Source organism: Excalfactoria chinensis, chromosome 1 (assembly GCF_039878825.1).
Source record: "Excalfactoria chinensis isolate bCotChi1 chromosome 1, bCotChi1.hap2, whole genome shotgun sequence".
In the NCBI taxonomy this organism is placed as follows: Eukaryota; Metazoa; Chordata; class Aves; order Galliformes; family Phasianidae; genus Excalfactoria; species Excalfactoria chinensis.
The window spans coordinates 75,797,449-75,919,344 of record NC_092825.1 but is presented as its reverse complement, the minus strand read 5'-3'; the positions used below and the strand labels follow the sequence as shown (position 1 = coordinate 75,919,344).

The window sequence follows — 121,896 nt, the reverse complement described above, 5'->3', positions numbered from 1 at the left end:
ATCTGGAGCAAGGCAGGGAAGAAAAGGTAATGATGGTGAGGGGGTTCAACCTCACAAGGGGTATTTGAGAGATACATTAACACACATCATTCAGAGCTGGGCTGGGGACACATCTGGTGCCATCCCTTCAGCACAAGTTGCTTTCTGCCTTCACCAGGTCCTGTGGACCGGCCTCCAGCTCTCAGCACCCCTTCCCTTCTCCTGCGGCGGCAGCCACACACTGAAAAGCCTTCACACGCATCTCAACAGGAACAGTGAACACAACATTTACTGGTCTTTGTATTTCTCAGACAAAAATGAAACGAACAGCATTAAGTTAAACAAACCTAAACTATCCCAGACTATTTAACCCACTACAAAGGCAGACAGCAGGGCACAGAAGCCCCAGGAAAAGAAAAAGAAATAAAAAGTAATAGAAAAATAGAAGAAAAAGATAAAAAAAGAGGGACCTTTTCAGATCCTCTTTTAAGACTGTTTGGTTCTCCTTTCCTTCAGCGCCGACCTGAGTGTAACCTATGACTGTGCAACTGAGCTATATAGAACACATGGACACATCCAGAGATGTCACCTTTGGACTCCACGCTTGAATTCCGATACGACTGAGCCTTAACAGAGAGCCTCCAATGTGCACTGGACCACAAAGCCTGGCTCAGAGGTGGGACAGGCTGTGAGCTCTTCTTCCATCCCCATCCCAGAGAGATGCACTTCTGCATCGCTGCGTTCCTTCTATCATGGTGTGTTTGGGGAGGAAGGAGGCACTCGCCTTTGAGGCATGGGTGCTTGTGGTCACACAAATGTGGGCTTCAGATCTTCTTTGAAGTTCACAACCGGCTGAGTCTTGCCCTGGGGCTCCAGCCAGCGTCCCATGGCTCCGCCAGGCTCCATATCTGTCTCTGTGCTGCTACTGCTGCTGCTGCTGCTGCTTCTGCTCAGAGGGCCGCGGGGACTCTGCAGACAGTGCTGGCAACACGGCCGGTGGCGGCAGGGAAACACCTCCTCGGAGCTGCTGCTGGAGTCTGAGTCTGGGTAATGGTACAGTGAGTGCAGGATGGGACGTGTTGGCACCCCCAGGCTACTCCGCTGCTGCCAGTCTTGTAGGGAAGCGTTGCGATGACCCTCTAGTTCTGTGCCACTCACCGCCCAGCCCTGCAGCCCCAGCCAACCTTTGGCAGGGATGGAGGGAGAGGACAGTGATGGCTGGGGGAGCCCCCTGCCAGCCCCCTCATTTTCCTTACCCAGCCCAAGGCCCACTGGTTCCCCATGGCTCCGGGTGTCCGGCCTGCTGCCTGCTGTGCACCAGGCACGAGGGGATGCAGGAAGGCCAGTAGAGGTGGGGGGCACCAGGACACGCTGCCACCGCCAGGTCGGGTAGGGGTTGAGGGAGCTGTGGATGGCTGGGTGCCCCTCTTGTGCCCTCCACATCCCACCTGTGTGTGTCGGGAGGACTGGGCTGCAGGTCCTGCTGTCCAGGCTGAGCTCCTGCAAGACTTCCTGCAGCTTGTCACTGCTCACATAGCTGACCTTGGGGGGATGCTCTACAGTCACACCAGCTAAGGCATCCTGCTCCAGAGGGTGCTTCTCAGTGAGCATTCCACACTCCTGGGCATGTTCTGGGCTGCATTCAAGGCTGTTTCCCATGTCAGAAAGCAGTGCTGGTGAGCACTCAGGCTCCTCCGTCAGTCTGTGCTCATGGCTCACATGTTTCCAAAGGTCCTGAGCATCGCTGTTAGAAGGCACGGGACTGTGAGGCAGTGCACACAGCACAGAGGAAGTTTGCTGTCCATCCTTCTCTGCATCCAGAGACCAGTTCTCCGCGGGCACATCCCCAGTGCTGCTGCACTTGTCACAATACTGCCCTGTGCTCTGGGTGCAGGGATTCGGCACTGCAGGGCTGCAGCCACCCTCCGCTGACATCAGCCTCATCAGCTTCTCCTTGGCGTTGTTCACTTGCTCCTGCAGGCTCTCAATCACGGCATTTTTCTGCATCAAACAAACAAGCGTCAAGCTTCTCCGCTCTCACTCCATCTCTGCATTTCCCCTACGCCCCAATTTTGACACTTCAGGACGAGGACACAGAATGATGAAACAAACCAGCTCGTCCTCTCAGGAGGGGGGGTGGAGGTGTAATGAGGGGGTGCCCACCCCACCAAGCTGGGGGTAGAGAGGCCGTCAAGTCCCTTACCTCTGTCAGCAGCTGCTTCATGGTGTTCTTCTCCTCTATCAGCTGGTAGAGCTGCTCCTCGCTGTACACCGAGTGGTAGCTCCTGCTCGGGCTGCTGAAGTATTTTGCCATGTGGCTCAGAGTCTGGTTTTCTTCTTCAAAGGCCTTCCACTGCTTGAGCTGCAGGCAAAAAGAGCTGTTACTGAGGGGAGGCAGCAGGGAGAAGGAGACAATGGGACGAGGCACAGGGGACAAAAGCTGTGATAGATGAGCATGGAGACAGGCAGTGAAATGATGCTGCTGGGAGCATCCCGCACAGACACACTCTGCCTGCTCCACAGCTTGGCTTCTAACACCAAGATACCCATGTTGCAGCATTCAATAATGTGGCAAAAGCTGCCCCCCCTCCTCCAACCCTGTAACAAAAAGAGAATTGCACACAGCCTTGGCCCCAAACCATTGGTGACAAGCTGTCTACTGGCAGTGCTTTGGGTCTGTCTTGTCTAGTGCTCTGCACAGCCCAGCTCACAGCGCTCATCGATCTCAGGCGAGCAATAGACAAGCAAGCCCATTAGGAGAAACAAGGCGATGAATTAAAAGACACAGGATAAATAAAATGCTCGAGGCCCCCAGGCTGCAGCACTGGAACAGCAGAGGCAGAAGGCACAAAGCAGCGCAGCTCAGCCACTCATCCTTGCTCAGAAAGCATGCGCAGGTGTGGAGCTTCTCAAGGGCTGCTAACACAGGGGTTGGGGCTCTGTGCTTACATGGCACTGATCGGCCGCAGGAGGGTCACCAATGCAGGCAGTGACCTTTTTCCCATCAGGTATTTGTGCGCCTGGGTGAGATCCCTCAACTCTTGCACAGATCTGCTCTTTCTTCAGCTTCACCTCTTCCCCCCTTCCTCACCTCATTTCCTCGAGCCCTAACATCCCTCCAAACCCAACTCTAAGCAAACAGCTGTTTCCTCTCGCTGTGACAGTGGGCGCATTTTCCCCACTAACGGCATAGAGCTGGCACTGTACCTGGGGGACGAAGATGAAGCAGTTGATCGTTGTCGTACACAGAAAGATGCCTCCAGAGGTGAAACCAAAGAGCAAGTTGTGCCAAGTGCGGAAGAAGCGGTGAACCAAAACAACGGTGCCAGCCACCAGGAAGATGAGGTTGACCCCCACGATGAGTGTTAAGGACTGGTTGACAGGTGGAGAGCTGACGCCGTCAGTCAGGCCGGCCAGGTACGTCCCATACAGCAGCAGCACGCTCTGAAAGCAGAAGCCAGGGTCTGCCTTCAGCACAGAGGCTGGCAGAGCATGGAAAATGATGCCCCAAGGCCAGCTCCCACCCCATGTCCCCACACTTGCTGCCATCCTGATTAGGGCTCCCCTGTGCGTCCTGCAGCCTGTGTGTGTGTAGCAGGCGCTCCATAGAGAGCAGCAGCCACAGGACAGGGATGCTGTGTCAGCATCAGCTGGGAAGGAAGGCAGGACCAGTGGCAAAAATGGGACCAGCAATGCCATGGGGCAGGGTACGGCCTGGAGAAGGGGAATACTTTCTCCAGCATACTGCAGTGGGAGCAGCCAAGGCAGATGAGAGATGCAAGTCCCTCCAGGGATGTTCTGCAACAACATGGGGATGCGGCAGTGGGGGACATTCTGCAACAATGCACCTCTGACGGAGCAGAAAGGAGGTTCAGAAGGATGTGTAGAAGGAAACAGCAGGACGGAAGAAGAAGGGGGGTAGGCTGGAGGGGAGAGGATGTCCTTGGTGCCTCTAAATAGAAATCCGGGAAACCATTCGGTTCAATTCTTTTCACTTCCCTGCTTCCTGCCCGACTCCAGTGGTGGTGCTGGGGCTGGAGAAGGGCTCTGCACACAGCAGCCCCCTCCCTGCTGACACTGGCAGACAGCACCGAGTGTTTCATGCCTTCCTCTGTCTCACAGGGCATGATCAGCCATAAGCATCCTTTGGAAATGCCATCTAACACATTCCTTGCTAATGCAAGGACCCAAAACAGCAGGAATATGACTTCTGCATTACCCCTGCGGCACCCAGCAAGTGCAGCTGCTGGCCTTTTGCTACTAATAAATATTACATTGTTATCTGGGCATCGAGGAGAGCTTTGTGGCCAGTGCTGCACATATTCTGTACACTCTCAATCTGAGATCACTGTGAATCAACACAGGGAGCAGCGGTGGTGAGAGAGTAGGTCTAGGCAGTCAATCAAACCTGCTCCATAGGAGCACGTGAGTCCTAACTGGACCACAACCACAATCACTGGGTCCTGACAGCATTCACGATAGGGCACCTCCAAACACACGTCCCGAGGGCAAGCACCAAAATGCCATTTAAAATTCACATAGTCTGCCAGGGACACAGACAAAAACACTGCCATCCGGTAAATTGGAACTTTAAATAAGCACAGGGCTAAGTTTTGTTGTTGTTGTTTTAAATCCTGAGCAGATGACTGCACTCCTCATTCAATTGATGACCTTGGCAAACCATTGCTGCCCATTGCTGTGTGCCAGTAAAAGCGGGATAATACACTGAGTGGCTTCACAAAGGGCTGAGCACAGTAATGCCTTGGAAGATAAGAAGTGCTACATACACATGGAGATGGAGCCTGCTCTCCCATTAGTGTAAGTCCTGATTAAGTCCAGAGAAACCACTAAAGAAATACCTGCTAGATGGGATCGGGGTCAGGCTGAAGGCACCGCTAATTAAGGTTAACTATGACAGAAAAAGTTTTCTTGTGAATGGAGGAATAGAAACAGTCTACAGGAGAGGCATTCCCATCTAAGCCCTGAAGAAGCCTAACACTACTGGAGACAACGTCAGGAATGGAGATGCAGCACTGAAAGTGGCTGCCCAGGGGAGGTCTGAAGTCCCCAGCACTAAAGGCCTGCTAAGGCTAGGCTGGGTAAGCTAATGTCTCTAAAATGGAGCGGAGGGGGGAGAAGGACAGTGTCTGGAGGCCTCTATCTATTCTCTTTCCTATAGTTCCTGGTAGATGGTCGGTGAGTCAGAAGCGAACGAAGCCATGCACAAGGGCAGGCTGTGATCTCACCAAAATCTGCTCACTGAAATGCTTCCAGCCTCTGCCAGCCCAGAGACACATGAGACCTCGGCTAATTACAGCTATAATTACACTTACATAGTTACATCAGTATAACTAACTCTCCTGGAATATGAATGGCTGCGTACAACGCTACACCAGTGAAAGTGAGCTTCGGTGGTATAATTAAGCTGATAAACATCCTGTACAGGTAGGCACCAAGCACCTGTCGTCAGCACCTCACCTCCCTGATGTGGTGGCAGAGGACTCAGGGGCATGGTGCATCACTGGGGTGGGCGGTCAAGAGAAACCTCATGGAAGAAGTGAGCTTCAGAAAACATTAAGGCAGAAGTTCTAAGGAGGAAGAGAGACGAGGTGTGGGTGGCTACAAGGTGAGAACTGGAGAGCCAGCAGGGACAGAGTGGCTATCAGGGGATGCAAGAGGGAAGGAATAGAGATGAGAGGATTTCAGGGTGAACAGAAGCAGCTGAGATCTGCAGTGCACATGTGGCTTGGGAATCAAATAAATGGGTTACGTACCTTAAACCCTAAAATGAGAACGAGCCAAAGATCGGAATAAAGAGATGCACAGGACTGCATCCGGTTCACTGAGCAGGTCATGCCTTTCTCTGTGGCCTAGGAGGCAATGGGAAGGCAGAAGTGAGGACTGCTGCCCTGCCCAGGAGCAGACAGACCAACGGGAAGATGAGTCTGCAAACCCAAGCAAGTCTCCTCTGCACACTCCTAAAGGGAAATACCAAACCTGGTGCTGCTGAGGAAGACAGCTATTTCAGGGCTGCTCATGCCTTTTCCTAGAGCAGCTGCAGATGGCAAGGGGCTCTCCTGTGGCACCCAGGTGACCTGCACAGACTGGCTTTGGCCATTCACCAGGACACCACTGCTCAGCCAGGCAGGGCTCTGCTACCAGATACTGCTTCCAGGTCTGTGGCTGATCCTTCCCTATGTAATAGGCCACAGACACAAGCCTAGCCTGGAGCATACAGAAGGCTGCACAGCTCATCTCTCTGCCTGGTTGTCAAACAGCCCCTCAAAAGCTTAAATGTCGGCCAACTTTGCCAACAGAGCTTGGACAGGACACAGCACAGCACTGTACCATCCCATTACCCGCAACGAGACGCTGAAGTTCCGGAAGCATTGGACCGGATCGGAGAAAACCCACGTGAAGAGCAGCACAGCATCCGCCAACACCAACACCGCTATCATTGCCAGCAGCTGGAGGTCTTTGATAATCTGCAAACATGTGGAAGTGTCACAGGAGCATGATGTGGTGGTAGCAACAGCCATCCCAAACTGTTGCATGCCATTCTGGGCGCTCGGTACTCACCACTCGCTTGTCTGGCACCCGCTGGGTGAACACCTTGTAGAGCCTCCAGCTCTTTCCCAGGATGGGCCCAAGCACCAGAGAGGTCCCCACACACAGCAGGCAGAGCCGCAACTGCAGGCAAGGAAAGGAGCTGGACTGGGGACATGTCTACAGGGCCCCAGCTGACACTCGTATCCCACTCCCACCCATGTCCATGCATGTAGACATGTGTGAGGGCACCCATCCTGGCAACCCCTGCTCACCTGGATGAGCATTTCCACCGATTTCGCTGACGACAGGCTCTGCTCCTGAATCCCGAAGAGGTAAGCACTAGCATAAGTCAAACCACTGCCCAGCAGGGTCACAATGTTCAGATTGGGGCTGGACATCTTCACAATCCTCCAGGAGACAAAGCAGGGAAGTGGTGACAGTTACTGAGCATGGCGGCCAAGCAGCACCAGGACGACGTCCCCTTGCAGGGATGAGGGCAGCCTCGCTTGCCTCGTGCTGTCCCTCAGGTTCATCCCTGCCATACCTGTACCCTCAGCACCGGCCCTGAGCCCAGGGGAAGACCTTGCAGCAGGAAGGGAGGCCCTCACCTGTTTTTCCTGCAGCGGATGGTGAAGGCAAGGAAGAAGAGAGCAAGCAGGACTCCTCCGGTCAGAAATGTCCACACAACTCCCAGGAGGGCAACAGAGAAAGATGGGGAGCTCTTCGCACTGCGGTCAGATGACGTCTGTGGAAGGTGGAAGGGGTGAGGAGGAAGAGGACACCTCTGGGGCTGCCAATGAGGGAGGTCCCTTCACTGGTATGGCTGCACAGCACCAAAGGACGTGAAACCATGCTTCCCAAACTCCTCTCTCTCTCATACACACACACAAAACAGCTGCTGTTTCCCTGCACATCAGCGGCCTGTGGCTGTGTGAAGTTGATGGAGCACTTTGTTTACCACTGAGCAGAGTAAATCCTTGCCCTAGCAGGGGGAATATTAATTGTAGCAAAGCTGCCAGGGCCAGGGAGCCAAGCAGCTTATGGCCCTCTCATTAAGGGCTGCACTCGGCCGGTCCCTGCGGCAGCCTCACGTGGAGCCGAGCGCTTGCACACACGTCCCCAAGTTGTTCCTGCTGGCCCAGCACTGGGAACAGGTGCCTCTTATTGCAGATGGTGACTTTTAATTAAATGCTGCTCTATTAATATTTGAAAAGCCCTTTGAAGTGGCAGGGGGTGGGAAAGGCCAAGGGTGGAGAAGGACACCCAGAGCGCAGCCTCTAGCAGGAGGGGACCATGTTGACCCATGCCCTTCTCCATCCCTCCTCCCAAATCCCCTTCCCTGGAGGAAACGTACGATAGTGACAGTGCAGAGCTCCTGCAGCATCCGCCGCTGCTGATCCTGGTTGCCGAAGCCAGGCTGGCCATCGCAGAGCTCAGAGCAGTTGAAACCCAGCTCCATAGCACACCCTCAGCCTTCATCCAAGACAGCCTCTGGTTCAGCGCAGGGTGCCCGGCTGACACGGTGCCATCCCGCACCGTCCCGCCCAGCCCCTTTGGGTGCCCTGCAGAACAACATGCAGTGGGTGTCACTGCGGCTGCCAGCCCCCAGTGCAGAGCCCAGGCCAGGCATGTGCCAGTCCTGGCACCCCGGCCCCCATGCACTCTCACTGCCTCCTTTGCTCCTCTTCGGTGGGGATTTTAATAGGCTTCATTACCATTTTAGACATGAGGTCATACTTAAGCTCAAGCATCCCTACCCAATTACCATTGTCACTGGTTTTAATTAGCTTCCCGTACACGGCCCTCAGCAAGGCTCCCACCACCAGCAGCTGGGGAGGATGCACGAAAGCTCTGTCCCTGCTTACTGGTAGTGGCAGGGAGGCAAAAACTCTTTCCAGGAGTGTTCCTCGGGGCTGCCCCCAGCACATGAACACCGAGCTCAGACCCAAATCACAGCTAAAGGGCCTAGCACCTCCATTCCCCTACCTCAGCTGCACCTTGTGGGCCAGAAGCTCCTGGGCAGGAAAAGCTGCCACCACCACATGCACAGCAAAAGGCCAGCACCAGGTGAGGCTGTCCCACCACTCACAGACGGACATGTGTCTGCAGGGAGCTCGTGGGGCAGCTCTGGGTGAACGCAATGATGTCCAGCCGCCCCTCAGCAAGTGGCACCAAGAGCCAGCACATTTCCCCATGAAGCTGCCCCTCGGAAGCACTTGGGATAAAGGCAATTTGCATTCAACTCAATGTCAAACTGCCTCTTTATGTTCTCCTAGACCCAAGACGGCTTGTCTGCTGATGCTGAGCAACTGTATATGGGTATATAAACACCCTGCAATCACATTGGTGACGTTTACATGAAAATCTTGACTCTCTCTAAAGTTTCTCCTTGCTTTCAGATCCTTGTTTGAAAAAGCAAAGAAATAAAACCCCAAACTTAAAGAAGCTGAAAAATCTACGCAAAATGCCTGAGCCTGAAGCAGGCCCGATGAAGGTTTCACCTCACCTAATTATTATTCATCTAGTGTTGAAAGCTTCCACCCACAAACAAGGCAATGTCACAACTCCATGGATCCAAAGGTGGAAAACCAAAGAAGTCAATCTGCAAATAACGGAACGATCCCCACCTATCTTGAACACCTCCAGGCACAGCGACTGCACCACCTCCCTGGGCAGCTGTGCCACTGCCTCACCTCTCCTCCTGAGAGGACATTTTTCCTAATGCCCAACCTGAGAGAGTCCAAGGAGGCCTCTGCTCATCTGTGGAGCTTATGCCCCCGCTGATGGGAGATGGGGCCTACTGGTGGGGAGCAATCCCAGCAGGACGGGATGCCGGGCCCCACGCTTAAACCACCAAGCCATCTGATAGCTTTTCCAGGAAGATGAACGACATGAGATGGGTTTTGCAATTCAGAAAACTCTGGTGCTTCTGAGAAAGATTCGCGCTGCTCCCTTCTGCCGTTCTTGCCCAACAAGATCCCTTCTCGTTTGACCTGAGAAACCTGCAGCATCGCCAACCCCAAGGCGGCCAAAAAAAACCCAAGCTACGCTTAAGGCAGCACCCCCAAACACAGCTATTCAAAATTGCCTCTTTCTCTCCCCTCTCAGCTTTCCCATGCACTATTTCCAGCCACCCCTACAAAGTGGCCACTCATTCATCCTTATCCACATTCCAGATATGGAAGTGGTGTTGGCTGCCCATCCATGCTGCCGATGCCATCATCTCCTGCTTCCATCCCCACTGAGAGCTCCCCTCTTTGCAAATCCACCTCTCCCCAGCCATTCCCATCCAAATCCTGCCCCAGCGCGCCACTCTGAGCCATGGCCCCGAGCTGCAGCAGTGGTGGCCTCCAGGCACTCACACTGCTGGCAGCCACAGGGAGGCACAGCCTGCACCGCTCTCCATAACTGCACCCGAAAAAGCCATCTAGCTTGCAATTTACAGGAGCAACTCAAACCTGAGGTGGCTGAGGTGTGTGGGACTTAATTAAGATAGAGGTTCTCTCCTCACTGCTGAGCTATGGAAGTGGAGAGGGAGAGGCCATAGAGGGACATTTCCACGAGGTCTGAGCACCGCAGATGGAGGCCGTCCCCCAGGAGCTCACCATTTCAGGAGCTGGCAGAGAGGAGCTCCTGCAATCAGACACTGGCTCCGCGCAGCCCCGATAGCCGTGTGCTCCCTCAGGTCGGGTAAGGGTGGCAGCACTGCAAAGCCGGGCAGAGGGGATGCTGCCAACCCAAAAAAGCTCGCCATCATTTTTATGATTTCTGCCTTTTAAAATCAGATGGGAGCTTGGAAATCGAATGACGGGTTCTGAGCCCAAAACAGGAGGCAGAGCAGTCTCTGGTACCTCCTGGGGAGGGCCCCGTGTGGGTCAGGGCCTCGCCAGCTCCCACCGGGCTCGCCCTGGCACGGCGCAGGCGAGGCGATGCCGGCACATCAAGGGCGCCAAGAAACGCCAGCTGCAACTCAACCCGGGCTGCGGGCGGGCGACGGCTGCCAGTTTCCAGGGATCCGGTTTCCCTACTCTCCTCCGAGCCCCGCTCAGGCTGCAGGGTGGCCGTGGGGCAGTGGAAAATACGCGGCCCTGGCTGTGTGCAACGCTGACATCCAGCTGAGGCCGAGCGGGGATGTCGTGAGCCGCTCCCGGCACGCTGCCCCCGAGCAAATGAGGCAGGAGCGGGGATGCAGTGATGCAGGGCCTAACAGGACCCTGTGCCCCGCTGAGGGGTTGAGCGCAGCCTTTCCTCCCTTTGCTCCTTCCACTCCAATGAAACCCCGTGGGCTCCGGGAAGCGAGCTCACCGGAGCCACAACTTCCCATCCCCGCATCCCGCAGCCAACCCGCTCCCGCTCAGCATCCCCCTGCACGGCACAGCTTGTAGGGTGCGGGGACTTTCAATAGAGGGGAAAAAAGCCGACACACCGTCTCACGCCCACCACCGTTGCGAGGCTGGAGGTGATCTCCGGGCACCGTGCCGCACCCCGAACACGAAGCAACCCGAGCACGAAGCGCTGCGAGCACGGAGCCCACCTCCCCGAAGCGGGGCCCCAAAGCCGCTCGCCCCCCGCTGCCCCGCTGCAGCCCCTGACCCACCTGCACCGGCCCGAGGCTCTGCGGAGCGCCGCCGAGCTGCAAACCTCGGGGCTGGAGACGGCTGCGTCCGGCTCGGCACGGCTCGGCTCGGCTCGGCACGGCTCAGCACGGTGGAGGCGGGCGGCGGGGAGGGGCCGGGGCGGCCCCGCTCCTCCCGCCCGGCTCGGCGTCTCCCCGCCGGGGTCCCGGTTTCCCTCGGTCCCGGCTTAAATCCGGGGGCCGGGAGCTCCACGTCCCACCCACGGACCCTGCGGCCCCCGGCATCCTCACTCCTTCTCTTTCCCTCCCGTCTCCCGCAGCCCCGGCGCACGCGTTAACTTCCCAGCCTCTCCCAACTCTGTTTGACCAGGTTTTCTTCCCCGTCTCCTTCAGTCGAAAGCCCTTCTCCCCACCAGCACCCAGCTTCACGTCCCGGCCCCAGATCACCTCTGGAAAGCGCTGTGCTTTGCCAAGCGCGTGTTTTCTTCCCCTACAGCTCGTGATGTGCGCAGTGATCGCTCTCGCTGCCGCTGATCTCCGAAGCTTCGGCGCTACAGGAGCGAGGAGGTGGGTAACGGCTGCACCGCGCGGAGCTGTTACTAACGTCTCTCCGGAGACGGCGGGGTCAGCCTGTTTGCTACAGGTGGGATTTCCATCCTAAAAGTTCACATTACACCACAGTGTTACAATCAGCCTCTGTTTCAACTACAGCTTTGGTCACCTGCTGGACTCCCCGTAAACTACTCAATTTTCAAAGTTTTCCTTCGGGATGCAGCATCTCCTCTAAAGCAAGGGGGGATGGAGTTAAACTGAAAGAGGGGAGATTTAGGTGAGATATTAGGTAGAAATTCTTCACTCAGAGAGCGGGGAGGCGCTGGCACAGACTGCCCAGAGAAGCTGTGGGTGCCCCATCTCTGGAGGCTTTCAAGGCCAGGTTGGATGGGGCCCCGGGCAGCCTGAGCTGATGGGTGGCAGCCCTGCCAATGGCAACGGATTGAGACTGGGTGAGGTTTGAGGTCCCTTCCAAGCCATTCTTTTCATATACTTGGCCCACAGTCCCCTGATTTTAAAATGTTGAGGCTTTGGCCCATTTGGGTGGTCATTTGGACATTCTTCTTCTTCTTGACACCTCGACTACTCTCTTGTTACTCCCACACCATCCTGTTGGCTTTGTGACCCTTCTGAAATGTCTCTAGTGACATAAAATCATGGAATCATTTGAGTCAGAAGGGACTTCAAAGGTCACTGAATCCAGACCCCTGCACTGGACAGGAACATCCATGGCTTGATCATGTCGCTCAGAGCCCAGTCCAGCCTGGCTTTGAATGCCTCCAGGGATGGGGCAACCTCCATCTCCCTGGGCAACCTGTTCCAGTGCTTCACCACCCTTATCCTAAAAAAAACCTTTTTCCTAATATCCAGTCTAAATCTCCCTCTTCTGTCTTGAAACCTTTTCCTTTTGTCCTATCATCACAGATCCTGCTAAAGACCCTGTCCCCTTTATCATTCTTATAGCCCTTCTATAGATACCGAAAGGATGCCCTCAGTTCTCTCTGGAGCCTTCTCTTCTCCAGGCTGAACAGCCCCAGCTCTCAGCCTGTCCTCATAGGAGAGGCATCCATTCCATGGGTCATTTCTGTAGCTCTCCTCTGGATGCACTTCAACAGGCCCACATGCCCACATCTCTCCTGTACCGAGGACTCCACATCTGGATGCAGTACTCCAGGTGAGGCCTCACCAGCACAGAGCAGATGGGCAGGATCACCTCCCTCAACCTGCTGGCCACAATTCTTTTGATGCAGCCCAGGATATGGTTGGCTTTCTGGGCCATGAGGACACCTTGCTGGCTCATGTCCAGCTGCCATCCACCAGTACCCCCAGGACTTTTTGGCAGCGCTGCGTTCCATCCTTTCATCCCCCAGCTTGTACTGATAGTGGAGACCTACAGCCCATGTGAGCAGAAGCTATGCACAATCTGAAGCAAGAATTTCAGCTCCAGCGTGGTTTCCACTGTGCTCAGTATCCAAGTTTACTCCCACCAGTGGAAACTGGTTTGCGAGCAACACCCTGCTCACCTATCCTGTCTCCTATGCAAACAAGGCTGATCCCAGATTCACCTGACAGGAGGTCAGACAGGTACAGAGGGCTCGGGCCTGAGACATCATTCAGCCCCTGTTCGGCCATTTCCCCACAATCAACAAGCTGCTGGTGGACAGGTGGTGCACTCAGCTCTCCCCGATCCATTCTGCTCCACCTGCTAAGCAGAACCACGAAGGTGTTAAAAACAGTGCGGGTCTGCAGACTTCACGCACCCTGCCAGCAGCAGGGCTGGATGGGGACCATGTGAGCACAAAGGGTGGCAGGGTGGAGTTTGTAAGAAAGCAGCAGGTAGGCTCTGCTGCAATGTGGTCAGAGCACAGGGGCTGTGATCAGCCTTGGTGAGGAGGCACTGGACACCTGGCACTGCACAACGATGCAGATTCTGTCCTGGGAATCTGAGACAAACATCTTTGACAAGAGCCTCTCCAATGTGTTGGGATCATTTCCTTTTTTGAGAGCGATATCCTGAGGGAATGAGGTTCATTCAGAGCGCATTCAAGTGTCCATTGTCCCCGCTTTGGCAATATTTAAACCTTCCGGCAAACAAACTGCAACAAATACAACAATGGGAGGAGTCTCCCAAAGCTGTGAAGCTCTGACAAGTTTCTGTGGCAGGGCAGAGGAAGAAACCCAGCAGATCTTGGAACAAGCTGCCCAGAAAAGCTGTGGGTGCCCCATCCCTGGTGGCGTTCGGGGCCAGGTTGGAGGGGCCAGAGGCAGCCGGAGCTGGTGGGTGGCAAATCTTTAGGTGAATGAATGACTGAATTCCTCCAAAGTCTGTCAGTGCTTTAGGGAAGGACCACGCTGGTGTCCCACAGCAATGCTCCATACAGACCTCCAAGGACAGTGCTCTTGAGGAATCCAGCTGGGCTTTGCACAGGCCCCAGTACATGCCCACACAGGATACCGGGAGTTCAGCTAATTTATGTAGGCGACTGCTCATGTCCAGTGTGTCCAATAATCCAGCCTGCTCTTTCCTGTAATACTGAGTCCTCGTGTGTTATTATTAAAGGTTCAGCATGAGCTGGAACCCAAGGAAAGCAGCCAGCTTCTTTGATGCTAATGTGAACCACCAAAGCATTCAGGGTTCACCCGCTGCGGCCAGCAACACCCAGGCCCAGCATCACTTAGTGGTCTCTGGAGGTATCTCAGACTCGTAGGATTTGATAAGGAAACAACAAAGCCTCCTGCAGTGCTGTGTTTCAGCTGTGCCCGTCTGCTAAATACCAGGTGGTAAATGATGGTTTCCTTCAATTGTAGCAGTCCGTGACTACCTATGAAGTCACACAGTGACCTCAGCTCAGTCCTTCACTGAAGTAGAAGAAATACTTTGCCGCTGTGATGTTTTTCTTTCTAACAATAGAGATTAAAAACAAACCCCAATGCCTTTCTATTAACGCGGATCTAACTCTCATCACAACAGAAGCACCCTTTTTTTTCTGGCTCTAGCTACTAATCTGAAGCACTTTGCTGATTAAGGTCCCTCTCAGGTGGTCTTTTGTTGCCGCGGGGACCCGGGGCTCACCCCCTGCTGCTGAGTGCTGTGCTGGCAGGAAGGATCCCAGGCAGAGCACTGACAGGGAAAAGGAGTACAGTGGGTCACAGAAAAATTCCTTATGTGCAACAGAACGATGAGAGAAGAAAGTGGGTGCTGAAGGTAGAATGGGTTATGAGAAACAGGGTCAGGGAATGAGCTACTGTCCGTACTTTGAATGGATGCAAATGACAGGAACAATGGAAGAAATGACTTTAGGGAAGGGATCGGGCAGGTGGAAAGGTAAGACGTGGACAAGTATCTCTGAAGGATGTGACATGTGCCTGGTAGCCAATACCTTGAAGAAATCTGTCAAGTCAGAAGATTAGTGTGTCTGAAGAACAGCAAATGCAGAGACGATGAGCTGCACTGAGAGGGAAGTACATACCTTTATGGCATCAGCACAAGATGCAGGATGGAGAACCCACCCAACGGGGAAGATGAGCATGTCCTAGAGAAAGAACAGGTTGAGCTTCAGGACGTGAGTGCTGAAGCACCACCAGCTGTAAGGGACATGCTTTGAGATGTAAGCCAGGAGTGTGGAGCTGAACGTAAGAAAGAAAGTGGAGCAGGAACAGGAGAAGGAGTGAGGAGTGTGACATGACAAAATAAATCAGTCCAGGCTACCAAGGAGCCAATTACCTCTCACTCTTCTTAAAAGGCAGTAGAAATACATTTTGAAAGTAAAACTACTGCTTCAAATGCAGATACACAGCACCCAACTGAGCAACTCCTTCAATGGGCACTGATCTAAGTATGTCCGTATCCTACACCTAGAAGCCATGTGATAGATTTCCCACGTCCTTTAAGGCTGAGTCAGGCCCGGGATCACTAGAACAGAACTTAAAGCACTCAGATAAACACGTTTTCCACTTCCTTGCCACTAAGAAACCTGAAGCAGTGACTGCGGGTTGCTTTCCCCAAACTTTAGAAACTGAGATGGGAAAATATTTTACAACCGCAGCAGCTTTTGGTGCGAGAGGTTGCTGTCATTTAAAAGCATTATAATCACCTACTTCACAGAGCTACGCACACCAGCCCGACGTTGTAAACTCTCTGAAGCTTTGAAACCCATTCAGCCTGGCCTCCTTTAAAACTAAAAGAAACACACCCTTCTTTTTTTCTTTCCTTAAGAAAAGGAGCCTTTGAAAAAGTATATGAATAGACGTTTGCCAGTGAAATCCGCAGAGAGAAGACAATTATTACCAGATAAAAGATTATGAAGGCATCTGAGAGTTTTTTTGTTTTTGGTGGAAACCTCTCAGGCCTGTGATGACGCTCAGGCTCCTTAGCGCAGGAAGAATGGATGAGCAATGGTGGATTTTTATCACTCTAACCAACAGTGCCAGCGTCAATGCTTTCTCACAAAACTCAGCTCCTGTGGTAGTTGGTCAAACCCAAGGGATCCCCCACGTTTCTGGAAGCAGGCTTGGGAAAAGACACAGTCCTGGCACCTGGAGCAGTAGCTGAAGATGACCAGAAGAGTCTTATTTTCGAGTGCCATTTGAGCCTTTTTGATGCCGGGCTATTATTCTGGAGTTCAGGAATTAATGTGCTGCCTGAACAAAGCCGCCACAGACCCACGTCCACTCCTGTGGTTGCCTTGACCAGGACTACTGCTATTATGGTCGTCTGAAAAGAAGTCTCTGGAAAGATGAAAAGGTTTTCCTTGGGTGACGAATCAGCCATTAGCAGGATTCGCTTGTTCATGATACCTATGAATCTCCCCACCATCCCAGATGTTACTGGGAGACTCATCTGACCGTGCATTAATACAATCAGTGAGAAATAAATAGCCATTTGTGAGGCATGCTTCCTTATTTCTGACATGCTATGTGCCCACCCATTGGGAAAGAGCTGCCTGTTACCTTTACACACCATGAAGTACATTACCTCTATCCACAGGCAACACCACTCTTATTTCAGTAACATCTGGATCAGAATGAGTGCATCTCAGTTTGTCCCAGTAAAGCATCATTAGGCTTCACCTTTGTCCCCAGCAGCTTCAAGAAATAAGCTTCTGGATTCAAACAGTCAACTGCATAATGGTAAAGCCACGTTCATTTTTCCATGCTGACGGTAGGCAAGCCCTGCTAATCATCTGCTGTGCAAATGGCATCGCGTGGGGTCATTTACATGCAATGAGGACAAGGTGAACAAGGAGAAGGCTGGCCTCCTCATGTGGTAAGCATGGCCTCCCTCTGCCCTCTTTCCTGGAGGAAGGCACCAGCCACAGACAGCTTGCTTGGCACTGGGAGGCCAGGAGCTGGGATACACCTCACCAGGGCTCTTCCAGCCACTATAACACAGGCTAAGTTTACGGCAATAAATCAGAGCTTCCATATTTCACTCAGGGTGAAATGCCTAAGGCACTCTATCAAGAGATGAAGGCCCTCCTGGAAGCACTCCACAGCAGCTCATGCCCTTGTGGCTGACTGCCGAAGATCCCTCAGAGCTCAGGGATGTAAACACCCGCTGCCATAACAAGCCCAGAGCATGCAGGTTGGCAGCAGCTGATCGAGGAAGGCTTTTGGCTCTTAAGGCCATACATCTCCACATGCTCAGCGAACCAGCTCTATGGGCAGGGTGCCCAGAAAGGACTAGGCCACAGTACCAGGCACAGTCAGTGTTGGGGCCGCTCTTTCCCTCCAGACCATCACAAAGGGTTATCTTTGGGCAGGGCTTTGAAAGAGTGGAGTGGGCAGATGGGGTTGTAAGCTGAGAAAACCAAAAATAGTTTCAAACTTTCCCGAATTGTTTAAAACATGTTTCAACCGGCCCAGTCACGTGGGGTTTCCGCAAGGCCTTTCATGATTGCATCTCTCCACAGAAGTCTGCTGCTGCTGCTTTAAAGAGAGAGACACAAACAAACAGGCACGGTTTAACCCCAGATATGTGGAGAGAATAACCAGGGAATGTTAACTTTGCAAAACACAGTGCTGTGTTTGTTTGAAGATGAAAACACTGCGCTCAGTTTTTCAAGCAGCCTTTTGCTGCTGCTCCTCCTGATGGCGGCAATAAAGGGTGCTTGATTACGTTCATCCAGTGAGTGTTTTAAAATCTTCCTGTCTGTTCTTTCCAGCAGCACTGTATGTAACAGCACACGAAGCACTGAGTTCAGCCGGTGCTTTCAGGTACCCACATCCAGGCAGGATTTACGAGCAAAGGGCTAAGCCCAAAGAGTGCTGTGGGCCCTCTGCTAAGGAGCAGGGGAATGTGGAGAAACTCTGCAGCACAAATGGATCCATGACAGAGGCACAGAAACTCCAGTGACCTGTTTGCTTGACACAAAGAACGTTCCCAAAGCCAAAGATGTCTCCCATCTCCAAAAAAAAGACCTTGAGGCAGAGAGCCATTATGAAGAGAAACAGAAAGCCCTTTATGTGTCCATCTCTGTTCCACACTGCTCCCGCTGTTTGGCTGGCATAGACTTGGTCAGTGCCTTCCTTCTTACACAGCTCTTCTTCCTGAGGTGCAGCAGGACAGACCTCCCCAGAGTAAATGAAATCTTATTACCAAATTAAGTCCATGGACAGCAACTACATAACATGATCTGGCACAAAGCACGGCATTTTCTCAACATTATTACACACATTTGTTATAAAGTCATTTTTACTATGGACACCAGGCCATCCACAAATAACGGAAAATCACTATTGATAAGGTGGAATTTTCCTACCTGTTTGCAAAGCCCTGCAGATGAAATTTGCTCTGAACACCTGATACAGCTGTGGATATCCCTGTTCATTGCAGGAGTTGGACTAGGTGATCTTTAAGGGTCCTTTCCAACTAAAATGATTCTATGATCTTTTGAATGTACTCTTTTAGAGACCCCGATGGCACTCTGACCACATGTTAATCATTCGGCAGTATGACAGCATGCCTTGAGCTGCCACCAGTGCAGCACCAGGCCAGGACAAAGATAAGGGCGAAGGGGTCTGTACACAGTATTCCCTGCAAGCAGTCACTGAACTGAAACTGGAGTTGCACTTACTCCCACACACACACCACTGGTCAGAAGTGGGACTCAGAGGGGAAAGTAATCCATGGTACAGAGCATCCTGAAAGGACATCAGCTGCTGTTAGACCTTCATGTCAAAAATCCCCGCTTCATTGACTGGCAGGAGATGCTGCAGCAGCAAGCACTCCTACGTGAACACATGCACTCACATCTCACCTGAGAAGTCAGAGCTATCGGGAATGGATACAGACACAGCACATCTCCAGATTGTGACTGAAGGTTGCAGATGACGTTGGTCCTTAACACTCCAACATGTGGGGAGCACTAGGACTGCCTTTCTTTCAATAAACTCTTTAAGTGTTGGTGAGTGCAACGGAAAAGGCGCATGGATCCAATTCTAGCTATCTGGGACACTAGGAAATATACAGCTCCACTGCATGATGCTCACTTCCACAGCATCAACAGAATGTTCCCTTTTAAATCTGAGCAGTTCTCCGTGAGAATGAAATGCCAACCTGACATCCTGAGCATCTGCTTCAAGCATCCACGTACCCCATGTTTCATTTACACTTTTTACTTCATTGGTGCTAGAAGGCAAGGAAGTTTGAGAGCTGCAATTCATTCCTTGAGATTAGAAGAGCGGCTGCCAGAAAGATGTTGAACATCTGGAGAGGTTTCTGCACTAGGAGACTGTAGCACCAACGCACATGCAGACAGCAGACTCTTCATCACTGGAAGTTTCTAGGACAGCCACACAAACCCACCATGACCTGAACCAGTGTTGGCGATCTCCTCCTTAAATGGAGAGGGTGGACTGGAGACCACCAGAGGCTCCTTTGGAACAGTACTTCTATAACGGTGTGGAAGAGAGTGTCTTTGCATTAGTCACAAAAACAGGCAAGAATATTCCCAGGTTGGTTACTACAGGTGAGGCCACTGGATTCCTCAGTGTTTTATTTGGAATGGAGCTGCTGCACCATTGCAGAGGTTTTCATTACATGCAAAGCTGAACCACGTCTGAGGCAGTTCCTGATTAAGTTAATATCAAGAAACTCTTGCTTTACACCGTCCGGGTTTCCAATATACCACATTCCTGCACTGACATCTGGTAACTGCACAGCAGGATCTGAGACATTTTGGCAACAGAACACAAAAAACTATTAAGGATGTAGAAGGAAACATGGGATTACACAAGACATGGGAACACAGTTAACGCGATCAGGAAATTAACATTCAAAAAATGATCGACAGGTCTCTGAGTTAGAGCATTAGGAAGAGGGAAACAATTCAAGAACTACACGACTGTTGCTCCAGATTGCTGGAAAACTCTATCATGCACTGCCCTCTCTTGTGCTTAGATCGATCCTGCCATTAATTACCTCTATCTTTAAGTGATGGAGTAGATCTTGGGAACACAAGCAAAATAAAGTCTTGCTTATAACATTCTCTGATGTGTTACAAACGGGCTCCAAAAGCCAAGAGTTTCAGCAGTCCTTCTGCAAGTTTCACCTACTGCTGGTTTCACAGAGCACAGGACAGATCTAATCCACTCCCTGACTGCATACAGCCCCTTCTGTAATGTTCACAGCTCTGCATTCTGCTTCAGCGATACCGCGAGTCGAGACGTCAGGCAAATAAGGGACACACACAGCTGTAGAAATAACATTTTTGGTTTTAGTGTTTACAGTTTGTTTTACAGCTCATAATGAAATAATGTTAGAGATATCCTGCATTCGGACATTTTTAGCAAAATACATCTTCAAAAAATGTAAGGCACTTTTTTAAGGCTTCCTGAAACAAACGCCCAGGATAAAAATGCAAGCAGAGGGCTAGATGAGAACCCTTTCTCGCCTTCACGTTCACGTCAGTAAAAGCCCAATCCTTTAGCCAGGCAGGCAAATGAAATAATCAATGGAAGCTTCCAAGATAGAGTTACTGCTGCCATTAGTGTGCATTCTGAAGTAGTCTACTTGAAGTATCCCCAGTTGGGGGGTGGCGATGGCAGAAATTCATCCGCCTGGTGTGAATAAGATGCATTAAAAATAGTTCTTTGAACAGGTTAACAAAGACAACAGTGCAGGGATTAAGTTTCATTACTTTCATTGGATTAAATTCCTTCCATTCATTATTGCCAACAAGGGTAAGAAACAAAAAGGAGCTGGTTTTCCTCTCCCTCCCCCCTACTCCCATTATAATTCAACACAAGATTTCAAAGACTCAAAATGACCAGGACAGAAGCCCATGAAAAACTGCATCTGGCCACTTCAGAGTATGTTTAAATATTCATTACCGACTTCCTCAAGTCTCACCTCTTATTAAAGAATAACAAACATAAAAGAACTGGCAACTGTAGAAATTGCTCCCAGTCAAGTTGATATTTTGCTTCTTTTCCCCATGATCCCACTGTTCCTATTCAGTACCTGCATTCAGAAGCACACCATCAGCTCCCCTTGGCAAGGAGATGGCGAGACAGAGGAACAATGCCGGCATGGCCCCCGACCCTGCAGGGAAGGTGGAACGAGCAACTTTCCTTCACACACTTACATCCCAGTTTAAGAACATTTTCAAAAGCCAGGTCATGCTGGGCTGCTGTAGCAACAAGGGGAACGATACCAAAACACTGACTGAAGACTGCAGCCAGAGGTGCATCGGAAGCAACTGAAATACACTAGTGAAAACTGGCAAAAAAATAAAGAGCCACAAGCCAGAGCACTGGCAAAACCACTGCCCGTTTCCCAGGGCCTCCAAGGAAGGGATGGTAGAAATCTACCATCTGTCACAGCAAATATTCAAGTTTCTTCTTACTTATTTTATTGTCCAGTACCTTTTCCAGTCTGCAGGGGCTAAAATTGCTGAATATCTTGATTTCTGGTGGGCTCAGTATGTTAGACACTGCAAGTACCAACCTGTACATCCATCTCCACGGCAAAAAGAAAACGACTAACGAGTCACATCTCTTACAAGCCCCTGATTGTTCCAAATTCTGACTTACTTGAATTGCACTTAAAATCCCAGCAGCACAAAGAAAAATAATTAGTTATATTCACAGATATATATCATGGTTTTTGTTTGTTTGTTTGTTTTTTAAAGAGACATTATATCAAGTCTAAAACGTATAGATATCCATTGCATAAGCTGTCAACTTTTGACCTGGCTACAGTAAAGCAGCTACAAAAACAGATTAGTCTATTAGCACTATTAGAATGGGATAGAGATGGGCTGCTTGTTTGGTTAGGCAAGAAAATGCACCTGAGGAAGGAGCTAAATGAGAACCAGCCACCACTAGTCTTGGCCTGTCACACGCATAGGTGTTACTGTGCAAACAGGTACTGTGGCAGCAAAGTGGCTGTGGAATCTAATTTTGTCTAATGAAAAATACATCACTTCAAGAGAGCTGCTACTCAAGAAAAGAAAGGCAGGCAGTACTCCACGGCCCTGAGCTCAAAAGATCTTGAAATCTCAGCTTACGTGGTTCACTTTAACTGGCAAAAAAAGCCACACTCTGGATCATGTAGTTATTTCCTACTGTTAAAACTAGCAGTGAACTTAAAATTGTGGCTCTGCAATCAGTTTACTGTCATTTAGCATGACAGTACATGATAAGATTCAATCAGGACAGGAAGAAGTGTCTGAAAGAAGAGATGAAGGAGACACCGGCCACTCACCCATCCCTATTTCACTGACAGCATGCAGTTGTTTTCTTTTCAAAACTGTGGGTTTTTCCTTCTAAGCAAACCTCACAGGATTTCCCAAGTGATATCCAGTTGCTTTGTACATGCACCTGTCTTAAAAATACCCTTGTGAAAATGACTGGGAAAGACAAAGAGCGCGTGTGATTCAATTCCTCGTGTACTTGTATGTTGCAATAGTTAATAAGCAGATAATTTCTTTTAAATTCAAGTTCTCTGCAAAGGAAACCAAGGAAGCAATCAGTACTGTCGAGGAAGTGCAAGACAAGAAGTTAAACCCACACACTGAGACAGACTGGAATGTATAAAGTTTCACAGACCTTGTTTGCCAGGTCACATTAAAAGGAAAATGCTAGCTTAAAAAAAATAAACCACTAAAGCTAATTACAAAGAAGAGAATTATCAAAGTGCTTTAATAAAGTGTCAAGCATAATTAAACAAGACCATTAACACAGAGCTGCCATAAGATATCCTAACAGGCACATGTGTTTTCCAAACGCAAGAGAGAAGCACAGGTTTTTAATTACCCCCTTAGGACCAAAGTGGGTTAAGTAAAGTTGTGCTTGTTCATTTTGCTTCTTAACATGAAATATTTGCTCTGCTCATGCATCCAAAGGCACAGCTGGATTTGCTGTACTGAGACTGCAACAAAAGTACTGTCTGCTGGAAATACTGAGACGGGCAGCTCTCACTAAGCAAAACACCAACAGGTGTTACACTTAAAAACTCTGAGAATGTTTCTGTGGCTTTCCTTTAAGCATAGCTTCAGGTAAGTGAGCACGTTGCTTGGACAGTCAGACACCCTGCCTCCTCTATCACAACAAGAGCAAATGCAAATAAGGAAGGGGCTTCAAAACCACCCCCAGCAAGATGCTCAGACAAGGTGCGTTATGTTTTTTGTACCGGCTTTTCCTCTGTGTTAAGAGCAAGAAAAAAAATATCCAAAAACCGTTCTCTGCAGTACGTCTCTCAGCACTTCCAATTCACTAAGGTGCTCTTTACTTTAAATAGATGAGCTTAAAGATAGATGGTAGCCCTGCAGCAAGCATAGGAGAGCTAGCTGCTGAAGCACAGGAGCATGGTCGCTTAAGGACAGGAAACTCCAATTAAGACCTTTCCTGCAGTTCAGATATGAAAGTAGATTTGCTTCAGGAAGCTGAGACCCAAACATATGCTAAAGCACATCACATCTGGTCCCACGCACAGGCACACATGGCCACAGGTCCGAGATAACAACATCAAGTCTCAACAGAACAACTGATCCATCTTCTGAAGGCATCAGAAAAAAGCAGCACTTCAAGTGTAATGGGAAGAGGCAGAAGGAATTAAAAACAAAAAGGCATACCGTTAGGAGGAAGCACTGGGGACAGCCTGCTGTAATGAAGGAGGAAAAAAAGGCGGCTCAGTTCTATGGCTGTAATACCTGCAGCAGCACAGAGACCCTGTGTCTCCAGGCAAAGGAGCAGTAACCAGAGTTTGGAAAAGCTACTCCTGAACAATGACAAAAAAAACAAAAACAGCTCCCACATTCAGTGGCTGGGTTCAAGATTTGTAACTGAAATCAAAGGAGACAATAAAGAATCAAAATGCTATACAAAACATTGGGATCCATGCATACCCATATGGCATCATTAGCCTGTTCCTGATTTACCACAGTGTTCAAAGATCTGGCCAGCCTCCTTTGCTCTATAGGATGACTGAAGTCCTGTGAAGTGTCGCATATTAAACGCTTCTTGACCTGCCAGTCGGGATGAAGCCCCTCCCCAGCCCACATGAGAGGGTCACCCAGACAGCAGACATCTCTAACAACCCCAGGTGCCCTATAGGCAGTATCCACTGAGTTAGTTCTCCTAAGTAGCGCTACAGCAAGCAAGCCGAGGCTTGCTAAGGTGCTCTGTCCTCTACAAGGACTTGAGGAAAGTTTCTTATGAGCCCTTCTGGCCAAGGGCTCATGCTTTGCTGTCCCATGATTACTTTTCAAACACTTTTCCTTCCGCTCTTCCTGTTTTGTTCCCTGTTATCCCAGAAGGACTTTCTGCATCCTGCGTGCAGCAACGCTGGCTTCGTCCTCGGAGTCAGATTCACTCTGGGAAGTGGAGCTCTGGGAGGCAGAGCTGCAGGGCGAGGAGCACTCCGGGGAGCACAGGTAGTGCATCAGCGGGATGCGGTACTTCCCACAGAAGTCAACAAACTTGATTTGTCTGACACAGCTGTCAAAGTAGACACCTGTAAAGGCAGAGGGCACAGTAACAACAAGTGAGACCGTGTGAGGAGTAATTCACGTGCTCCATGAGGTTGTTGCATTTAGTGCAAATGCCTTAAGTTAGCATTTAACACAGCACTCAGTGTGGAAGCAGAAGAGATACTGGAGAAAGAAGGGACCAGAGGACCTGTGGAAACGTACAACTTCTCTCCTTGGCGCATTTCTCCTTGGTAAAAATCTCAGGCTGGGAATTTGCAAGCTTCTCTTTAAATGCTGAATTAATTCACCCACTCTGTTTACAAATCTGTGAAACCACTTCTACCAGCTAGCAAAAATGTGTCCACAAATAGACCCTCTCTCTTTCATGGCTCCACTTCTATTCTGCCTGAGTGAAGTCACCATGCTGAGTTTGGATGCTGTTTGCCATGGCAACAGCATTGCTGTAATGCACAATTACCTTCTCTTCCTGTCACAGAGAGTGATTTTAGACACTGACATTTTCAGAAGTTTCCAGCAGTCTTTCAAGTCCTGGCTGGTATGGAGCAATCTTTTCTCCTGCAGTGTCAGAGCAACACTGCAGTGCTGTGCTAATTCATCAGGAAAAGCGAGAAAAGAGGAAAAGCAATCCACTGTTATTCTAGGCCATGCAAAGCTCTAAAAAAGGAAACATTTCTTTCTCTTCCAACACATGAGTTGCAGCCCTCCACCTCTGCTTACTGAACCTCTTTTGATATTGTTCCATATGGAGATAACAAACTGCACAATGACTGCGGGGTATATATTAATGATTCTCCTTAATCTTCTCAAGGCCAAATGCACAGATCATTTACTCCGAATAAAGCTTAAGCATTAAGCCAAATTAAGCCCAAGGATTTCAGGCTTATCAACAAGTCCTCTTCACACAGGTACTACACATTAGCTATCCAAGCCAACAGCTAAAAAGATGCTCTTGTTCACCACCAAGCACTTCAGCTCCCCTCTTTCTCTGTCTGGAAAGGAAGCTTGCTGTTTAGCAGCCCAATTTTAAAAGTTTGCCACAGTTTTCCTGTCAGTTACTCAGTCTGAGCTATTTTAGAGCAGAAGGGTCAGAAAATTCAGAACATAAAAGCACAATGGAGCGCTGGGATGAGCTGTCAGCGCTCCAACAGAAACACTGTCTGACATTTCCATGTAATTGTAGTAAACCAGTGCTAGAACTTTAAATGCTATTCCTAAGAAGAGTGAGTGAATCAGGATCCCTCAAGACACATTTCAGGAGAGCTGGAGCCAATGAATTTGATGCAACAGCATATCTTATATCTAGCCTGGCTGAGCTATGAGAGACGTGGCAAGCGAGGGGGAAAGAAAGCCCATCAGGTAAAAGCAGGAAATAGAGCAATGAAGGTAAACTTACCCCCACATTTAGGGTTAGGACAGTTGCTGGCCAAGCTCAGATAGCGGACAAGATTCTCTGGGAGATCACTGGGAGCATAGGGAACATTGCGAGTTTTAATTGTGCGTCCTGCCAGTTCTTGAAGGCTTGGGGGGTTGTAGGTCAGGTCACGGACGAAGCGAACCACCAGAGGGTTCCCTCGCAAACTCAGCTCCTCCAGGTGAACCAGGTTAAGAATCTCTCGAGGGAGGTAAGTCAGGAGGTTGTTGTGCAGGCTGAGGGAACGCAAGGAATGCAGCCTAAGGATGGAGACGGAAACGCAGTCAAGATGTGCAAGAAAAGTCATTCCACAGCTGCATCACACATAGTCCTAACTATTCTCCTCCCTCCTGACAATTTCTTCCCTTTGGATTTTCTTCTTAAAGCATAGATTCATGCTAAAGGAGACACTGATACGCCAGCACTCACAATGCCCTAGAAAGCTTGGCTCAACTCTTGAATGCCTGTTGAAGAAAGTCTTCCATACGCTGGTGTGCCTCTCAGTACACACCCCGTGGTCCACCCATCCAGTAAAAAAGTAGAACAGAAGCATAGAGACTGGCTGCTTTCAGCAGGAGATAATGTTTCCTTGTACCCAGTGCACGCACCAAAAATGGTTCCTTGCGATACTTTGAGTAAGTCACCTGCTCTCCCTCATGCATTAAAGATGAATGCTGGTAGGCAGCCAGCTCTATGAAGCCTCACGTTTTCATTGCTTGCAGCTGCATCAGCCTGTGCTGTGATACACCAGATCTTAAAAGCTTAACAAGGTCAGGCCAGGCTAGCATCTGCATGTGTGACAAGCAGTACCCTAGCTTTCAGAGGGCATGTTTCAGCACAGTGTCCAGGGCTGCTCTCAAGTTAGTACAAGTTACAAGACACCTGGACTCATTAAGCATTGTGCATTAAGAATAATCCCACTACGCCATCAAATTCCAACTGAGAAAACACCATGCTGCCATCCAACTGCTTTTGGGGTTACAACTACACACTGAATTTTTCACCTCCCATCTTAGACTACCCATACAACATTTGAAGCATCCTCTTCTCCCCATTATGCGAGACACAATAAAGCAGTATCTAATTCTCTAGAGCTGTGTTGTAGGATTTAATGAATGCTAAAGCTTTCTCAGATCCCAGAATAAGAAATACACAGGGAACACAAGGGATGGTACAGAGTAAAGGCAAACAAAGGAAGGCTTTGGCTAAAACAAGACAAATCAAGCACTCGTCACTAAGAACACAGCAGCATGGCAGCTATGGCAGCTATTTATTCCCAGCTGCCCAGGTACTTCTCGGGGTTTCCTGCACACATCTATTGGTTCACTTAGCAGTGTACACTTGGTGACTTTTTCACCTACACCACTTTGATTGAGATTTCCACATTGTATCTTCGCAGTCTGCCTGCAGCACTAAGGATCTCCATGTTGACTGAAACACTGAAGGACAAATAGGTCCTCCCACTTGCTTTTATGCATAAAAGCAGAAGGAGGAGTTCAAAGGGTTAATTGCAGCTGTTGGCTGATGACAGCCAATACTCACTGTGCCAGCTGAGGTGGAATGCTCTGAATCTTGTTGTCACACAGCACTAGAGAGCTCAGAGAAGGCAGGTTTGCTAACTCAGGTGGAATTGAAGTAATGAAATTCCCTCCAAGGTACAGAAACTCCAAGCTGAAAAAGAGAAAACACTGCATCATTTCATTAAGGTCATTTCCAGCCTCGTTTAGCAGCAGGCCTTCCCATCTCATGCATTTCTCAAAGAGAACTTACAGCTGACTAAGTGTGAAATAATTTGCTGAGGGGAAAGAAGAAACTGTTACACATCAAGATTACAATAGAGCTGCTGTTTCACAACAGATAAGGTCGAGCTTCACCTCCAGACTCCTGCAGCAACCGTTACATCTGCAGACAGGCACCAGACACCAACTCTACACACAAAGCTCCGCTCGCCCTTCCAAGGAGGAGCGACCTGCACACAGTCTACAGCACTGACATAACTCCTGCTGCAGCCAGTGGGAGTTCTCAGTTTCAACGGGAATAAAGCAAGAGCAGTGGTTCCCCCTGAAAAATCCCAGTGGCGCTGGCCCTGCATGAGGGCTAGTCACACAGCGTGGTGCCATCTGACTCCTTGGAGACTAACTGCAGTCTTTCAGAAGTCAGAGGCTTCCAATCCCTCTCTGATACAACTCTGGTACCTGCAGCGCTCCAGCTGCAAGAGCACAGGGTACACTGGAGTCATGCAAGCACACGTGTCAAGCAGACTGATTTCAGCACACTGATGTCACAGAGCACAAAGCTACCAAGGACACCGGCTGTGCTAACTCCAGCTTACGTCTAAATAGTGAAAACACCTCCCAGCCAAAACCCAACAGATGGGAGACAGGACTGAGCAGAGACACTAGAATCCTCCGATCAAGTGAAGTATCCAGTATTCACCATGCATCTTTGCCCTTTCTGAAAAGCAGAAGTTAGGCAGCAACTGGACATTAACTTCTCTTCCACATCATCTCTGCAAGGCCCTGTGAAACAGAGTCAGAGAGTCTTCCTCGCCTGTTCTCAGCTGTGTGGAAAAGAAACAAAGGAAGACTCAGCTTCTCCGGCCGGGAAAGGAGCCCACTGCAAACTGCGGTAAGCGCTCTGGTATGACAAAGTGGCTACAAAATTAAGCCACTTCTAAGCCTTAAACTGAACCTGACCATCTGAAATAAAGGAATTAATCTTGTTTCACCTGAGGGATCAAGTGGGATAGCATTTGTGGGGGTTATCCTCAACATGCAACAGAGTACGCAGAGGAAAATCAGACTCTATTCAAGAACAGCCTCTCTTCTAATGGACAACCTGTAGGAGTGGGGGCAGGAGGGAGGCTGTGGTGCAGAGTGTGCAAGGGGAGAACATTTGTAATTAAATTTTGATCCCCTAACAAAGGAATTTTAACCAAAAGTCCTCCAGCCTCCGTTGTTTCCCAAGGTGGACTTAGGCTGCTTGGGTCTCATTAGGCATTAACTGCTGACGGTACAGTTCCTTTGCATATTTTAGCTCTGTGCCATTGCTGGAGCTCATGTTGAAAAGTGTTGGGCAAGGGAATTTCAGTAATGTGGATTTCAATGTTTAAATAAGCTTTAGATGTGTACAGGGCTCCATGTCCTAGGAAAGTGAATAATTAACTCTTTGTCCTCTGCGCTCGAAGACACCACCACTACAAACTCATTCTACTGAGGAAGGGAAAAAGGGAAGCAAAATCCCTTTCAAGCCATAAAATACGTTTCAAGATCAGCTTACTGCACATACTCAGCCTACAAAACACTGCCAACAAACTTCCAGCTTTCAAGTCCATTCTTTTTAAGGGCTGCGTAATGAGGGCACGGTGACTAGCTAAGATACAAAGCCCCAGCACCAGGCTACAAAGCATCACTAAGAATCCACCAAGTAGAGTAAGTCTCTCACTGGAAAAAGAGGGCTTCTTAAAAACTGTTTTCCTTTTACCTACCTTCTGGATCGCTTTTTAGAGGTCTGCAGATTACTAACTGGCATTAGTCTTGTACTTACAATTTAGAATGTATTACACACATTTAATGCACAAAGTAGGTCAGTTCTAAGATTACTTTTTCTTCACTAGGAAGGATTCAGTTTCTCATCTAGGCTGAGCGAGACCGAGGAATTCCTAACAGCCATTCCTGGAGCCAAGTCAAGAGAACTGTTTGAGGAAAGCTCACCACAACCCAGATCAGGATTTCAAAGAGACACAAGCATTTTGTAATTAGAATTAGGCTGACCACACCACAGGTCATGGGTTGCTGCTCACCTACTCCTGTTCTCACACCATATTGCACTAGGCCCCAACCTGGAGGCCATGAGGATGCTGGCTCTCCAGCAGCCCTGCTCCAGGAGACATGCCTGACCAGGCTGAGCAGTGCAGCAAAATGGTGGCTGGCAACGATTGAAGCTGTCCCTTTTGGAGCAAGGAGATGAGGACAGGGAGCTTGTCTGACTGCAGAGCACCCAGGCAGCAAACCCCTAACCATACCATAACCAGCAGCTTGTGGAACAGCGTGCAATAAGGCAACACGTGGGGTTTGTCACAACTTTCCATAGGAGGACTACGCGCTAAGTAACCCCTCAAACCCAGTTCATAACCTCTCACAGCCAGATCGGACCCAGATTTTCTGAGGACCATTAACCTGCATGATCACAGTGCTGGCCAGCTAAGGTCTCTTGTATCACTGCACACACAGAGGGAAAAACAATTTTTCCTCTATTTCCAAAAGCCAGCCTAGGAGCTTAGAAAAGCCAGATATATGTAAAACCTTTTACATACAGGAAGGGAGCGGGGCAATGCTCACACAGCCATGAAGTGGCTCAGGTGGTGGCAGCAAAGCAAAGCGTACGTACAAGGCGCCAAGAGACTGCACATGCCTGCTGGAATATGTCTTGATGTTTCCAGGTTGTCTTGTACCACAAAACAAACCCAAACACACTTGGTAACTAAGAAGAGCCCACTTGGAGCATGAGAGCTATTTTTAAATGCCCTGTCAATTCCCATAACACTTCCACATCACGCTTCAAGGGGAAAACCACTTCTGGCACAGGAGATGGACAAAATTTCAACCCATCCAGTTTCCCCAGAGACGCTTCTTGGGATAACATGTAACAGCCGACATCAAACAGATGCATCTAAATAGGTAATCTAAAAAGAAACGGTGACCCTGAAACAGCTCCAGGTCTGTTTAGGATAAACTTTTTCAGCAAGGAATTTCCACAGCAGCTGGAGGCTCATGCAAGGGAGGATTTTAAAAGCAACCCACAGTATGCTCCTGTTCACCCTGTTCTACGGATTCGTTAATTCCTGGGAGAAGAGCACTGCCTTTGCTGACATGCAAATTCAAGATCAAACAGTTGTCTAAAAACCATTTGCAAAACGTTTGAAGAGGGGAAGAAAAAGGGAGGCAGCAAGCAGATTTCCTAATGCCGTATCTTTATCAAAGCTTCATTTGCTGTGTTTCCCACACTGCAACAACCGCTCTTAAGTGTATGCTTGTCTGACACGATTAATGCTCGCCATGAATAAAAGCAAATACTCTGGTTTTCACTGCATCTAAGCTTTGACACAGACCTTGGATAAAACTGGTGATGAGCTCAAGGCCTTTGATCCCAGTCTTTGTGTAACTGGGCTTTACTACATGTTTCCAAGCAAGAAGGAAAGGAACACACGTGGCAGATGCCTGGAAAGAGTCTGCTGCTTTTCTGTGCTCTTCTGCTTGCTCCTGCTGCTCTGCACGTGCATATTAACTGGAAGAGGAACAGTGAATTTGACACTCACATCAGGAGACTCAGGACCATTTCTCTAAGTTCTTAAGGATTCTTCCCTTTAAAGGGCAAGATGTCCCCCAAAGCACACAGTTGTGAGGACAGTGTGCACCAGTAAACCAAAACCCGCAGCGAAGACCAGAGCTGCACACTGATATCCTGCCTCACCAAAGAGATTTTGTCCGAACCCAGCAGAAGCAGATGACTGCACTTCTAACTCACCAGCCCTGTTACATGACAGTTCTTTGTGCATCCCCAGCTGGACCAGCAGCAGTGAGATATCTGTGATGCTCATCACACAGAGGAGCTGATGGGGCTACGAGCCAGGCCAGAGAGAGAACATGTGACCATCTCACACTGAAAACACAGCAAGTGTTTCTGCTGGAGGGAGAGCTGCAGCTCTCGCCTTCTTCTTCTCGCCTTCAACACAAAAACAATGCAAAGAGGGCTGCTCTCACCCAACTAATGCACTTTCTACCCTAAATTCACAGCAACTACCAATGCTGCAATCCTTGTACAATGCGGTCTTGCACTGTGCTCACACTGCTGGCTCACAGTACCTGGCAGCAGCAGGCATACAGGAGGAGCTGACTCAGCCATAATACTGTAATACCTCAGTAGGGCTCACATTTACTTCTCAGAAATTTGAAAGGCTATTCCAGATCACTGCAGACTAGAGATCATGCAATCTGGAAGAAAGAGCAACGCTGTATTTTCTACAACATCGCTGGCAGAGAACAAGAAGCAAAGGCTTTATTCTTGGTGTCAGCTTGCTATGACCAGCACCACCTTGCTGCCATCACTACAGCAATCACGGTCATTCATTTGAGAAGCCTCAAACACAATGGCATTGGCAGACAGTCCTTCTGAAACTGCCTAGGAGGTAACACCATCAGCTGAAAAGCACCCACTTTCAATGCAAGATCTTGTGCAGCACCCAAGGACTGGCAGGGACAAGGACAAGGCGGATAGCTGGGGCTGGAAGCAGTAAGGAAGCAGGACTGGCTGTGGTTCTCATCCATCTCAGTTCATTACCTTGCCAAGTCCCTAGGAACATGCTAAGATGACCTGACTCCTGCTTGCTGCAAAGCTGTGGGTTTATTACCTTCATGTGAGTAAGATCTCCTGACACATCTCTCATTCCAGAGCCTCTGTATTTGCACTTGCCAGTATATTTCTCCTCCTGCAGCAGGTCAGAACCACGAGCTTTCCATCCCATCAGCCTCACCACACAGACTCCTTACTCACTGCATCCCTGATCTTCATTAAAACTGATGGACTGCCCCTTCAAAAACAGTATGAGAAGCAAAGGGAAGACATGAGGCCTAGTTAATAAGAGTTTTTTAAAAATTCAAAGCTTGGACATTCTCGTGAGACAAGAAGTGTTTTTAGATCTCTGCAACTCAGCTCGGCTCTATAATCAGAGGCTGGAGCAGATGAGAAGAACCACTAACCCCAGTACCAACAGAAGGAACATGTCCAGTTTAAGACATTCCTCTGTGGTCTTGGAGACCATTAGAAAACCATATTTTATGGGAAGTGGCATATGGAAGAAGAGTCAAAGTCTCAGCCAGCCAGCAGCAGTGAGATGGACACCTTGCAGCTTGAGTGGTTAATTCCTTCTGGAATTCAGAAACCAGTAGATTCCTCCAGAGAGCAGCCGGTCCTGCTCTGCTCCTCCTCAGGTTTGCTTTACCCACTTCAGTGCCAGGCACGCTCCCTTTGCTGACACTTTTCTCATTGGCAGGTGAGAAGAAAGCCTGACAGCAGTTTCCCTCTATATTCCCTGTCTTTTTGATAAGGGTGTTATGTCACCAGCAACCTGGCTTCAAAAAACACATTCAAGATCCCCTGTAGAGGAATATTAGATTATGAAGCACTGCTTTTTCCAGCTCTGACAAGCAAGCGTGCTCCTCCCTTTTGTTATTCAAGCAGTCCCCAACAAAGAAGGGTTGCTGATGGTGAAGAAGCTGACAATCCTGGAGGAGCAGGGTTTACTACCTTGAGCTAAAGTTCAATTTTATTACGGTGACACATTAGCAGAAGTTCAACAAGTTAACGGCGATTACAGAGGCGGCAGACACAAGCCGGGTCTAGTTTAGTTTTTCTACCTGACGCATCACTTTGTAACGATAAACCCACAGCTCAATAGCTTTGTCCGCATTTGCCCTCTCGGAATTGTCGGTCTGGGGCTCATGCATGACCAGTGGAAGAAAAGCCACAGGACAGGACAAACAGGAATCCTGCTTCAGGGCAGGCCAGAGGAAGAAAGTAGCGGGAGTTTGACAGCAATGTTGCACAGAGCACAGTCCGCTGGGGCACCCACATGCTGTGTGTGTGACACAGCCAGGTGCCTTCGTGGGCTCAGCTGTGGGACAGAAACTGGGCTGGAGGCTTGTTTTGTTGGAAGCAAAATAAAATGAGAGAGAGAGAATCGTAACCACAGTCGAGGGCATGCAAGGAGCAGCAGAAGCCTTTGCCTAAGAGGTTGTCGCAACCGGATTCCAAGCACAACCCAGACAGCTACCATGGATACTATTGGAGGCAATGCAAGTCATCTCTGACATCGGCCTCCTCTCCTATGAAGCTGGTGTTGCTGTCCTCATGTTCTTTGCTGTCCCTGAAGCAATGGCTCCTGAAGAGATAAAAAGCTGAGAGTCCCATTCGACACACCAACCCCAACCCAGGATGCAGCCCAAGTCAAAATGCTTCAAAGCACCTCCCAACCCTAGTTTAGCACAGCTCCAGATCCTCAACAAGAGCGCGTTGTGCCATACCAAACTGCCTTATGTTGCAGTGGACAAAATCGTTTCCCTTCAGCACTCCCGAGCCACCAGGATGAACGCAGTCTTGTAGGGCCAAGGTTGCTGGGACTTGCGTCACAGAGACCGCTTCCAGTTGGTTGCTCAGCAAAGGGCCAGGGTGAGGAGAGGTCAGTCTCAAAAAGCACAGGGTTGGCCCAAGGCCTTGAATACCAGCAGAACTCACAGAGGTGCACACGTGACACCAACAAGTCAGAACACTGCTCCCAGATTGTGGCAGGCCTTAGAGGTACCCATCCCAGGTCAACGTGGGCAGCCAGTACCACATGGATGCTACATAAGATCTCTTCCCACCCCAAAAATGTTCTTGATTACTATGATTCAGCCCTCAATTTCTGTGTCATTGCCCTGCAGCAGTCTGATCAAACCCCAGCACCAGATGTGCCGTGACCCCAAGTGCAGCCCAGGGCTCTATGCCCCAAACCTGTTATATTCATACAAGTCGGATGGGTGGAGAGAAATAAAACCAAATCACAAGCAAGCACCCTAATGAGACCGCCTCTGTATCAACAAACAGGCCTTGGCATTTACATAAGCCACAATCATATGTTCACCCTCCCGTGCTGCCCATCAGCCATGAGCTACCCCAAACCTGAGGTTCAGCTTCTGTCTCCCCAGAACCCATTAAAACCAAACCACGGAGCTTTCCGTGCGCTGACGCTCGTACCAACCACCCGCCATCAGGAAGGCCGTCACCAAGGGCCGGGGCACCACGAAGCGCTGCGGAACACGGGCAGGGCGCCACAGCTCGGCGACGCGAGGCGAAGAGGTGCCTGGGGGACACCCGAACCCGGCGCCCGCGCCCGCTCACCTGCGGAGCTCCTGGATGTCGGGCGGGATGCCGTGCAGCCGGTTGCCGCCGAGGCTGAGGCTCTGTAACCCGCGGAGGCCCAGCAGGGCGGGCGGCAGCTCGGCGAAGCGGTTGCCGCTCAGGTTGAGGACGCGCAGGGAGCGGCCCAGCGGGGCCTGCCCCAGCGCCTTGGGCAGCGAGCCGGGCCCGCCCAGCCGGTTGTTCTTGGCCAGCAACGTGTGCAGGCGCGGCAGGGCCAGCAGCTCCTCGCCCAGCTCCGCCAGCCCCGTCCCGCTCACGTCCAGCACCTCCAGCGCCGGGAACCACTGCGACAGCCCGGCGGGCAGCGGGCCCCACAGCCGCCGCGGCGACAGCACCAGCCGCCGCGCCTCCGCGCTGCGCCGTGCAGCCAGTTCGGCCGCCAGCTCGGCCGCCGCCGCCTCCTCGCCCTCCGCCGGGCCTCGCCGAGGCGGCTCCAGCTCCGGCTCCGCGGCCGCACCGCCCGCCGCCGCCATCCCGCTCGCCGTGACCGAGAGCCCCTCCGCTCCGCCTGACGGGGCCGCCCGCCCTGGAACCTGAATAGCCCCGCCACCCTCTAGGGCCATGCTCGATCCCGGGCGGACCGCCCGCTGAGGGGGGGTGGCGACCGAGGCCGAAGGGGCCAGAGCGTTCGAATTCATGTTTCGGGGTTCCAGCTGGCCGCCGGAGGGGAGGCAGGAACTCTGCCGCCAGCCCGGAGCGAGCATGCGAGCGAGAAGCGCCTGACGAGAGGCATGAGGGGTGGGATACCGTCAGCGCCTCGGAACAGCGCTACAGTTGGAAGCTCAACTGCAGTGTGACGAAGTGCACGTAGCCACACGAGTACAGCTACTCACCAGTAAATTCATGTGCTTTACTGCCTAAAGCAGCGGGTCAGAGCTTGCCAGGTGTCTGCTAGAGGTGGGCAACAAGCTTCTTGCTTTTCATCCCACCCAGGACCAAAATCACTCAGCATTAAGACAGCACCCGTGAGCGTTATTTACTACAGTGTGTAAAGTGAGAGCAGAACCCAAACGAAGACTAATATTTAGAGCTTTTCCTCTGGACTAGTTCAGTGCTTCTCAACTAGCCCAAGGCTTCCGATCCGTCCTTATAAGACAAGTTTACAACACCTTTACTTATTATTTTTACTTCCCTCTGGGTTTTCCACTTGTTTTGTGAAACACGCTGCCCAAACCAGAAGGTTCTGAGACCCCCCTCCGATTCCTCATGGGACAGCGCAATTGCACTGAGCTTTATGGCCTGTGTCCCCACATGCTTCCCGGTACAACGGTTTGCTGTTCTCTCAGCAGCATGACCCTAATTCACCTTCACCTTGTGATCTGCTGGAACGACAGCCCTTTCCTCTAGAACCCCTTCTTAACCTGCCTGCATGAAGCAGGAGGAATCGAGTCCACAGAGGGCAGAAACTGACACTGCGCTCTGTGCAGTACAAACACATCACAGGTGGACAGCTGTTTGGGGAGCAAGAGCTCTGAATGGATTATAAAGCCATCCCATTGCTTCAAGTGCACGGCTGGGAGGCAGCTGTGGCTGCAGGCTGTGCCTCTGCCGCTGGCTTACCTTGTGGTTGCGGCTTCCCACTTCTCTTTTACAGTTTCACCAGCTGGAAACCACAGAGGGTTACGTCTTAACATTTGTCAAGTGCATGGAGATCTGTGTATAACGCCAGCATAGCATGTGCAAAAGGCAACTGGTTGTTTTTTTCTTGTTGGTTGGTTGGTTTTGGAAGACCAAAATGAGGAATCAAGGGTTGTAAAAAAACAAAAAACAAACAAAAAAACCCATGTTTTTTACATTTCCTTTTATTTGGCAGTAATATCCAACCTCCCCTCCCGCCCACCCCCCCCGCCCACCCCCGCTTCAAAATATTACAAAATCAAGTAAAATAAGTGCACTAAGGAAACCTACAGAATACTGATAAATTTCACACACGTACAGGAGGGAATAGAGGGAGGAGTGGGACTTCTTTGTCTGTTGCTTCCATTTGTCTTTTCAGAATGCCTTCCCTGCCACTTGCAGTCTCTACAGCAATTGTCCCAGAGGGCAACACTTGGTACTCAGCACTCCCTTCCTCAATAGCTGAGTCAACCTGCAGTTGACAGTGAGCCTCCCGCCTGCTGTGGGGTATGGTCTGGGCTTTGCTTACCAAATGGCTGCTCTTCCCTTTGAGGGTACAAAGGAGGGAAAAGCTACACTGGTCACAGCTCTTTCCATAGGGGCACATTCACTACACCCCTATACCATGCTGTCCTAGGGTATGTTACATGGCTTGTTAGAGAGCTTAGCTTGCCTTGCCTGAAAGAGCAGCCCAACCCCTGGCCTCAGCCCAAGTGCAAGCTCTGTCAATCTTGAGTGCTAACATACAATTCCCCTGCCTACCCCAGCAGCCATCCTCACAGACTGCAGCATCCGCAGGAAGGGGACTGGAGAATGAAGCCTACAGAAGTCCTTCTGCATGGGTAAGTCTCTCCTTCCTGCACCATGATTTGCCTCTCCCAATTGGAAATCTTCCTGCCTGGACAGTCAGATGTTCTTCCCATCCAGGGAAAGCCTTTAAGGCAAGCTGTTGTTTTTTTTTAATGCACTTCAATGATCCAAGCTGCAAGGAAGTGAGGTGGGAGGCACGAACTACCCTTCAGAGTTGGGGCTGAATAAAGCAAAACACTTATTAACTATGTTCCTGTGACTCCAGAACCAACACATGATGCTGCTTTGCCCCTATCTAGGGGAGGAGCTAGATATCTAATGAGTACTCCTGTTCCACCAAACACTTCCTTCAGGGCCACCAGAACACAATGACTCACAGCATAGTCCTGCATTACCTGCAGCTCCTAGGGACTCACATCACAGGTCCTAGCTTCTCAAATCTGGCTCTTCATGGGAGAAGCCCTGCAAGAACCACCCCCCTTCTGTATCTACTGTGCTAAAACATCCAAACATGGCACAGTAAGTTATGATTCCCAACACGGATGTAGCACTGCATCAGTCAATGGAAGTCCTCTGGATTCACATCCGGGACACAGCTCAAAGGCCAGAAAGTGAATAATCATGGTTCTCAGGAGAGACCGGAGAAGGCATCAAGCTCTCTTCTTTTCCTATGCTTGCAAGGCACCAGCTCAATTGTCTTCTTCAATGTGCCAACAAGGGAAGGTGGAGACTCAAGCTCTGCTGATCTTCTCTCAATCAGAACATGCTTCTGCTGATGCAGGCTGAGTTTCACTTGAGGAAGCACTATGGACTGCAAGACACCTGGCAACAATTTGTTGTTCAGAAACAGGAAGACAGAAGTCACAGGCAGTCCTCTTGATTCAGAGACGTGCAACTGCTTGGGATGCACAGCAGGGACATGAAGGGAATGTGGACAGAGGATGCTTAGGTGTGTAAGTATATGAAGTACACTAGACAACTGCAGGAGAAAATCAGCTGGTGCATGAGGCTAGAGAGGTCACTGTCAGCAAAACAGCTTTTCATTTTTAACTAGGACCAATGCTCTGAGAAACAAGATACTTGGAAACGACCCGCAAAGGGTATTAAAAAAAGGGTCTGATCAGAGACGCTGAAAATTGTGTCAGCAAGAAGGGTTCTAGCCCTGACTCTGAACACACATCTGAAATTAAAAATGAATGCTGCTGCCTTATCCCAGAGGGAGATGGAAAACCCAAGATAATGGCTAACAGCTCAAACTTCAACTGAACAGTTTTCCATGGAGTTAACCTACCAATGGGAAGCCAGGTCCCTCAGTTTCTAGACTACTAAGCAGGTCCCTCTGGGCAATTTAAGATTCTGAGCACACGATCAGGGGAGCAAAAGTCAGAGAGCTGCAGTGTCAACCTGTGTCTAGTAGAACTCATCACATCCATCATCACATCTTTGTTCACTGAGGGACGCTGCAATCCCAAGTAAAAAATACCCTGTAGTGTAGGGCTCACAAGTCGTTTGCTTGTGGTGACTGAATGCAGTGTGATAGAAACTGTGCATGGGGCATTTTACAGCACTGTCAATAACAAAAAACTCACAGGCTGGGTTTTTTTGAAAGACCTAGAGCTACGAAACATACAAACGCTGTATTACTACCATAGGAAATAAAGTAATAAAAAACAAAACAAAACAAAACAACAAAAAGGGGAGTCAGCATGTGAATGTGATAAGAAAAAATACGATAGCACCTTTAAGGAGGGGGCAAGGAGAGTAAGAGTGAGATGAGGTCAAAAGGAACTGTGTTGTTTTGTAGCCCACAATGTACCGGAGGAGCTGCTGGGGACAGTCTGGTGGAAAGCAAGGAGGAATGTGCTGGACTCCCGCCAGCAGCATGGCACCATGACTTCCAGGTGTCACATGAGGCTGACCAGCTTTGAGGAGCTCAAACCAAAGAGGAGGGTAAGCAAGGCAATGCCCTTCTCTAATTATGCCCTGCAGCAGCACACACGCTCAGCTGAAAAACTGCCAGGCCTGTGCTGGTGCTGACAACTGTGAATTGAAGACCCCCTCTTCTATCCAGCACTGACCTCCATCCTTTCCCCAGATCTAGGGGAACAAGAAATCCCCATAAGCTCCTGGGAGAAACCACTGTTGCCCTGGGGAAGGGTCCCAGAGGCTGCTGTAGTTTCCCCCAAGACTTCCAAGGCCCCAGCAACAAAGCTCCCTGACCTGGTGGGCTCTGCTCCCCTTTCCTGGCCCCATTCTCTGTGTATTACAAAACAAATAACCCATCGCTATACAATGTAAATATCTGTGACTGGGCAACTGTAGCAGACACTTGTGCATACTGAGATCAGCACTGGAGGACAGGGCAGCAGGTTGGGCCCATCCTCCTGGGCTCCTCCGATGTGGAGGTCCCTTACATCTCCTTGGTGTTCATCTTCTTGGTCTTCTCAGCTGTCTCCTATAGAAAGAAAGCACAAAAGTGAAGCTTTGCACTATCACGGTTTGGCAGTGCCCTGACATCTCTGGTCCATCCATGAGCAGTGACAACACTGTTTCATTCCTCAAAGCCCCACACCTGTATCTCTCCCCTCAGACAACTAAGATCTCTCTTACCGAGCTCCTCCATCTAACAGAAGCCTCCAAGTGGCAGAAGCAGAGGGAACACCTCAAACAAGGAGAGGCTTTCTGTAAGCAGATTGATCTTCCCAGCCTTATACTAACCTGATGTTTCTGCAGCTCTTGAACATATCTAGCTAGCTCCTCCTCAGTCAAGTCTTGACCAGGTTGCTGTCTGTGAGCAGTCATCTTCTCATTCTTCCCTGCAAACAGAAATGGAGTTCAGTTTTATCACAAATGGGGGATGCAGATTTCCTGGACAGAACCACAGAAAACAAAAAGCAGCAGACCGGCAGGAGTATGTCTCAGGCCATAGCACACCTCAAGCTTAATGAGGCTTTGCATGGTCTGACCAGATCTTCTTTGAAAGAAAATAGGTGTGTGGCTGCCTTGGACTTCAGAACCTGGGCTTCCAGACTGTCCCCCTATTGACCTACACCATGATAACAATGTGATAAGAAAGAGGCTGCACTCTGCTCTCCTGCCCTGTTATTTAAAAAGTAGCACCTGTAACAAACTCAAACATTTTGGCTTCTTGCAGGGAATACATAGAAGCTCAGTGCTATGCAAGTACAATGGTGCGAGGTAAGTGGTAACTTCGCTTAGTGGAGATGCATCTTGCTGGTGTATCTAATCTGATTCTTTGGTTTAATTATCTGTCTAACAGTAACCTCTGGCCCTTCTACTGCTCTGACACGGGCAGAAAGTGGAAGAATTGCTGTCCAACTGTGTGCTTCAGCCATGGGTGCAGTGAGTTAGGTAGGCATCAACACTGGGTTGCAGCTTTGAAGATTGTTTCTGGGCAGGCAGCAAAAAGAGTCTCTCATTTGGTTGCTTAACCTCTCACAGCTCCACAGGCAGCTCTATGAAGTAAAACAGTTATCTTTTCTGAGGTGAATTCCTGTTGCGGTAGCCAAGTCCAAGCTGAGGGAATCCCAAAGCTTGCACTGCAGACTGACAGACAGACATGAAAGAAACACTGCACAGACAAACTTATTGCTGTTTCCCTCTCTCCCCCTCTGCCCAAACTACAGGACTCTGGCTTGCTATAGATCTGAAGGTGCTGCTGACAGCTCCTGTACAGCACTGAAAACAAAGCTCATGCTAAACTTTGGTTTCTGGGGAAGAAGGCCAGAAAAATGCAGTGCAGTGCCGAGATGGTGAACTTTACTGTGAATTTTTAAGAATAGCCTTCCAGGGGAAGAACAGATAGACCAACAACCCTGCCTCTCTATGAACACTACCTCCCTTCATCTGTGTCGCCTTTGTTCTGCTTTACGTTTATAATGCAAGAAGCTAAAGTGCTTTCCTGCCAGCAGTGGATTAAGTCTCATTTAGACACTCCTTGGGCAGGATTCCTGTTTTACAGATACTATAAATATCAATACATTTAGAATACAAGTGTCCAGCTCACACCCACACGTCAGGTTGCAGACAGGGACCTATTTGGCTTGTGCATGCCCCGAGCCAGCAGGATGCAAAGCAGCTCTGGTTTGGAATATCCAATGCTGAATTTTCGTATTAAATTCAACCTACAAAGCCCAGCACCGTTGTTCCCAATTCAGTTACACACTTTCTGATCTCTGGAACAGAACCAACTTGGGTCTGGCCATCTTGGAGCACAGGAGGATGATGGAGAACCCACCAACAGAGAAGGTAACAAAGAACACGAGCGAGCCCCTAAAAAGCTAGAAAATAAAACTCCTTTTGTACAAAACCAAATACAGTCATCCTCTGGAGAACATACAGACCTTCACACGTCATTGCAGTGCACACCCAGTTTCCACAGGCACAGACACAGCGGTTGCACTCCACCTGGGTCTCTGCTCCATCCTCATAGGTTTCGTCTTCCAGGGCACACTCTAGAAAGGCACAGAACAGGGACAATAGTTGTAAACCTACAGATTCAGGAGATAATTTGAGAGAGGAGGTACAATCTCACTCTCAAAGAGAAGTTGGGGTATGCCTTTGGAAGAGGCCACCAGTCCACCAAAGGTTTCAGGTGGACCACTAGGACAGAAATATTCACGTTGAATTTGGTGTGTGAGATTAGCTCCAAAATAATGACTTGGGAAAGTCATGCGCTTTGCTTTGTTTCTTCTAAAGCACACAGGTCAAGTTCTCAGTCCCAAACGAGATCTTGATACTGGGTTTACTTAAATGTCCTGATCTGCTATACACAGAAGAGAACGCCCAAAGTGAAAGTTTTGGTTACTCTGAAACAAATCCCTGTTCCAACATGGGAGGAGCTGGGGGAAGGGTGTATGTGTTTGCTGTAGCCCTGAGAAAGAAAGGAAAAAAGCTTTCTCATTTTAGTTCACATTTCTTCTCTATTATAAAACCATATAACCATAACCCTCAAAGCACTTAATTGTGGTGGTTCAGTGAAAACCATGCTCTCAGAGACAGAAATGGCATCTCTGGCTTCCTACTAAATATCCCCTAGGATTTAGTAGGATACAGTGACAGCTGGGTGTCACTGTAGTGGATGTAAATCCAGCACCTTTGGACCAGCAGGTGAAAGCACCCCCTGAGGAGATGATTAGATGAATGGCTTGGCATGCCTGGTCAGCAGAACGCTAAGCTGCTTCCACGTAGCACTGAGCAGGATTTGGAAGGATAGCGAACTTTGAGACGCTCATCAGGGAGGGTTTCTGTGAGAGGCAGAGCATAGCAGGACTTTGTTCTGGTCCAACTTTTCTAAGTTATCCAGACATTAACTCTTCACAAGGTTTATACCCGTGCTGTTAAATACATGCCTTGACGATCAAAGCATACCTTATCCATTTGACCTACGTCCCTGCTTCTAAAATCCAAACCTTTTTAATCACATGAGCTCTGGGAGCTCTGCAACAGGAACAGCAGTACGTTTGACAACGTAGGGATGGGAGAACAAGAGGTGCTGTGGGATAGCAGGTAGGGCACATATCAACATTAACTCTGGGAATGGGAATGTTCCCTTACCAGGAACCCACTAGTTCCCCAATACAAGTGAGGAATTCCTACTTTTCTCTGGTGGGTTGAAAGATGGGCTGAGGCACTTGAGAAATTCATTGAAGCTGAGCTTCCAGTCAGCATTTTCATCTGACAGCTCGATGAGGGCATCTACGCAGAGTCCCCTAAAAGGAAACACAGAAGCATGTTCCGCACAGGGCTGTACCAAATCATTCCTTCCTCTACTGGCTTCAGAGTACAGATGAGTTAAACTAGTAGCAACTAGGAAGGTTCTGAGATGCCAGGAACAAATGTCTCCTGTAAAAAAACCTCCCTGATGTAAACAGAAGTAAAACAGACACCATTCTCCTGGATGGAGGAAAGCTGAGGTGTGCAGGGGTTGGTATTCAGAACAAATCAGGCAGCAGGAATAGCACCCTGCTGACACCTACACGCTGTCACGCAAGTACAGATGCAAACACAGTTCAACCACAAGCAGTCATCGTCTTGCACACAGGGGCACAGAAAAAGGGAAACCTTTTAAGCCATGATTTCATGTGACGGTTGCGCCAGTTCTAATTACAGGCTCCCATGAGCTATGTTCTCCCACCATCTTCCTGGCACCGGATCTAGCTATCGGGCAAGAGGCAAGCATGGTGCACTGGAAAGCTAAAGCACCAGGAAATAAACAAGACAAATTTTCTGTCATCCAACTTAACCTCTTGGCTTCAAAACTTTTAAGATCCAATGCAAAAGAGGGTTGGAATGTATGGCCCAACCTGAAGGCTAAGGGTTGGACCGCTCCTTTTAGTGGCATTCATGTCTAATTAAGTGAGAAGCCCTTTCATACACAGTTATGTTTGCTGATTCCATTTTTCTAACTGCTATTTTCCATGGCTGTTTTTTTTTATCCCCCCTTCGTACCACATCTGGTCCCTCTCCTTCTGGCATCCTGCCCACTGCCCACCTGAGCAGCTTGTTGGTCTCCTGGTCCACGTAGGTTGTGATGTTGACAGCAGTCTCGTTCTGCTCCACAAACTTCAGGAATTCGGTGGAGTCCAGGCGAGAATCGCCATCGTCAAAGTTCTGCAGGGAAAGATGGGAAGATGTGAGAGGGTCTCATCTGCCAACTCGAAGTACCCCTTCCTTATTGCTTTTCCACAAGTAATTAGCATTTCTGAAGCACTAATGAAACAGGTTGTATCATCCCTGTTTTTCACAAGGAACAGGCTCAGAGAAAAACAACGTATCCACACTAGCATCAGAACTGGGAGACCTGGCTCTAGCTGCCTGCTCGCTAGTAAGCTACACTGCCTCTCATTCACCTCCTGTTGCTTGATTTATGGCTCTAACCCCATTCCTTCTCTTTGTTCCAGCCAGCTCACAGCTTTCTTATATACCTCCTGCTTTAAAGCAGACCAGTTGTGCTCAAGGTGTCAGCTTTCCAACATGTGTAAATCCAAAGCTGTGTATGGACTGTGACAGTGACAAAAGGGAAAATCACAGGAAGCAATTTTCTGCTGATCCCAAAGAAGGAACAATTTAATGCAACAGCTAAACACCTTGCCACCAGCTTCATAGGGTCCTGACAGGACTCCTGGCACTGACAAGCAGGATTTTTAGCCCCAATGTCCTGGCTGTACTCCCACTGCAGTAATTGTATTCTGCCTCCCCATTTGGAGATGTCATTTCAGAGCGCAGGGCACGCAGCAGGAACTGCTGGGCCCCCTCAGAGACAGCTGCATTGCAGTGAAGGGAAAATGAATCCTGCAGGCAGATTGCTGCACAAGATGCTGGTCAGCCTCTGCCGTGTGACTCAGGGCAGGTCACTGTGCCTCCCTGAGCAGGGCTTCCAGGAATGCTCAAATGCTGCCTGCTGCTATCTCTGGTTCAGAAGTATGCAGGGCTAGGAAAATATCTGCCTGTGCTGTAGCCTGTGTATAACTGCCTTGCTAATACATTTCAGCTTCTGCAAGATGTTGAAGTCTTCCTCCCTATTTCTTTTGAAAGTGGCCACAGCTCTCTGGACCCAAACTTGGGTAAGCTAGTTTTCTTGGCTTTCAAGACAATGGTATGCATTTACCTGTTCCTCAAGAGACATGCTAAAACACAGCAGCTTCTCAATATTGGTCTCATCTCTAATGCAGGGTCCTTCAAGGCCTGCCTAGTGTTTGACCCACGTCCCGGTGACTTACACAAGGCATGCTTCCAGAAGGGAGAGAGCTACACGCCACATCTGCAAGCTCCTCTGGTCAAGGAGAAAAGGGAAAACTTTCCCCTCCTCCTAGCCTCCAGTGTTTACTGCCTGCTCATGGTTAGACAAACCCTGTGGCCTGAGCAGGTCCCCTGTGATAGAGGCTGGGGACAGTGCATGTGTGAGGGCATGCCAGGGTGCTGGCAGACACCCACAGGGTTCCTGAAGCAATGGTTTCAAGTGAGTTTCCACAGAAGAGGTAGAATTAATGGCTACAAAGGCGAAGATGCTCTCTGTAGTGCAGGGACTGGCTCCTCTACCTCACCAGGGGGTGCCATTGCCATGGCAAATTTGCTTGCAGCGTTAACTCCTGTCAGGCACCATTAATCTCTTACTGTCAACAGCTTATGATTTAAACACTCTCCCCCTTTCCCCACCTGCTCCTCCAGCTCCATCTTGAATGCTTTGAAGTCTTTATCAGGAGCCGGGTGTGAGGGGGAGGGAGGCAGCAGTGCATGAGGCAGGAGCATGGCAGAAGCGTGTGATCTATGGGCTATAAAAGGGGTGGGGATAGGGTGAGGTTGACAGGGAAGTATTATTGCAGGGGGGTCACAGGCAGTTCCATCTCCCTGCAGAGCAACAGGAAACCACCAGCTCTTTGCCACAAGTGGGCCCCACTCCACACAGGCACATATTCCCCTTGAAGCCCCCAAGCACCTCCTGTTTCCACCTCAATATGGCTTCAGGGCTGTCAGGAACAAAGGATCAGTAGCTCTGCCACAGCTCCCTGCTCCTTGTATCTGTATTGCCCACCCACCTTTCCTCCTCTGTCAGTCCTTTGCCTTCTAAGACCAGTTCTTCTCTCCCCTACTATGGACATACTGGGCCTATCCATGTTCTTTTTCCTGAGACACATCGGACAACAGGAGACAGAGATGCCCCAGGTCATGTGCAAGTAGTTGTGTCAGTAGCTGCTGCAGACAGCACACCATAGGACACAGCAGGCCTCTCTGGCTCCTGTCTCATCAGGAGCATCTCAATACTGCAGCTTCTTTCATGGCAGCACTGCTGCTTTACAGTGACAGGTCAAGAAGCAGCCGGCTCCACTTGCCTTGAAGTACTTGTCCAGGACTTCACTGTAGTTGCTGCCCTTGGAAAACCAGCCATCTGGGATAATTTCTGCTTCCAGCCACTGGATGACACGGCGACGAAGCTCGTCCCTGTCCGATTGGTAACAGACAACTGTCGGGAGAGAAAGCAAGGATATGAGGAACAATGTTGGCAGGGAGACCACAGAGAGCTTACCAGAAATAAAAGCCAAGCAGACAGTCGAGATGGCAGTCTGCAGGCCCCTTGGAGATGATCCACGGCCAGATCAAAGCAGGGCTGCCACGTGCTGAATGGTGGATGGGATGTGGGTGACACCATGTGGCAAGGCCCGAAAACAACACTCCTGCCAAACTGCCTTCCAGTCCCTGATGCCTGAGGTAAGGGGAGCCCAGGGCCAGCTGACTCATCTCAGACAGAGGGAGGAATGGGAATGAGCGGCTCTGATCAATATCCCTGGGTTTTTCAATGCCAAGCACACAGCCCTCAGGTACCAAAACCCCCTTCTTTTCCAACATCAAAGACCAGACGGAGTGAGCCTTCCCCTGTGCTCTTCCAAAACCTGAATTTTAAGGCCTAACATCTCAGGAGATTTTGTTTCTTCACAATCCTGGCTTATCCACTGTACATCACAAGGGGACAAGTGCTTTTTCTCAGAGCTCTCCAGTCACAGGTATCATTTTGTATGCCAGCTACAAACGTGGTATTTAGAAGCAAAACTGAAAGATCATTCAGCTTATTTGCATTGTCACACCTGTCCAGAGGTCAGTGAAGAGACAAGGGAGAATCTCTGTGCGCTTGTGCCACTTACACACACTTATTATTTCCTTCTGATTCCAGTGACCACAATCACAACTGGATGGACCGATAAAAACAAAAACCTACAGGGTTCATGTTTAATTTTGAGCTTCCTTAAAACTGCTTTGAGGTGATGGCCAGGTTCTGACACGGTCCTTTGCTTTAGGCTTGTATGAGGGTTTGCTTTCATCTCTCCTAGGAAGCTAATGTTGATGATTGTACAGCTCCAGGACTGATAAGGCATGGGTAGGAAAAGGGTCACTTGGTGGAGCACTGGTCATAGCCCCAAAATCTATAGTCTAGGTACACAAAGCAAGAGATAAGGAGAGAAATCAGGCACAGGGAACCATATAGACAGCTGATGGGAGGTGGTTCAGCTACACCTCCTGATTCCCCAACAATGTCCTTTCATTATGCAGTGTTGCCCCTCTGCCACCGGGCCCATCATTTAACTGCTTCTGAAACAAAGCTTCCCTTTATAAGACTGTTCCTGGAGCTGGGGAGGACAGTAGCACAGTTCCTGTATCTTCGACTCCCAAGGAACTATGTGCCTTGTTCCTCAGTCTGGATGATGAGAACACAACTTGTATCCCTAGGGGCAAATTCACATTTCACCCTGTATGCTCCCAGAGTCCCTAAGACACTCCAGCAGTTAGGAGTCCAGGAGTACCCAAGAGTAAGAGTACCCAAGAGTAAGGTCACCCAAGAGTAAGGTCACCCAAGAGTAAGGATTAAATGGTACCTGAGGATAAGGACCAAAAAGGTACCCAAGAGTAAGGACCCAAGCTCTCCTATTTCAGCTGATCTATCACCTCAGGCTCTGCTACAGCCAGTGCAGAAACTCCACATATACACAGTGCCACAGAGCTGTGCTGTTCCCCCAGCAGACCTTCCTTCCCAGTTCTCTTCCCAAATGCACACAGATTCTAACCAGACAAGGAGATGGCTACTTACCTGGACTTGCAGCTGGATTCTCAGACTTCTTCTCTGTTAAAGGAAAGACAGAAGAGGACATTTCTGATTCAACATGAAGAAATATGAACTTCCTCCTATCCTGGCTGCCATTTGGGCAAGAGCAGAGGAACATGGGAGCTCTTGGAAACACGAGGACCACAGAGATTACAAAGGGACTGGAGCAACTGCTGTATGAGGGGAGGAAGGCTGTGACTGCTCAGCATGGAGAAGGCTCAGGAGAGACCTCACCAATTTGTATCCCTCTGCACAAAATACCCAGCATACAGCTGGACAAAGGCATAATGTGATGGGTGAGCAGTTGTCTGACAGGTTGCCTTGCCTTGTTATCATACAGGGCCCTCAGCTCTCTGCCCTTTAGAGTAGCTAATCCCTGCTGCTCCCTGACACAGGTTTACCTTTACAGTGGCCATCGTAATCCACTTGGATCTTGGAGCCAGTGAGGCAGGCATCTCGGTGCAGCTCACAATGGTTCAGGTACGTCTTGCCATTGCTACCACACACAGGCCTCTTGTGAGGTTTGCATTGCTGTGAGAAAGTCAGAGATGAGAGCTTTTACTGCCCCTTGGAGGCAGCAATAAGGAGCAGGCACATACCAGGTTCAGCCCAACCCAAAAACCTTTCAAACCACTGCATCCCCAAGAAAAGCTACATGGATAAGACTGTAGATGTGGATTCAAAGGCTTCTCTGCATCCCATTCCCAGTCACCAACACCACAGCAGGAGCATCTCAGAAGCAGAGCATAGCAGAAAATTCAAATCTTGGTGTAAACACTGAATGCAGTCCTACAGCTGCAGCTCTATGTGCAGTGAATGTGTCTGTCCCAAGGTGTGGGCATCTGCTTGCTCAGCTCTGTTACAGCTCTCTGTAGGCTTCGCTCCACCTTTCAGCCTCTGAATTTAGCCCTCGTTGCCAGCCAGCAGCAGACAGCTCAACCTACAGCAGAGTGAGAGCTCACCAGTGCCACCAAGCAAGGTGCAAGCTTCTTTCTCCTGCCTCATTTTGCTTGGCCAAGACTGTCCTGACAACAGTCTCCCTGCTTGCCAAGGGACCAATTCTGTTCCCAGAGCCCAGGCTGGCTGTGTCTGAGCAATGGGCTGGGAGGGAGGGAGGAGAGAGCTCATTCCCAGGAGCCAGGCAGGAGCAGTTTGAAAGCATGGAGCAGAGCAGGGAGACCCTGTCTCCACAGCTGGGAAAGGCTTTTCTAATCATCTCCAGCTCCCTGCTGGAGGAAACTATTCATGCTCACAGCACTCCACCACAATTATGTCCATTTTACAAAAGCTGATTTTCCAGTAGGGTGCTTGTAACCTCCTCAAACAAGTCTCCAGGGAGGGAAAGCTGTCTTGGAGCTTCTTGACTCTCCTTCAGTGCCCTCCACAGCCAGCTGGATATCAATACCCCACTAGGCTCTCCCAACAAAAGACCTCCAGCCAAGTCTGCCATGCCTGTTAAAGGCTGTGGGAACAGCACAGCTGCAAGTCCCAGACAATGTACACGCTGCAGGGCTCTTCCCTCACACCATGCAGTGAAAGGCCCTGCTGTTTGAAGAGCTGCTGTGAATTTGCAGCTGCTCCAAACCAACTTTTGTGATGCCCCCCCCAGTGACTGAAATGCAGCCCAAGGGCTGGGAGGTGTAGGAGCTGTTCTGTCCCCATACCTCAATGCAGAGGCAGGTTGGCTCTCCCTTCTCCGTCACTGCACATTCCCGCCCAGCTCCGCAGAAAACGTTGGCACAGATTTTGGATTTGCTCCTTGGCTCTTCCTGCAAGGCATAAAAAAAGAGACAAGGAATACATCGAGTCACCCAAACCAACAGCAGCAGCCCTCAATGCAGCTGTAACTCCTATGCTGGAGCACACAGCACCAAGCCGGTAAGGCACAGATGACAGAACAGGACAGACATGATGGCTGGAAGATGGACAGCTCAGACAATAAGCAGGGGCAGAAACAGGAGCTGTGGCTACAGCCCCAGCAATAAAGGCTTTCCTCAAGGTTGTTCCTGGAAAATCACCTAGGAGAAGTGGAGTGAACATGAGCAAAAGAGCAGGTAGCACAAAAGGCAAGAGTAATGCCTTTGAGGCAAGGAATGCTGCCTTCCAATTTTCTCCACGGAGGGCAGGCAGCAGAAATGTCTTTGCTTGAGACATTTAAGAAGGCGAACATGACCCTTGAGAAAGGTGTGATACCAAACAGAAGGAAGAAACTGCCATCAGGCACCAGACAATGCCCCTGTCACAAAAGAACAACACAGACCTGCACGGCCCATTATCTTGCCTGCACTGGTCAAGACTTAAATGCTTCAGAGAAGAAACACCGCCATGGACAATTATAAAGTAACCTTCCCACAGAGGAGTTCTTCCTGGTCTCTGACAGCTAGCGGTTGACTCCTGCCCCGCAGCACACATTTTGCACTTCACAGTTTCCTCCTAGTTGTCACAAATACTCCTGTTGGTCGTGCCACTGTCAAATCCTTTCTTTCTTTCTTTCCCTCCCCACCCCCCCAAGTTCCATTGCATCCCTGAGCTGCTGACAGCTATCAGGGAAGACTTCCACAGATTAACAACGTTTTCAAAAATAACACCATTTCCTTTCACCAGTCTAAGGTCCCTTCTTACTCAGACTCTTAAAGGAGAAGATGGTTCCAGGGGTTCTGACTTGGAGACCGGGATTTTAATCCATGCTTTGCCGTTCATTTCCTTCGTGACCCTTATTTCATCCCACCTAGAAGCGTCCAGTTCAGGGCTGCCATCTACCTCCCACAACAGTTTGGCATCAGGGTCAGAAATCTGAGGAACGTAAAATAAGCAACGAGACAGCTTGATCCCATCTGCCCTCTAATGCACAAACACTTCTCCTCTTCCCATCTGAGAATCATCCTTTACCTCTGCTCACTGTGTTATCTTCATACCTCCGACATATACCTTTGCAAATAGATGATGAAAAAGGAGCAGAATCTCTCTCTCTCCAACCACACCATGCTGGCTTTCTATAAAGCTCCCCTTGTTGGAGTCATGTGAGCCCAGGCACAAGAGTAGCGGGCACAGAGTGAGAGAGCTTCATCAGGAGCAAAAAGCTTTTCTGCTATCAGCAGCCATAGCTCCTGACTGCCAAGACCTCTCTCCTTGCTGTTGTGGGGCTGCAGGGAGAAACATGAAGTGTTGCAGCAATCAAAGAGCACCAAGTGTTGAGAAAAAACTTGGTTTGCACATTCCATCCCATTACCCAAGCGTGCTCTGAGCAAAACAGCTTTTGCAGAGGTGCTGGGAGAGTAGGTCCCATGTACACTGAGGGGAGCACAGAGCACAGGGTCTGTCACCTGAAGCCATTTGTGCTGCTAGCTCTGGAAGCACATTTCTCCCACTGCTCTCATTTGGGACTAACGAGCAAACCTGACCTAATTCCTTCGGCATCCCTTGGTTCTCTAACACTCTGGTGTGACAGGGTGGAAATCTGGCAGCAGCATAAATGGAACAGATTAGAAGGAAACAAGCAAGCATTCCCAGCATTAGGAAGGCCATGAATAAGCAGTCCATTATGCACTGCAATTTCTCTTTCTTAGGGCTATTGCTTCAGGGCATCTACAGAGCTTTGGAAGTAACCCTGCACAAACTACCTTTAAGTCTCACTTGGAAGGTTTGTTTTCAATCGTCAGAGATAAGCTCAGTGCATGGGTTTTGAACCATGCTGTATCACACCACACTGAACGTACCTCCACAGGCAACATTACTGTTAGGATGGTGGAGGGCTGCAGTGATCTGTATGCCCTGCTCTGGAAGGAAACCTGCCATCAAGCTGCAGAAGCTCTGTACTACCTGGTCCCAAAGCAACACCATCTGCATCCATCTCCCTGGCTTCCAGGAGGCACTGGGTGCGTGCCTGGCAGCTCAGAGCAGCAGAGGCATCCATGGGCAGCTCAAGCCTGAAAACAGTCCCTAAAGCAATCAGGCAAAGAGGAAAGGAGAAGATGTCGGGTTTGTAAGACAGAGCCCAGGCCAATGCTGCATTCCTCAGGGGACTGCAACCAGACACACGTTCCCAACACTGACAACAACCTATCAAAATGGTGTCAGCATGAGCTCTGTACTGGATGTAAAGAGGCCCAGAGCCACTACACTTTCAGGCACCCTGCTCCTCCTCCTCCCTGCAGTTCTGAAGCCCTTCTGTGAGGAGCAGAACTAAGGAAGCCCAGCCTCTAGCAGCTCACTGCACAGTCATCTGTCAGCTAGCACAGGGCAGCTCATGAGCTCCTTCCTCGGGGGCTGATCCATGGGTCCCTCTCATTAAGCTGGTCACCCAGAGCCACAGGAACAGCTGGGTCCTGTCATCTCGGAGGTTTCAACCACTCCATCAGTGGAGGCGGAAAGTGGCTGATGGATTGGAGAGCCACTGGAGGTGAGGGGCAGGCGGGCACTGACAGCAGCCCAGCACCACTCTGCCTCCTGGGGGATCTGGGAGAAAAGCAATTCCTTTGCAGTTTCACTAATGGGAAACAAGCTGGAGCATACGTTTCCACCCGTGCTGGATACCACGGCGTGTTCCAGGAAACCTACATGTGAGAGGAGGGGACCTGCAGCTCCTGCAGCTTGGAGAATACCAGTGCACACCCCGAGCAGAGTGCAGGCTGTGTGACAGGGAGCAGAGCCCAGCATGGCAGCCAGGCCTTCCTCGTGTCCCACATGAGCAGACAGGAGCCAGTAAGGAGAGGAAGGCAGTAACCTAATAAAGAGGACAAAGTCATCTGCCAAACAGCTGATTTCCCTTCCAGCAAGATGCCGCTAGCTAGCAGCAGCAGCCAGGCACACCTCTCACAGGGATTCCTCCGTACAAGGGCTGTTTTCCCTTTTAAGCTGTAAGGAATGTCTGAGCTCTGGCCCCTACAACCTCTTATTTTCCATCACAAGGCAATGACCGGTGAGGCCCCATAAGGGGAACAATGACACAGGAGTCTGGGAAAGAGGAAATCTCTGTCACAAACAAGTCTGGAAAATGGCTGCTGGAAGGCAGGGAGGCTGTGCCTGGCATCGCTCTCGCTGTAGCAGCCTCGCTCCGCTGCTCACCCTAAAAACCCCTTTGCAGTCACTGCCTTGAACATAGAACAGGCCAAAACCATGCTGCCTCACTGCGCTCTTCCCTCTTCCCATCTCCACAGTCCTCCTGGAGCAGGGACTGCATTCCCTGGTGCCGCAACCCTTGGCCTGCAGCCCCCATATAGTTGAGATTAATGAAGTTAATCTCATGGGGCTGTGAGGTGAGATTGGCATCCTTGTTTTCCCAGGACAGACTGGAAAAGAGAGACTGGGAGGTGATTTGCCCAAGAGCTGCCTACTGCAGGGGCTCAGATCCCCTCTCTTCCTGGTCTGGGGCCAGAACCATGATGCAATGTGACAGACAAGCCACAGTCCCTGCTGGGGCACAGCCCTCCTTCCCAAATGCCCAAGGCCAGGCTATGTTTTGTTACAGCTGGACTTCTGAGAACCGCAATTCTCCATCCTGTTTTGCTTAAACCACAAAAGCAAGGCCAGCATTAACTCCTGAATGCCATCAGGAGGGGACGGCATACAGGACAAGTCACCTAGGAGCAGGCAGAGGAAGCCCCTGCTGTCAGGGGAAGAAAGAAGAGGAGGAGGAGCTCAGTCTCCTTGGGACAGGCAGAGATGGAGCATTTGTCCCTGGTTCCTTGGGGCAGGCAGGGATAATGCATTTGTCCCTGCCTTCCCAACTTAAGCAGCCTCCTAACTCCTCCTGTTAAGAAGCACAGACCCCATCCCCTACACCCCGCTCCAAGCTCAGCAGTACAAGGAAGCTTTCTCTGCCAGCAGCATTTTCCCAAGGAAAAAGGTCCTTTCTGCCCCATTTTGAGGTGCACTCACACTTCATGGTCCTCCCTCGCTATCCAATGTGAGGCTGTTCACACCACGTACAACCAACCTCACACACTCTCTTTAGCCCCTAAGTCTATGGTGGGCTGCAGTTCTTTCTGTGACAGGCAGCCCATCCTTTATCATTCAGCATCTCCATTTCCCCACTCTCAGAGGCTACTGGGATGGTGTATGCAGCGATTAATTTCCAAAAAGGACCCAGACCTGCCACATTTCTCAGCTATCATCTGGCTCCAAACAGAGGGAAGAGTGAGATGGGCAAGTCAGGATTTACAACCCTATGGCATCTCCTCACCTCTTCCAGTAAGTGGAATCACAATAGGAACACGGAGAGCTGAAAGCACTGAGGTTTGCTAGCAGCCTTGGGCTTCTTGCAAAAGAGACCTCAGTAGTTTTGTTCCCATCAGTGACACAAAGCTCTGATGATCCTCATTCCCAGCTCCGTGCCTTGATCCTGCTTTACCCAACTCCTGCCACAGCACATTACAAAAAGCAATGGAAACTGCTATGGAATGGAGGGAAGCATTGAGTCAGCCTCTGTGTGGGAAGGAGGTGAGAACAGAATTGGGCACAAGCCAGTTTCACACTTCCCATTTTCTAGCCTTGGTCATGGACTTGCTCAGCTCCTTGCTGATGCAGAGCCACTTTGGGGTGGTTATCAGACTAACAAGGAAATCTGAAAGCAGAAGCAGAGTAAAACAAAGCTGTAAGGACACAAAAGTTTGGGAAGGCTGGGCCACTATCCTGGAGCTTGTGAAGTTAAACTGTATCTCTGTAGCCAGAGCGAGCTGAAAGCAAGTCAGTCAAAACTCTGCTGCCTTAGAACCTTCACAGTGCAAACCAGGGTCTCAGGAGGTTGAGAGATGCAAAACAAAAAGCTCTCCATGTTCTTGTAACCTCTGTTTTTACTAGTGAATACCTGACAGCTGGCAGAAGATCGCGTGCGACTCCTTGTCGGTACTGGAAAGAGGAATGGAAAAAAACAGTGCAAAAATGAAGTAAAAATCTTTGCTAGAGGAGGAAGGAGGGGGGGGCTGAGCAAGTACACGAGCTGCAGGGAACGGCAGTGCACATGCACTGAGGATAATCCTCTGATTAAGAAGCAAGAGAAGCGATCAACAACTTCCTATAATTCCTAAGGCTGGGGAATGCTTTTCAGACAGAGGGATCATTCACTGGGAAATGCAATCTGAGGCAAATTGGTACCTAACTGGGGCAACAGTTTCAATCCCCAAACGGCTTTTAAACTGAACTATTCTTCCTTTTTTACTTTAAAATGTGTTTCATGAAGTGTTGCACACAGGCTTGAAGGTTAAAGAAAGCAAAACAAAACCACATTTTGCTGAGATGAACTTCTTTTTGTTCGGCCAGCTCTGGTTTATGTTGAGAATAAAAGAAGAATTTCAACTGATCCGAAATATATATTTTTTTTGTTTTGACTCTTTGATTCAGCTAAAGAAATCAGAAAAAGTCAATTATTCCCATGGCTTTACTCCTAAAATATCACCGCTCGTTGTCTAAAGCAACTTATTCTTCCCGTTCTTTCATCTCCTTCCATCTGGCCCTCTGTGACACTGTCTGGAAATAAGGAAGAACTGTTGCAGACATCCCTTTCCCCGCTCTCCGCAATCATGGAATCTTTTCCTGTCTAGCTTGGAAGACTTTTGATGCTGACTCCCATGGCTTGACATTGAAAAAGCAAATAGAAAGACAAAGCCGCATTTCCCTTTGGTGGCTACAATAACCCAAATAGATGCTGCTGTGGGGAAAGCACCCTCTCCTCTGAGTCACTCCAGCACAGCAAACAGCACTGATTTAACGAGGCAGCTCTCAGATAGAACTTTACTGAGGAAAATCCCCTCCTCACCTGTTCTGCTCAGCCCCTTTCTGATGCTCAGCACCATCTCAATGGCCCTGCCCCTCAGAGCTGAGCAGACTATGCCCAACTGTCTTGCCAGCAACCCAAGCACTCACCTGCCCCTTTGCCCACTGCTCTGGAGGCAGTAAGGAGGTTGTGGAACTTGCTACCAGTCCTTAGGCTAGAGGGAGAAGCAGCAGTGCAAGTGACCCTGAGGCTCTCTGCACTTCCTGGAGCCCCTGCTCCTGGAAGAGAGATCACTGCCTGAACTGCCTCCAAAAACACAAGCTCTTCTCTAGCACTTCTTGAACTCAGCCCAGGATGTTTTGCTTTCTGCCCTGCGGCCTGGCCAGGCTGTGTTTTGGAGATGAAAAGCCATGAGCAAGAACAGCTCCAGCATACATATGCATTCTTGGCTCGCTGGCTTTCCTCGAAACCACTGTGGGTGTGTGCTGTGGGGCAGAGCTGCCTGCCTGCCCAGCAAGAGGGCTGTGGCTCCACTGGACAGCATGCTGTGGGAGTGTTTGGGCAGTCCTTTAAATCCTTTTTGTCTTTTGGGTAAGAATTTGGGGTTTGGTTTTTTTGGTCAAAAGGAAATGTAACAAAACTCCATTGTTTTTCACTTGAACAACATGCTCGTGGTTCTCTCTAAAAGGTTGAGCTGCTGCTCTCCCAAGGCACTGCTCTTAGCTGCCCTCCTAAAACACACTTCACCTCAAACATTTGCTATTGGGTGACACAGTCCTTGCAGAGCTCCCCATGGGATCACTCTCGGGGCAGAAGCACCTCCTGGATCATCCTCCATCCCCAAGCTGCCAGTGGCCCCTCTGCATATAGCTCCATCTACATGACACCACATGAAGGATGTTAGTTTCTTGCCTTTCGCCAAAAGACTGACTTGAAAACCCTCTCACAGCTATGAACTTTCTCCTGATGTTGTCTGACTGTATTCCTAACCAACTCACACCTATTTGCTCACAGACTACTTCTAAGCCCTGACTTAAACAACACATCTCCTTCTTGACATTTCATTCCCCCAACATACCCACTAAGAAGCAGGAAAATACACAGCAGTAACAGACGTCTATCTTAATAAATAATGCTCTTTCATAAAAGCAGTGTGTGTTTCAACTGTTATCAGTAACATTTTCAAAGAAGCAGAGGATAGAAAAATCTTCTGTTGCAACGGGAAACATGAGAGACCGGACAAACTAAGGGTGAAAATGAGCAGTATAACCCCATTTTATGGTCAGAAGAGGGCAAATAAAAGTTTCAGAACTGCATTCATTATTTTTGTTATGACACAATCTTAGCCAAGATGATAATGAGGAAAATAAAGTCACGTCTGCCAGATTCCAGATTTCTTCCAGAGGGAATCCTTCAGACAACAAGACGTGACACACAAGATTAGGGATGAAGAGAAGTAGAATGGATTTGCCCTTTGGTTACATCCATCCATCTAGGAATGAAGAGAATGACAGCTGCTTGCAGGAGGCAGCTTCAGCTGTGTTTGAGCACGTTGAAAGGAACAATTCCTTTTGTGCAGGCAGTTGTAAAGCTCTTTTTTCTTCATTGAGATCACACTCAGTTCACTCTCCTCTTCTTCCCTCCAAAACCCCTCATGATCTCACTTCCCAGAAAGATGGTGAAGGGTATAACACCGGTTCTATGCCTCAGGAAGGTGTCCCATGCGCCTACTCAGCGTGGGACCTGGCCCTGAGCAGCCAGCAGGCTTCAACAGATGTCCACAGCTGAAGGGAGCAAAAGGCACACATCTGGTTGTCCTCTCCCAGCTGAGCTGAACATGGTCCCTTCAGGACAAAGGTGAGTTCCATTTTGGGAATGCAGGAGTGATGCAGAGGATGGACTGGGAAGGGATGGAGGGAGCCCGCATTGTTGCCTCTGCTGCTCTTTGCAGTTTGGGTTAGTAATGGACTTCTGTCTCCAGGGCTGCTAATCAGCTCTAAATGCCCCCAAAGAAAGCAAACAACAGCACAAGAAGTAAGCCTACAAACAAATCCATTTCATAATAAATTCATTTTGTTTCCATTCCATTTCTCCTGCTAGTAAAAAAATTAGGTTAAGGTAAGCACTTTCTCTTCCCAGCAATCTCTGCTGGCAGTTGGCTAACGGAACAGAAAGTCAAGCTTTTGACAGTAAAATGGTTTTGTTATGAAAAAAAAAAAAAAACAGTTACATTATTTCCCAACACAAATTCCACATGTTAAATGCCTGAGCAATGTAGCATTGTCCTTGAAGCTGTGGGTGTAGGAATTTTACATGGGGAGATAGGAAGACAAAAGGAGCTTTCATAGGAGATATATCTTATTGCACAGATTTCCAGTGCTCAGAAATACAGATATTTTGAACAAGAGACACAACCTGTACACCAGATAAATGAGTAATACAGGGTTTTGACTCTATGCCATAGCTTTGGCTTGGTGTCACTAATATCCAGAGATTGTACCCATTCAAAGATTCCTTAATGGCATGCACAAAGGACCTCAGTGTCAACCCATCTCAGTGTTGGTGTTTATAAACCCATCAGCAATAACTTGAACTGCTAATCAAAAAGTAAGGAGAAAGACTTGAGTTCAGAGTACTACTTCGAGTGAATTTAAAGCAGATGGCTAAGATTCGCCAGGTACTTCAATAATCTTCCATGTCTAGGCTAATCCTAGTGATTCCATTTGAAGTTCAGTGGGTTACAGCCATACCCTAAGGCAGCTGCAAAAGCCAAAAAATGGCTGACTGAAAGCATACCCCTACTGAACACTATGTGGGAAGGGGAAATTGGAGGAGCTCGGTGATTCTGGGCCCCAGCAGCCTGGCTGCTGGAGCAGCAGTGTGGCCCGGAGTGGTTGAGCACAGACCCAACAGCAGCAAGGTCTCAGATGTGGCTGAGGGCTTAGCAAGGACCACTTGTAAAAACAGGTAATTCACATGCAACCGTCCCCACCAGGAGGTAAGACTGAGTAACAGCGTAGTGGTGAGCCAGCAGTCAAGGTGTCAGCCCCTTGGGTAGAACGGGTTATGGGTGGAACGGGTAGCACCCAACACGAAAAGCAGCTGGATGCTTCCCCTTAAAACCATCTTTTCCACTGCTGAAAACTTTGCCAGCACTGAACTGCTCAGGTTGAATTTTTCCACGCCAGGTGTTTGCCTCAGGCTGACTTTTCCTTTTTCAAGTGTCAACAGAAAAAGGTCAGTGGCTTCTGAGAACAAGGTTAAGTTATTTTGTGCGTGTTTGTGGAATTGTTGATGCTGTTTTGCTAAAAACACAGAACAATTCTTGGCGTCACTGCAAGAGCCTGAGTCGGGCAGGGGAGTCACCTTGGTGCCTCTTGCCTGAGAAAAGCTACTCACTTCTCTCAAAGTCTGTAGAGTCTGTGCTCAAACTCTTCTCCAGAGTCTGCTGACGCTCCTGAATTTTCAGTCACTGCTAAGAATAATCCCTTACTTTACAGCTCACGGATCCTGACCACCCTGCCCAAGCACAGGCTGAATGCAGTGACCTTGCTAGCTCTGTTGTAAGACTTCTGAGTCTAAAGCAGGACTTGACAGGCAGCTGCTGTTTGGGGTACGGTGAGGAGCTATGAAATGAAAAACAGGACCACGCTGCATTCTACATGCCACTTTGCAGGTCATCAGCCATTACAGGCAGCACAGCTGATGCCAGAAGAAAATGGTAATTGAAGACAAACATTTCAAGGGTGGAAAAATGAATCAGGAGAAGTTTGCATAGAAGAGGCAGGCTTAGGATGCAACTAAGGTGAGTAAGAAGGCAGGGCAGGTAGGACTTGACTACCCCCTGGAGCTAGGGCCTGATGGATGGGGAACCTGGATTCTGTATCAGCAGGTCCTAGTATATTTAGTTCCCTCGCCTAGCAAGCAGCATGGTGGGATATAGCTCAGAGCCTGGATGCTCACCAGAGCGAATCAGATGTGCATCAGACCCGGTGCTGTCAGCCAGGTGAGAGAAGGGACTGTCCCACTCTGCTTCGCCTCACCTCGAGAATGTGTGCAGCTTTGGGTGCCGCAATGTAAGAAGGGCATAAAACTGAGGAAGCATCCAAAGGAGTGCTATGAAGATGGTGGAGGGGCTGCAGGGCAAGGTGTGTGAGGAGCAGCTGAGGTCCTATAGTATGCTCAGAGGAGCTGTGGGGAGGTCTGATGGTGGCTGCAGCTCCTCACAGGGAGTGAATGGGCAGCACTGAACTCTGCTCTGTGTGACAGCGACAGGGCCCAAGGGAACAGCATGGAGCTGTGCCGGGGGGGGGGGCAGCTGGGGGTCAGGGACAGGGTCTGCACCAGAGGCAGTGGGGCCCTGGAATAGGCTGCCCAGGGCAGTGGGCACGGCACTGAGCTGCTGGAGTGCAAGGAGCATTTGGGCATTACTTGAATTTTGGGTGGTCCCATGGAGCCAAGAGTTGGACTCAATGATCCCTGTGGTTCCCATTCAACTTGGGATATTCTGTGATTATGTGATTTACAGAACCTCTACCTGTGATGGTGGCTATATCTTGCCACTCACTAACATTGCTCCACATGAGGAACTGCTACCCTCCTCAATCTAAGAGCTAAGCACAAGGATGGCTCATTCATACCTCAACACCAACCTGCCATTGCTGCTTTTTATTTTGTCTTGGAAAAGAAGTACAGTACTGTGTGCTCACTAGGGGTATGGACTCAGTGTTTGCAGCCACATCTCTCAAAGGAGCATAAAGAGGTGATGTCTTTGTTTGCTTGTTTTTGTCTGTGGTGAGAAGGATGTAACAACTCTTACTGTAAAGTTCGATAGTTTCTCAAATAATTAACCAGCAGGTGTTCTAATGGGCTGAGACAGATGATGAAGCAGAAGGCAAAATGTAATTACAGATTCCCTGCACCACAAAGGCAAACAGTACTGTCAAATGCCAAACCAAGCTTGGCCCCACTGGTCTCAGGCCTCCTCCTTCCCAACATCTACTGCTGTGCTTGCTCCTGGTGGGTCAGAGTCTCTCTGGGCACAAAGCATTGCTTCCAAGTGTCACTTGCTTTGATCACAAAAGCAACTGCCACCCAAGCAGCAACCTATCCTTCAGCAGAAATTAATTTTTCATGGCAGTTGGAACTGCAGCTACAAACAGGAGGGGGAGTCAACTCTTTGCAAGGATAGATAATGGCAGGACAAGGGGGAATGGATTTAAGTTGAGGGAGTTTAGATTCAGGTTGGATATCAGGGTGAAGTTCTTTTCCAAGAGAGTGGTGAGGTGCTGGAACACGCTGCCTAGAGATGTTGTGGATGCCCTAACCCTGGAGGTGTTCAAGGCCAGGTTGGATGGGGCCCTGGGCAGCCTGGTCTAGTATTAGATATGGAGGTTGGTGGCCCTGCACACAGTAGGAGGGTTGAAGCTTGACGACCCTTGAGCTCCATTCCAACCCAGGTCATTCCACGATTCTATGATCTCCGACTGCCAAAGCTAACTCAGCTGGCTCAGGCACAAGTTATTTCCACTGGATTTTTGGCTTGTTTCTTTAATTTTTCTTTTTTCCTCTCTGTTTTCTTCATGTAACAAGAAGCCAGATGTCAGGAAGCTTTGTTAGGCATCTCTAATCAGAAGGACTATGTGAGATGTGGATTGCAACAATGCTTTCAGCCACTGGGTTTCCCCATGTACTGATCAACAGCTTGGTTGATCACCTCAGGTTGGCCTCCCAGAAGCCATGTTATAGATTACTGACATTCTTCCATTTCCCTCCCCCATCCTACACCACATGCCTCCCTCCAACTTCCCTTCTTTCTTTCCCTTTTTCCTTGTTTGTGGAACTGTACGGACATCTCATTTGCAGCAGGCTGAAACCTGGTGTTCTGCACGCTTCATGTCAAAATCATGTCAAAAGCAGGGGGAGAACACTGAGTTTGGATGTAATTTAAGTCAAACAAGCACAACATACTTGGTAAGTTTCCCTTGCTTGCTGCAGCGTAAATGATTTTGGTATTCAACAGAAAACTTCCCATTTAATGAACATAACTGAGAAAAAAGGCCAAACAATTTTTGCCGTTTCAGCTAAGAACAGGATAGCCTTAGCATGCTCTGCACTGTTAGCAAAGTCTATGCACAAGGTGAGGTGGCCTTGCATGCATGGCCAGGGCTGCAGCATGGACACGAGAGATGTCCCAGCAAGACTGCACACTGCAGCATCCAAGGAAAACAAATGGATTTCTACCATTACATCCAAAGGGAAAAATGAACTGCCAGGGATGTACAACTGAAGCAGACTAAGGGCTTCAGAAGGCAGCCTCTGGCAAATCCAAGTGGGAGACGTTAGCTTTCACAGCTGTCTGCCGGCCTTGGCTGTCCACCTTGCTGGCCTGCAAGAATTTATTGCTCCTCTAATAAAGTCAGCAGTAAGAAAAACACACTTGTGCCTCAGCTGCTGCAGCTCACAGCCCAGTGTACTAGCCTGAGATGCTGATGATCATGGGTTTTCAGCAAGATCGCAGACTTGCAGCCACGTATCCAAAGAGGTGAAGAACAGATCAGACCAGCACAAAATGTCTCCCTAGCTGCGAGCAACTTAGAAGAGACCTGGAAGAAAATGGGTACATGAAAAGTAAAGAGCTAACGAAGAAAGTTTCTTCTGAAGAAATCACTGCTGTGCCTCAATTTAGAGTCCTTTGCTGTGTGAAAGCCTGGTTCCACTACCTACTGCTTGTACCAGGGGAAGGGAGTGGTAGGCAAAAACAGGTCTGCAGGAGTTGCCACGATAATCACATTCCCAGAAGCTCAGACTCCCTGTAAGAGAAAGGAGCACCTTCCTTTGCCTAAAGTAACCAGACCCCTAAAGTAACCCTTCTCCTGTGCAGAGGAGAGATTTCAGTAGTAAAATGGTGTGCATCGGAAGAAGTCAAGATAGGAAACTCAGAAGGGACAAAAGCTTTTCTTTTTCAACACAGATTTCAGAAAACCCAGGAAATCTACACGCCCAAAGCATTTATTAAAACGTGTTCCTAGAGCTGGCTTTGACTCAAGCAAACCAGGAAAACAATGGCAGCCTTCTGAACACTGAGAACAAATTGCTCAAGTAGCCCTCGTCACATATGTGCAGGCATTACTCTCACACACTTGATATTGCATTGTCTGTGCTTAACAAAGATGCTACTTGTACAAACATACAGGCTGTAGGAAACAGAGACAACATGAACTGTTTTCCCCCACGTGTGATTTCAGAAGAAGCACTGATACTATAATGCACTAAGCCATGATAAACAGATGTTCTGAGGATGTACTGCAGGCCACCTTCGGGTGTTGCATTGATGGGAAGTCTAACGTTGCACAATGAAACATTTGGTAACATAACTAAGCCTTTCAGTTTTTGAGTAGAATCTCTTGGTTATTTGAAGAAAACTTTTGGGATCTCCAACAATTTGGTCTCGCTTAGGGTGAAATAAAAACGGAAAACAAACAAACCACCCTTACCCAAAGAAGGGCAAACAGCTCCTTGTTGCAGGTCTTACAGCTCTCCTAGGATAAAAGCTGCCATACTTCCCAGTCTTTCCTTGCCAAGTGCCCAGACAGTGTGAAGGTGTAGAGATTTTGAAGTGTACACAGCATGCTGACAGCTTTTAATATGCCAGCTCTAAAAAGTGACCCCACTGAGCTGAAGGAATGGCATGCATGTGCTCCTTGAGCCTATGGCAATAGCAAAGTAATGTAAATAATTGCAGCCTGCAATGAACGATTTACTAAAATTCACAGCACCTTAACATCTTTATCACAGCCTCTGCCAATCTAGCTGCTGACTGCACATCTCTTCTTCTCCTCTAAGTGCTCCAGCACATGTAAGATGTGAGTCATTTCAACAACCCAGAAGGAAACAGCCCCGAACAGAAAGGGCCAAGGGTCTTACAGGGAACACATGCGGGTATCACATCTGTGCTGGTCTGCAACAGCTTTCCCTCTTGGGGACTTGACACCGATTCTCACTTACCATAGGAACCACCAGATCCTTACCCATAGCAAGCATTGCTTGCTTTTGGCTTGGTAACCTTAACTCCATGAAACATGCACATACACACAGATTAGTTTCAGCCTTTGGGAAGTGACTGCAATATGAGAAGCCTTTAACATCAGTCAGCAGCATCAAGCTCAGGGTGCAGCAACAGACTCTAACAAAGTATATAAAAGGGACGGTTTCAGGCTGCTTGTGTTTCCCCTCTAAGAGCAAACACTCACTCTACAGCAAGAGCAGCCAAAAGGTGGTGAAGCAGCACCTGGCACATCATTGCTAACAGCTTCTTCTCCCATGCTAAAGCCTAACCCAAATGTATTCTGCCAGTTCACACTTTGCTACCTGCCCAGCCATTCCTGCTGCATGATGGCAATTCCAGCCAAATGAAGGAGCAGGCATCTGTGGTCACTAAGCAACTCAGCTGCCCCAAGTTTAATTCTCCACGACATGCAAATCCAAGCTTTTTGTTACAGTACGTACTAATGACTTTCAGGAGCCTCATATCCTCCAAAGCACCAGGAAGTCAGCACAGCTCTGCCACAGGGACCCTGTTCCTTCAGTTGAATCAATGTCCCATTAAATCTTGCAATTTCTTCCCCTCCTCATAACACACTAAGCAATAGCCCATGAGACATACTTATTTCTATACCGTCCATGTGTGGAATTTACTGCATTTCTTCATCTTACCTGAGTTTTGAACCTTGGTCTCAGCCAAGACACTGTCATTTCCCCTTTTTTCCTTCCCTGTTGGAAACCATGCAGCTGCAGAGGGATCAGCCTACATCACCACTGGGATAGCTGCTGGCAGTACACGGTGTGCCTGAATTTTAACAGCTAAATCTCATCAAAAATAATGAAGCAAACACAGGCATTTCTCCACAAGACATTCTAACGTTTTCAACAAACACTTAGGAACACATAATGCTGCAGAATGGGACTGATGCAGGAAGGAACAAACCTGGGACTTCTGGTGCTCACTGTGTGAACACCCACTGGTTAATTTAGCCCTAGCTGTTAAGGCCAAGACAGTTGTATATACACTCTTCAGACCCCATTGCAGAGCACTGACTGTAACAGATGATAAGCAGGATGGATAGTGTCAGGGTGGGTGGAGGGTCATAGGCCCATAGCCCTGCACTGTCCCGAAACCTAAGTACAGCCCTGATCCGGAGCCACCACTTCTCACAAAAAGACACAGCTTTTGTGCAAGGGAACATAATCAGGACAGCAGTTTGCTAAGAAATAGTCAACACTCTGTGCTCCAAAGGGGAGGAGCAGCCAGCAGAGGGGCCTCTCTCTTGAGGGCTATGGTCAATAGCAGGAGATGGGCCAAAGCAGAAAGCACCTCCTCCTCTTCTTGCTCTCACACAGCCTTCAAGCCCTGCACTTGACCCACTTGCCGCAACCCATGTGAGCTCAGCCCCATGACAGGGCAGAAAGGAGAGATGGGGCATCTACTGGGCGCAGGGATCAGACAGAACCTGAGAGGAGAGCACCCATATCCTGTCTTACACCTCAGCTCTGTGTGCTGAGATGGTCTCCAGCCATGACTGCAGAGTCAGTCCATCTTGCCCTTTCCCCTCCCTGAACTGGGTTTTCCCATGTCAGCCTGTGCAGAGAAAAAGAATGAAAAGCTGAGAGATTATCCCTCCCTGCACCCGTTGAAGGGCTTTTTTTTTGTGTGTTGGAATATGGTTCAGTTTTCAGTTGCCCGGTGGCACAGAAGCCAGAGCAGAGGAGTAGGAGGGAGCCAGAGCCACAGCATGGGAGCTGCTCACCTTTTTTCCACAGCACCCACTGTGAAACCCCTCCTTCAGATGTACGTCACAAGAATGTTTGGCTCCAAGTTTAAAAATCACAGCCCTAGGGTACACAGGAGTCTGTAAGTCCTTTGCCAGATTTTGATTAGAAAATGGGCTTTAAGCTGGAGGCACAGAATGAAAATGTTACCCAAGACAAGGAAACTACCTCCTCTCACCTCTCGTCAGCTACCAAAACCAAAGAGAGTTACAATCAGTTTGCCCACAGAAAACGAATGCCTCACAGAAAGGCTCCTGCAAGCTACGGAAGCACAAACCTTCACTCCTGTGTACTCAGCCTTCCAGAAGTGTGAACTGGAAAGGACTCAAGAACAAGAAATTCACAGAATTTTCTACTTTCTTTCAGAGAAGAGCAAGTCCGCAAACACCCATATTTAAAGACAAAAGTGGGAGCAACAACAACAGCAAAACAAAAAACCCAAACATCTGAATCTTTAATTACACACTTAAAGTACCAAAGTGTCCCAAATCTCAGGTCAAGACGCAGCCCAGTTCGTGCCAAGCCCTGTACAAGCACATCTCGGAGCAGAGCCCATACTCTTGGGACAGCAAGCCAGCAAGATTCATTCTTGGAAGAAATTCCTGTATTGTTAGCTGGCTAGAAACTCATTTTCTGAGAAGGGTGGAACAAACAGCAAGAAAGCTGTCCGTCTCCACCTCTGACTGCAGCCAGTTTGGGTCAGAATTGCTAGTAACAGCTTGAGTTTTCTAAAGCAGGGCAGACAGCTTGTGTGCTGAACCCCTCAGGACCAATGCCCATACATAAACCAATCCAAGTTACACCCATAAATAGGCACACCCTCCAGCACCAGGGAGAGTAGTTCCTCCCATCAACGCTTATCTAGCTGTGAGAAATGGGGCACTAAGCCGAGAAACAAAGCACGCACTGGCTTCCATGTGGGACTTTATAGTGCACTGCTTGCTTGCGTGGAGAAGCTGATGCCAGGAACACAGCCTTTTACAGCTCACAAGCCCCAGAGCTGATCTGCTGAGGTACTGGAGTGCAGGCACGCAATGACCTGGCCTTCCCATGCTGCTGTGCCTACTCCTCACCTGTCAGCAGCTACTGTGGCCACCCCAAATTGTGTAGGTTAACATGCATGAGCTCTCTCCACCTAAATAAGGGTGCACTGCTAGGTTTGTTGTTCTTTGCACAATTTGCATTGCCCATGGCTGTACAGATGCCCTGTTACCACAGGGCAGAAGCAAGCTCTCTGCAGGTACATGAAAGAGCTGGGAAAGGGGTGCATGCAGACCCAAGGAACCATCCTCTGCAGTTAGTGTTGGGGCCAGTTCTGTTTAATATCTTTATTAATGATCTGAACAAGTGGATTGAGAGCACCCTCAGTAGATGCTCTGGAAGGGTGTAGCTAGCAAGAGCAAAGAGGTAATCATCCATCTGTACTCAGCTCTGGTGAAGCAACACCTCAAGGAACATGTTCAGTTCTGGGACCCTCACTGCCAGAAAGATATTGAGGCTGCGGAGCATACCAAGAGAAGGGCAATAGAGCTGGTGAGGGATCTGCAGCACAAGTTTTATGAGGAACAGCTAAGGGAACTGGGAGCGTTTAGTCTGGAGGAGGCTCAAGATAAATGTCACTACTGTCTGCAACTCCCTGAAGGGAGGTGGTGGCAAAGTGTGGGGGTCAGCCTCTTCTCTGAGGTAACAGCAACAAGGCAAGAGGGAATGGCCTCAAGTTGTGCCAGGGGAGGTACGGGTTGGGTATTGGGAAAAATGTCTTCTCAGGAAGAGTGGTGAGGCACTGGAATGGGCTGCCCAAAGGGAGGTGGAGTCGTTGTCCCTAGAGGTGTTCAGAAAACATGTAGATGTGGCACTGAGGAACACAGCTTAGTGGGCATGGTAGGGATTGGATAATGGTTGGATTCCATGATCACAGAGGTCTTTTCCAACCTTAACGATTCTATGATTCTATCTATGATCCTGCATAGGGGGACTGTTCAGCTTCCCAAAGGCAAGACTGGGAGCAATCTTGGCTGCAGACCACACTTTTGCTGATGGGGAATATACGCATGGTAAAGAAGGTCTCTTCTGTCACCACCCACAGATCAAAACTAGACAAACAAAAACTAGGAATGAGGTGCAACAGCAGGAGGATAATTAACCACTGCAGCAACATGCCAAACGCAGTGGTATTTTCCATTTGTGGTAATTACTTAATCAAGACTAGATATCTTACAGGACATGCTTTAGAGTCCAGAGCAAAGGGAATTAATCACAAAACTGGATATATGGGCTGCATTAGGCAAGAGGACAGAAGACGCAAAGCATAATAGCTCCTTATGGCCTTATCATCTACTAATCGATGGGGAAAAATTGCTCCTTTTAGCATCAGTAGAGTTGGTAGACAGCCATATTTTTAGTGACAAGATACACTGTTGTTTACACAAAATAGACACAATATTACCTTGTGTTTCATTCCAGACCTTTAATCTGGAATTCTCAAAGCTCTTTATCCTCGCTGTGTCAGTAAGCTTGACAGCTTACTGGCTGATAAATTGGCATTATTATTCCCCATTCATCCAGCCTGAAACTTGTCAGAGTAGCTTAATCATTTGCTCCCACGGCAAACAGCACTCGCCCTACCTGCAGCTATGGGCACCTAGTTCTCAGCCTCACTGTTGCATGACCTAATGCTCATAGGAGAGCCTTGCCTTGAGAAGTGTCTCAGCACACAGAGCTGCCCAGCTGCTGCCTGGCTCCCAGTGCTCATCCCCAGTGCAAAAAAACTCAGAAAGTCTCATAGCCTCCCGAGAAAAACACAGCTAATATACTGATCAAGACCAGAAGTCAGCAGTTAATATTAAAAAGAAACAGAGAAACATGTTTCCTAGTTCTTTTAACAAACACCTTCACATATGACAGACAAAGAAAAAATAAAAGAGTGATTTCCATTAGTTGCCATGACAACCAATGGAAATCACTAACCCATCTCCTCTCTCTCATCAGCATTTAACAGACCAGTCGGGGCAGCAGGCAAGCACACCCTGTGCCAGAGCCCAGCCTCATCCACACCGTGTGGCTACAGGGTGCCCTGCTTCCTCCTGCCAAGAGCTCATCGTTACTGCCCGTCAATGAACTACTTGCTGACAGTTCTGCTCCAAACACTGTCTCCATCTTCCTGGCTATTGCTACTGCTGTTGATAAGGGTAATAACACTCTGCAATGCCGGCTACATCTTCCAACTGAGAGCTTTAAACTTTTCTTAAGAGGAATGTATTCAGCTTCATAAACCTTTCTGTGAGGCACAGCACAGCTGTTACTCCTATTTTACAGATGTGAACGCTGCAGCTCAGAGGAATTAGATGCCTTGCCCAAAGCCTGCATATAAATCATGGTGTGATGGTAGGAGCAAGAACAAACAGACCTGGAGAGAGCTGCTTGCATTCTCTTGATGCCCACAGGCTCTGAACCACATCTGTTCAGAAACCCCTTTAATCTATCCCCCACCAACCCTCTACAGCAAGTAAACACAGACCTGGGGAAAAAAAAGCAAATAGTTTTGTATGTTTAATGCTAGTGTACCACTGACCTTGTGGCTGCAGCCAGGACAGCAACTCAGCCCAGCACCTGGATGTAGGCAGCTGTACTGCAGAGCAGCTTGGCAGTGATTTGTGAGGACACATTCATGCCCAGCTGTTCTCCCATCCCCTCAGCTTTCCCGTGTACCAAGTCAGAAGCATCCCAGGCATTGCACTAACACCATGCGGTTTAGGGCTACATACGTAGTGCTGCAAGACTCAGCACTTACCCACGAAAATTAGAAATCCACAAAGAACCTGCATCAATTGCAAATTCTGCTCTGCTCCCCCATCCCAGGCCTAGGCTGCTGGAGTTATTGGCAAAGTTACCCCACAAAAGGGATGGTTCTCTGTATGTACGTATATGCATACACATGCATCAGGTAACAAACCACGTCCTGTGCTCCCTGATGAGGCACGTGTGGGCTCAGTTTCCTCCACAACACAGTTCTGCAGCAACAAAAAGTCAAAGAGTGAAGGATAAACTACAAGGTGCAAAGAGGAGCTACGAGAAGCTGTTTTCTAAGGTGTTTCCTACAAATTCCCCTCCAGAGGCTGATTGTGTTCAATGACCAAGAAGGCACAAACTGCACTCAAAGGGGAATGCTCATGAAATGCCTCTCATGTCCACAGTGAAAGGTGATCTCACGCTGGAGCTTTTCCCCTGGAAAGGGCAGTGAAAGTGTCTTTCTACTCTACCGGCCTTTATTTTTACAGAACAGAAAGGAACACAGTACCTTGTAGGAACCTGATATCTTTTGCTAAACATGGCCAAAACTGGCAGTTGTGTTTAGAAGTTATTTGAGGAGGTTCAAAGGTGCCAGTACACAGAGAATAAAATCACATAAAGCTCTGTTTCTTCTGGCAGCCAGGGAAAAATGTTCTGCTTTGACAGGAGGAAGGGAGCTAGGAGGAGATGAAAAGAGGTGGGCTCAGCACAGAGCAGAGGGGCCCCATCAACCTGCGATCTGTGTGCAACTGCACAGGGGAGGCACTGATTATCACCGAGCACAGGGCATAATTAGGACTGCTGGGACAGAACAACAAGATTAATGGTCTGCTTGCTCATGGAAAAGGAACATCAAGATAAACTTACTGACTTTGAGACACTCCAGAGCATGGTATCGTTTTTCACAGAACAGGAAGGGGACATCACTTACTAGGGATGTGCAAGACACTAATGGCTTTGGGTTATACAAGCAGCAGCTAATCCCTGGGCAGACAGCAATACCATGAGCAAGAATCAGTCTGTTCTACAAATGGGGATGCTGTGAAGGATCCCAAAAAGAGCACCTCTGAAAGCATTAGCTGCTCCAGCTTGGACTGCAGGGAATAACATCTGCATCTGTGCAAGACTTTTTGTGGGCTGGGCATAAATCAGGTAATTCAAAAGAAACAGCAGAAAACCAAATAGTACTCCTTCCTCACCCTACCTGCTGTCATATCATCCTCAATCAGTGCATCCTGTCCCTGGTCCTGGGGACAGCAGAATGGATCTCCGCTAGAAACTGTGCCTCAGTCACCACAGCGGTGTCAGAGGACTGCTGACTGAGGAAGATGAGGTGGACACCAGAGTTTGTCACCTGGGGGTTGAAACAGCCCAGAACTTTTGCCTGGCACAAGAGGGAGCATGCCATCGTCAGCCGGGAACACTAGGGCTTTTCTGCCAAGTTCAAGCCTCAGCCTCAGATGTGAGTGTTTGGTCTCCTGCCACCTCAATCTTCCAGCCTCCTGGGTTTGAATGAGTGTGCTGCAGAGCGGAGCTGGGTCACAACCTTTTCCGGTTCTCCCTGAGGAATTTTACTCACCCAGACAACTAAACGATCCAGACATAATAAAAATTCCCTGAGGCACTCTCTTCTTCCTGCATATAGGAAACGAGACAGTAATTCCAATCCCTCGTATGTCAGCTTCCTCAAACATAAACATGAAAAAGTGGCCAAAACACAAGAGGAAAAGAAAGTCCCTGAGCAGCAAAAAGTACATATGTGAAACATTACATCATGCAGAAGGAAAGAAAGCTCTTGGCTCCAGGCTACGATTACCAGTGCTGAAATGGCAGGGGCTGCTCCAGCACACAGGGGCCCCACAACCACTGCACTAGAGATCAATTCCTTGTTGGAAAACAGCAAGAGGCTCCAGAATCAAACCTGTCCCTGTGTCTCTGAGGCTGTGGGCTTCTTAGTCAGGATGTGCCTCCAGCAGAAGCTGACAGTTTTGCTGGCCCATCCTGTCACCCCACTCCTGCTCACCTCTCATCCAAGGCTTTGACTCCCTCTTCTCTTCTTATAGTCTCATTTTCAGGTGGTCCTACATAGAGCCAAGAGCTAAACTCGATCTTTATGGATCCCTTCCAACTTAGGCTATTCTATGATTCTTTTGTTCCCAGACCAGAAAGGCTTGAGGACAGCACCAGGCTCCTGCCTCAGTTCCACCACTGGTACTGCTGCAGAGAGCCCTTTAACTAACTCTCTAGTTCTCCTCACAGATGAAGAAACAGAGATGTTATACCTGGCTGTAGGTAACTTCTGAAGCTATCATTACTTCTTGGAATATTTCACAGTGAGGAAAAAACAATTGAGAAATAAGCAGGGAAAGCTCCACCAGCATCCATTCTCCTAAGGCTTCTTGATCTTGTCCACATTCATCACATAGTATGACAGTACTAAGAGAAAGCAGGCAGTTTCATCTCTGGTAGAGCAGCTGGCAGAGCACAGCCATGAGAACCTCTACACAGGGATAAGCCCTGCAACAGACATAGAGATGCGCTCCAAGTCTTTCTGTCTCCTGGCTCACACGTTATATTCCTCAAAAGCACGGGGAAATGAGTATCCCCTCCCAGTACAACTAACAGCCCTCAAGCAGCATTTATTTTCTTCTGCCAAAATATGTACTTACCTGTCAAACACTGGAAATACGTGATCCACCTACAGCTGAGCTAATAAGATACCAAATCCGTACCTATTCAGTCACCCACACCAAACCTCCCTTGTTCCTCCGCATTGAGCCTCCACATTTTTTTGAGATTAGGCTCCCCTTGACACACTCCAGTGTGCTGTCACAAGGAATTCCACAAATGCACACTGAAGCATAAAGCTTGCCTTCCTTCACTGTCATTGGAAACCTGCATCTAAAGGACACTGTCCCAAGCAACTATAGGCACAGCATTAAAATGGAGAAGTACAGCATAATAAATGAGACCTCAGGTTAGGGCAGACAACAAGATTTCATAGGAAAATCTGGGTGGCCAGTTTACATGACTGAGAACAGATGTAATCTTAGGCAACTGCTGACTGGGTGCCTTCAGCCCAGTGTGTACTGGCACAAAAGGAGCTGCTCACCAAACTGGAGCACATTTCAAAGCAAGCGGAAAGAAAATGCTAGGCAGTCACTGCTCATGCAGCATTTATCCGTGCTTTAACACAGCGCTGAAGCCTCCAGGGCTGTTTATTTGCCATTTGTATCTCTTTAGAACTATGATGCCTAGGAGTTGCAATCAGAGCCCCATGGAGCACAAGCACACAAGCCCCTGCGCTAACCAGTTCATACCTAATACACCAACTGTGGCAAAATCGGCAGCCTCTGGGAAAGCTGATATATATACACCAGTGTTTGCCATGCAGAGCTGGCTCTGGAAGGTGCTTCACAGCTTAACAGCATTCCAGTCTTTACTGCTAAGCTTGGAGACAATGCTTTGAGGGATTAATCTCTCCAGAGAGGTGCTGGTTATTCATGGTGTAGCTCAGACATGCCAGTGAAGCAGAAGCTGACACCTCTGTGAAGGGAGATGCTGCAACCCAGCTATCTGAGCCATTTCTGAGAACCCATCTCACTTAGCTCACAGAATGTGTGAGCTAGAGCAGCCTAGTAACATGAGTCTTGTGAGCCTGAAGGACTCATCTGGCTGAGCTTTATCACAAACTCTCTTCTGCACAAAGAGAAACATTCCTCAGCTCATGTAATACCATGCAAGAAAGATCAAAGGTGCCCCCGTGCCTCCTGATGAGCACGCAGCTGTACCAATAACAGCAGCTGGAGAATGCAACAGGCAAGAGAAGCCTTTCAGACAGCCCTATGTTAATTACCAGCAAGGAATTTGCACCTTGGCAGATAAAGTCACTCACTCAACCACAGTGAATTTGCAGAAAGCAGCTCAGGCCCAATGGCAAACCTCAGCTCCATCTGCAGAGCAGCATCAGGGTGTCACATGCACCTGAGCACTGCACATCACTTCTGTGTTACAGACTGCACCACGCACGCTGACGTTTAGAGGTTATGGTCCCTGCTGAAAGAAATATGGCATCTGGCCAGGGAGTTCAACACAAGGTATCCTAAATGAACTATGTGCTTTATCTGCCAGCCCCCAAGCTCTCCAATCACCCACAGCACATCCATTAAAAACCTTAGAAGCAGGCTGAGTTACCTGTGCGCTGGCATTGCAGCATCCTTTCTTTCCACTGCCCTGGACCAAACATCAGTAGAAAAAGGACTGAATGATCACAGAGGATCTACCAATAAATTCCAGAGGGAAGCAGACATTTCTCAAAACAATAGCCTGAGGTCCAAATTACAGCCCTGTCCCAGAGCTATGCAACTACACCAGGATCTTGGCTGTAATTCATTAAGTGCAATTTATTAAGACAGCAGTTTTTCGTCTCCATCAGTGCAAGAACGTGGGAAAAGCATAATGAAAGCAAGCTGCTGGCGCTGGCCAGACCCTGCAAGCAGCCCAATGGGAGGAAGCACACCCGGCTTTATGGAGACCAGCTGAACAACCAGCCCCTTATCTCCAGGGCACAGAGGCACTCTGCTGGCAGAGTGGTACGAGACCCCGGAGGGAAGGAAACGTGGTTGCCGTCATGTACAGGAGTCAAGCTGGATGAAAAGGAAGAGCTCAGGTGAGTTAAGCAAACAGAACTTGGCTGGAAACTTGGTCTTTTCTGCCCCCAACACCTCTTTTCAGATTTTTGTGTGGAAAGATTACACAGAGTGGAAAAGGAGGTGGGATGAAAAAATTAATCCCGGGGTTACAACAGATGTGCGGTGTTTGCAGCGCACACTATTAGAAACAGTTATAAATCTGGTCCCAAATGCTTGTCATCGCTGTGCTGCCTGGGGGTTGTAACCCCTCAGATCTGTCAGTAGATCTTCTCGTGACAAGAGATCCTTTAAGCTGCCTCCTCCAGTCATTTCTGGCCAAAATGAGCTAAATCAACTCACACTGCTTACAGAATGCTTCCCAACGGCAGTCTCATCTGGCCATAAACGGGTTAAGGATAGGCCAGGGGAGTAGCTACAGGTCTTGGGGAATGAACAGCAAACTGGCAAACATTCACCTGCGGCTTGTACCAATATACTCGTGCTGGTATAAATCTCTTCATTAACATTTAAAATTCACACTGAAAAGCAAGTATCCTGACGGGACACACGATGACACTGGTGTAAGCGTGGTATTCCCACACACCAACCTACAGACCTCACGGCCACAGTTCAACAGTGAGCAGACTCCTACCCAGCACTAACTTGGTAACTGCTCCAGCAGGAAACGCCTGATCGATTACATTACAGCCCTACCGATTCACCTGCAATGCATGCATCAGACATTCTGAGCCTCACCCTTTTCCTCCGTTGTGATGAATGATTCCCCCAGATCACTGTCTGCTCACTAAAGACCCAGCTGAGAACACAACCACCTCACCTCCACAGGAGCCCACTGGTACCAGCTAATGGCCTCCTCTGACACTCTGACCCAGGAAGAGACACAGCACGCTGCCTGGGGCTGGTGGCTGGCCTCCGGCCGAGGCACACAGTTCACTATCTATTGCTCTTGTGACTATTACTGAACTGGGCCAAGAAAAGCTCCCACATTTTGGCATGTCTCAGATTTTCCAGTCTGCACAAAGTCATGCCAAGAACATCGACTGAAGCAATTTCTTTCTTTCTTTCTTTCAAGACTCGAATTATGCACCTAACAACACTGTAGAAATGAGCTCCTGGAACAAAAAGCCAGTAATGTTCAGATATGGTTTTGCTTACAAATGGATTAGAAGCTCAAGGCTCAGCGTTAATATTCTGTACATACTGAAAGGCACTAAGTGCAGATTGCGGCGGAAACAGAAGAAATAGAGTCATCACTTCCACATCTAGGAGAGGGGAAACACTGTGTGAATCCTGCTAAATGCCAGGGACACGGGGGTGCGATGAAGAACATCTAGAAGGGGCCAACTGCCAAAGGTGCCTCAGAATGTGAGCAGCCTATCTTGAAACATAGGTTTGTAGATGAGGACACTGAGGTTTGGAAACGTCCAGGTGATTACACTCGGGTCACCCTCTAGATTCTCTAAACTGAAGTGTAGTAGGTGAAAAACGGGAGCTAAAATTTCAACTGAGTCAACGCAAGGTTAGCAGCATTGGTGAAATCAGAAACCAAAGACACATCCTTGCCACGTTTCTGCAAGTCACTGACTCCAACACACCTCACTCAGAGCCTTGCCACTGCTCCACACCTGCAGATGTCCCTGTTCATCGCAGAGGAATCACAGAATTACACAGGTTGGAAAAGACCTCGAAGATCATCAAGTCCAACCACAGCCTAACCATACTACCCTAACTAACAGCCCTCTGCTAAATCATATCCCTGAGCACCACATCCAAACGGCTCTTAAACACAGCCAGGGATGGTGACTCAACCACCTCCCTGGGGAGCCTATTCCAGTACTTAACTACCCTTTCTGTAAAGAAGTGTTTCCTAACATCCAACCTAAACTTACCTTGGAGTTGGACTAGATTCCCTTTAAGGCTCTCCTCCAACTCAAACGTTTCTATGACCTTATGGATGCGCTGCCGACACTTCCGTTCTACAGAGATCCTGTATATTGACTACAACTGGTTAAGGCTTGTTTATGATAAAACTATTCTGGCTTTTTCAGGACAGCTCTGGAGGGGATGCACACGAACACTGACTACATTGGCACACCGTGGCTCCAGCAGAAAGTCTCTTACAACACGACAAGGTACACGCAGACGAAACACCACCCCACCGCTTGGGGCTGCAAGCGGAGTCGGACGGTGCCAGCGCTCCCCATCCGTGGCGCAAGGCGGGCAGAGCGGCACGGGGCTGGAAGGCAGAGCAAGGCAACTCTCAGCAGGAAACCAGAAGTGTTTATACATTTTTGTGCGGAGCCAAGCTGCGATGCTGGAGGGCGGGGCCGGCCATCTGGGACAAATATGTAGGGAGAAAAAATGCGCGCGGGAAGCCGCCCCAGCCCGTCCCCCCGCCGGGACCGCTTCGCCGAGCAGAGCACGCCCGGCCGCCACCAACCCCCTCCCCCCCCCCCCCCGGCCCAGCTTGTGTTCATTTGCTCCAAATCACTTCCACATTTCCCTGCCACAATTATCGAATATTTCGTTCCTGACCTCACTTTTACGGAGCCTGCAGCGCCGGGAATTCAGGCACCGTTTATTTTCTGTCAACAGACCTTTGGGTTTACGAGTTTGGGGGGGGGGGGGCTAATGGTTTTCGTTGCCTGAAGAAGGTCATTGCGGTAAACGAGGGGAAGGAGAAAAGAATATATAAATAAAAAAAGAAAGAAGAAGGAAAAAAGAAGGAGAAAGAAGGAAAAGGAGACGGAGCGGCAGGGGGCTCCCAGCCCGCGCCCGTCGCTCTCAGCCCACAGCCCCCGTCCCGCCGGCCGCCCCCTCCTCCGGCCCCAGCCCCGCCGCCATCCGGCCCGGGAGAGACCCGGCGGAGCAGCCCGCCCCGGCCCCCGCCTACCTCCGCTCGCAGCCGGGCGACGGCCAGCAGGGCACAGAGCAGCGGGAGAGTTTTCCAGATCTGCAAGAGAGGAGCGGGGAGGGCCGGCGGTGAGCGCGGGTCGGGAGGGGACACCGCCGCCACCGCCAAACTTGCCGCCGGCCGGCCGGCCCCTCACCATGCTGCGGGGCTGCCGGAACCGCCGGGGCACGAGGAGTTGCAGAAGCGCGTTCTCCGGCTCGCTCGGCAAGGGAAGGGGAAGTCTCCCCCCCTCGCCCCGACCCGCCAGCCCGCGGCTCCACCCCCGGCTCGACCCCCGCCCCTACCCCCGCCCCGGGCCCGGCCCCTCCTCGGCCCGCCCGCTGCCACCGCCCTGCGGGGCCTCGAGGCGGGGCGGGCGCCCCCCTGGAGGGGGTAAGTGGGCTCCGTCCCAAAGCGGGGTGAGTCGTCCGAGCTTGGACGGGCCGGAGCTGTAGGCTGTAATGCGGGGACACGAGGAGGTCTACAATCGTGATGTGAGCCTATGTCCACAGAGCGTTAGCAGAGAGAACAGGGGTCTGCCAGCGCCGTGGATTGGGCCGTCCCATCTGGAACGGCAGGCGGTGGTCCTCTGTGATCCTCTTAATATCTTTAGCTTGGAGTTTCCAGCCCTGGGGCTGGACCTGGCAGCACAGACTGGCTGTCCAGTGGGGAAGGAGCCTGGTGTAGAAACAGAGTGCGAATTCACTCATTCAAACCCAAAGTCTAATCCTTAATGTCTAAGGAGCATTTGATATATGAACACTCATTTAAGCCCTAAACAGGCCAGTCTCGGGAAACAAAGAAGACGGGCTGTTGGAGTCTCTTAATATTCAGTGCAAAAACAAGGCTTTTAGGAAAAAAAATATAGCTTCACAACGTGTGACTTTCACATCTTATCAGCTCAAAGTGGGCAAACAGGCCAAATCACTTCTGCTGTTCTTAATGCAGGGCGTTTGATTATCTCCAGTATACACTGTGCAGAACGTTTCTGCTGTAAACACCACAGAATAATGCCTAGGGAGGTGCTGCAGAACTGCGTAGATGTGGCACTGAGGGACGTGGTTAGTGGACATGGTGGGGATGATTTGGGGTTGGAATGGATGATCTTAGAGGTCTTTTCCAACTTTAATGATTCTATGATTCTAAAACACATAAATATCTGCTGTTACACCAAGTGACACCAGTTGTCAAGGGCTGTTCCCTTGATTTTGAGGTTGGTTGTAATGAAAGTGACACTGCTTGTTTTATAATCCCATCTTGCTCTGTAGCACTCCCATATGCTATCTACCTCCTCACCCTGCTTTCTGCTGCGCCTTGAGTGCAGGTGGGTGCTGTGGAAGATGCTGGTAGGAGGTGCTGGTATGTGCTCCCAGGACCAGAGATAATCCCAGTGCCCTGCTGGAAGGGACAAGCTCTGGAAAAGAGTTATCCTGGATGGAGCTGGCTCTGTGCTCACTCACTGCGCTCACTCAAGCCTGGCTGTCTTGCTCTGTTTTGATTTTAGGAGTACTAATTATGCTTTCACAAAGCATCCTACCCAGCATATTCTGCTTCTGTCTGAGGGTGGCACCGGCCTGTAAATCCAGCCTGAGAGATGTTCACTATTCCACTGCTGATGCTGAGCAGTGTGGTTCTCAGTGTCTACGTCGCTGTTGCTTGAGAAGTAGAGCAAATGAATCTTGGACAAATAGTGTACATGGGTGGATGCATTCTTTGTCATTCAATAAACCAAAGCTTTCTGTGTTCTCGGGGCATTGTAAATATCACTCCTTTGGGCTCTCTGGTGCCTAATAAGGATTACTCAAAAGCTGCAGCCTCTCCCTCATTACAGCATGTGCACACATATACACCCAATGTGACTGTATAAGCCTCATTTCCTAAGGAAACCAGGCTAAACTCGTGCCAATAAATTACTTCTGAAGCTCTCGCCCATGCCATGATATCACCTTCTCCACATTACTTCACTGCTACCCACCACCCACATCACTCACGTCTCCTTTCTCCCCTGCTGTACCAGACACACAGCCATTAACAGAGAGTGTCCTTGCAGTGCTGTGCTCAAGTCAATGAGCACCATGCCTGCAGCATGGCCATTCAAGACACTGAGTGGTACGTAAGTAAGAAGGCAACTTTTTACCCTTAATGTTGGGAAGAGGCAGTGGATGAAGCCCATTATAACAGGTTTGCCATAGCACCAAGAGGGTGAGTAAGACTCTCAAACTGCAACAAGATGAAATGGGATAAAGCCCCAGCATACATACCCAGGTGGGTGAACTACATCAGATTTAAGGCTTCCTTGACTCAGAGAGACTAGCTCAGGGAGTTATTTTGCTAACTAAACTAAAACAAAGAGGTAACTGTGGTTAGCATCTCAAATTACTCTCAGATCCAAGTTGTACTGCAAGAAAGGATCATAGAATCATATTAAGATCATCTAGTTTCAACTCCTTTTCTATAGGCAGGGACACCTCCCACTAGACCAGGTTGCTCCAAGCCCCATCCAGCCTGGACTTGAATGCTTACAGAGAGGGGGTATCCACAACCTCACTGGGCAATCCGTTCCAGTGTCTTGCCACCCTCACCATGATGCACCATGATTTAGTGAAACGCTCCTGCATTCAACTCTGCAATTGCTGAAGAAATCTGCAGCAATGTCTGGAGCTACTGGAACAGGGGGAAAGGACCTTCTGACTTTCTGACACAGGCGTCTCACCTGTGATCTGTGACCCTCATAGGACCTCACTATCTCCCCAGGAAGTATCAGGTAGGTCAACCTGGTCAGTTAGGAAATGTAACAAGGACAAATACAAAGTCCTGCACCAGGGAAGACAGAAACAACACAAAGTAGAGAGTGCCTAGCTGTGTGTGAGGAATCTTTCCTCAGGTGGAGGTTTACTAATGCAATGGACAGTTGCTGGCAAGATAGGTCTTGAGACCAGCATCAAGGCAAGACAAGTCATCCATCATGCAGGCTATGACACAAACCAGCATACAGATAGGTACTGCTGTGGAGATACACTTGAACATGGAGTCCCAACTCATCTCCATACCTACCAGCATTGCTTGCATTTCACAGCACATGCTGTTAAATATAACATTATTCTCCATAAGTGAGGAAACAGTCATCACCTCATTCTACCTCATCCCCTTTATCTTCCTCATTTTGCAGACAGGCTTACAGAGAAATTCCTAAGATCACTTCTGGACTTTTCTATAACAGGATGACATTTCAGCAGCTTTATCTTTCCTGTATCACTAAACTATGATCATGTGCTAGACTCTGCCATTTTCCATGCAGCAAGCCCAGGCACACCATCCCCAGCAAGCTACTGCTATGCAGCAAGCAGTTGTTTACCACTGACAAATCCTGCTTCACACCATTAAGAGCGCTTTCTCCATTAGCTGAAACAGCAGTGCATTTGTGCTCGTAAATGTAGCAGGAAATCAACCCAGGGATGTCTTGAGCTCAGATGCTTATTATAATCTATCAATTAGAATGTAATGTACAATGAAACACAGGTCTTCCATGTGCTGCACTCACTTGTCTCACCTACCAAACGCTGCTCTCATGTAGGGGCAAGCTTAACATTTGACAGAGAGATAATAAATGAGTGCCTGCCTTCCCAGTGTACAGAAGCAGGCTTCAACCAAAGGTTATCACTGGTGGCTTGGCTGTGGAACTTGTAGCTCTGGCCTACCAAATACTAGAGCCAAGAGCGAGAAGAACCAGAGGGCCTTTCAAAGGTGTGTGTTGATTACTCCCCTCCCCGTGCTTTTGCAGCCATGCCTTTCTCTCCCTCCTGCAGTATTTTAAACCCCCTTCAGCTCTGCTTCCAACTAAAGCTGAAGAGTTGTTTCATTGCTGGTCAGAGGAGGTACTGTGGAAGAGCCTTTGGAAGATGCTACTTCAGAAAGTGGTCTGATGGTGAGGACAGATTGCTCAGGGATATCAGATAAGGGTGCTGGTAATTAAGGTCTGCCAGATGTCCCACAGCTGAGGTAACAGAACACCTGTGTTAATACGATATCTACAAGACATACTGGAATAGGTGGAGTTGGGTCTTTTTCATGCAGGGAGGGTATGGAAGCAAGGTTAATGAGCCCAGTGAGATGTGGGATGACCTTGTGTGAAGATAGTTATGTGCCTCGGCACCATGCAATCCAGTTGTGACAAATGGGAGCTTAGAGACCTGTGGGGTGAACCTCTGCATGGCAGCTCTGGCTGGGGACCTCTCCTAACTTCAAGGTATCCCCAACCCATTCAAACAATAGCTTCAGCATATCCTGGCTTTCAAGACCATTACAGAACTGTCAGAGCATCTCAAAATCCCTGTAGCCAACTATTCCATACCCTTACACTATGTTTATACAAAAACATCTCCTAGACTGCTTGCAGGTCAGGCCTATGGCCCATAGGGCAGCTGTTTTGAGGTTCTTCCACCCACACTCTGAGTAATGGTGCAAGCTATTTCTCATCCTTCAAGCACAGGCAACCTGCTAGCACAGAACATGCTCAAATACATTTAGCTATTTGTCCCATACCTCAGCAGACCCTGAGATAATTGCTAGAAGGCGTTTAGGAATTTCACTGCCTGAGATGTATTTGGGTCATGTGAGTCGTGCCTGGGTCAGTTGGGGCTGGGTGTGGAGCAGCAGTCCTATGAATCACCAGGCATCTGTGAGATTGGGAGGTGAGGTCTACACAATCTTATTGACCTACAGACAGTTGAAGTATTCAGGACACAGATTTGGGGTGGCTCTTCTGCTCATCCATGGAAAAGCTTGAGAGTTGGCAAGGTGAGTCTGGGCATCTGATCTAGGACACAAGCATTACCTCAGGACTCTTATAAAATGAGAAACTGTTCTGTTAAGCAAGAAAAATGTGCAATGTGTTAGTAAATACAGCTCACCCTAGAGACCAGCTCTTCTCATTGCTTAGCAATGTTATGAAATCATACATTCCCCTCCCAGCATTGGGCTGAGCAGTGGAAACCAAAGGATTTTGGTTTTCCCCCACACAGAGGCATGATGCTATCATTCCAGTCTGAGCTATCATTCCCCAGGAGATGATAAGCACCCTCAGCTGTACCGCAGAGGTGGCAAATGTAGTTGCTGAGCTCCTGCAAGTCAGGCTATTGCATTATGTTTTAAGTATAGACAAAATGCTTGACTTCAGATATCTGCATTCAAACATGTTGGCCTTTAATTGCTGCAGCCAGGTTGTCCCTGTGGGTCAGGATTTATGCCAGACCTTTTACGTGCAAGAACAGGATAAATAGCTGTACACAAAGCTGTAAAGAAAGCTAATCCAAAAGAAAAGGTCATTGATTTCAATCTGCGTGAGAAAAAAGCTTTTGGACTGGAAGCGTTAGTGACAAAAGACAAAATGGATAATTTGTTGTTACTGCAAGCTGGACAACTTATCCCAAGAGAGTAGAAACTGGAAGACTGGGATGGAGAGCTCTGATGTTGTGCTACCTTCTCAGGGCCACTGCAGTGCGGCAGGGAGACTGCTGAACTGTTTGATGACATGGCAGAGGGGAAGGCAGATTCCCTTCTGGCAGCACAACAGACTGTGATAGATGAACAAAAGGAAACGAGGAAAGGTCTGTAAGAAGACTTGGAAAGGGGGACAGGCAGGTTCCAGCTGAAGGGCACAGATTCAGAAGGGCCCCCTCAAGACAGAAGAGCTGGCTTAGCAGTTTTGGCTCCTGTTGGGGTTTGCAACCTTTCCTGGTTGCATGCCCCAGCTGAATAAGAAGCATCATTTGTCTCAACAGGTAGGTGACCGTATGCTAGGCAGGATGGAACCGTGCCTTATCAGCTCCGTCCTCATGCAAAGCTGTATGTGGTGTATGCTAGATCTGGTGAGAATCCCTGGGGCCAGTGTACTAAGAAGCCTTTCACACTGCTCCACTCCTCATGAAATCCAAATCTGTCAAAGGCGTGGCTGAGTCTGTTTTGCCCCTGGAAATGACAAATTAACATTAGCTGTGAATCTACATTCCTTTCAGCCATTTATGGCTTTTTCCGAGCCACGGTCCCTGGAAAAGCCGGGCCTGTTTGTCAGCGAGACATTCCAGAGAAAACATCATGTGTTCGTTTCACAAAGTGAAACAAGAGCTTTGTTCTTCATGCTTTTTCCCCCCTTTTCTGAATGAGGCAGTTTTGTCCAGGGATTACAAGCCAATGTTCCAATCCTTCACAGACGTTTCCCATTATCAGCGCTGCCTCTTGTCCTCCAAACCATTTTCCACAAGACTTCTGTAACTTAGGCTGGGAAACAAAGCCAGGAGCTTTGAAGAAAGGACCCTATTCCAGACTGCTGACAACCACCAAAAAATGCTGCAGGGTGTTGCTGGGACCACCCAGACTGAAGCACCCTCGGCAGGGGAGCAGCTGGAAAAGATGCTAGTGGTGAGAGGAGGCTCACTAAATGCTGTACAGCCATTTAAGCTGCTTGGTAAATTAACTTTGATGAGGTATAATTGCACTGTGCAGAACTAGTTAAAGAGTGCTGGTAGACAACTGCGAATGATTATTAACTCTGCAGCATACAGCAGAAAGGGTCCTTGTGTTTCGTCTCTGAGACTTCCTCACAACCAGTGAGACCCCAGTATCTGGGAGGCCAAATTACCCCTGCTGTGGAAAACTACTGAAGTGGGTTGGAGGAAGGAAAGGAAAAAGTGGGGCTTTTTATTTGCATTCTTCATCTCCCCCTCAAAGCATCATCCTCTTCTTGGAGGAGCTGGACCACCTACTTACTGCACAGACCCAAACAAGTCCCTTCCAAACAGAAACCACCAAATGGCACAGCATCAAGCTCTGTTCCATGGATCTCCCTCCCACTGAGCTCAGCTGCAGCAGGGTTCATTAAGCTGGATGGGCCCCAGCAGCCTCCTGGGTGTTGTCATGTTTGCACACTCACTCCTTTGGGGTACTCAGAGATAGTTTTCTGAAAATTAACAGAGAAATGGAGTAATTTGATCACAGGTGAGACACCTTGAATTCATTTTCTGACCTCAGTACAGACCCTGGTGCACATTCTGTTCTTTTAAGCCAGACACTAGTGAACTGAAATAGAGCTGTCAGCCACTCTGAGAAACTTCCTGAAGCTGGATAGATATTGAGTTTAGATAGCCTGAATCAGTCCCTGAGACTCTGACACTATGGCCTACAGAACATTGAGAATTAGCTTGAACTTAGGCTATGACTCCAAATTAGGAGTTACAGTCATGATAGTATTTCCTATTCAGTACAGTGTAAACTCCCTACAACTCTAACACCGACTGAAAATGCATAAATAGCACATTCTTTCCTTCCTACAAATTTTTCCACTTTCATTTCTTTCATTATTGTGAATAAATATGCATTCGACTGCGCAGAGACACCTCCTGCTGCCGTTCCCCTGTTCTGATCAGCATAAGGTTGTTTAAAGGCCTCTTTATTTTTGAGCACAGGCACAGCAAAAAGAGGGAAAACCTGGTGATTTTAGCAAAGACTAATGGTGTACTGTTTCACCCAGCTGATTTACTCTCCCCTTTGGGGCTCATATCTATTCTTCCTCTTCTTGCGAACGTTATACTGCAAACAAAATTAAAAACAACTTAGTTACATCATTCAGTCCGAGCAAAGATCAGGCAATTTCCCTAAAGCCATCATGATTTTTCTGTGGCTGCCAAGATATGCTGCCCGAGTGAAATCTGTTCTGAACAGATGAGACACTCTGCTAAGGAAGCAATGGATTAGTTGTCAGCTCACACATGTTAAAGTAGAGATACCGGATGCCCAGGGAGAGATATCAGCTTTTGCAACCAGGAAGAAAGAAAAGAGGATAGAGAAAAGGCAAAGAAACATTGATGCTTGCAAAAACATGACAGAACTGAGGCAGATAAACTGGGAAAATTCAGATCTGGAGGGATGCATCAAAGAGTGCTAAGTCTGAATTGGCGATAAAAGCCAATGAAAGAAAATAATTTTAAAATGCTATCTGCCCTTCAGTGGGAAGTTGACCCCTAGTCATATAAGAGAGTAATTAATAGAAGTGTTCCCTTGGTGTAAGTTATACATGACCTCCTGCATGGCATGGTTTTCTTCTCAAAAAGTGGTGTTTATTTGCACTTCAACGTCTTTCAATCACTGCTCATGGTAGAAGAAATTAGGGTTGGGGTCATAGTATACTTTTGAGTTGTGGAATGAATATCTAAGAGATCTTTACAAAGCCATTTGCAGAGCACCTTCCACAGCAGCTTTGGACCAGGAGCTGCCTCTCTCGGGAGGACTCTTCTGGAAACACATTTCTTAGGTAGCTTATAGGGGGCCAGAATTGCTTTTGCTTCTGAATAGAGGCTCAGCTTCTCTGGATCCGAGATGCTGAGCTGTGCAGACAGCAAGACAGCAGAGGGCACACTGCAGTCAGCCACTGCAGGTACAGGATGTCTCAGAACAGCCTGCGATCAGGTCACAAAAAAAGCATATACAGATGTCTTCCGAGGTGCTGTTCAGTAAGAAGATCAACGTCCTGATGCTTTGAAGTATTTCAATTTGTCAGTGTTCTCACCTGTCCTTTCAGAGTTTTTCAGAACACAGTAAAAAGCATGAAAACAACAGCAACAATAAAATCCCACGCTGTGGTATCAGATAGATAACTACCAAGGGCAACAGCGGGGCTGGAGCCTTTACCAAAAGAGATCAAGCAGTAGTCTTTAAAATGGGCCAGTACAAGGAGAGGATACTGCCTGTGTACCTAGTGTCTCCCACAGATCACAGAAGAGTGATGCTGTGTAGGAACAGACCCTGGAAACTCTTACTAACAGCATGACCCGGCCTTGTATTCCCAGTCAGATTCCTTCATTCCTACCTTGCCTTCTTGTTCCCCATGGCTGATTTCTCTTTCAAGTCCCCTTTTCCCTCTGTTCAGTGTCTCTGCTTGCTTTGTTCACTCAGTCCCCAAAGCACCTGCGTACCTGAGCCCTGAGGCCCACCCTCTCCTCTTTGGCATTCCCCCAGACATCCAAGTCCTGCTTCCAGTCTCCCTTCTCAAGTTCCTCAGGCAGTCCAAGGTCCCTCCACCTCAGCTACTTCCAACTATGTCCCTCCACTCAGTCTATATTCCGTCATTTCTGTCCTACATATTTCTGGTCATTCCATGCCATCCAGGGTCACTGCCTTCTCTCTATTTCAGCATAAGGAGGCTAGTTCCAGTATAATCCTTTAATTCCCATCCTGTCCCTGACACTCTGTTCTGCATTGAAGGTAAATGCCCTCCCTTCTCTAAACTGCTTCCACAACTGGCAAAAGCAAGCTAGGAGTACAGAAAGGACGGGCTCCCAACCTCCAGCTGTGAATCAAATGGGTAAACTTGTCCACCTTGTGAAGAAACTCATGCTGATGCCTTCTGCCCTACAAGATGTGAGGTAGCACCTACACACCCACCCAGGGTGCAGGAAGTGCACAGGCAATCTTAGTGGCCTTCAGCTGATATGGTGGTGTAGAGACAAGCCATCAGCTCAATTTTATCGTCTCATTGTTGATTACCTTTCAAACAAAAATACTGCTCTGTTGTTGAAAGGCCGAATTTCAGTGTTTGTGCATTGAAACGTAACAAAGCACTTAAGACGATCATCTGTGTATCCTTGGGAAAAGCAATGGATTATCTCCAGGTAAATTTACATCTTTGGGTCATTTCCTCATGGGAGATAGGAAAGGCTGTGAAACATGGTGGTTGCAGTCTAGCATTCCTAATGACAGAAATTAGCATCAGCTTACCTTCCTTACAGACTGATAAGGTTGCACTACAGCTTCCCATCATCTCCAAGCCTTTTAGAGTGAAGAAAACTCAAGCTAAGGCCGTTCGTTTCCCTTTCCACACTGCTGGTAAAACTGATCCTGGTTAAAACAAAGGCAGAAGGATGTGGGCTGTAGCTGGGAAGGCTGCATACAGCAGGAGGAAGAAAAAATCGTGGCTGAAGAACTTGGCTGGGGCTAGGGCAAGGGAAAGGCTGAGAAGGCAAGGACAGACATTTTGTGGAACATACTGGACCCTGTCTGAAAACTGACTGATACTTTTCCACTATATTTCCTGCAGAAGAAAAAACATTCCAACAGGCACGCTTTTATTCCTTACAAACGTGGCGGACGGTGCCAACAAGACAACCCCTCTCTTACAGTGTGTTACAAAACTGTGTCAGCTCCCAACTGCCAAAAACTCACCGTTTGTACTGAAATTTTCCGTTCTTGCTCTCTGCCTCAGACATGTACTTCCTTTTAAGTTCTCACAGAGATAGCATCATTGCTTTCTGAAAGAAGGCTTGGGAAAAGAATGGTTTTAACAGCACAGGCTTGTTTTTCCAACCATTCCAGAAAGGGGTAGAAATTCAGAGAGCTGTAACAAGAGCTTTAGATTACAGAGAGGAGGCATCTCCTTTTTTTTTCTCTTGGGCCCTTGACTGACCATGTTACAACCTTCAACAACTTGTGTTTGAATTTACCAGCACAAATACTCGCCTTTTTGAGCTACAGCTTTGGTTAACTGGTAGAAAAACAAACAGGAGAACCTGGTTAAAAACTGTGGATTCTGGTTGCTCTGATTTTACGGAGCAGTTCACACTCCTAAGTCTTGGCTGCCCCACACATTCCTTAAGATAGAATAAAAACTCCTCCCCCATCATTGAGTGACTTTTCCTTTTTTACTTTCCATACTTGCAGTGTTGCAGCAAGACTATGAAATTTGGCAGGATACTTAAATCAGGCTGAGAAATACTTCTTTCTTTCTTTCTTTCTTTCTTTCTTTCTTTCTTTCTTTCTTTCTTTTCTTTCTTTCTTTCTTCCTCCTTCCTTCCTTCCTTCCTTCCTTCCTTCCTTCCTTCCTTCTTCCTTCCTTCCTTCCTTCCTTCCTTCCTTCCTTCCTTCCTTCCTTCCTTCCTTCCTTCCTTCCTTCCCTTCCTTCTTCCTTCCTTCCTTCCTTCCTTCCTTCCTTCCTTCCTTCCTTCCTTCCTTCCTTCCTTCCTTCCTTCCTTCCTTCCTTCCTTCCTTCCTTCCTTCCTTCCTTCCTTCCTTCCTTCCTTCCTTCCTTCCTTCCTTCCTTCCTTCCTTCCTTCCTTCCTTCCTCCTTCCTTCCTTCCTTCCTTCCTTCCTTCCTTCCTTCCTTTCCTTCCTTCCTTCCTTCCTTCCTTCCTTCCTTCCTTCCTTCTTCCTTCCTTCCTTCCTTCCTTCTTTCTTTCTTTCTTTCTTTCTTTCTTTCCTTTCTTTCTTTCTCTCTCTCTCCTTCCTTCCTTCCTTCCTTCCTTCCTTCCTTCCTTCCTTCCTTCCTTCCTTCCTTCCTTCCTTCCTTCCTTCCTTCCTTCCTTCCTTCCTTCCTTCCTTCCTTCCTTCCTTCCTTCCTTCCTTCCTTCCTTCCTTCCTTCCTTCCTTCTTCCTTCCTTCCTTCCTTCCTTCCTTCCTTCTTCTTCTTCCTTTCTTTCTTCTTCTTTCTCTTCTTTCTTTTCTTTTCTTTCTTTCTTTCTTTCTTTCTCTCTCTCTCCTTCCTTCCTTCCTTCCTTCCTTCCTTCTTCCTTCCTTCCTTACTTCCTTCCTTCCTTCCTTCCTTCCTTCCTTCCTTCCTTCCTTCCTTCCTTCCTTCCTTCCTTCCTTCCTTCCTTCCTTCCTTCCTTCCTTCCTTCCTTCCTTCCTTCCTTCCTTCCTTCCTTCCTTCCTTCCTTCCTTCCTTCCTTCCTTCCTTCCTTCCTTCCTTCCTTCCTTCCTTCCTTCCTTCCTTCCTTCCTTCCTTCCTTCCTTCCTTCCTTCCTTCCTTCCTTCCTTCCTTCCTTCCTTCCTTCTTTTTAATGTCTCAAGAAAATCTGTTCAGATTTTGGGTTGAAGTACAAAATGTCACAAATTTTCACTTCCCATCTGTGATTGGCATAGCACAGCTTGCAGTTCTGGCCACGTGCCATAACTCCCTGACAGCTTTACTGCCATGTGCAAGTCCTGGCCCTGCATCTCATTCCACTACTTTCCAGAGAGCTTTACTCCAGCTGATCTGTTGCCAGCATGGAAGATGTGTCCAAATGTGATACAGGAAAACTCTATGATGCCCGATGTCTAGGTGCGTATGTATTTCTCCCCAAGCAAAACACTTGTTGGATTACTGGAAAATTGGACAATGTGGGGAGTTATGGACTAGATGGGTGGACTACAAAGTGGGAGAAGCAGGATGGACAAGTGGGCTCAAAACTTAGTGTTTCAAAGTCTACTAGGAAGCCAATTGCAAGTAATATTTCTCAGAGGGCTAATTCTGGGACCAGCATAATGTAACATACAGTGTGGAAAAGGAGGCAGAGAACACCTTAAAGAGTTCACAGATATCAAACTCAGAGAAGTGGTGGATGCACTGAAGGGAATGGCTGCCTTAATAAGCTGGAGAAAGCAGGCTGGGAAAAACTGCATGAAGTTCAATAGTGATAAAATGGGGGTCTTGCAAAGCTCCCATTCCCAGTGCAGGCTGGATCCTTTCTTCCTAGAAGGCAACTTTGGAGAAAAGGGCCTGAGGCTCCTGGTGGATAACTGGTTTGACAATACCCAGAAGTATGAGTTGGCAGAAACAGGCTAAATGCATACTGGACTGCAGAGGCAAGAGGGCAAACCTAGGGGAGTGATCATTCCCTTCTGTCCAGTGCTCATGAGGCTGCATCTGGGTCAGTTTCCAGTTCTGGTCTTCCCTGGTCATGTGAGATATTGATACTGAGCTGGGTTCTCCAAGAACGTCAGGTATCTGAAATATGTAGGAAGAGGGGCTGAGGGACCTGAATATGTTTGGCTTGGAGAAGAGAAGGCTGTGGGGGACCTAATGGCTATCGCAGACTACAGAAGAGGCTATGAGAAAGCCAGGCTCTCCAAAAAGGTCCAGATTGAAAGAATAAGATGAAATGAACACAGACTGCAGCAAAGGAAATTCCAACTAGACTTAACACATACACACACAAAATCCCATCAGCAGAGCCAAGGGGAGTGGCTCAGAATTGAGATTTTAGGACTCATTTGAACATGAGCAACCTTACCTAACTTTAGAATTAAGCCTGCTGGGAACAAGGGAATGAATTTGAGACTCAAGTGGACTCTTCTCTCCCATGCTGTCCTCTGATTCGATGAATACGTGCAACAATAGCACTTCACAAACAATAGGACTGATATTTGCTTGATCTGACCCTCAGGGTTGGAAACTGGCACGTGGTTAAGGTTGGGTAACACGTAATTCAAAGCTATAAAACCACTCAGCTCCTACTGTCCTGAGCACTCAACTTGTAATTGATTAAAGCATCTTGACTTGCAGAAAGAAAGTATATTCATCATTCTTCCCTCTTACATGACATCCATTCTGGGTAATACCCTCTTGCTCACAAGTCTGCTTCTTCAAATCAGCACTGGAGACATCTGAGCCCTCCTGCTTAAGCAGTGCATTCTCTGGGAGCTCAGCCTGCAGATATCTGTTGGCCAAACCCTTCAAAGACAAGTGCAGCAGGCCTGACAGTAATGGAAGTCCTCACAAATGAATTCCTTAAGTCTCACGAAAGAGCTTACATTTCTCAGTGTCTTAAACTACAGACCTTAGGAAACAAGAAAAGCCTCAGGAAGCACCTGCTACATTTAGTGAGCATGGCCCTCCAGGTTGGGCCAGAACTCACTTGTTTTTTCAAATGGAGATTGAATATGATGTTTATTACCTAGGTATCAAGTATGAGACCTGGAATGCATGGTCCTGCTGTGTATCTTTCTGCCCTTGCAAAATCATTTCAATTCTGTTGAGGTGGACCAACAATTAGATTGCAGCTGTCACAGACAAAAAGCACAGTTCAGAGATCAAAAGGAAAGTAAAACCCTTACTTCTTTCTCCCGACACCTGTAGCAGGTGAATAGCTATTCTTGCTTCAGTGCTTTTTTTGCCCCCTCATGGAGGTGTGGGAAATCTGAGGCCTGATTCATGCTGAGTTGTCTAAAAAAAAACCCCAAACAAAAACCCAGAAGAGCTGACAAAGTCATTCTTTTGTCCTTGATTCTAGATGGGTCCATTTTTTTTGGTCTGAAACTCTATTTCTCCTTGGAATTAATGGATGTCTAAGTCCCGACAAAATTAAAGGAATCAGAGACTGATAGTCTCACATTAAACACCCAAAGTCTTGCATTGTCTTAGCTGTGGTTGCCCACAGCAGTGATCAGCATTTAATGCAGATAACAATTTAAGCTGCCCTCCTACTCCTCAGTTCATCTACACAGATGTACAGATGTACACGTACAAGAGGAAACTGGATCCCAGAATTGCTTTTTATGTCTCTCTTAAAACTTACCTCCCCATCTTTACATCCCCTCTACAAATAAAAGAGCTTAGGTCATAACATATATTTGATTCAAAGAAGGGGCAACAGGAGAAGGAGGTGGACAGAAGAGGAAGAGCTTGTTACTGCATTTAAACTCTGTTTTATTTCATGAGTACAACCTTTGCTGGTGACAGTGTTTCCAAGGCCAGCTCAGATACTGTAAATCATAATATGTAACATCTTGTATAGTAATTCAGTGTGTGTCTTAATCAAGTGCATTTTGTTGGCAGTTCCGCCCATGACAGGGGAGTTGAAAGTCAATGATCTTTAAGGTCTCTTCCAACCTAAGGCATTCTATGATTTTATAAGTCTATGATCAATAGCTGGCTTCCCAGTTCCTTGCAACCCCATGGCACATTAATCACACAGACAGCACATGATGTTCGACGGACTTCTCTTAAACCACCTTACTCCACTACCTTTTTCTGAAGAACGGCAGGCATCATTCTGTACCAAGTGAATACTGTCTTTGTGGTATTTGCCACAGTGCAGGAAAATTTGTAAGCTAACAGGGTAGCTAAACAAGACCTTACTTCTAATGATAAATCATGATTAGCAGGCTGTGGTATCTCTTGTATTGAATGCATCGATTGTCAGTTGCTGCCAATAACACAAAAGATGATTAATTCCTTGCGGTACTGTTTTCATTTGGGCAACAGCATCTGATATTTCCTTCTACCTGAGCTTTCAAGCCATGACACAAAATTATATTTACTTTTTACTTTCTTTCTGCAGAGCACTACAGCAAAATGCCCTTTCCAATCCCTTTTTTCTTCTTCTTTTTCAGGTTTGTTGTATCCATTTGGCTAGGAATCACTGTTTCTCCTTATCCTTCAGCCTCAGTCTTGTCTCTGCAGACAATGTTTTTTCATTCCAAGAGACTGCAAGAGCCAAGGGAGCTTGTTATTCTCTCACAGGTCAGCCTGCTTTCTTTGTTTCCTTTTAAAATCCTGCACATCCCACAGTCTGCTTCACTTGCTATTTCTAATAATTTATTTGTAGACACTGTTCAGTGTTGGACTATCAGATGTATTCCTTCCACATATTCTTCCTCCATTTTTTCCCTTATTCTGTATGGAATTTCAAGATACACTGAAGTAATTTGTCTTCTCCTGATTATTTTTTCACTTGCAGGTTGAATCCTCCTGATTTTGGAATGACGTGCTCATGACCTGGTGGTACAGAAGCTTGAGGCTTGTGAAGAACATTCTGGAAGACTGTGATTTGCTTTCAAACTTAGCCTGCGGTCAAGCATCTGACAGAGAAAATTCAGACAATCAGACAATGGTAAGGCAATGCTTTTCTAGGAATACAGTTTTGCAGCATTGGCTTCAGCTCATCTGTATGCTACCACCTTCCTATTATTTTAGCTATCTGGAGTGCTATTTTCCTTTCTTTGACTATAACTGAGCCTGATTTCAAAGCAACTGCTGTGGAGGTCTTGTTGAAGGTTTAGTTGTCACAACCCCTTCTTAGCCTTCCTCATTTATACCCTCCCCCAGACTGTAAACTGTGCACTGCAAGGCAATGCTATTAGGTTTTTTTGTCATGTTTCTCTCTGGGTCTGTCACTCGTGAGTAGGTCATCAAGAGCAACTCCTGCTCTTCACAGTCTTTGTGTTATTTTGTGAATCGTTCAGGGCATATCTTCAGGACTGACAGTATTTTAAGAGGCAGCCGCTCGAAATGCTGTCTCCTTACACTCATCAACATGCCACTTTCCTGGGCCAGCCTGAACTGCCGGTGCCCAGATTGACTGTTTAGTACAAAGAGTATATTTGTTACATAGAGCAGACAGGTGATCTCAGCTAGGCTCTGTAAATAGCACTGTTTTCTCCTATTGCTTTCTCTGTGTCTCAGTAGCCTATGCAGCTATAGATTATAATTACGTTTCTCTCTTTTCTTGTGATTACTGCACAAAGTCATTCTGGTGCTTCCACCACTCACTCAGTTGTCCTCACTTACAGCACACATTCTGCTCTGCAGTGCTGGATGCCACCATGTATGTGCCACTGACTTCATGATTTCTCTCTGTTGCAGGGAGAGGATGTGCAGGTATGGAAATCCCAAGGGAACCCAGGATGTCATCCTCAGCAATTCCACCTAATTCAGTTTCTCTGCAGAAGGTGAGAGAATAATTATTCATCAACCCCAGCCACAGCACGACTCCATTGCTAGGAGTCCATTGCTCCACCTCTGCAGCCTGGCAGCCACATGGCAGGGAGCAGCAAAGCTCAAAGTGACTCCAGTCTCATGGTGGTTTTCATCAGGTGGTCCAGGCTGTGCTTTTCCTTTAGACTGTCTCAGGAGACGACTGGCCTGTGCCCTGATGAGAACCCAGCATCACCTCTGTGCCTCATGGGCCCTAGTGTGAGAATTACATGTGGCTCATTGCTTTTCTCCTGTGCTGCGTCAGGAAGAGCGCAGCGTTACTGCTGCTGAATTACTGCCCTCACTGCTGTTCTTTAGTCACACACACAGGGAATGCCAGGTGCCTTTCTGGCTGCTTGAAGAAGCAGTTCACACCTGCACTCCTGAGAACTAAGCCCACTTGTTGCTTTGTGCGATGCAATACATGCACCAATGTCCTGCTGATGTACCTTCACTACGTGCTTCTCTTTCAATGCTGAACATCGCCCAGGCTCTCTGCTCTCTCCCTCTTCTCTCAGCAGAATGCATGACTGTCTGCTGTCCATGTTTTAAGCAGTACTGCCCCATGTTCAGCGCTAGTAGGACCTTCTCAGTGCCTGCGCTCTCTGACCTCTCTCTGTTCAAATGCTAAATGGCTCTTCATTACTGATTTTCTTTGTATGCCTTTCTGGCTTGGTCCTGTTAAGATCTTTTCCATCCGTACACTGTGAAAGCAGCTTTTGTTACAGCCTCAGCTATCCACTCACTATCAGTCCCAGCCTGCCTAGGACTTTTTTTCCTAGAAAACTTGTGTTTGTGCAGAAACATTTTCCTTTGTAGAGCTTCCATACACACTCTGTTCCTCTATAGATCATTCTGTCACCCCGTGCACCCCTATTTCCTCTTCAGTTCCCATTGTTCACAAAAGGCTCTGCTCCACCCCATCTCTTTTGCTGTCTTTCTATAAATTCCCCAGTCCCTTGCGGCGCTCCCCTATGCTACTTCTCCATCCTTGCTTCTTTCCCACCATGCCCCCACATCTGCACTCTGCTCCTCTCAGGTCAAGCAGCCTTGCTGCCTTTGCATTGGCCTCTCCCTTGATGCCCACAAGGAAGAAGCCAAACAGCTGGCTTGGTCAGGTGATGTGGGTTTGAATTTTTTCAGGCTGAGTTCTGATTTCTGTTTTCTCAAGCACTGAAATGCTTGTCTCTCTGTACTGGAAACTGGACTTCCCATCCCAAACAACAATGCTCAAGGAAGGCTGTGAAGATCAGGGTCTGACTCCTTGCACAGACTTCTTCCGTGCCCCAGTAAGATGAGTGTGCATGCAAGAAAACAAGTGAAGCAATACTCATTCTGAATTACTTTTCCCTTTGTTCCAAAGGAAGCTGCAACACCACAGCAACACAAGGTGGCTCAATATGTCCTATTAATGTAGTTTTTGAAACACAGGATTTACTGGAAGTGTCTCATACTCATCTCAAAGGACATCTAACTGTGGGTCACCACTAACAGGCTAAATGCTGCTCCTGAACTCCTGTGAGCTCTCTCCCCAGGTCTGTATACCTCAACAGTGAGTCAGACCACCAGTTCATCCACTGGACATGTTCCTTGGTCTGCTTCCAGCCAGATTACCAAGCCTATCTGAATCACTCAGAAGCCTTACTTGCAAGCTCATGTGGGCCAACAGGAGGTGGTCAGAAGTCTGAGAAGGAGTGGTAGAGGTGGAGAAGTGGCACAGTCCCTTTTGGCAGCACTCCAGCAGCAAATTAGCTAAACAAGACCATGCACACTGGGAGAAATCATTGAAGAGCTGCTGTTGGGTTTCTTTTCATAGAGTCATCAAGGTTGGAAAACATCTTCAAGATCATCCAGTCCAACCATCCACCTATCATCAATATTTTCCACTATTCCAGGTAAGTCACTTGATCATAGAAGATGAGACTGGTCAAGCAGGACCTGCCTTTCATGAACTCATGATGGCTGGGCCTGATCCTCCAATTGTCCCGCACCTGCCTCAAGATGACCTGCTCCACCACCTTTCCTGGCACCAAGGTCAGGCTGGCAGGCTGGTGGTTCCCCAGATCCTCCTTACAACCCTTCTTGTAGATGAGACCTGAAAAGAGGCCAGTTTTGCTTGCCCCTTTATCAGCCTGATGATGGTTGCAGACCTTCTGCCCTACAGGGCTAGATTCAGATATCTTTCTTTCCTAGTAACACTATTAGGGGAAAAGCAAATTAGGAAGTTTAAAGGTAATTACTCTCAGAAGCCTGATCAGATAAAAAAATGTACCCTCTGGCTCTGCATGCTTGAAGTCCAGTGTTAGTAACAGTAAACATAGACCAATAGGTATAATTCAAATAATAAATAAGAACACCAATGAGGTCTGGCTTTGTTTTGTTTACCTAGAGAAACTGTACTCAGACACTGTCTTGGTACTGGTGTAAAATGGGTATAAACTGAGAGCAGAATGAAGCCCTGTGAGTCTAGATCTTACTTCATGCAAGAAAGGTTGTTCGAGAGGAGCTCCTTCCTGAAATCAGAGGAAAGTAATTGTATTGCTTGGCACCTGCCCAAAGTGATTTCATTTTCTGTTGGGGATTAAAATGCATTAATAGCCTGAGGACAGCATTTTCCTTGCCAAAAATGTCTTTCTTCCCTCCCCTGATTATTTTAAATATGAGAGCTTGCAGGTCAGGGGTGAACACCCAGCAAGTATTACTTGAACCATCAAATGAAAGTGCAGCAGTATCATTTTCTCTCGAGCAAACACTGAGTTAATTAAAATATGCATTCTGAACTTGGCAGATTTCACATTTTTCATAAGAAAAGTACAGGTCTGTACACTGAAAAGGCAGACTAAAAATAACCAGAGATATGACACCTGAATGGCAGTCTTTAAGACTTTAAGCCACACTAAAAGTTTTTCTGGCAAAACGCTATCTCCAAGACTGTCATTTACCCTCAGCCCGCTCTCTACCCCTGAGCAATATAGCAAAGCTGGCAAAAGCCTTCATGTAAATGTGATTATGCTGGCCAGAAAATCCTTTCAGCAGCAACTCTTTGGGAAAATGGCATAACCTACATGGGCTAAAGCACTCCTGCTAGCTGAATAGTGCCCCACAAGGGAGCAAGGCCAGTACAACAAATAATGCAGTGAAAAATGTTTCTAGCACTTGGAAGCGCAGCCCTGTAGACATCAGCTACCAGGCTTCTTCCACCAGCTTATGACTGCCTCTTTGTCTATAGCAGGCTCACAATACCAGGAGGCTAATATACCCCTATGCACATCTCTGTATCAACTTGGAAAAGCTATGCAGGCCTCCCTTCAGGTTTTGAGAGGGAATTGAATTCCCACAGTGGCAGAATGCAGGGTGGATCTGGACAGATATGGCTCAAGAAACCTGAAGGGCCCAGTGCCACCAGAGCTGATGCCAAATAAAAGTAGCAGCAATCTGTGTTGACAGAGCCAAAGCAATTTTTCTTCGAGATTTTGTGCAAAGGATACTGCAGAGGTAGAGGGAGAACAGCAGTTCTCTTGAGTACCACATTAATAAGTGTCTGTACACAGACTGAAGGTTGACTTACCCTTTCTCCCTCTCCAAAACTCCTTTCTCTTGCTCTATTCTTATAGCCCAAGTTCAGTTGACTTGTTCAGTGACACACAAAGTATGAAATTTTCCTTCTCTTCACTGTACTTGTCATTCTCCAGCAGATTGATCTGAAAACACAAAGTCACTTTAGTCATCTGAAAATACCAGGCAAAATGTTTTCATTCCTACCTGTGTGAATCTGGGACAATCTCATACGCTTCGGTACATTTGTTTGATAGCTGAAGGAAACCAAATAGCAAGCTGAAAAGGCTGTGAGGGTTGGCTGCCTTTCTGCACGTCCAAAACAGTTGAAGAGCAAAAGGCTTTTTTTTTGGTTGCACAGTGAGATGATGTGGACTTCCTACTTAAATTCAGCCCTCAGCTGTAGCATCCTTATAAAGATGCTCCAGTAAGTGGAGGTGAGGAGTTCTTGTAGTACCTTGAAGCAGAGACATAGTAAATCTCTGATTAACTATTTGTCTAGGTTTGCATTAAAGAATAATATATTTGTGCAGCAATAATTCTGGGCTCAGTAGTTCCTAACTTGGAGAACAGGCTGGCTTGCTAACAGATGCATTTCTTAATTCTCTGTGTAGGCAGAGCAGAAGGGTAGAGCTCTCCCAGCAGTACATGAAAATTGCCTTCGGTGTAGACAGGATGGCCAGCAGCACACCATGCCCATCCCAAGGGAAATGCCAAATGACACTGGGGCTATAGCAGCCACAGGAGGATGAGGGAATGGCTGCCACACAGACCCTGCACTGCTGAGACTTGTTGGGACCACAGAAAGCATCTGACATGGATCTGGGCACATCAGCATAAACTGGTGCTCTGCACCAGGAGTTAGGCTGAGATCCCATCCTCATCTTTCTGAGCAGGAGCTTCATAGGATGGCTTCTGCAGTACAGGTAGGTGCCAGACACCGTTGTGATCCCCAGTGAGATGTTCTCTTGTGTCTGCCCTTGCCTCCACAAAAGAAATAGGAGCATGTGTGATGGAATCTGCAGCATCTATTATGCATTGAGTGAATAACAAGATAACAAGGAAGTGTTTGATTTTCATCTAAAGACATCATCTGCATTAGAATGCACTCTCATAGAAACCATAAGACTTTAGGGGGTGTGTTGGAAGAAGAATGGGTATTAAACAGAGCAAAGCATCTTCATTGTAAGAAAGGTTTTATCAAAAAGAAAGGTGAGCCAACACTCAGCTACAAAATAAAGACAAGCATTACAAGCAAAATATGGCTAAGAAAGGAGACATTTTATATCTCCAAAGGCATCTACAAGGAGAGGAATTCAGGTTATGCACTGAAATCCCAGAAGGCTCATATTAGGAGCACATCTGTATAGGTACCCTTGTAAAATGAAACAGCTCTTCAAGAACTTGCTGAAATAATGAGCAGATAATAGCCGTCTTGGGGCACCCAGGTTTCAACAGCACGCTTTGCTTGACTGAGAAGGTGTTTGGAGGTGTGAACGGGCAGAGTGCCACTGCCTATGGAAGACACTACACCTGATATTGACAGACTGGAACAGCTGGAGGCAGGGACAGATATGTCTGAGATGGCTGTTTCTATTGAGCGGGTGGAGATCAGACCCTGAAATGGGTCTCTGCAGAGAACAGAGCTGACTGCATCCGCTCTGTGTTAAGGAAATCTATGGACAATGAGTCTATATGTCATGGAGATGTAGCAGTCCCACTTCATTTCACGGTAGATTTGTGCCGCTCTGAATGTGAAACTGTCCCTTCAGCAGCTTTTCCAGAGTCTTCCAAGGGGTAATTTTGTGAAGCAATATCTGCCCGCCTGATATCAGCTCTATTTGTTACTGAAAGCTCTGCAAAGAAACAGAGCAAATGTAGCTCTCCTCAACAGTGAGTCCAAAAAGGACGGTGTCAAGAAAATGGGAGAGCTAGCAATATCCAGGATGGTGAAAAGCACGGGGAGTAACTGGAGGCAGCCAGCATGGCATGAAAGACAAAATCACTGCCCTCTCTTCCTCCATTAAACTGACAGAAATAGAGACAGATGATAAATAAATGCAGTTAAGTGGGATGAAAGCCTGAGGGAAGCTCCAGGAGCAGCTCAGGATGCACCAGCTTTTAGCTGATCTCTAGGTCTGATGCAGTTGCCAGTGGCAAAGCAGGAGCTGATGTTAATGCAGAACTGATTCAAGACATTCCTTAAACACCAGGCAAGGAAACTCACTTAACTGCAGCAACAGCATTATGTCTGCTGTAGTGAATGGCCCACAGCAGCAGCATCCCTCTCCCAGTTCTCCTCCTGCCTGCCTTCCCACCACTGCTGGAGGGATGTGATGCCTGCTCAGGAGCTGGTGGTCATGAACTGCAGCACTGATCTCTGCTCCTTTATCCCCAGACTCTTCTCCAGGCTGGGCAAAGTATTAAGAATATAGGTGAGCTGAGGACAGTCAAGCAAAAACATCTATTATGCTCAGACATTTATTATCATAGACTTGCCCAGCTTTATTTTTTCTAGTTGAGCAAAGCAAACTTTGGGATCTGGATCAGTCTGTTTCAGCAGACCAACCATGGTCTGTGTAACAAGGTCGGGAGAAGCCTGATGCCAGAGCAGCTTCCCCTGCTTATGCAGCAGCAAGCTTGGAAATACTGCTGAACGACAGCAATAGTGCTGCAATCTGTAGGTTGCATTTTGCTGAATCTGGAGTGAATCCTGGGCTTCACCCCACATCCTCAGAGATCATTTAGATATTTAAAGCACCTAGGATTGATCTCAGAGTGTGGTTTGCTTCAAATTTATGTTATAGCATATATTCTGAAGCATATTCAGCAGTGGCATTTCAATAGCAGAGTTGGTTTTCTTTACCTGACCTCCTGTCTTGCCAATCACAAGCAGAAAAAACATACAAGTTTGGTCTCATCAAAAAGCTCAGCAGCCCCCGTTGCCTTCAGGGTGAATGTTAATCCTATAATCTCCTTCATTCTCTGAGTTGCAGCACAATGTGTGTAAATGTATTGCAGTAGAGATCATGCAGAACCTGGTTTACAGAGCCCTGCATAAGCTTGGATGAGGCCAAGCAGAAATGTAAAAGAAGTATCCCTGGGCTTTGTCCCTGAGCCATACAGAGGGCTCTGCCATGAGCAAAATCTGAGTTCAGACTCAAAGCTGATTTGTTCATAAGGAAATAAATGGGACCAGTCATGCACAAGTTCTTGCTCGGATGATATCTGGGCTTTCCCAGGCTGGAGCTAGTAGGCACAGGCCAAGATGCAGCCCAGGAAGAAGGCTAATCATTAAGCAGTGCAGATGATGGGAGAAAATCTGGTGCTTGAGCTCATGTTTAGATTTACTAAAATAAATATAGCCTATAGCAATATAGAAATGAATACAGTGGGCCAAATCTGGTGCACTTTTGCAGGGGCTCTGTCTGAATGGTAGCTCAGTGTCATCAGCCAAGGGCAAAATGCATCTGAAAGCAGCCTGTAACAACAAACAAGATTTTTTACTTGCAACATAGTGAAAAGATCTAATCTTAGAACCTAAGAAGTAGGGCTTTGTACACATCAACCAGGAATGCTTAGCAGAGGGAAGAAGCAATAAACATCACTGGCTATGATGTCATGAGCTCTCCTGGAAGCCCAAATCTTGTTTCACTCTTTCTATTGCATGCAGCAGCAAAACCGTACTGCAAATTGAAGTGTCTCGACTCCCTAGACAACAGAAATGTCCCAGTATTTATGAGTAAAGAGGTTGTTTAAGACTGAAAACAGGTCAGCACATTTGAATTAAGAATTAAGAAACAGCTCCTCAAACAATTTTTGCTTCAAAATTTACCCTTTCCCTTCCAGTTAGTGCAGGCTGTCCAAGCAAGAGAAGTGTCCCTCCCAGGGAGCAGAAGAATTGTTCATGTGGAGGAATAGGACAGGCAGACATTTTGCATGCTCCTTCCCCAGTCTCTGCTGATGCACTGCATCCCTCAGTCCTGCTAATCTAATTCCCCCAGAACAGAGACAGACACAACCTTGTGTAATTGGTTGTATACTGGTGCTTGTAAGACTCACATCACAACCCAACCCCAGTGATGTCCTCCAGATGTGACTGCCCCCTTCAGATTAGAAAGGTTATCAGAGCAGTCACATCTTTTAAATTCCCTGGAATCTGGGAAGCAGGGTGTGTACAAGCAGGGTTTTGTAGGCATCATGTGCCTTTTCTTACCACTCTGTTATATTCCAAAAGGAACCCTTTCAGCATGAGTTGTCTTATCAAGCCCACTTGCCTCTGTGGAGATGACAGTCCAATCAAGTGGCTACAAGCTCTGCTAAGGTACCCTACAGACTTAAGTGGCAGAGGAGCCAATGTAAGTTCTGTTCTCTTTTCTCCTTCCCTTTCCCTCCCTTCCCTTAGGTCTGCTTGGTGGCATCTCACACTCAAGCTTAATGGGAATTCCTGCTGCTAATCACTTTTGCAGAATCCTCGGGGTGGAATGTCAGTAAATGCCTGGTGTAAGGGGCAGTCTGGCTTTGCTTTAAAAATAAACTTTCCTTAGTTATCTTATTCTCCTCTGACTTTCACACTCTTTCCACTAAAAGACAAGCAGGAGAAATGAAGACAGCTCATCTTTTTCTTTCCCAGACAAAAGCAGTTTCCTTTCATGTCCTCCGTCCTGTCCCATCCCAATCTGTTTTGCATGTACCACAGAGGAAGAGCTTGGCTGGATCCCAGATCTCCTGCCCTTGCAGGACATGATATGATTCGAGTGCAGCTGGCCATGCTGCACAAACATCTGCCAGCCGACAGACAAAGTGAGGCAAGTGAAGATGTGAACAGAGCAGCAGAGGCTGCACAAGGCTTTGCAGACCACCAAGTGCTGGATGTCTGGCACTATGTATATGAAAATATGTACCTGAATTCATGATCTCATTGCTATTGTAACTGAGTAATGTAGTTTTGCTGCCCCACAGCCCAGGAGACTGATTAATAATAAGCTATTTCTCTAATACTGAAGATCAGCTAAGTCTTGGCAAAAGCAAATGATTTGCCAAGGACCTTGATGGGAATTTTCAGGAGGCAAGGGAACTGAACCTGATGTTTTAAGTCTAACATTTGCATGAGATGCTCCTTAAAGCTAAATAAGGTGAAAATGGACTGGGAGAAGTGTGAAGTTCCTTTCAAAACTTGAGGTTGCTATTAAAGACTGAGAAAATGACATAACATTGCAACACAAGCTACATAATGTAGATGAAAGTGCCTGAGAATAGGATTTTTGAATTTTGTTTTGGCTTCTGGTTGTAAGTAATTTGGACATAATGGAATATGGACTATAGCAGTATACAGGTATATATAGAAGCCTAGAGACTTTAGAGCACTACAGAAAATACAGGAATCTCCCCTGGAGGACTGGCATTGTTCATGTAGACACCTTCTGATGCACCATAAACAGCAGATTGCACATAAGCAACTAGCCTGGCACTACAAGGGATGTTTTGTGTGACTCAAGAAGACATTACAAATAAATGAATTAGTAGATATCAGAATCACCCACCACGTTACCCTCTCAGACATAGAAAAGGACTCCAGCAGCAGGCTGCTTCCTGCAGTCCTCTGTTGCATGAAAGAAGAGTATCACAGAATCATGTTTCCCCATCAGCTACAAGGAAACACAGAATTTCCATATATTCTGTTTACTGTAACATTGCTATGATTCTGCAGAGACCAGTGGACTGAGACAGTATTTTAATAATTACTTACAAAAAAAAAAAAAAAAAAAAAAAAAGAGAAAAGGAAAAAAAAAAAAAAAGAAAAAGATAGAAAAGAAAAAGAAAGAAAAATCTCTTTACGTGCTGAAACTTCATACGCCAGATGTATATTTGGTTCTAAAAGGATGGCTTTAAATCTATATATAAATAATTCAAAGGATTAATATACTGAGTGCATAAGACAAAAACAAGCAAACCAACAAAACAAAACAAAACAAAACAAAACAAAAAGACCAACAGTCCCCAGGCAAGGAAAATCTATCAAAAATCAAAGGGTAGAATGGAATTATAGAATTACAGAATCATAGAATCATTAAGGTTGGAAAAGACCACTAAGGTCATCCAGTCCAGCTGCCAACACATCACTACCACACCCACTAACCATGTCTGTCAGTGCCACATCTACACAGCTCTTGAGCACCTCCAGGGACAATGACTTGACCAGCTCCCTGGGGAGCCCATTCTAATGCACCACTCTTTCTCAGAAGAAATTTTTCCCAATATCCAGGTCACTTCCCATGAAACACCTTGAGGCCTACCCGGGAGAAGAGGCCAGTCCCCACCTCAGTACAACATTTCAGGAGTTGTAGAGAGAAATAAGTTCTACCCTGAGCCTCCTCATCTCCAGAAGGAACAATCCCAGTTCCATCAACCAATTCATTGCCCTTCTGTAGACAGGCTCCAGGACCTCAATCATAGAATCATAGATTGGTTGAGGTGGAAGGGACCCTTAAAGATCTTTTAGTCCAGCTTCCCTCCAATAAACAGGGATGTCTATAGCTAGATCAGGTTGCTCAGAGTGCTGTCCAGCCTGACCTGAAATGTCTCCAGATCTACCACATCTCTGGGCAACCTGTGCCAATGCCTGACCACCATTACTGTAAAGAACTACTTTATATCCAATCTAAGTATCCCCTTTTCTAGTTTGAAATCATTTCCCCTTATCCTGTCACAGCAGACCCTGGCAAAGAATCTGCCCCCTTCTCTCTTACATCCTCCCTTTAGGCACTGAAAGCCTGCTATCAGATCTCTTTCCTGTAGTGGGGGGCCCAAAACTGAAGGGAATAAGCTGAATGTACTCCTTTCTACTTCTTTGAATTTAGAATCCTTAAAAATGGCTTTCAAACAGCAATAGCTTTTGCTGCAGCAATAATATATAGCTACTGATACTTGCTTGTGCAAAAAGAAAAGTTGAAAGTTAAAATGACTTTTGTCTTCTTTGTGTTAAAAAACTTTATATCAAAGAGGAAGGATTCCTTTTAACGGAACTGATACCTCTTAAGACTTTCAGTTCAGATCTGATAAAATTCCCATTTCACAGCTGGCTCTTCAGCAAAATCTCTACAAAATTAATGAATTTTCATGCTTGGCATTCTCACTCGAAATAAAAAATCAAGCAGAAAAAATATTAAAACAACAAGCCAACGGTTTTACGTTCTTTATATATTTTGTGAAGAAATAAACATCAAAAAATTGTGCGGTCTTTTTCTATTTGTAGGACACCTTTAAAAATAAGACTCAATCAATTATTTTATCATTTGAAATCAATCTTTTCAGGCCCGCTGAGATGAGTAGATTGAGCAGCCCACCATACAAGAAGCTAGGGAAATCATTTCTAAACTAACAGACCATCACACCAGACTTCGCTGGCAATTATTTTTGGTGTGACTGATCAGATAGTCTTCTCAAACAAGCTGTTTTAATTATGTCAAATAATGCTTTAAGCATACCTAAGCTCTCCTGAGTGCGATTCCACACCAGAATCTTCTGATAATCATAGAACTGTGTAATAGCCAACCACAGATTACTCCACTTGACAAGAGGTCTTTGCAGCTGCAGCAGTGTGCAAAATCGTTTTATTTGCTGCTACAGGCCCACAAATGAAGTGCACCAAGCGATGCTGGATGGGTGTTACCCTCTTAGTGGCCATTATAACCACTGCAATAGGGAAATGCATTCTCTCTCTCTCCCTCCCTAACTCCACATATAACCCTCTTTGTACTCTCTGACTCCTGGCTAGTGCGCCTCTGTGTGGTTACTAAGATGCTGGAAATCATTTTGGGTGTGTAAATGGCTTGGTAAAACAATAGCATTTTATTCAGGATTCAAGTTGCAAAGTTGCATTAGCAGGAGTGGATGTAACAGCAAGAAGCTCTTGCCTGAGTTGTGCTGCTCTATGAACAAAAGGAATGAAATCAGTTACTCAAGTGACATTCAGATGCCCCCCTGACGTATCTCACAGCATTTGGGAACACATTTGGGAATAAGACTGAGTCTTGTGCGTCTCTTCTGATTTTAGGCCCCAAACACAAACATGGCAGAAGAGATACCACTGAAGCTTGGAACACTAGGAACTGCATTTCTGTTTGCTTCTTCTCAGTGCCCAAGTCACACACACCCCAGACATGGCTCTCAGCAGTTCCACTGTAGGAACAGCACAGTGTAAACAGATGGAAGACACCTACCTGCAACAGTTTTCTGCCATATTCATCAGTGAGAAACATGGGCTGTTATCACCTTAAACATTTTGCCACATTCCTGTAAAGGAAGGAAAAGAAAACATAAGGATCTCATACCTCAGTGACTTGCAGTTCACATTGAAAGAAGCAACTGAGGAAAGAGGAAAGCGCTCAGGAAGGCTTGAGGCTGTGGTCACAGGTGCAATGGGTGCCACTAAGGCCAGGAGCAGTGTGGCCACTGTGCAGAAAATTATTTTGGAAGCACAGAGACCTTGTGCATAGGAAACAAAATATTTAGTTTCACATTTGGTCTGGGCTCTTCCTTCAAGCAACAAAACTCCTGTGCTTGCTTTTTACACACATCCAAGACCATCAACTTTGTTGTTCAGCACGAACTGTTAAAAGCTTCCCAATTGTGCCATGCAAACAGCTTGTTATATAGAGAACAGAGTCAGTACTGAAGCCCTCAAACGATGCTAACCATGGCCAAGTATTTGGGAGCTACAATATCTGAGCAGCTTGGGAATGGGGAACATTCTGAATGAGTTGCTCAAGGAATTATCTGAAATCTGCCAGTCTGGCTGAGGCTGTGTCTAGGAAGAGCAAAGATGCCTCTTGCTGTTTCTGCCTGCAGCAAGAAAGCACTGCCTGCAGCGGAGTAGTCCCTTACCGTGAAAATCAGCTAAATTTCATTGGCAGCACAAGTCTGACTGGAGGCATGTCCAAATCCTGCTGAGGGGCTGCCGAAAGAACTGGAGGTTTCTTGCGGTTTTAGATTTATTTCTTCTCTTTTTTGCCACTAGAGGGCACAGCTCACTTTCCTGCAAGGTGAAACAGAAATTAACGGAGATTTTGCCTACCGGGGAGGTTTGGCGATCTGCCCATCTTCCTCCACGCCTGCTTTGAAGCCCTTTGGCTAGGCTAGAAGACCCCGTTGAGAAAAAGAAAGCACAGCTTTATGCTACCAGAGACTTGGTGCCTGCTGATGCACAAGGTGGAGAAGCCAGTTCTCACTCTGCACAGCTTGAAAGAGCACCTGATATTACTCGATCCTGAATGGACTGCATTTAGAAAAAGTTCTGACAAAATGCCACATCTTCTGTTTTTGCTCTGCCCTGTTCGTATGGTGCCATGGGTTTGTGTGGCAGTGGGAGCACGGGGGCAGTGATGGCTCTTGATATCACTGGACAGGCTGTGGAAGGTTGTAGTGCCCTGCTTGCAATGTCGGAGACCAATCCTATTTGAGAAAGAAGAGATGCCACCTTCTGCAGATCAGAGAGTGACCTTTTCTGCAAACAGCATCTGATCAGTAGTGAGTTTTTATATAATTTCTCCTTCAGCAATCACAGCCAGAACAGTGTGACGATCAGCACGTCCTCTGCTTTGAGATGACAGTTCAAATCTAAATAGAGCAACTACAGATTTGAGCCCTTATTCCCTTTTTCTCTAAGTGCATTCCTGAACTGCCATAGGCTGTCTGATGCTGTGTGAAGACCAATTTCCCAGATGTGTTTTTCACTGATGAGTGTTCATCCAAGAAAATATGCAAAAGCATTTCAGGTTGGGAAGTGCCAGGAAATTGCACTGTTCCTGATAAGACACGTACAATGATCTCCAACAGTGGCATCATCAGTTTTTTGGCTTGTTGACTAGAATAATGAAACTGTGCTTTTAAACATAACAAAAGCTGTATTAGAGAAACTGTTTCAGCTTGTTGAACTAAGGTTCTGTGTGTCCTAGTTACTAATACATTTGATTGTGATGAATAGAATTGTTCAGATACAAATACATATGGAGTTACAAATAACTGTAATCTACCATCCAAATGAACAAAAGTCCATATAAAATAGGCAAACATGATCTTACCACAGCAGTCAATTAGTATTAACAAACATCAATAGCAAACATTATTTCCATTTTTGTTTGCTTGTTTGTTTTGCAGAGACAATGGATATTAATGAGAATTTGGCAGATGAATGGTAAAAGCAAAAATAAAAGACACTCCATGATACTGCTATGTCCAAGCGCCAGCTATCAGCCTGCAAAAGACTAAGAAACTGCAAACAGTGACTTAGGACATGCAGATTTCCCAAGCAACAAGACTGCATTTCCATGCAAATGATCAGGCTGCTAAAAATAAATACCAGGAGACTGAAAGGATCCACATTATATAAGCAGAAATGAATATAAATCAGCATTTCATGAAAGCTCACCATAAGGCATCAGCGGGTCTTCAATGGGTGTCTGAAACATCTGTTTTTGTTCTCTGTCTCTGACAAGTTGGCTCTCCAAATGCACCAGCTGCCAGGTTACCAGCCCTGGAAACTCAGAAAAGGAACAGACAAGTATCACCGACAAAGATGAGCACGACATGACTGAACGGTGTGTTCCCAAGGTGCCTGAGGGAGTTCTTCTCAAAGAACTTCAGAAACGTAGGCCCAAGGCAGGGCCTTGAAGACACTGTGGGTAGATGCCCACAATGCCAAATGACCACAGATGTTACTCCATTTTTGGTGTCCAGTCTGGGAGCTGAAGTCCCTCCACCAGAAGCAGTAACAATAAGAACATTCATCATCATGGTAAATACCCTGTAATGTGGCCCATGAACTCTTTTGGTATCTCCTGCCCAACATGAGGCAACTAAAACACTCCCTCAGTCCCTTTTCAAACTTACATCCTTTAGTTGCCAAATGGCTCTAAGCCTCCTTAGCCAAAAGCACAGTATAGATGGTACTGAGAGACTTTGCTCTGGCACCACTGAAATCCCACTGCATTAATCTTAGATGAAAATGTCTGGTACTAAAAATGTTGCTATACCCAAATATTAGGCAAAGTGTGTAATCTGTAAAGTCCCCGAGAAAAAGATTAAGAACTCAGAAAAAAGCTGGACTCTCTCCTGAACTACACTGAGCACCTAGATAATTTAGATGTTAAATTCTCTTTCTAGTCAGTGTTTTAGTCAGGGAGGATCTTCTCTAATGCTATTTTGCAAGAACAAGAAAGTATTCTTTACTGAATTTCCCACAGATAAATTTATGTTTCAGCTTTTTGACATCAGGCAGTGTCTCTATTGACAGTAGGGTTAAACCTCAAGATGATTATATAGTAATCATGACACTCCAGATATACTCCTGGGTTCCTTGGAAACTGAACTAGCAATCTCCATTAAGAAATTCCAGAATATGGGATGCAGTCTGCTTATAATTGCCAACGTGGTCAACAACAACAACAACAAAAAAAAATGGTTACAAATACTATTCAGGGAAACTCAAGCAGGCAGTGGAAGAGATTTCCCAAGGTCTGCAAGAGATGCAGGGAAAAAAAGCAGGCCTCCCACTGCCTGCTGTTAGTCACAACACACCAGGCCACAGCTTGTAGCAGTGAAGAATGAATGAGCACCTCCAAAAAGGAGACGGACAGCTGTCACTGTAAATGCTGTTCAGTCACGTTGGTTTAATGGGTAAGAACTTAAAACACATCTGAACCTGAATGTCCTGCTGATAATGGCAGCTGGGGCCATAGGCCAGGCTGCACATCACAAGCAAAGCCCACTGTGCAGGTTGATGGTAAATCCTTCAGTCCTGGTGGGAGATCATTATGCACAAACCTCTTTGCATTCCCTTGCAGGTAGCAGGGCTGCACAGTCCTGCCCTGCTGAGAGATCTTCTGCCTTGAAGAAATGGTAAACAGCTCCAACTCCCTCTTTTGTAGCATAGCGTGTTATGCAAGGGCCTTTCAAAGCAGGCCTAAGCATGGGTTTTGACGACATCACCAGATGGCCAAGGGTTTTGACATTTAATAATCCACCAAGACTGGGAACTGGCAGTGTATTTTCTTCTCTTTCCAGCACTCCCACACATTATATCTTGCTTTGGCTACTTGACCCAGCAGAGATTGCTTCTGTCTTTTCCCTTCCTGCCTTTTTGCAGGGCCAATGCGCAGGCTTTTCCTTTCTTCTGAAGAATCCTTAGCTTCACTGTAGTGCTGATGAGAATCCAGCCTCCTTTTTTCACTAAATCCTTCAAAGCCTTCAAATAGCCCACTAAGTGGATCCTCAGAGATCTATTTCAGCTCAGCTCAAGATCCTGTGTATTCATTTTTGCCTACGGTGAAGAAAGGGCTCTGTTTAAACAAGGATCTCGTATTTTCATTTTGCCCTCGATTATTTCTTTTGGAAAAGTTAAACAGCAGCTGGAAAATCTCTATTGCAACTTGAATATTATTTTCTGAACCAGATACTTACTTTAATGCTGTACACAGAAACAATATGGAGTTTCTCTGGAAGCAAAAGCAGTGCAGCTTCTTTAAAGCCATCAGTATTTTGGCAGCAGCTATTTTTACCAGCAGAAAGCAGCCTATGGTTAAGAATGAAGCTTTAGAAGCCTGACTGATCCAGCCACCTCAGTGCTTCCTATCATAACGCCCTTTTAGTTTCCTCTAGGATATTTTGATTGGGCTAAAACCCAGCATAAATAAAACTGGACAGTTATTGTTAGTCCTTTAACTTTTACTATTGCAGCAGCAATGCAGGTTGAAAACATATTTTAAGCTTTGAATTAGACCAAGGCTCCCTCCCTTTCTGAGCCTTTCTACTGTTTTAGAAGTTAGAGGCTGTATTGCTCAAAACCCTATCCCATTCACCTGAGCATATTGTTGACCAATGAATGGAAAATAATTCTAGTGCTTTGTAAAGAATATTTAAGCAAGATGCTTAATGTCAACTATAAGAGAATAGAGCCTGTTTCAGTTCTCTTTTACTCTCTGAAAGGCACGGTGAACACTTGTAGACAATATCTCCTTTTCCAGGAAACAGTCCTGTTGCATCACTGCTATTAGCCTCTTGCTTTCTGTAGTTTGACTGCTTTGTCTCAGGAGAGGTGGCAGAAGAGCAGCAATATTCCTCTCTGAGCAGGACTCAAGCACAGTCCCGCAAAACAGACCAGACCAGCATATGTGGAGTCTCAGCAGAGTTTGATCAGTAATGCAGAAATGAGTAACTCCAGGTTAGATCAGAAAGTAAAACACCAGCTATGGGTAACTGCTAAGGAAATAAATAACAAGGAAATGAACCTATTCCAGCAGCTGTTGTTTTCTGTTGCTGCAAATCCTTCAGACTTCCAAGAAACAGGAGTGGCCATTGTAAAAAAACGCACAAGTTTGCTATTTGGAATGAGTTGCCTTATTCCTTGAAGAAATGAAACATTCTGGTTTGATTAACAGTAAAATACATTTTTTTTCTTATGGAAGTGCCCTTTCTCAGAACCCATGGGGAAATAGTTGATGCATACACATTTGTTGGCACTTCTCTGAATCTACTTCTTACTCTCCAGATTTCGGAGAATGACCTGGTTCATACATATCATTGCTCTCTGAAGGGAACAATGCTGTGCCAGAAGAAGCCACCGTGAAATATCCACGCTCTGATCAACTACAATTCCGAGTAAAGCATTTCTCACCCAGCTGCTGATTTTTCCTTTCTTCTGAAGATAAGTAACTAGTCAAGGACAAGCAAATGGTAACAGCTGAAGATATTTGCTTTACTCTCAGAGATGGGAGTGTACAGCCAGAGGTATCTCTGCTTTCAGGCTGCTTTTCAGGTCAGAATGACCTTTTCTATCATTGCCTGATGAAGGGGAAGCATTGCTGCTTGGAACAGATCTTGCCCGTATGACCCATCCATGAAATGAAAACTGTAAGAACAAAGGATCCAAAGGCTTCAGCTTCGTAATTCCACAGATCTTACAAAATATACAGTAGGTTTTTAAGAATAGGGGATCGGTTTTCCTGCTTGGTCCAAGCTCTGGAAGTAAAAACAAGGATGGTCACAGAGTTGATGTAGTTCTAATGGGCAAAGCAAAGGAAATGGAGTGCTCTGTGCTTGCTCTATGCTTAGGAGTAGTTCTAAAACTACAAAGAACTTTGATGACTGTTGTGCAGAGTGATTTTATTATTATTATTATTTAATTTCAAATATTATTTGGATTTGAAACAAAGATTTTGGCATATCAGCTTCCTCTGTGAGTATATCACATTCTCAGCCCTTGGTAGAAAGATCCATCCTGGAAAGAATTAGGCAGTATGAGAGGTGTGTCACTGCTCTTCTTCCTTTGACTGATGGCATATATTCAGTCTCCAAGGAAATTATGGAGAAACACAACCTTCCTATTCATTGATCCAACAGAAGAAACATCCCAGCCAGCTGTGAAAGATTAATATAGACATAACATGTGGCTTTGTCTTTTCCCTTGGTCTCATTCAGTGTGTGACCATGCACTGTGGAACATGTCTTGATGAAGAGAAGGCCACACAGAAACTGAGGTCAGGGAGACAATGCCTGTGCCTGAGCAAAGTCATTCCTGACAGTTCAACAGCACACAGTGAATGGAAGAACTAACAGCGAGAAGCATTCTCACAGCGGTGGATGGGTCCTTCTCTATAGCCTTCAGCATGCTGGTCTGTAAAATGGGGATGCAAAGAGGGGTAACAGAAGTCTAGAGAAAGCACCACATCTAAAGCAGTCCTGCAAGGGTCACGTGAGACATAACAACCTTTCCTCCAGGGCTGTAAATCACATTTATGTCAGCTAGGCTAGGGGGACATGACACTATAAACAGAAGTAGTTTATCCAAATTGTAAACCTCTCTTCTATTATGTTATTCAGAGAGGTATGAAGATGCCACTTCAGGAGGCAATTATTAACCTTGGCAGCTGCCTCACCCACACTCAAGACTGAGGAATACTAAACCTGATAGATACAAGGTTCTGTAATGCTTAGGGACATTTCTGTTTCAGTTTATGTTTCTGATTTATATAATGATAACAAGAACACAAAGAAAGAACTGCTCTGCCATTCTATCTTTATAGGTCAGAAGTTTAAGGTTTTAGTACTGCCATCATTTTTTTAAACAATAAAATAGTCAGGCTGCACATTGTACATATATCCCACTAGCTGGCATTCTGCAGCAGCCTCATTTGTATTCTGTCTTTTCCTTAGCAAAACAATCAAACCACCACTCTGCATTGCCACAACTAAGTAGTTCCCCACTGTGATACAGACATTGCCAAACGTCTCACTCAATTCAGCATATTCCTGTTAACACATTTTTTTTCATACCGATGGTCTGCATCACACTATGTTCCCGGAGCCTTGCTTTAAAATTTAAACTGCAGCCCTTTGACATAAAAATATAAAACAATATAAAGTGAGTATCTTTTCCTATGCAGCTGTGGAACTATTGTCTCCTTCAAGGATGATCTATCACAGATTTTAGGCTATTTTTCCTTTCTCCTCCCCACCATATTCCATGAAAGTCTTAAGTGTTTTCCTGTACAAAGGAGAACATCTTGAATTCTTGAAATATTATTGCCTATAAAGTCCTTCTTTTCCATACAAAACTGAATTTTAAGCTGTGGAGAAGCTTTAGACTGGATGATTACACAAAGTGAGACCTCCTCCAAGACTGTTCAGCAGGGTAGCCTCACCAGCATGTGCAAATTCTCCAACACACAAACCAACACCCAGGGCACTATATTTCTGCCTTGAGGACTGGGAGTGGGCACATCTATTGGGGACTAAAGTCTCACTGGTGCTCTTGGTTGGACCTCCACAAACATGCCAGCAGCCATCATGCTCCAATTTTGTCTGTGAAGGAAAGTCCAGCTAAAGCCATGAAGTAACTTCAAGTAAGGGACTGTAGGGAATCCAATGGCTCTCAAGGCCAGAATCAGTGGCTGTAGAGTTTGCTGCCAACAAGGTGAAGTTTTCACTCGTGAGTCTGGGCAGAACATACATGAGGATCCCTCAGCTAAATAGAGGCTTTAACATTTAGTTCTGAGACATGAGAGCCACAGCACTCTGAAATATGTTGGATTCTCTGGGGAAAGGGGAATTAACCTCACCTAATTTTAGTCCTTTCAAAGTAGAGGTGATTAGGCTGAAGAACCCATGGCAGGCCCTCTAAGAGGTGGCTCACAGCCTCTTAGTCTCATTTCAGGATAAGAGCACTCACTATCTAGAGCTCCCTCTATCAAGTCAGATAGAAGCAGTTGAAGTTCACAGGGGGCACCTATGGGTATCAGATACTCAAACTGAGTGAGATCTATCACTTCTTTTGTGGACAGAGCAAGACATCTGCAGAGAAATGGGGGAAAAAATGTCAGTGATATGAGTTGGGAGACATTTTCTGCAACACTTGACTTTCCTCTCAATCTTCCTGGGAACCACTTTTTTCAGTTTTTATTGGCATCACTCTGACTCCATCTGTTGATGCCACACACAGTCCCTACAGTTATTAGATTGAACTGTGCTTCCCAAGTGACAGTACAGTCAGGAGGCAGTAAGAAAGGGCTGCTCCACAGGGGACAGTGAGCTGGGGAAACAGCAAGGCAGGCAGTGCTCCCTGACCATGGCACCCAAACAATGTGAACAAGGCAGGTCCACTGCCAATAACCATCTTCAACCACAGTACAGTGATTTCCAGGCAAGTCCAGAGTGGTGAGGAAGGTGTGAGATCAAGCCAGGAACTCAGGCCACTGAAGTCAAGAAGTAACTTTATCCCTTGGCTGGTTAAGTACTTTTCACACAGACTTAGACAGTAATAGGACCTATCTTTAAACATTCAGCTTTTTAATTACCAGGATACTTTATTCTAATATCTCTCTCCTGCCCACTATCGTTTTTCTTTAATGCTATGTGTCTACTAACAGTCTCCCTAAGAGGAGCTGGAAGGGAGAATTATGAAAATGAATTTTAGTATAAGATGATACATTAAGTGTCCTGCAAGCAAGTGAATGAAGATACAGTCACTGCCAGATTTTCTTTCTTCCACTAGAGCTTTACAAGGCAGCACCAGCTCCACAGCTTGGGCAGCTCAGCCACAGCTATAATTCAGTGTAAGTCAAAAATGTTATTTCAGCAAGAACAGCTGAAATAGCAGAGGGCTTCTTGTCACCATCTCTGGACAAGCCCAGGAGAGGCAGAAGTGGCTTGTTTTATGCTGTCTCTCATTATTCCTGGCACTTTATGACTCATTAAGTGTCCCAGTTTTGTGACTAACTCCTGCTGAGCTCAACACCTGATATACATTTATGGGTGGCTCATTGGCTGTAATAACAACTGAACTATTAATAATTCCCCTAATCACGTTAACTCTTTCCTTTGTGTGCCAGGTTTCCTTTAAACAACGGTAAGATAAAGATACTAGGGACCTTGGTTCTAAACATAGACTGAATTACCTTCATCTCAACAATGAATTTAAAAAGCTTTTTACAATAAAGGGAGGAAGGAGGACCTGGGCAACTACAAGCCAGTGAGCTTCATCTCCATGCCTGGGAAGATCACTGAGTAGATGCTACTAGAAGATATTTTAAGGCACATGAGGGATGAATGGGTGATCTGAGACAGCCAGCAAGGCTTCACCAAAGAAAGCTTGTGCCTGAACAATCTGGTGGCATTTTATGATGGAGAGATGGCATCAGTGGGCAAAGGGAAGGCAACTGATGTAGTTAAGCTGGACCTCTGCAAGGCCTTTGACATGATCCTCCCAAATTCTTATCTCTAAATTGGAGAGGTATGAACTTGAAGGGTGAACTGTTCTTGTGGGTAAGGAACTGGTCGGAAGGTTGCAGTCAGTGGGTTGTGGTCAATGCTTCTATGCCCAGAAGGAGACCGGCAATGAGTGGTGTCCCCCTGGGGTCTGTCTTGGGATGGGCATTCTTTAACATCTTTATCAGTGACATCGATGATGGGATTGAGTGCACCCTCAGTGAGTCCACTGATGACACCAAGATGAGCGGTGCAGTTGATAAAACAGAAGGAAGGGACGCCATTCGGAAGGACATTGGTAAACTCAGGTGGGACCTTGTGAACCTAAAGACCACTTTAGGGCCATTCATCAGTATCTAATCTCCTTTTCCTAGCTCCCAGACTTGTCCATCTGTCAAGTCACCCTTAAACAAAGGGGTAATGGAACCTTCGTTAACACTGGACTGGACTTGTCCTCCGGTGTGTCTCAGACAAAGGGAGTTCTGGAACCTTGGCCAGGCTTGCCTGAACTAGTCCATTTCAGCAAACTTTATGACAGTAATGTAAAAAGCATGGCCTCTTACAGGGGTCTGGAGCACAGGCCATAGGAGGAGAGGCTGAAGGAGCTGGGAATGTTCAGCCTGGAGAAGAGGAGGCTCAGGGGAGACCTTATTGCTCTCTATAACTTCCTGAAGGAAGGTTGTAGTGAGCTGGGGTTTGGCCTCTTCTCTCCTGTCATTACTGATAGCACCAGAGGGAATGGTTTCAAGCTGTGACAGGGGAGGTTCAGGCTGGACGTTAGGAAGTATTACTTCTCAGAAAGGGTGGTCAGGCACTGGAATGGAGTGCCCAGAGAGATGGTGGAGTCACCGACCCTGGGGGTGTTCAAGGAAAGACAGGATGTTGTGTTGAGGAACATGATTTAGTGGGGGCTATTGGTAATAGGTGAACGGTTGGACTGGATGATCTTTTAGGTCTTTTCCAACCTTGGTGATTCTATGATTCTATGAAAGGAACGTGGCCAAGCTCCTTTCAGCCGTGCATGGTGACAGGACACTGGGAAACGGCCAAAATAGGAAGTTCTGTACACCCGTGAATAAGAATGTCTTCACGGTGAGGCTGACAGAGCCCTGGAACTCCTGCCCAAGTAGGTTGTGGAGTCTCCTTGTCTGGAGATGTTCAAGACCCGCCTGGATGCCTACCTGTGCAACCTAGGCTAGGGAGCCTGCTTTGGCAGGTGGGCTGGACTCAATCATCTTGAGAGCTTCCTTCCAGCCCCTACAACTCTGTGAATCTGTGTCATGCAGAAGACAAATGCAGACACTGCTATGGGCGACGTAAGCAAAGGATTGAATCACTTGGTCTACGTTATCATATATTCTTTTATTTTCTTTCCTGCATATAACTACAGGAAATTATCTCAGAGTTCATTGCTGTTGGACTGAAAGGGTCAAAAGGATGGGAGAGGAGCACCTGTATACGTCTGTTTACGTCTGTTTACAAGGGTGGATAGTGACAGAACAAGGGGGAACGTTTTTAAACTAAGACAAGAAAGGATTAGGTTACATAGTAGGAGAAAGGTTTTTGAACAGAGGGTGGTAACTCACTGGAACAGAATGCCCAAAGAGGTTGCGGATGCCCCATCCCTGGAGGCATTCAAGGCCAGGCTGGATGTGGCTCTAGGCAGCCTGGTCAGATGGCTGGTGACCCTGCACATAGCAGGGGGACAGAAAACGGAAGATGGTTGTGGTCCTTTTCCACCCAGGCCACTCTATGATTCTATGATTCTATAGCCTCGACCAATGGTAAAAATTACAGAGTGCCGATAGACTGGAAAAAAGGGAGGTGGAACATGGAAGTGGGATTTGAGCGTAGGGTCTCCAGCCCTGAGCTGGGTGCATGGGTGCACACACCCAGGGAAAGGCATTGTGACATCACAGTGCGGGGCATGACATCGGTCTTTACCAGGTCACGTTGGCTGCCTCCCCCAGCTCAGACACTTGAGGCGGTCGCACCGTCCTGGTGGTCACTGCTGGAGCTCTGCTCTGGGTGACAGCCACTTGTGTGTTGAGAGCGGTCCTTGGGAGAGAACAGGATGAAGCTCAGCCTGACTCTCTTCCTCATCTTACTTCCTTTCTTGTCTCCAATTACTGGCTTTTTCAGCTGTCGCAGCTGGGCCTGGAATTGGGACAAGAAGCTGGTCCTTCCTGAGGAGCAGCACCCCACTGAGACCGGCAGCCAGACCTCTGGCTGGCTGTGCTGGTTTGGCCTAACCAGCTGTCCCACCCAGATCGAGGACGGGAACAATAACCAGATCCTTCAGGAGGAGCAGCGTCCGGTTCAAACCAAGAGCCAGACCTCTGGCTGGCTCTGCTGGTTTGGCCTTACCTGCTCCACCAAGACTGAGGATGGGAACAGCAACCAGGCCCTTCCAGAGGAACAACTTACGGTTGAAACCAAGAGCCAGACCTCCAGCTGGCTGTGCTGGTTTGGCCTGACCTCCTGCCCCACCAAGATCGAGGACGGGAACAAAATCCAGGTCCTTCAGGAGGAGCAGCGTCTGGTTCAAACCAAAAGCCAGACCTCTGGCTGGCTCTGCTGGTTTGGCCTGACCACGTGCCCCACCAAGATCAAAGAGGGGAACATCAATCAGGTCCTTCATGAGAAGCAGCGTCTGGTTCAAACCAAAAGCCAGACCTCTGGCTGGCTCTGCTGGTTTGGCCTGACCACGTGCCCCACCAAGATCGAGGATGGGAACAACGACCAGGTACTTCCCAAAGAGCAGAGCCCAGTTGAGACCAAGGGTCAGACCTCTGGCTGGCTCTGCTGGTTTGGCCTGACCACGTGCCCCACCAAGATCGAAGAGGGGAACATCAACCAGGTCCTTCAAGAGAAGCAGAGCCCGGTTGACGACATAAGCCTGACCTCCTGCTGGGTCTGCTGGTTTGGCCTGACCACGTGCCCCACCAAGATCGAGGATGGGAACAACGACCAGGTACTTCCCAAAGAGCAGAGCCCAGTTGAGACCAAGAGTCAGACCTCCAGCTGGGCCTGCTGGTTTGGCCTGACCACATGCCCCACCAAGATCGAGGGTGAGAACATCAACCAGGTGCTTCAAGAGAAGCAGAGCCTTATTGACGACAAGAGCCAGACCTCCAGCTGGCTCTGTTGGCTTGGACTAACCACCTGCCCCACCAAGACCGAGGAGGGGAAGAAAAAACAGGTCCATCCAGAGGATCAGAGCCCGGCTGAGACCAAGAGCCACACCTCCAACTGGCTCTGTTGGATTGGACTAACCACCTGCCCCACCAAGACCGAGGAGGGGAAGAAAAAACACGTCCTTCCTGAGGAGCAGAGCCCGGCTGAGACCAAGAGCCACACTTCCAACTGGCTCTGTTGGCTTGGACTAACCACCTGCCCCACCAAGATCGAGGAGGGGAAGAAAAACCACGTCCTTCCTGAGGAGCAGAGCTCGGTTGAGACCAAGAGCCACACCTCCAACTGGCTCTGTTGGCTTGGACTAACCAGCTGCCCCACCAAGACCGAGGAGGAGAACAAAAACCACGTCCTTCCTGAGGAGCAGAGCCCAGTTGAGACCAAGAGTCAGATCTCCAACTGGCTCTGCTTGACTGGACTAACCACCTGTCCTGGGAATGGAGACAAAGTACTTGTGCAGCCTCAGGAGAGGCTGCCCATCAATGCTGATCGCCGTCCCTTGAACTGGCCCTTCTGGATCGGCCCTTCTCCACACTCCAGATGGGTCCCGCACAGGGTCAGAGAGTCTTCTGTTCCAGAGAGCCCAAAGCAGCAGTCCCCACACACCGAGCAGAGAGCCTCCAGATTGCTCGACACCGTGAACCACGTCCAGGGCTTCTGTAAGCAAAGCCGGATAGCCTGTATCCTTGTGGAATTCGGGAAATTATGGGGTACGTGGAAGCTGCTGAGGGCAGTCCTCAGCATCTTGCTAGGACTGTGAAGACACCAGGGCCAGCTAAGACATCAAGCACGGAGCAAACCATGGCCGGGGAGCAAGGAACCACAATGTGAAGTCTTCCAGGGAAAGCAGACGCACCTTAGAGGTCCATCAGCTGTGCCCAGGGACTTGCCCGGCCATAGCACTGACACCCAGCCAGAGCCCCCCGTGCAAAATGGGCCCTGCTGGAGGTGGAGCGAGCCCCACAGGCTGCCCTGAGCCATCCTGTGAGGCTGGAAAAGCGGCACAGGAATCAGAGCCCTGAAGGGTGATGCTCTGCAAAACGAGCCTGCAGCCCTTTCCCTGTGCCCATGCCCTGTCACTTCCAGGGAACCAGACAAACGGCCTCAGCCTCCATTTCCATGAAGCACTTTTGTCCATCTGACAGCCTGTGGGTCAAATGGTGACAGTCAGCCGGAGGGGCGGGACACACCTCAGCCCACCAAAGGTTCCTGCGCTGAAGGCACCTCCAATGACAACAACATCTTCCACTGGGTGAACAACAACATCTTCCACTGGGTGAACAACAACCTCTCCCAGATCATCACCTCCATTTTCCATCTGGCATGTAATTTCATTATTATTATATTATAATTCAAATCATAATTATTTATAGTTATATAAATTTCCTATTTATTAATTATCATTAAAATAAAAATTATTAATTTATAACACCAACATTTCTGCAGCCGGTGTCATTGTGGTGGCAGTGGGTCCGGGACAGCGGCAGCACGAAAGGCACTGCTGCAGGAGAGGGCTGCTGTGCGGGGTTTGGGGGCACGCGCCTGGGGAGGAGGAAGGGCGCTGGGCGGGGGGGAAAGAGGCATCGGTGGCTCTGAGGTGCCAACAGACAGCCGTGCCTCAGGGGGAGAGAGCACATCCTGAGCGGGAGCCCACGTCCCACTCAGGTCAAGCAGCGTCCCCCAGAGCACACGGGGAGGTCCTGTGAGTCCCGCAGCACGCTGGGAAGCATCCAGGGCACACTGGGAATCCACAGCTGGGCCAGTTCGGCAAAGATCCCGTGCGGATCAGCTTCCTAGTGGAGGCTCACACCAAAGGAGCCTTCCCAGAAAGGGACAACGGCGGCAAAACACCACAGCGAGAGCTGCTGGGACACGCAAGGAGGCCCTGAGGCGCGGCGGCTCAGACTCCCTGCTCTGGTTCGTCCCTCTGATTATTACTGCTGACTGGTAGTTCAGGCTGGCAGCCATGAGGTCGCTGCAGGAAGCCTGTGGGCAGTCAAACGGGACTCTGGGGCACTGGGACGGTGTCACGGTTCCAGCCCAGTGCAGCCCGGTTCTGTGACTAAAGGGGCAGAGGGACAAACGAACCCAGGAGCCAGGAAAGGGGGAAGGGAGGTGGTGAAAAGGTACGGAGATGGGCCTAGCAACAAAACTGAAGCAACGAGCTAAGGGAGAACATACTGATCTTCTAAGTATGACAGTGGAATGCAAGATTAAGAAAACCGGTGAGGTTTTCCAAAAGAGCCAGCACTGTACCCTGGGGGCCAAGACAGCCAATGGGATCCTGCAGTGCATTAAAAGGAGCGTGGCCAGCAGGTGAAGGGAGGTGATCCTCCCCCTCTACTCTGTCCTGGTCAGGACTCACCTGGAGTACTGCCTCCAGTTCTGGGCTCCCCGGTACAAGAAAGACAGGAACCTCCTGGAAAGAGTCCAGCGGATGGCCACGAAGATGATAAAGGGCCTGGAGCACCTCTCTTATAAGGAAAGGCTGAGCGACTTGGGTCTGTCCAGCCTTGAGAAAAGGAGACTCAGAGGGGATCTGATCATTGTCTGTGTCTAAGGTGACGGAGGCATACTGTGTCCAGTTTTGGGCCCCTCACTGCAAGAAAGGCATCAAGGCCCTGGAACGTGTTCAAAGGAGGGCAGCAAGGCTGCTGAGGGGTCTGGAGCACAGGCCATAGGAGGAGAGGCTGAAGGAGCTGGGAATGTTCAGCCTGGAGGCTCAGGGGAGACCTTATTGCTCTCTATAACTTCCTGAAGGGAGGTTGGAGTGAGCTGGTGGTCGGCCTCTTCTCTCGTGTCATTAGTGATAGGACTAGAGGGAATGGCTTCAAGCTGCAGCAGGGGAGATTCAGGGCTGGACATTAGGAGGTATTACTTCTCAGAAAGGGTGGTCAGGCACTGGAATGGACTGCCCAGGGAGGTGGTGGAGTCACCGACCGTGAGGGTGTTCAAGGAAAGACTGGACATTGTGTTGAGGGACATGGTTTAGTGGGAGCTATTAGTAACAGGTGAACGGTTGGACTGGATGATCTTTTAGGTCTTTTCCAACCTTGGTGATTCTATGATTCTATGAAAGGAACGTGGCCAAGCTCCTTTCAGCCGTGCATGGTGACAGGACACTGGGAAACGGCCAAAATAGGAAGTTCTGTACCCCCGTGAATAAGAATGTCTTCACGGTGAGGCTGACAGAGCCCTGGAACTCCTGCCCAAGTAGGTTGTGGAGTCTCCTTGTCTGGAGATGTTCAAGACCCGCCTGGATGCCTACCTGTGCAACCTAGGCTAGGGAGCCTGCTTTGGCAGGTGGGCTGGACTCAATCATCTTGAGAGCTTCCTTCTAGCCCCTACAACTCTGTGAATCTGTGTCATGCAGAAGACAAATGCAGACACTGCTATGGGCGACGTAAGCAAAGGATTGAATCACTTGGTCTACGTTATCATATATTCTTTTATTTTCTTTCCTGCATATAACTACAGGAAATTATCTCAGAGTTCATTGCTGTTGGACTGAAAGGGTCAAAAGGATGGGAGAGGAGCACCTGTATACGTCTGTTTACGTCTGTTTACAAGGGTGGATAGTGACAGAACAAGGGGGAACGTTTTTAAACTAAGACACATAGTAGGAGAAAGGTTTTTGAACAGAGGGTGGTAACTCACTGGAACAGGTTGCCCAAAGAGGTTGCGGATGCCCCATCCCTGGAGGCATTCAAGGCCAGGCTGGATGTGGCTCTAGGCAGCCTGGTCAGATGGCTGGTGACCCTGCACATAGCAGGGGGACTGAAAACGGATGATGGTTGTGGTCCTTTTCCACCCAGGCCACTCTATGATTCTATGATTCTATAGCCTCGACCAATGGTAAAAATTACAGAGTGCCGATAGACTGGAAAAAAGGGAGGTGGAACATGGAAGTGGGATTTGAGCGTAGGGTCTCCAGCCCTGAGCTGGGTGCATGGGTGCACACACCCAGGGAAAGGCATTGTGACATCACAGTGCGGGGCATGACATCGGTC

At 47.9% G+C, this 121,896-nt stretch overlaps 3 protein-coding genes across 4 annotated transcripts; all 3 read right to left on the bottom strand.

The window, feature by feature from the left end:
• Positions 1-242: 242 nt before the first annotated feature.
• Positions 243-11,249, bottom strand: GPR156 (G protein-coupled receptor 156). Of its 2 annotated transcripts, XM_072346591.1 has the most exons (10): positions 11,126-11,249; positions 7,883-8,090; positions 7,137-7,273; positions 6,801-6,936; positions 6,559-6,669; positions 6,339-6,464; positions 5,754-5,849; positions 3,187-3,423; positions 2,183-2,341; positions 243-1,980 (listed from the first exon to the last, which is right to left on the bottom strand). In XM_072346591.1, exons 2-10 carry the CDS (start codon positions 7,985-7,987, stop codon positions 787-789), a joined length of 2,301 nt encoding a protein of 766 aa, XP_072202692.1. In that variant the 5' UTR covers positions 7,988-8,090; positions 11,126-11,249; the 3' UTR covers positions 243-786. The 2 variants fall into 2 exon arrangements, with proteins under 2 accessions (XP_072202692.1, XP_072202701.1); XM_072346600.1 differs by lacking the exons at positions 5,754-5,849; positions 11,126-11,249 and having other exon boundaries at positions 665-1,980; positions 7,883-8,083.
• A 9,104-nt stretch (positions 11,250-20,353) lies between these two features.
• LRRC58 (leucine rich repeat containing 58) lies at positions 20,354-35,601 on the bottom strand. The gene is made up of 4 exons (XM_072350717.1): positions 34,940-35,601; positions 27,545-27,673; positions 25,985-26,262; positions 20,354-24,614 (listed from the first exon to the last, which is right to left on the bottom strand). Exons 1-4 carry the CDS (start codon positions 35,596-35,598, stop codon positions 24,406-24,408), a joined length of 1,275 nt encoding a protein of 424 aa, XP_072206818.1. The 5' UTR covers positions 35,599-35,601; the 3' UTR covers positions 20,354-24,405.
• Positions 35,602-36,752: 1,151 nt separating this feature from the next.
• FSTL1 (follistatin like 1) lies at positions 36,753-77,145 on the bottom strand. The gene is made up of 11 exons (XM_072359505.1): positions 77,033-77,145; positions 76,876-76,935; positions 49,667-49,771; positions 48,404-48,533; positions 47,988-48,020; positions 46,240-46,370; positions 43,902-44,020; positions 43,007-43,119; positions 41,752-41,862; positions 40,106-40,203; positions 36,753-39,842 (listed from the first exon to the last, which is right to left on the bottom strand). Exons 1-11 carry the CDS (start codon positions 77,033-77,035, stop codon positions 39,798-39,800), a joined length of 948 nt encoding a protein of 315 aa, XP_072215606.1. The 5' UTR covers positions 77,036-77,145; the 3' UTR covers positions 36,753-39,797.
• Between the last annotated feature and the right edge of the window lie 44,751 nt (positions 77,146-121,896).

Coding starts and splice junctions, on each gene's coding strand:
- LRRC58 (XM_072350717.1), bottom strand. CDS start 35,598: ATGAATTCGAACGCTCTGGCCCCTTCGGCCTCGGTCGCCACCCCCCCT. Junction 27,674..34,939: donor GACATCCAGGAGCTCCGCAG/GTGAGCGGGCGC, acceptor TCTCTTTTTCAG/CTTGGAGTTTCTGTACCTTG. Junction 24,615..25,984: donor TCCTAACCCTAAATGTGGGG/GTAAGTTTACCT, acceptor CTGCCTTTACAG/GTGTCTACTTTGACAGCTGT.
- GPR156 (XM_072346591.1), bottom strand. CDS start 7,987: ATGGAGCTGGGTTTCAACTGCTCTGAGCTCTGCGATGGCCAGCCTGGC. Junction 7,274..7,882: donor AGCTCTGCACTGTCACTATC/GTACGTTTCCTC, acceptor CACCTTCCACAG/ACGTCATCTGACCGCAGTGC. Junction 6,670..6,800: donor CGGTGGAAATGCTCATCCAG/GTGAGCAGGGGT, acceptor CCTTGCCTGCAG/TTGCGGCTCTGCCTGCTGTG.
- FSTL1 (XM_072359505.1), bottom strand. Junction 40,204..41,751: donor CACTGCAATGACGTGTGAAG/GTCTGTATGTTC, acceptor TTCTGTTTGCAG/GGAAGAATGAGAAGATGACT. Junction 39,843..40,105: donor AAGAGCTGCAGAAACATCAG/GTTAGTATAAGG, acceptor TTCTTTCTATAG/GAGACAGCTGAGAAGACCAA.